The 127500-nt window shown below is 46.1% G+C and overlaps 3 protein-coding genes across 14 annotated transcripts in view; all 3 read right to left on the bottom strand.

Annotated features, from left to right (window-relative positions):
• Positions 1-27100: 27100 nt before the first annotated feature.
• On the bottom strand, positions 27101-87913 carry LOC109879521 (feline leukemia virus subgroup C receptor-related protein 2). 5 transcript variants are annotated; one of them, XM_031836773.1, is made up of 12 exons: positions 87089-87903; positions 86694-86941; positions 81529-81670; positions 68668-68808; positions 61781-61848; positions 53216-53319; positions 49487-49597; positions 42735-42840; positions 42017-42128; positions 38424-38479; positions 34816-34977; positions 27314-29124 (listed from the first exon to the last, which is right to left on the bottom strand). In XM_031836773.1, the coding sequence occupies exons 1-11, from the start codon at positions 87291-87293 to the stop codon at positions 34885-34887; spliced, it is 1386 nt and encodes a 461-aa protein (XP_031692633.1). In that variant the 5' UTR covers positions 87294-87903; the 3' UTR covers positions 27314-29124; positions 34816-34884. The 5 variants fall into 5 exon arrangements, with proteins under 5 accessions (XP_031692629.1, XP_031692630.1, XP_031692633.1 ...); XM_031836769.1 differs by having other exon boundaries at positions 27101-29124; positions 86694-87913; XM_031836774.1 differs by lacking the exon at positions 34816-34977 and having other exon boundaries at positions 87089-87795.
• A 444-nt stretch (positions 87914-88357) lies between these two features.
• On the bottom strand, positions 88358-102098 carry LOC109879525 (basic leucine zipper transcriptional factor ATF-like). Its single transcript, XM_020471693.2, has 3 exons — positions 101748-102098; positions 99647-99751; positions 88358-90068 (listed from the first exon to the last, which is right to left on the bottom strand). The coding sequence occupies exons 1-3, from the start codon at positions 101814-101816 to the stop codon at positions 89853-89855; spliced, it is 390 nt and encodes a 129-aa protein (XP_020327282.1). The 5' UTR covers positions 101817-102098; the 3' UTR covers positions 88358-89852.
• Positions 102099-116606: 14508 nt separating this feature from the next.
• LOC109879527 (jun dimerization protein 2-like) overlaps positions 116607-127500 on the bottom strand; it is a 51616-nt gene continuing 40722 nt past the window's right edge. For 5 of the 8 annotated variants that reach the window (XM_031836767.1, XM_031836766.1, XM_031836763.1 and 2 more), the window contains exons 3-5: positions 126523-126750; positions 123921-124025; positions 116607-119159 (exon numbers count right to left, since the gene is read on the bottom strand). In XM_031836767.1, coding sequence (XP_031692627.1) covers positions 118956-119159; positions 123921-124025; positions 126523-126741 — 528 coding nt within the window. In that variant the 5' untranslated portion in view covers positions 126742-126750 and the 3' untranslated portion in view covers positions 116607-118955. The remainder of the gene's footprint in view (positions 119160-123920; positions 124026-126522; positions 126751-127500) is intronic. The other 3 variants (XR_004211842.1, XR_004211843.1, XM_031836764.1) reach the window with 3 other exon arrangements.

The raw sequence follows: 127500 nt of genomic DNA, 5'->3' as shown, positions 1-127500 counted from the left end.
TGTATATAGCCTCTCTACTGTATATAACCTCTCTACTGTATATAGCCTCTCTACTGTATGTAGCCTCTCTACTGTATATAGCCTCTCTACTGTATATAGCCTCTCTACTGTATATAGCCTCACTACTGTATATAGCCTCTCTACTGTTATAACCTCTCTACTGTATATAGCCTCTCTACTGTATATAGCCTCTCTACTGTATATAGCCTCTCTACTGTATATAGCCTCACTACTGTATATAGCCTCTCTACTGTATATAGCCTCGGTCTACTACACCTGTTGTATTCAGCATTTCATTGTAAGGTCTACCTACACCTGTTGTATTCAGCATTTCACTGTAAGGTCTACTACACCTGTTTTATTCAGCATTTCACTGTAAGGTCTACTACACCTGTTGTATTCAGCATTTCACTGTAAGGTCTACTACACCTGTTGTATTCAGCATTTCACTGTAAGGTCTACTACACCTGTTGTATTCAGCATTTCACTGCGAGGTCTACTACACCTGTTGTATTCAGCATTTCACTGTAAGGTCTACCTACACCTGTTGTATTCAGCATTTCACTGTAAGGTCTACTACACCTGTTTTATTCAGCATTTCACTGTAAGGTCTACTACACCTGTTGTATTCAGCATTTCACTGTAAGGTCTACTACACCTGTTGTATTCAGCATTTCACTGTAAGGTCTACTACACCTGTTGTATTCAGCATTTCACTGTGAGGTCTACTACACCTGTACGTGACAAATAAACTTTGATTTGATTTTGATCTCAGGATTGGAGTGCTGATCTAGGACCAGGAAAACCCCATGCCTATAATCTTACTCATTATAATCTCTAAAGTGGAACTGATCCAACTGAACTGATGTGTTCTATTCTATACTGTATGTGATGTATGTTGTGTTCTAATCTATATGTGATGTATGGTGTGTTCTAATCTATATGTGTTATATTCTATATGTAATGTACAGTGTGTTCTATTCTATTTGTAATGTATGGTGTGTTCTATTCTACATGTGCAGCAAGCATTCCTACCCTGAGAGGCGTTGTGAATATGTCACACTCTGGCTGAGAGGACTGTGACTAAACTCTGTATTATAGATATGAGTACACCACCCTAGGTTTACACAAAGAGCTCTGAATAACATAGGCCACAGGATCTTTGGAATGGAAATACATGAGAGTCAATGAGGTAACGGTTCACAAGATAATTTCAGTGTCCTTAAACCAAGTTAGATCAGCCAGCCCCTTACCCTGGACGTCTGTACCTCAAACAAGCGCACCCTCCTCTGGGCGGCTGTACCTCAAACAAACGCACCCTCCTCTGGGCGGCTGTACCTCAAACAAACGCACCTTCCTCTGGGCGGCTGTGCCTCAAACAAGCGCACCCTCCTCTTGGCGGCTGTACCTCAAACAAACGCACCCTCCTCTGGGCGGCTGTACCTCAAACAAGCGCACCCTCCTCTTGTCGGCTGTACCTCAAACAAACGCACCCTCCTCTGGGTGACCGTACCTCAAACAAGTCAAAGTCTCTAACTTCACAAAGTAATTTTAGTATATATCAGTTATCTTGTTATAGGTTTTGTGCCGAATCCACTGCAGTGTTTCAGGTGCCACGTTCATGTTGCAGCAGTTTGTAGGAGGGAGATTCCAAGATGTGGAAGTGGGCAGGAGGACATGGCATAGAGGATTGTGTCGTTTCCGTGGATAAAGTTGTGTGCCTCATGTCAACTGTAAGGGGTGCCCATGTTGCTGGGGATCAGAAGCGTCCGGCGAGAGAGAGAGGCAGGTTGAGGTGACTAGAGTCAGAGTAGTGCAGAAGGTGTCGTATGCTGAGGCAGTGAAAAAAGGAGTAGAGAAGGATGAGTCAAGGGTGAGGGGATCCTAAGAGGATCCCAGTGAGTTTTTTTAATGAGTGTAGGAGCAGCTGCAGAGAAGTACCTGGGAGATTTTACTGCAAAACAGTTGATGGCGGTGGTGATTTTAGGGTTAGTTGGTGGTGCATTTTTGTTCCTTTTTTAGGAACAGGAATAATGAAGATTAATTTAATCTAGGTAGGTCGTGACTGGCCTCTCACTCCAGTTCAGTAGGTGGCGCTGTTTTAAATCCCAAAGAAGAAGAAGAAAGCACAGGAATCATTCGATACACCTGGGAGAAATACAGGCCCTGGTGGAAGGGAAACACGGTAGAAAAAAATACATTATTTTACACATCAACAAAAACAAATCTGCTTTGTGGAATAAGTCCGGCTGCATGGACAGATTACCATGGCAACAAGCCTTCTTGTAAAAGAGAATCATATTTGTGGCTTCTCAAATGCCATTGTCCTATTTGGACCGCTCCATAACTAACCTATTTCCCAAACAGTGCACTACTTTTGACTAGGGTCCATAGCGCTGTGATCTAAAGTAGTGTACTATTTAGGGAATAGTACTCTCTGCCCACACCAGAGACCACAACAACAACATTACACCCTGCCCACACCAGAGACCACAACAACATTACACCCTGCCCACCCAGAGACAACAACAACATTACACCCTGCCCACCCAGAGACCATAACAACATTACACCCTGCCCACACCAGAGACCACAACAACAACATTACACCCTGCCCACCCAGAGACCACAACAACATTACACCCTGCCCACCCAGAGACCACAACAACATTATACCCTGCCCACCCTGAGGCCACAACAACATTACACCCTGCCCACCCAGAGACCACAACAACATTACACCCTGCCCACCCAGAGACCACAACAACATTACACCCTGCCCACCCAGAGACCACAACAACATTACACCCTGCCCACCCAGAGACCACAACAACAACATTACACCCTGCCCGCCCAGAGACCACAACAACATTACACCCTGCCCACCCAGAGACCACAACAACAACATTACACCCCCGCCCACCCAGAGACCACAACAACATTACACCCTGCCCACACCAGAGACCACAACAACAACATTACACCCTGCCCACCCAGAGACCACAACAACAACATTACACCCTGCCCACCCAGAGACCGCAACAACATTACACCCTGCCCACCCAGAGACCACAACAACATTACACCCTGCCCACCCAGAGACCACAACAACAACATTACACCCTGCCCACCCAGAGACCACAACAACATTACACCCTGCCCACCCAGAGACCACAACAACATTACACCCTGCCCACCCAGAGACCACAACAACAACATTACACCCTGCCCACCCAGAGACCACAACAACATTACACCCTGCCCACCCAGAGACCACAACAACATTACACCCTGACCACCCAGAGACCACAACAACATTACACCCTGCCCACCCAGAGACCACAACAACATTACACCCTGCCCACCCAGAGACCACAACAACATTACACCCTGCCCACCCAGAGACCACAACAACATTACACCCTGCCCACCCAGAGACCACAACAACATTACACCCTGCCCACCCAGTGACCACAACAACAACATTACACCCTGCCCACCCAGAGACCACAACAACATTACACACTGCCCACCCAGAGACCACAACAACATTACACCCTGCCCACCCAGAGACCACAACAACATTACACCCTGCCCACCCAGTGACCACAACAACAACATTACACCCTGCCCACCCAGAGACCACAACAACATTACACCCTGCCCACAACAACATTACACCCTGCCCACCCAGAGACCACAACAACATTACACCCTGCCCACCCAGAGACCACAACAACAACATTACACCCTGCCCACCCAGAGACCACAACAACATTACACCCTATCCACCCAGAGACCACAACAACATTACACCCTGCCCACCCAGAGACCACAACAACATTACACCCTGCCCACCCAGTGACCACAACAACAACATTACACCCTGCCCACCCAGAGACCACAACAACATTACACCCTGCCCACCCAGAGACCACAACAACATTACACCCTGCCCACCCAGAGACCACAACAACATTACACCCTGCCCACCCAGAGACCACAACAACATTACACCCTGCCCACCCAGTGACCACAACAACAACATTACACCCTGCCCACCCAGAGACCACAACAACATTACACCCTGCCCACAACAACATTACACCCTGCCCACCCAGAGAACACAACAACATTACACCCTGCCCACCCAGAGACCACAACAACATTACACCCTATCCACCCAGAGACCACAACAACATTACACCCTGCCCACCCAGAGACCACAACAACATTACACCCTGCCCACCCAGAGACCACAACAACATTACACCCTGCCCACCCAGAGACCACAACAACATTACACCCTGCCCACCCAGTGACCACAACAACAACATTACACCCTGCCCACCCAGAGACCACAACAACATTACACCCTGCCCACCCAGAGACCACAACAACATTACACCCTGCCCACCCAGAGACCACAACAACATTACACCCTGCCCACCCAGAGACCACAACAACATTACACCCTGACCACCCAGAGACCACAACAACATTACACCCTGCCCACCCAGAGACCACAACAACATTACACCCTGCCCACCCAGAGACCACAACAAAACAGGACAGGACAGGACAGTACAGGACAGTTTGGCTCGGCTCAGATCAATAGTGTGACAGGGGTAAACAGCTAACAAAAGCCTCTCCTTCTGTGCTTATTTTAGCACTCTGTAGCACTCCATTTAACATTGTGACAGCATGAGTTGTCCGAAGCTATGTTTGTCACCGAGCAGCGCTCTGGCTGCGGGTCCTGACTCTCTGTTTGTCACCGAGCAGTGCTCTGGCTGTGGGTCCTGACTCTCTGGCTGTGGGTCCTGACTCTCTGGCTGTGGGTCCTGACTCTCTGGCTGTGGGTCCTGACTCTCTGGCTGTGGGTCCTGACTCTCTGGCTGTGGGTCCTGACTCTCTGTTTGTTGCTGAGCAGCGCTCTGGCTGTGGGTCCTGACTCTCTGGCTGTGGGTCCTGACTCTCTGGCTGTGGGTCCTGACTCTCTGTTTGTCACCGAGCAGCGCTCTGGCTGTGGGTCCTGACTCTCTGGCTGTGGGTCCTGACTCTCTGGCTGTGGGTCCTGACTCTCTGTTTGTCGCCGAGCAGCGCTCTAGCTGTGGGTCCTGACTCTCTGGCTGTGGGTCCTGACTCTCTGTTTGTTGCTGAGCAGCGCTCTGGCTGTGGGTCCTGACTCTCTGTTTGTTGCTGAGCAGCACTCTGGCTGTGGGTCCTGACTCTCTGGCTGTGGGTCCTGACTCTCTGGCTGTGGGTCCTGACTCTCTGGCTGTGGGTCCTGACTCTCTGTTTGTTGCTGAGCAGCACTCTGGCTGTGGGTCCTGACTCTCTGTCCCTGAAACCAAAACAGCAACGTCCCTACACTCTGGGCTTGTTCCACCGTATCCACTGTCTTCTGGTTTCACTAAGTTCAGGTCTCAGTTCAAATGGAGGTAAGACTCTATTGCTCTCTATATACAATACGGTGTCCATATTAGGACAATCCTAATATGGACACCGTAATTATAGGTAATAGAATAGAATAGTTTGCAGAAGAAACAAAGCCAAGGAAGCAATCAAATGATATGTTTTGCTGTCAAGACTGTTCAAGGTACAATAATCTGGGACTTACTAGTGAGACAGTTACCGGTAACAATCATAAATCATCTCTATATTGAAGCTTTGAACTCAGGCAAGTGAAATTCTTCTTTAAGTTAATCAAATAATGGTGACAAATGTTTATTTTAATAATACGGCCTTCTAGCTTTTGTCGTATATTTATCCCAAGATGGAGGGCAGAATAAAGCCTGGGAAGGAGAGTGATTGAATACAGGCCTCCACTTGGATGTTTCTGGGGAGGACTTTCCCGAGCACGAGGGACTTGTGTATTTTTCACCTTGAGCTCCGCTTGGCAGAAGGCTAAATCATAAAGTATTTTTACTGAGCGAGCTGCCTGCCTGGAGTTCCCTAGCTTTGTACAAACACAACTTCTGTCTCCTGACTTCTGCTGGGTGACCCCTCTTCACACCATGCTGGTTTATTTTATTAAACTTTATTTAACAAGTCAGCTAAGAACAAATTATTATTTACAATGACGGCCTACCAAAAGGCAGAAGGCCTCCTGCGGGGACGGGGGCTGGGATAAAAACATTTAAATAAAAATATAGGACAAAACACACATCACGACAAGAGAGACACAACAACACTACAATAAGAGAGACACAACAACACTACAATAAGAGAGACACAACAACACTACAATAAGAGAGACACAACAACACTACAATAAGAGAGACACAACAACACTACAATAAGAGAGACACAACAACACTACAATAAGAGAGACACAACAACACTACAATAAGAGAGACACAACAACACTACAATAAGAGAGACCTAAGACAACAACACAGCATTGCAGCAACACATGACAACACAACATGGTAGCAACACAACATGATAACAACATGGTAGCAAAACAACATGACAGCAGCAGAACATGGTAGCAACACAACATGACAACAACATGGTAGCAAAACAACATGACAGCAGCACAGGATGGTAGCAGAACAAAACATGGTACAAACATTATTGGGCACAGACAACAGCTTAAAGGGCAAGAAGGTAGAGACAACGATACATCATATGAAGTAGCCAAAACTGTCAGTAAGAGTGGTTTAACAGGACCTCCTCATCACCCTGCTGGTTTAACAGGACCTCCGCATCACCCTGCTGGTTTAACAGGACCTCCGCATCACCCTGCTAGTCTAACAGGACCTCCTCATCACCCTGGCCTCCTCATCACCCTGCTGGTTTAACAGGACCTCCTCATCACCCTGCTGGTTTAACAGGACCTCCTCATCACCCTGGCCTCCTCATCACCCTGCTGGTCTAACAGGACCTCCTCATCACCCTGGCCTCCTCATCACCCTGCTGGTTTAACAGGACCTCATCATCACCCTGCTGGTCTAACAGGACCTCCTCATCAACCTGCTGGTTTAACAGGACCTCCTCATCACCCTGCTGGTCTAACAGGACCTAGCCATCACCCTGCTGGTTTAACAGGACCTCCTCATCACCCTGCTGGTTTAACAGGACCTCCTCATCACCCTGCTGGTTTAACAGGACCTCCTCATCACCCTGCTGGTTTAACAGGACCTCCTCATCACCCTGCTTGTCTATCAGGACCTCGTCATCAACCTGAAGGTCCGCATCATCACCCTGCTGGTTTAATAGGACCTCCTCATCACCCTGCTGGTCTAACAGGACCTCCTCATCACCCTGTTGGTCTAACAGGACCTCCTCATCACCCTGCTGGTCTAACAGGACCTCCTCATCACCCTGCTGGTCTAACAGGACCTCCTCATCACCCTGCTGGTCTAACAGGACCTCCTCATCACCCTGCTGGTCTAACAGGACCTCCTCATCACCCTGCTGGTCTAACAGGGCCTCATCATCACCCTGCATGACCTTCTCATCACCCTGCTGGTCTACCAGGACCTCCTCATCACCTTTCTGGTCTAACAGGGCCTCCTCCTCACCCTGCAGGACCTCCTCATCACCCTGCTGGTTTAACAGGACCTCCTCATCACCCTGGCCTCCTCATCACCCTGCTGGTTTAACAGGACCTCCTCATCACTCTGCAGGACCTCCTCATCACCCTGCTGGTCTAACAGGACCTCCTCATCACCCTGCAGGACCTCCTCATCACCCAGATGGTCTAACAGGACCTCCTCATCACCCTGCCCTCCTCATCACCCTGCTGGTTTAACAGGACCTCCTCATCACCTTGGCATCCTCATCTCCCTGCTGGTCTAACAGGACCTCCTCATCACCCTGCTGGTTTAACAGGACCTCATCATCACCCTGCTGGTCTAACAGGACCTAGCCATCACCCTGCTGGTTTAACAGGACCTCCTCATCACCCTGCTGGTTTAACAGGACCTCCTCATCACCCTGCTTGTCTATCAGGACCTCGTCATCAACCTGAAGGACCGCCTCATCACCCTGCTGGTTTAAAAGGACCTCCTCATCACCCTGCTGGTCTAACAGGGCCTCCTCATCACCCTGCAGGACCTCCTCATCACCCTGCTGGTCTAACAGGACCTCCTCATCACTCTGCAGGACCTCCTCATCACCCTGCTGGTCTAACAGGACCTCCTCATCACCCTGCAGGACCTCCTCATCACCCAGATGGTCTAACAGGACCTCCTCATCACCCTGCCCTCCTCATCACCCTGCTGGTTTAACAGGACCTCCTCATCACCTTGGCATCCTCATCTCCCTGCTGGTCTAACAGGACCTCCTCATCACCCTGCTGGTTTAACAGGACCTCCTCATCACCCTGCTGGTTTAACAGGACCTCCTCATCACCCTGCTTGTCTATCAGGACCTCGTCATCAACCTGAAGGACCGCCTCATCACCCTGCTGGTTTAAAAGGACCTCCTCATCACCCTGCTGGTCTAACAGGACCTCCTCATCACCCTGTTGGTCTAACAGGACCTCCTCATCACCCTGCTGGTCTAACAGGACCTCCTCATCACCCTGCTGGTCTAACAGGACCTCCTCATCACCCTGCTGGTCTAACAGGGCCTCATCATCACCCTGCATGACCTCCTCATCACCCTGCTGGTCTAACAGGACCTCCTCATCACCCTTCTGGTCTAACAGGGCCTCCTCATCACCCTGCAGGACCTCCTCATCACCCTGCTGGTCTAACAGGACCTTCTCATCACCCTGGCCTCCTCATCACCCTGCTGGTTTAACAGGACCTCCTCATCACCCTGCTGGTCTAACAGGACCTCCTCATCACCCTGGCCTCCTCATCACCCTGCTGGTTTAACAGGACCTCCTCATCACCCTGCTGGTTTAAAAGGGCCTCCTCATCACCCGGATGGTTTAACAGGACCTCCTCATCAGCCTGCTGGTTTAACAGGGCCTCCTCAACACCCTGCTGGTCTAACAGGACCTCCTCGTCACCCTGCTGGTCTAACAGGGCCTCCTCATCACCCTGGCCTCCTCATCACCCTGCTGGTCTAACAGGGCCTCTTCATCACCCTGACCTCCTTGTCACAGTGCTGGTTTAACAGGACCTTCTCAACACCCTGACCTCCTCATCACCCTGGCCTCGTCATCACCCTGCTGGTTTAACAGGACCTCCTCATCACCCTCTTGATCTAACAGGACCTCCTCCTCAACCTGCTGGTTTAACAGGACCTCCTCATAAACCTGACCTCCTCATCAACCTGGCCTCCTCATCACCTTGGCCTCCTCATCACCCTGCTGGTCTAACAGGACCTCCTCATCACCCTGCTGGTCTAACAGGACCTCCTCATCACCGTGCTGGTCTAACAGGACCTCCTCATCACCCTGCTGGTCTAACAGGGCCTCATCATCACCCTGCATGACCTCCTCATCACCCTGCTGGTCTAACAGGACCTCCTCATCACCCGTCTGGTGTAACAGGACCTCCTCATCACCCTGCAGGACCTCCTCATCACCCTGCTGGTCTAACAGGACCTCCTCATCACCCTGGCCTCCTCATCACCCTGGCATACTCATCACCCTGCTGGTTTAACAGGACCTCCTCATCACCCTGCTGGTTTAACAGGGCCTCCTCATCACCCTGCTGGTCTAACAGGACCTCCTCATCACCCTACTGGTCTAACAGGGCCTCCTCATCACCCTGGCCTCCTCATCACCCTGCTGGTCTAACAGGGCCTCCTCATCACCCTGACCTCCTCGTCACCCTGCTGGTTTAACAGGACCTCCTCATCACCCTGACCTCCTCATCACCCTGGCCTCCTCATCACCCTGCTGGTCTAACAGGACCTCCTCCTCACCCTGCTGGTTTAACAAGACATCCTCATCAACCTGGCCTCCTCATCACCTTGGCCTCTTCATCACCCTGCTGGTTTAACAGGACCTCCTCATCACCCTGGCCTCCTCATCACCCTGCTGGTTTAACAGGACCTCCTCATCCCCTTGCTGGTTTAACAGGACCTCCTCATCACCCTTCTGGTCTAACAGGACCTCCTCATCACCCTGCTGGTTTAACAGGACCTCCTCATCACCCTGCTGGTCTAACAGGACCTCCTATATCACCCTGGCCTCCTCATCACCCTGCTGGTTTAACAGGACCTCCTCATCACCCTGCTGGTTTAACAGGACCTCCTCATCACTCTGATCTCCTCATCACCCTTGGCTCCTCATCACCCTACTGGTCTAACAGGACCTCCTCATCACCCTACTGGTCTAACAGGACCTCCTCACCACCCTGCTGGTTTAACAGGACCTCCTGTTCAGTATGGGGTGATATCTGTGTCCCTGTTCAGTATGGGGTGATATCTTTATCCCTGTTCAGTATGGGGTGATATCTGTGTCCCTGTTCAGCATGGGGTGATATCTGTGTCCCTGTTCAGCATGGGGTGATATCTGTGTCCCTGTTCAGCATGGGGTGATATCTGTGTCCCTGTTCAGTATGGGGTGATATCTGTGTCCCTGTTCAGTATGGGGTGATATCTGTGTCCCTGTTCAGTATGGGGTGATATCTGTGTCCCTGTTCAGCATGGGGTGATACCTGTGTCCCTGTTCAGTATGGGGTGATATCTGTGTCCCTGTTCAGTATGGGGTGATATATGTGTGTCCCTGTTCAGTATGGGTGATATCTGTGTCCCTGTTCAGTATAGTGATATCTGTGTCCCAGTTCAGTATAGTGATATCTGTGTCCCAGTTCAGTATAGTGATATCTGTGTCCCTGTTCAGTATGGGGTGATATCTGTGTCCCTGTTCAGTATGGGGTGATATGTGTGTCCCTGTTCAGTATGGGGTGATATCTGTGTCTCTGTTCAGAATGGGTTGATATCTGTATCCCTGTTCAGTATAGTGATATCTGTGTCCCAGTTCAGTATAGTGATATCTGTGTCCCAGTTCAGTATGGGGTGATATCTGTGTCCCTGTTCAGTATGGTGATATCTGTGTCCCTGTTCAGTATGGGGTGATATCGGTGTCCCTGTTCAGTCTGCTGATATCTGAGGCCCAGTTCAGTATAGTGATATCTGTGTCCCAGTTCAGTATGGGGTGATATCTGTGTCCCTGTTCAGTATGGGGTGATATCTGTGTCCCTGATCAGTATGGGGTGATATCTGTGTCCCTGTTCAGTATGGGGTGATATCTGTGTCCCTGTTCAGTATGGGGTGATATCTGTGTCCCTGTTCAATATGGGGTGTTATCTTTGTCCCTGTTCAGTATGGGGTGATATCTGTGTCCCTGTTCAGTATGGGGTGATATCTGTGTCCCTGTTCAGTATGGGGTGATATCTGTATCCCTGTTCAGTATGGTGATATCGGTGTTCCTGTTCAGTATGGGGTGATATCTGTGTCCCTGTTCAGTATGGGGTGATATCTGTGTCCCAGTTCAGTATGGGGTGATATCTGTGTCCCAGTTCAGTATAGTGATATCTGTGTCCCTGTTCAGTCTGGTTAGATGGGGGTCATGGGGGATAACAGTCTTATCACATCTTATATAAGCCAGCCTATAACCCCTGTTTCCATCACGCCTGTACAGAGTACACACTGAACTAATCGTTTAATGGAGGGGTCGACCAACCAACCAATCTCTAGATGTGTGTGTGTGTGTGTGTGTGTGTGTGTGTGTGTGTGTGTGTGTGTGTGTGTGTGTGTGTGTGTGTGTGTGTGTGTGTGTGTGTGTGTGTGTGTGTGTGTGTGACACAACACAGACAGTTTCCATAGCGTCTGGACAGGATGCAGCCTCCACAAATCATTTAATGGAGGGACGGAGCCACAGACCAATATCTAGATGGGTGGGAGATAGCGCCACACTAAAAGCCAAAACAGCCGGAGGCACACTTCTTCCACCATTTAGAGATTTTAGAGTAGCCGCCAGACGCTAGCTTCTTGCCACATTTAGAGACGTAGAGTAGCCGCCAGACGCTCCTTTCTTCCCCTATTTAGAGACGTAGAGTAGCCGCCAGACGCTCCCTTCTTGCCCCGTTTAGAGACGTAGAGTAGCCACCAGACGCTACCTTCTTGCCCCGTTTAGAGATATAGCGTAGCCGCCGGAGGCTCCCTTCTTGCCCCGTTTAGAGATGTAGCTTAGCCGCCAGACGCTACCTTCTTGCCCCGTTTAGAGATGTAGCGTAGCCGCCAGACGCTACCTTCTTGCCCCGTTTAGAGATGTAGCGTAGCCGCCAGACGCTACCTTCTTGCCCCGTTTAGAGATGTAGCGTAGCCGCCAGACGCTACCTTCTTGCCCCGTTTAGAGATGTAGCTTAGCCGCCAGACGCTACCTTCTTGCCCCATTTAGAGATGTAGCGTAGCCGCTGTAGGCTACCTTCTTGCCCCGTTTAGAGATGTAGCGTAGCCGCAAGACGCTACCTTCTTGCCCCGTTTAGAGATGTAGCGTAGCTGCCAGACGCTACCTTCCTTCCCCGTTTAGAGATGTAGCGTAGCCGCCGGAGGCTCCCTTCTTGCCCCGTTTAGAGATGTAGCGTAGCCGCCAGACGCTACCTTCCTTCCCCGTTTAGAGATGTAGCGTAGCCGCTAGACGCTACCTTCTTTCCCCGTTTAGAGATGTAGCGTAGCCGCTAGACGCTACCTTCTTTCCCCGTTTAGAGATGTAGCGTAACCGCTGTAGGCTCCCTTCTTCCTTTTCCTCTCACCATAAAATAAACAATTGTTTCAATGAGCACTTTGTATCATCTGGTAGGCTGTTTGATTCAGTGTCCTCTGTCTCTGTACAACCCTGTGTGGATGAACCAGTGAGAGCTGGTCAAACTTTTAGCTTTTTGCCATTCTCAGTGCAGGTCGTACATAAAGCCGTGAAATCCTTAGATCAGAGAAAGCCTGCAGGTCCTGATCTTTTGGATCCCTGCTTTTTAAATCTGGCAGCTGATTTCATAGCTGAACCACTTACATCTCTGTTCAATCTAACCCTGGAATGTAATGAAATTCCAAAGATCTGGGAATCAGCATTTGTCCTACCACTTTTAAAAGGGGGAGATCCAACTCTTTAAATAATTATAGGCCAATCTCAAAGCTGTCACCCCTGGTGAAAATACTTGAAGCCCTTGTAAGTGAACAGCTAAAATAGTTTTTATTTACTAACTCTATTTTTATCAATGTACCAATCAGGCTTCAGGAAGAAGCAGAGCACAATTACAGCAGCCATGAAGGTTTTAAATGATATCACTGAAGCCCTTGACAAAAAACAGCACTGTCTCACTTTTTATTGAGGCTTTTGATACAGTTGATCATGCTATACTAAGGCAGAGATTGTCGAGTGTAGGTCTTTCAGAGCATGCAGTTGCATGGTTTGCTAACTATCTGTCTGATAGAACTCAGTGCACTCAATTTGATGGACTCATGTCTGTTAAATTGTCTGTCTTGAATGGTGTGCCCCAAGGCTCTGTACTTGGTCCTCTCTTATTCACTATTTATATAAATGATTTGGACAAAAATGGCCAAAATGCACATCTTCATTTTTATGCTGATGATATTGTTATTTACTGTTGTGCTTCGTCTCTTACAAAAGCTTTCCAGAACATGCAAACTACTGAAGCTTATCCTCAATACTGACAAAACTAAACTAATGTTGTTTTCTAATGCAAGAAATAAACCTCTGAATATTTCACCTATTACTACCTGTCAGGGCAAGGAGATTGAGGTTGTAACCTCATTTAAATATCTTGGAATTTTAATTGATGATGGCCTCTCTTTTAAATTGCATATTCAACAACTTACAAAAAAATTGAAGCTGAAATTGGGATTTTATTTTAGGAATAAGGCCTGTTTTTCTTTTGATGCCAGAAGGAGGCTAGTATCAGCTACATTTATGCCTTTACTAGACTATGGGGATATTTTATATATGAATGCTTCCACTCAGTGTTTGAGATCAATTGACACCCTTTACCATGGCACTTTGAGATTTATTTTAAACTGCAAATCCCTTACGCACCACTGCACTTTGTATACCAGGGTTGGCTGGCCTTCTCTAGTCACTCGTAGGCTCAGTCACTGGTATACTTTTATTTACAAAGCCATTTTGGGTTTACTACCTTTTTATTTGTGCATTTTTATTGTTCAGAAATGTGGTGGGTCGTCTTCTTCGTTCGCTGGACTTTATCCTGCTAACTGTTCCAAATGTCCAAACTGAATTTGGTAAAAGGGCTTTTTATGTACTCTGCGCCATCGTCTTTGTAAGCAACACCTTACAAAATACTTTTAAACTGGAAGAACTTTTCCCGATTGGTGTTTATAATTTTTGTAATTTTTTACCTTTATTTAACTAGGCAAGTCAGTTAAGAACAAATTCTTATTTTCAATGAGGGCCTAGGAACAGTGGGTTAACTGCCTGTTCAGGGGCAGAACGACACATTTGTACCTTGTCAGCTCGGGGGTTTGAACTTGCAACCTTCCGGTTACTAGTCCAACGCTCTAACCACTAGGCTACCCTGCAACTGATGAATGATCTTGAGACTGATTCCCTGACTTGTCAATGTTTTTATTTAGCTGTTATACTCTTGTGAATTCAATGGTTTTTATTAGATTACTTGTAGTTTTTTCATGTTGTCTGTCTGTAATTATTTTGTAATGACTTGGTGCTGCCTATCTTGGCCAGGACACTCTTGAAAAAGAGATTTTAATCTCAAATCAGCCCTTCCTGGTTAAATTATGGTTAAGTAAATAAAAAAGAAACAAAAGAAACCGGCCCCAACTGCAGTAGCCAATCAAGCGACAACTTACGTTCTGACCCAACTGCAGTAGCCACAACGCTGGAACACGTTCTGCCCCAACTGCAGTAGCCACAACGCTGGAACACGTTCTGCCCCAACTGCAGTAGCCACAACGCTGGAACACGTTCTGCCCCAACTGCAGTAGCCACAACGCTGGAACACGTTCTGCCCCAACTGCAGTAGCCACAACGCTGGAACACGTTCTGCCCCAACTGCAGTAGCCACAACGCTGGAACACGTTCTGCCCCAACTGCAGTAGCCACAACGCTGGAACACGTTCTGCCCCAACTGCAGTAGCCACAACGCTGGAACACGTTCTGCCCCAACTGCAGTAGCCACAACGCTGGAACACGTTCTGCCCCAACTGCAGTAGCCACAACGCTGGAACACGTTCTGCCCCAACTGCAGTAGCCACAACGCTGGAACACGTTCTGCCCCAACTGCAGTAGCCAATCAAGCGACAACTTACGTTCTGCCCCAACTGCAGTAGCCAATCAAGCGACAACTTACGTTCTGCCCCAACTGCAGTAGCCAATCAAGCGACAACTTACGTTCTGCCCCAACTGCAGTAGCCAATCAAGCGACAACTTACGTTCTGCCCCAACTGCAGTAGCCAATCAAGCGACAACTTACGTTCTGCCCCAACTGCAGTAGCCAATCAAGCGACAACTTACGTTCTGCCCCAACTGCAGTAGCCAATCAAGCGACAACTTACGTTCTGCCCCAACTGCAGTAGCCAATCAAGCGACAACTTACGTTCTGCCCCAACTGCAGTAGCCAATCAAGCGACAACTTACGTTCTGCCCCAACTGCAGTAGCCAATCAAGCGACAACTTACGTTCTGCCCCAACTGCAGTAGCCAATCAAGCGACAACTTACGTTCTGCCCCAACTGCAGTAGCCAATCAAGCGACAACTTACGTTCTGCCCCAACTGCAGTAGCCAATCAAGCGACAACTTACGTTCTGCCCCAACTGCAGTAGCCAATCAAGCGACAACTTACGTTCTGCCCCAACTGCAGTAGCCAATCAAGCGACAACTTACGTTCTGCCCCAACTGCAGTAGCCAATCAAGCGACAACTTACGTTCTGCCCCAACTGCAGTAGCCAATCAAGCGACAACTTACGTTCTGCCCCAACTGCAGTAGCCAATCAAGCGACAACTTACGTTCTGCCCCAACTGCAGTAGCCAATCAAGCGACAACTTACGTTCTGCCCCAACTGCAGTAGCCAATCAAGCGACAACTTACGTTCTGCCCCAACTGCAGTAGCCAATCAAGCGACAACTTACGTTCTGCCCCAACTGCAGTAGCCAATCAAGCGACAACTTACGTTCTGCCCCAACTGCAGTAGCCAATCAAGCGACAACTTACGTTCTGCCCCAACTGCAGTAGCCAATCAAGCGACAACTTACGTTCTGCCCCAACTGCAGTAGCCAATCAAGCGACAACTTACGTTCTGCCCCAACTGCAGTAGCCAATCAAGCGACAACTTACGTTCTGCCCCAACTGCAGTAGCCAATCAAGCGACAACTTACGTTCTGCCCCAACTGCAGTAGCCAATCAAGCGACAACTTACGTTCTGCCCCAACTGCAGTAGCCAATCAAGCGACAACTTACGTTCTGCCCCAACTGCAGTAGCCAATCAAGCGACAACTTACGTTCTGCCCCAACTGCAGTAGCCAATCAAGCGACAACTTACGTTCTGCCCCAACTGCAGTAGCCAATCAAGCGACAACTTACGTTCTGCCCCAACTGCAGTAGCCAATCAAGCGACAACTTACGTTCTGCCCCAACTGCAGTAGCCAATCAAGCGACAACTTACGTTCTGCCCCAACTGCAGTAGCCAATCAAGCGACAACTTACGTTCTGCCCCAACTGCAGTAGCCAATCAAGCGACAACTTACGTTCTGCCCCAACTGCAGTAGCCAATCAAGCGACAACTTACGTTCTGCCCCAACTGCAGTAGCCAATCAAGCGACAACTTACGTTCTGCCCCAACTGCAGTAGCCAATCAAGCGACAACTTACGTTCTGCCCCAACTGCAGTAGCCAATCAAGCGACAACTTACGTTCTGCCCCAACTGCAGTAGCCAATCAAGCGACAACTTACGTTCTGCCCCAACTGCAGTAGCCAATCAAGCGACAACTTACGTTCTGCCCCAACTGCAGTAGCCAATCAAGCGACAACTTACGTTCTGCCCCAACTGCAGTAGCCAATCAAGCGACAACTTACGTTCTGCCCCAACTGCAGTAGCCAATCAAGCGACAACTTACGTTCTGCCCCAACTGCAGTAGCCAATCAAGCGACAACTTACGTTCTGCCCCAACTGCAGTAGCCAATCAAGCGACAACTTACGTTCTGCCCCAACTGCAGTAGCCAATCAAGCGACAACTTACGTTCTGCCCCAACTGCAGTAGCCAATCAAGCGACAACTTACGTTCTGCCCCAACTGCAGTAGCCAATCAAGCGACAACTTACGTTCTGCCCCAACTGCAGTAGCCAATCAAGCGACAACTTACGTTCTGCCCCAACTGCAGTAGCCAATCAAGCGACAACTTACGTTCTGCCCCAACTGCAGTAGCCAATCAAGCGACAACTTACGTTCTGCCCCAACTGCAGTAGCCAATCAAGCGACAACTTACGTTCTGCCCCAACTGCAGTAGCCAATCAAGCGACAACTTACGTTCTGCCCCAACTGCAGTAGCCAATCAAGCGACAACTTACGTTCTGCCCCAACTGCAGTAGCCAATCAAGCGACAACTTACGTTCTGCCCCAACTGCAGTAGCCAATCAAGCGACAACTTACGTTCTGCCCCAACTGCAGTAGCCAATCAAGCGACAACTTACGTTCTGCCCCAACTGCAGTAGCCAATCAAGCGACAACTTACGTTCTGCCCCAACTGCAGTAGCCAATCAAGCGACAACTTACGTTCTGCCCCAACTGCAGTAGCCAATCAAGCGACAACTTACGTTCTGCCCCAACTGCAGTAGCCAATCAAGCGACAACTTACGTTCTGCCCCAACTGCAGTAGCCAATCAAGCGACAACTTACGTTCTGCCCCAACTGCAGTAGCCAATCAAGCGACAACTTACGTTCTGCCCCAACTGCAGTAGCCAATCAAGCGACAACTTACGTTCTGCCCCAACTGCAGTAGCCAATCAAGCGACAACTTACGTTCTGCCCCAACTGCAGTAGCCAATCAAGCGACAACTTACGTTCTGCCCCAACTGCAGTAGCCAATCAAGCGACAACTTACGTTCTGCCCCAACTGCAGTAGCCAATCAAGCGACAACTTACGTTCTGCCCCAACTGCAGTAGCCAATCAAGCGACAACTTACGTTCTGCCCCAACTGCAGTAGCCAATCAAGCGACAACTTACGTTCTGCCCCAACTGCAGTAGCCAATCAAGCGACAACTTACGTTCTGCCCCAACTGCAGTAGCCAATCAAGCGACAACTTACGTTCTGCCCCAACTGCAGTAGCCAATCAAGCGACAACTTACGTTCTGCCCCAACTGCAGTAGCCAATCAAGCGACAACTTACGTTCTGCCCCAACTGCAGTAGCCAATCAAGCGACAACTTACGTTCTGCCCCAACTGCAGTAGCCAATCAAGCGACAACTTACGTTCTGCCCCAACTGCAGTAGCCAATCAAGCGACAACTTACGTTCTGCCCCAACTGCAGTAGCCAATCAAGCGACAACTTACGTTCTGCCCCAACTGCAGTAGCCAATCAAGCGACAACTTACGTTCTGCCCCAACTGCAGTAGCCAATCAAGCGACAACTTACGTTCTGCCCCAACTGCAGTAGCCAATCAAGCGACAACTTACGTTCTGCCCCAACTGCAGTAGCCAATCAAGCGACAACTTACGTTCTGCCCCAACTGCAGTAGCCAATCAAGCGACAACTTACGTTCTGCCCCAACTGCAGTAGCCAATCAAGCGACAACTTACGTTCTGCCCCAACTGCAGTAGCCAATCAAGCGACAACTTACGTTCTGCCCCAACTGCAGTAGCCAATCAAGCGACAACTTACGTTCTGCCCCAACTGCAGTAGCCAATCAAGCGACAACTTACGTTCTGCCCCAACTGCAGTAGCCAATCAAGCGACAACTTACGTTCTGCCCCAACTGCAGTAGCCAATCAAGCGACAACTTACGTTCTGCCCCAACTGCAGTAGCCAATCAAGCGACAACTTACGTTCTGCCCCAACTGCAGTAGCCAATCAAGCGACAACTTACGTTCTGCCCCAACTGCAGTAGCCAATCAAGCGACAACTTACGTTCTGCCCCAACTGCAGTAGCCAATCAAGCGACAACTTACGTTCTGCCCCAACTGCAGTAGCCAATCAAGCGACAACTTACGTTCTGCCCCAACTGCAGTAGCCAATCAAGCGACAACTTACGTTCTGCCCCAACTGCAGTAGCCAATCAAGCGACAACTTACGTTCTGCCCCAACTGCAGTAGCCAATCAAGCGACAACTTACGTTCTGCCCCAACTGCAGTAGCCAATCAAGCGACAACTTACGTTCTGCCCCAACTGCAGTAGCCAATCAAGCGACAACTTACGTTCTGCCCCAACTGCAGTAGCCAATCAAGCGACAACTTACGTTCTGCCCCAACTGCAGTAGCCAATCAAGCGACAACTTACGTTCTGCCCCAACTGCAGTAGCCAATCAAGCGACAACTTACGTTCTGCCCCAACTGCAGTAGCCAATCAAGCGACAACTTACGTTCTGCCCCAACTGCAGTAGCCAATCAAGCGACAACTTACGTTCTGCCCCAACTGCAGTAGCCAATCAAGCGACAACTTACGTTCTGCCCCAACTGCAGTAGCCAATCAAGCGACAACTTACGTTCTGCCCCAACTGCAGTAGCCAATCAAGCGACAACTTACGTTCTGCCCCAACTGCAGTAGCCAATCAAGCGACAACTTACGTTCTGCCCCAACTGCAGTAGCCAATCAAGCGACAACTTACGTTCTGCCCCAACTGCAGTAGCCAATCAAGCGACAACTTACGTTCTGCCCCAACTGCAGTAGCCAATCAAGCGACAACTTACGTTCTGCCCCAACTGCAGTAGCCAATCAAGCGACAACTTACGTTCTGCCCCAACTGCAGTAGCCAATCAAGCGACAACTTACGTTCTGCCCCAACTGCAGTAGCCAATCAAGCGACAACTTACGTTCTGCCCCAACTGCAGTAGCCAATCAAGCGACAACTTACGTTCTGCCCCAACTGCAGTAGCCAATCAAGCGACAACTTACGTTCTGCCCCAACTGCAGTAGCCAATCAAGCGACAACTTACGTTCTGCCCCAACTGCAGTAGCCAATCAAGCGACAACTTACGTTCTGCCCCAACTGCAGTAGCCAATCAAGCGACAACTTACGTTCTGCCCCAACTGCAGTAGCCAATCAAGCGACAACTTACGTTCTGCCCCAACTGCAGTAGCCAATCAAGCGACAACTTACGTTCTGCCCCAACTGCAGTAGCCAATCAAGCGACAACTTACGTTCTGCCCCAACTGCAGTAGCCAATCAAGCGACAACTTACGTTCTGCCCCAACTGCAGTAGCCAATCAAGCGACAACTTACGTTCTGCCCCAACTGCAGTAGCCAATCAAGCGACAACTTACGTTCTGCCCCAACTGCAGTAGCCAATCAAGCGACAACTTACGTTCTGCCCCAACTGCAGTAGCCAATCAAGCGACAACTTACGTTCTGCCCCAACTGCAGTAGCCAATCAAGCGACAACTTACGTTCTGCCCCAACTGCAGTAGCCAATCAAGCGACAACTTACGTTCTGCCCCAACTGCAGTAGCCAATCAAGCGACAACTTACGTTCTGCCCCAACTGCAGTAGCCAATCAAGCGACAACTTACGTTCTGCCCCAACTGCAGTAGCCAATCAAGCGACAACTTACGTTCTGCCCCAACTGCAGTAGCCAATCAAGCGACAACTTACGTTCTGCCCCAACTGCAGTAGCCAATCAAGCGACAACTTACGTTCTGCCCCAACTGCAGTAGCCAATCAAGCGTCAACTTACGTTCTGCCCCAACTGCAGTAGCCAATCAAGCGACAACTTACGTTCTGCCCCAACTGCAGTAGCCAATCAAGCGACAACTTACGTTCTGCCCCAACTGCAGTAGCCAATCAAGCGACAACTTACGTTCTGCCCCAACTGCAGTAGCCAATCAAGCGACAACTTACGTTCTGCCCCAACTGCAGTAGCCAATCAAGCGACAACTTACGTTCTGCCCCAACTGCAGTAGCCAATCAAGCGACAACTTACGTTCTGCCCCAACTGCAGTAGCCAATCAAGCGACAACTTACGTTCTGCCCCAACTGCAGTAGCCAATCAAGCGACAACTTACGTTCTGCCCCAACTGCAGTAGCCAATCAAGCGACAACTTACGTTCTGCCCCAACTGCAGTAGCCAATCAAGCGACAACTTACGTTCTGCCCCAACTGCAGTAGCCAATCAAGCGACAACTTACGTTCTGCCTCAACTGCAGTAGCCAATCAAGCGACAACTTACGTTCTGCCCCAACTGCAGTAGCCAATCAAGCGACAACTTACGTTCTGCCCCAACTGCAGTAGCCAATCAAGCGACAACTTACGTTCTGCCCCAACTGCAGTAGCCAATCAAGCGACAACTTACGTTCTGCCCCAACTGCAGTAGCCAATCAAGCGACAACTTACGTTCTGCCCCAACTGCAGTAGCCAATCAAGCGACAACTTACGTTCTGCCCCAACTGCAGTAGCCAATCAAGCGACAACTTACGTTCTGCCCCAACTGCAGTAGCCAATCAAGCGACAACTTACGTTCTGCCCCAACTGCAGTAGCCAATCAAGCGACAACTTACGTTCTGCCCCAACTGCAGTAGCCAATCAAGCGACAACTTACGTTCTGCCCCAACTGCAGTAGCCAATCAAGCGACAACTTACGTTCTGCCCCAACTGCAGTAGCCAATCAAGCGACAACTTACGTTCTGCCCCAACTGCAGTAGCCAATCAAGCGACAACTTACGCTCTGCCCCAACTGCAGTAGCCAATCAAGCGACAACTTACGTTCTGCCCCAACTGCAGTAGCCAATCAAGCGACAACTTACGTTCTGCCCCAACTGCAGTAGCCAATCAAGCGACAACTTACGTTCTGCCCCAACTGCAGTAGCCAATCAAGCGACAACTTACGTTCTGCCCCAACTGCAGTAGCCAATCAAGCGACAACTTACGCTCTGCCCCAACTGCAGTAGCCAATCAAGCGACAACTTACGTTCTGCCCCAACTGCAGTAGCCAATCAAGCGACAACTTACGTTCTGCCCCAACTGCAGTAGCCAATCAAGCGACAACTTACGTTCTGCCCCAACTGCAGTAGCCAATCAAGCGACAACTTACGTTCTGCCCCAACTGCAGTAGCCAATCAAGCGACAACTTACGTTCTGCCCCAACTGCAGTAGCCAATCAAGCGACAACTTACGTTCTGCCCCAACTGCAGTAGCCAATCAAGCGACAACTTACGTTCTGCCCCAACTGCAGTAGCCAATCAAGCGACAACTTACGTTCTGCCCCAACTGCAGTAGCCAATCAAGCGACAACTTACGTTCTGCCCCAACTGCAGTAGCCAATCAAGCGACAACTTACGTTCTGCCCCAACTGCAGTAGCCAATCAAGCGACAACTTACGTTCTGCCCCAACTGCAGTAGCCAATCAAGCGACAACTTACGTTCTGCCCCAACTGCAGTAGCCAATCAAGCGACAACTTACGTTCTGCCCCAACTGCAGTAGCCAATCAAGCGACAACTTACAGGAGAGAAGAACACTTAAAGCCACAAGCTGGAGTTTGTGTTTCAACCCAATGACTCTCAATCTCAACACACGAGACGACTGGTTTGGCTTTAAACCCACAATCTGGGATGTTTCATTTGAGAGTGGCAACATTTCTCCAGCCCGATCTCAGTTTAGTTGTCGGTGGCTGTGGAGAAATATAACCACACTTGAATGAAATATCCCAGATTGTTCCTTTAAAGCCACCCATCTCGTCTCGTGTGTTGAGCGTTTTCCCTATAAACGTTCACGAGACATCTTGGTGTTATTAGACCCACAGCTTGGTTGAGAGACAGGGACAGTCAGATACCACGTGGCTTCTCAACTTAACACTGTCATAACGGAAAACACACCACATGAGAAGCAGCGTCTGGCAGTTGTAAGTGGTACCCTATCCACTATATAGTGCACTAGTTTTACCAAGAGCCCTATGGACCCTGGTTAAAGTAGTGCACTAGTTTTACTAACAGCCCTATGGACCCTGGTTAAAGTAGTGCACTAGTTTTACTAACAGCCCTATGGACCCTGGTTAAAGTAGTGCACTAGTTTTACTAACAGCCCTATGGACCCTGGTTAAAGTAGTGCACTAATTTTACTGACAGCCCTATGGAACCTGGTCAACGTAGTGCACTAGTTTTACCGACAGCCCTATGGACCCTGGTTAAAGTAGTGCACTAGTTTTACCAACAGCCCTATGGACCCTGGTTAAAGTAGTGCACTAGTTTTACCAACAGCCCTATGGACCCTGGTTAAAGTAGTGCACTAGTTTTACCAACAGCCCTATGGACCCTGGTTAAAGTAGTGCACTAGTTTTACCAACAGCCCTATGGACCCTGGTTAAAGTAGTGCACTAGTTTTACTAACAGCCCTATGGACCCTGGTTAAAGTAGTGCACTAGTTTTACCAACAGCCCTATGGACCCTGGTCAACGTAGTGCAGCATGCAGGGAAACGGTGGGCAACTCCAGTCCTCAAGTGCCTGATTGGTGTCCCAGTTTTACCCCCAGCCTCAGCTGACACACCTGACTCCAATAATCACCTAATCACCTGAATCTTCAGTTATAGAATACAATGTCATTAATCTGCTGTGTTTACTAAGGGATTGAGAAAAGGTGTGTCACCAACCAGACCCTGGAGGACTGGAGGTGCCCACCCCTGATGTAGAGGGTAGAGTATCACTTGATACACCTTGTGGCTTCAGTGACTTAACACTGGCATTCTGGAAGACAGACCACATGAAGTAGCCCAACAGATGGAAGTTATAATAGAGCTGGAGGACGGACTAGAAGATGTAAAGGGGGGAGGGGGGGGGGTGCTCTACTAGGTCCAACACGACACAGAGCGTCTACACGACACAGAGAGTCTACACAACACAGAGAGTCTACACGACACAGAGAGTCTACACGACACAGAGAGTCTACACGACACAGAGAGTCTACACGACACAGAGCGTCTACACGACACAGAGAGTCTACACGACACAGAGTCTACACGACTCAGAGTCTACACGACTCAGCGTCTACACCACACAGAGCGTCTACACCACACAGAGCGTCTACACCACACAGAGCGTCTACACCACACAGAGCGTCTACACCACACAGAGCGTCTACACCACACAGAGCGTCTACACCACACAGAGAGTCTACACCACACAGAGAGTCTACACGACACAGAGAGTCTACACCACACAGAGCGTCTACACCACACAGAGCGTCTACACCACACAGAGAGTCTACACCACACAGAGAGTCTACACGACACAGAGAGTCTACACCACACAGAGCGTCTACACCACACAGAGAGTCTACACGACACAGAGAGTCTACACGACACAGAGAGTCTACACGACACAGAGAGTCTACACGACACAGAGTCTACACGACACAGAGAGTCTACACGACACAGAGAGTCTACACGACACAGAGAGTCTACACGACACAGAGAGTCTACACGACTCAGAGAGTCTACATTTCAGCTCTCGTAACAAAATGGTTGATATCATAGTTTGGTTGAACACTTTTGGCATCAAATGCTTGAGGTCCCGAGTACCAGTGATGTTTTTGTTGGTGGGGTTCTTTTTTCAATACTGTCCTGAATGATAGAACAACACACACAGTGTAGGTTGAATGATAGAACATCGGTACATGGTTGAGATAATAAGGAAAACCTTTGATGAGACCAGTTGGCAAAGCTTTGTTTCTCAATAAAGGGTACCTGCATTCAACAGCGCTGTTGATGAGAAACCACTCTCTCTCTCTCTCTCTCTCTCTCTCCCTCTCTCCCTGTCTCTCTCTCTCTCCCCATCTCTCTCTCTCTCTCTCTCCCCATCTCCCCCCTCCCCCATCTCTCTCTCCATCTCTCTCTCCCCATCTCTCTCTCTCCCCATCTCTCTCTCTCCCCATCTCTCTCTCCATCTCTCTCTCTCTCTCTCTCCCCATCTCTCTCTCCATCTCTCTCTCTCCATCTCTCTCTCTCCCCATCTCTCTCTCTCCCCCATCTCTCTCTCTCTCCATCTCTCTCTCCCCATCTCTCTCTCTCTCTCTCCCCCATCTCTCTCTCTCCATCTCTCTCTCTTCCCATCTCCCCATCTCTCTCTCCCTCCCCATCTCTCTCTCCCTCCCCATCTCTCTCCATCTCTCTCCCTCCCCATCTCTCTCCATCTCTCTCTCTCTCCATCTCTATCTCTCTCTCTCCCCATCTCTCTCTCTCCATATCTCTCTCTCTCTCTCCCCATATCTCTCTCTCTCTCTCCCCATCTCTCTCTTCCCCCATCTCTCTCTCCATCTCTCTCTCTCTCCCCATCTCTATCTCCATTTCCATCTCTCTCTCCCCCCCATCTCTCTCTCCATTTCCATCTCTCTCCCCCCATCTCTCTCTCCATCTCTCTCTCTCTCTCCCCATCTCTATCTCTATCTCCATCTCCATCTCTCTCTCCCCCCATCTCTATCTCTCTCTCCCCATCTCTATCTCCATCTCTCTCTCTCCCCCCATCTCTCTCCCCATCTCTCTCTCTTTTGTATCATCATGTCTTCACAGTTAACTGTGTAGCAGCACCGCCCCCTGGCTCAGAACATTCAGTCTACATGACCAACATTGTGTTGATGAGATTCTACATTTCTAATCATTAATTAAGGGTGGCGGATAGCGGTTAAGAGCCCGTTGGGGGCAGTAACCCGAAAGGTTGCTTCAAATCTCCAAAACGACCAGGTGGGGGGAAAAAAACTGCCGATGTGCCTTTGAGCAAGGTACCTAGCTCTAAATGCTCCAGGTTCAGACCCTGGCCATGACCCCACTCTCCGAGGATGTCTCAGAGCGGGAGATGTAAATACAATACGTGTCCATTGTGTGTGATTACATGTACACATCCACCTAATGTGTATTATTTCATCCCCTTGGTCTCCTCCTTCTCTCTGGACACCGCTTTCCCTTCCTCTCAGTCCCACGTTCTCCTCTTCCCTACCTCTGTCTTCCCCTCATTATTTCCCCTCCCTCCCTCTCTAGTAGTGAGTGATGTGTAGTGAGTGGTGTGTAGTGTGTGGTGTGTAGTGAGTGCCGTGTAGTGTGTGATGTGTAGTGAGTGCCGTGTAGTGAGTGATGTGTAGTGAGTGCCGTGTAATGAGTGCCGTGTAATGAGTGCCGTGTAGTGAGTGGTGTAGTGAGTGCCGTGTAGTGAGTGATGTGTAGTGAGTGCCGTGTAGTGAGTGATGTGTAGTGAGTGCCGTGTAGTGAGTGATGTGTAGTGAGTGCCGTGTAGTGAGTGATGTGTAGTGAGTGCCATGTAGTGAGTGACGTGTAGTGAGTGATGTGTAGTGAGTGCCGTGTAGTGAGTGATGTGTAGTGAGTGCCGTGTAGTGAGTGATGTGTAGTGAGTGCCGTGTAGTGTGTGTACATTACAGTACAGCCCTTAACCAGCACCATCCATGCCACTGTTGGAACAGGCAACACAGATCTCCATCTGGCTCTGCGCCATGCCAGTCCAGGCCCTCCACCACGTGGCTCCTCTCCCAGGGTAAATCCTTTATTTTTGTGTGTGTGACAGGGGTGCCGATAAATGAGAAGAGCCAAAATAGAGATGGAATCAGTCCTGAGGCGGCTGGACTTAACCACCACGCAACACTGCACAAATCAGATGAGAGCAACGCCATTGAAATCAGTTGACATCAACGTCCTCCACATCCATAGCGTCTCTCCCGTCAAGTCAGTGCACTGTGGACAACGATGTCAAACGCTCACAACTACCCTCGCCTGACTTAATGCACGATGTCAGTGATGTGGTTTTATCATAGGCCCATGCTGCCTGGAGAAAAAAAACAACGAATATTGGTTCATAGAATTCTTGACAATGTCGCCACCTAGTGTTTATGGAGGTAGGTGCGCTCTGTAAAAGGGCCAGTCTGACAGTGGGCATGCTACGCTAGCAGGATGTGACGTCATGAGGTAGTTGTGCTCTGTAAAAGGGCAAGTCTGAATGCTATGCTAGCAGGATGTGATGAGGAAAACAGTTAGATTCAACATTGAAAATCGCTCAAATACTTTTAGGAAACCATTCTTTATTTCAACAAACAGACCTGTTTGTTAAATAGATGTGACATTTACAGAACAACATGGACTGTTATACACAACTATAAGTCAGTGTTTCTAGAAAAGTGACAGGGGAGGGAAATCACTTTATAGATACAGGTAGTATAAAATTATCTTACAAAAATACTCTACCCTTTATTAGTGTGACACGACAACATAACGCACTTTCCCAGCTGTTTTTTTATTACGTCATCAATTGATCATTTTACAATCAAATCAGTATTTGTAAAAACATTTCTCCAAGATATTTGTACATTTCTTTCAAAGATTAATAAAAATAAATAAAAAGTTAACGACAAAAAATTTGCAAAAACAACCTCAATGGCTACATATTGAAAACTGATGTCACATGTCTTTGTGGTAGTTTTAGTAATGCTTCCATGCAACCGAAACCTTAAAAAGGACAAGTTTGCTTTATTTATTTTTACAACTAAGTCGATTTTTTAACATTTGTTTTTGAGAAAATTACCCACATCTGCGATTCACTTCCTCGTTGTGTAGTACGGGGGGGGGGGGGGGGGGCTCTGAAACAAAACAACCAACACGCTCCAAAAACTTCCTTTTAGAAATGGAAAACGCGCTCAGTATAGAGCTGCAGGTCTTTACACGTGACATTGTGTCCTTCCCGAACTTTATCCGCAAACGTTATATTCCATTTCTTGCAACTCAAGCCATTTCCCCCCATCCAGCTGTTCCATTCTCTGCATAGTCAGTCTGCTGCTAGAATGAACAAAGAAGAAGTGACGCTTCAGTCGCTACAAAATTAAATATAATGTATTGGATTAAAGTTCAGAATGACACAATTTCATCGGTACAACGTCTAACGATTTCTAAAAGGACGCATTTGAAAATTAAATATAATGTATTGGATTAAAGTTCAGAATGACACAATTTCATCGGTACAACGTCTAACGATTTCTAAAAGGACGCATTTGAAAATTAAATATAATGTATTGGATTAAAGTTCAGAATGACACAATTTCATCGGTACAACGTCTAACGATTTCTAAAAGGACGCATTTGGATGTTTTTGGCACATTAGTTTTTCCCCCCCAGAGTTGCACAACGAGGATTGGGGTTAGTAAAAAAATATATAAAATAAAAAAATTGTGTTAAGATCCTCAAAACGTTGGATTTGGTCTTTAAAAAAAGCTAAATGATACTTTGAGCAGAGCACCCCCCCTTTTGCCCTCAGAAACGCCTCAAATTCTTCAGGGCATGGGACTCTACAAGGTATTGAAAGCGTTCCACAGGGATGCTGGCCCACGTTGACTCCATTGCTTCCCACAGTTGTGTCAAGTTGGCTGGATGTCCTTTGGGTGGTGGACCATTCATGATACACACAGGAAACTGTTGAGCTTGGAAAAACCCAGCAGCATTGCAATTCTTGACACAAACCGGTACACCTGGCATCTACTACCATACGCTGTTCAAAGGCACATAAATATTTTGTCTTCCCCATTCACCTTTTGAATGGCACACATACACAATCCATGTCTCAATTGTCTCAAAGCTGAAGAATCCTTCTTTCACTTTTCACTTCTTTCATTGAAGTGGATTTAACAAGTGACATCAATAAGGGATCATAGCTTTCACCTGGTCAGTCTGTCATGGAAAGAGCAGGTGTTAATGTTTTCTATACTCAGTGTATACTGTAGAACGACAGTATTATTTGTGCTAATTTTGGACAGTAAACATTTTGTAGATTAGATATGGCACATCTAGAAATTATACAGAAATAATATTTGTTGTTGCATAAATATTGGATGTCTTTTTTGGACAGTGTTAAAGGGAAGTGGTCGTAAACACTTCCTGATTGTGCTCCTCCCCTAAACTTCACATTCCACAGGGTGGGAGATGCTGGTGATTTACTGTGTGTGTGTGTGTCTCCAGCAGATCGTCCGTCTCTAAAACCTGGTTCCGTCGAGGACTGCGGAGGCAGGGAGGGTCCCGTCCTCGGGATCTGAAGGGACCTGTCAATCAAAACAATTTGTCAATCACGTTCCAGCTTAAGACGATCCTGATAATGGGTTCTTTCCCAACATTTCCAGGTTTTCCATAAATCCTGCTCATTTTCTTCTGATTCCAGGAATCGTACAACCAGGATTTATGAAAACGTTACTTTTTCCCCTCGAAACTAGAATTTTGCAACTAATATTATTACAAGAGCAAATAGACCAACTGTTTTAGTATCCGTGGCAACATAACGGAAAAACTAAAATACCAATAAACATAATATGCTACATAAAATACAAGAATGTACACTGGGTGTACAAAACATTAGGAACACCGGCTCTTTCCATGACATAGACCAGGGGTATTCAACTCACCCTACGAGGTGACGGTTTTCTATCCTACCTAATAATTAATTGCACACACACCTGGTGTCTCAGGTCTAAAATCCAGTCCCTGATTAAAAGGGGAACAATGGAAGAATAAAAATGCTATGGAACTGAGGTCCAGAGATTAGACTGAGGGACATAGACTGACCAGGTGAATCCAGGTGAAAGCTAGGATCCCTTGTGTTAAATCCACTTCAAATCAGTGTAGATGAAGGGGAGGAGACGGGTTAAAGAAGGATTTTTAAGTCTCGAGACACAGACAGTCCATGTCTCAATTGTGCCATTCAGAAGGTGAATGGGGAAGACAACATATTGAAGTGCTTTGGAACGGGGGTATGGTAGTAGGTGCCTTTGAACGGGGGGGGTATGGTAGTAGGTGCCTTTGAACGGGGGGGGTATGGTAGTAGGTGCCTTTGAACGGGGGGGGTATGGTAGTAGGTGCCTTTGAACGGGGGGGGTATGGTAGTAGGTGCCTTTGAACGGGGGGGGTATGGTAGTAGGTGCCTTTGAACGGGGGGGTATGGTAGTAGGTGCCTTTGAACGGGGGGGGGGGGTATGGTAGTAGGTGCCTTTGAACAGGGGGGGGGGGGTATGGTAGTAGGTGCCTTTGAACAGGGGGGGGGGGGGGGTATGGTAGTAGGTGCCTTTGAACGGGGGGGGGGGGGGGGTATGGTAGTAGGTGCCAGGAACACTGGTTTGAGTGTGTCAAGAAGTACAACTTAAGAACTGCAACTTGACACAACTGTGGGAAGCATTGGAGTCAACATGGGCCAGCATCCCTGTGGAATGCTTTCAACACCTTGTAGTGTCCACACCCCAAAAAACTGAGGTTGTTCTGGGGGCAAAAGGGGCTGCAACTCAATATTAGGATGGTGTTCTTAATGTTTTGTTCACTCAGTGTATTTATAGACCCAACTACACAAACATGAGTTACCACACACATCCTATTGTACTACAGAGATACTACATACATCCTATTATACTACAGAGATACTACACACAGGTGAAAAGATCAGAAGCTGTGCATGAATCATAGAATCTGGAGTGTGAGGTGGAAAGTGAAGATGGAAGGAAAAGAGGATTGAGATGTGAGGGGTAATGTTTTATCCAGAAAGCATCCTATCACTTTTAGCCAATTAGAAAAGACACATCTTAGTAATAAAAAAATCTTCCAGGAAATCTCAGAGGACCTGAGCCGGAGGACCTGAGCCCTAGGACCCTGCCCTAGGATCTTTGTGGGCTATACTCAGCCTTGTCTCAGGATGGTAAGTTGGTGGTTGAAGATATCCCTCTAGTGGTGTGGGGGCCTTCTCTCTTTCTTTCTCTCTCTCGGAGGACCTGAGCCCTAGGACCATGCCCCAGGACTACCTGACATGATGACTCCTTGCTCTCCCCAGTCCACCTGGCCATGCTGCTGCTCCAGTTTCAACTGACCTGAGCCCTAGGACCATGCCCCAGGACTACCTGACATGATGACTCCTTGCTCTCCCCAGTCCACCTGGCCATGCTGCTGCTCCAGTTTCAACTGACCTGAGCCCTAGGACCATGCCCCATGACTACCTGACATGATGACTCCTTGCTGATCCCAGTCCACCTGGCCATGCTGCTGTTCCAGTTTCAACTGACCTGAGCCCTAGGACCATGCCCTAGGACTACCTGACATGATGACTCCTTGCTCTCCCCAGTCCACCTGGCCATGCTGCTGCTCCAGTTTCAACTGACCTGAGCCCTAGGACCATGCCCCATGACTACCTGACATGATGACTCCTTGCTGACCCCAGTCCACCTGGCCATGCTGCTGTTCCAGTTTCAACTGACCTGAGCCCTAGGACCATGCCCTAGGACTACCTGACATGATGACTCCTTGCTCTCCCCAGTCCACCTGGCCATGCTGCTGCTCCAGTTTCAACTGACCTGAGCCCTAGGACCATGCCCTAGGACTACCTGACATGATGACTCCTTGCTGACCCCAGTCCACCTGGCCATGCTGCTGCTCCAGTTTCAACTGACCTGAGCCCTAGGACCATGCCCTAGGACTACCTGACATGATGACTCCTTGCTGACCCCAGTCCACCTGGCCATGCTGCTGCTCCAGTTTCAACTGACCTGAGCCCTAGGACCATGCCCCATGACTACCTGACATGATGACTCCTTGCTGACCCCAGTCCACCTGGCCATGCTGCTGTTCCAGTTTCAACTGACCTGAGCCCTAGGACCATGCCCCAGGACTACCTGACATGATGACTCCTTGCTGTCCCCAGTCCACCTGGCCATGCTGCTGTTCCAGTTTCAACTGACCTGAGCCCTAGGACCATGCCCCAGGACTACCTGACATGATGACTCCTTGCTGTCCCCAGTCCACCTGGCCATGCTGCTGTTCCAGTTTCAACTGACCTGAGCCCTAGGACCATGCCCCAGGACTACCTGACATGATGACTCCTTGCTGTCCCCAGTCCACCTGGCCATGCTGCTGTTCCAGTTTCAACTGACCTGAGCCCTAGGACCATGCCCCAGGACTACCTGACATGATGACTCCTTGCTGACCCCAGTCCACCTGGCCATGCTGCTGTTCCAGTTTCAACTGACCTGAGCCCTAGGACCATGCCCCAGGACTACCTGACATGATGACTCCTTGCTCTCCCCAGTCCACCTGGCCATGCTGCTGCTCCAGTTTCAACTGACCTGAGCCCTAGGACCATGCCCCAGGACTACCTGACATGATGACTCCTTGCTGACCCCAGTCCACCTGGCCATGCTGCTGTTCCAGTTTCAACTGACCTGAGCCCTAGGACCATGCCCCAGGACTACCTGACATGATGACTCCTTGCTCTGCCAAGTCCACCTGGCCATGCTGCTGCTCCAGTTTCAACTGACCTGAGCCCTAGGACCATGCCCCAGGACTACCTGACATGATGACTCCTTGCTCTCCCCAGTCCACCTGGCCATGCTGCTGTTCCAGTTTCAACTGACCTGAGCCCTAGGACCATGCCCCAGGACTACCTGACATGATGACTCCTTGCTGACCCCAGTCCATCTGACCGTGCTGCTGTTCCAGTTTCAACTGACCTGAGCCCTAGGACCATGCCCCAGGACTACCTGACATGATGACTCCTTGCTGTCCCCAGTCCACCTGGCCATGCTGCTGTTTCAGTTTCAACTGACCTGAGCCCTAGGACCATGCCCCAGGACTACCTGACATGATAACTTCTTGCTCTCCCCAGTCCACCTGGCCATGCTGCTGTTCCAGTTTCAACTGACCTGAGCCCTAGGACCATGCCCCAGGACTACCTGACATGATGACTCCTTGCTCTGCCAAGTCCACCTGGCCATGCTGCTGCTCCAGTTTCAACTGACCTGAGCCCTAGGACCATGCCCCAGGACTACCTGACATGATGACTCCTTGCTCTCCCCAGTCCACCTGGCCATGCTGCTGTTCCAGTTTCAACTGACCTGAGCCCTAGGACCATGCCCCAGGACTACCTGACATGATGACTCCTTGCTGACCCCAGTCCATCTGACCGTGCTGCTGTTCCAGTTTCAACTGACCTGAGCCCTAGGACCATGCCCCAGGACTACCTGACATGATGACTCCTTGCTGTCCCCAGTCCACCTGGCCGTGCTGCTGTTCCAGTTTCAACTGACCTGAGCCCTAGGACCATGCCCCAGGACTACCTGACATGACTCCTTGCTCTCCCCAGTCCACCTGGCCATGCTGCTGCTCCAGTTTCAACTGACCTGAGCCCTAGGACCATGCCCCAGGACTACCTGACATGATGACTCCTTGCTGTCCCCAGTCCACCTGGCCATGCTGCTGTTCCAGTTTCAACTGACCTGAGCCCTAGGACCATGCCCCAGGACTACCTGACATGATGACTCCTTGCTGTCCCCAGTCCACCTGGCCATGCTGCTGTTCCAGTTTCAACTGACCTGAGGCCTAGGACCATGCCCCAGGACTACCTGACATGATAACTTCTTGCTCTCCCCAGTCCACCTGGCCATGCTGCTGTTCCAGTTTCAACTGACCTGAGCCCTAGGACCATGCCCCAGGACTACCTGACATGATGACTCCTTGCTGACCCCAGTCCACCTGGCCATGCTGCTGTTCCAGTTTCAACTGACCTGAGCCCTAGGACCATGCCCCAGGACTACCTGACATGATGACTCCTTGCTGACCCCAGTCCACCTGGCCATGCTGCTGTTCCAGTTTCAACTGACCTGAGCCCTAGGACCATGCCCCAGGACTACCTGACATGATGACTCCTTGCTGACCCCAGTCCACCTGGCCATGCTGCTGTTCCAGTTTCAACTGACCTGAGCCCTAGGACCATGCCCCAGGACTACCTGACATGATGACTCCTTGCTGACCCCAGTCCACCTGGCCATGCTGCTGTTCCAGTTTCAACTGACCTGAGCCCTAGGACCATGCCCCAGGACTACCTGACATGATGACTCCTTGCTCTCCCCAGTCCACCTGGCCATGCTGCTGTTCCAGTTTCAACTGACCTGAGCCCTAGGACCATGCCCCATGACTACCTGACATGATGACTCCTTGCTGACCCCAGTCCACCTGGCCATGCTGCTGTTCCAGTTTCAACTGACCTGAGCCCTAGGACCATGCCCCAGGACTACCTGACATGATGACTCCTTGCTGACCCCAGTCCACCTGGCCATGCTGCTGTTCCAGTTTCAACTGACCTGAGCCCTAGGACCATGCCCCATGACTACCTGACATGATGACTCCTTGCTGTCCCCAGTCCACCTGGCCATGCTGCTGCTCCAGTTTCAACTTCCACCTGACTGTGCTGCTGCTCCAGTTTCAACTGTTCTGCCTTATTATTATTATTCGACCATGCTGGTCATTTATGAACATTTGAACATCTTGGCCATGTTCTGTTATAATCTCCACCCGGCACAGCCAGAAGAGGACTGGCCACCCCACATAGCCTGGTTCCTCTCTAGGTTTCTTCCTAGGTATTGGCCTTTCTAGGGAGTTTTTCCTAGCCACCGTGCTTCTACACCTGCATTGCTTGCGGTTTGGGGTTTTAGGCTGGGTTTCTGTACAGCACTTTGAGATATCAGCTGATGTACGAAGGGCTATATAAATAAATTTGATTTGATTTGAAATCTCGACCCCTTTTTGGTCAAAAGTGAAAGAGGTTTAGATAAAGAGGGAATCCTAACTTCCACTTGTTTATGCACGAATGTCAAAATGCGGAGACTGCATTCTAATCTGACTTAAACAGTAAGTTAGGATTCACCCCTAAGAGAATAGTGGACAGAAAAGCGTGTGGTGATTGTTGGTTCGGTTTGCTGTGCCCCTACCTTGGCTCGTCTGAGGTTCGAGCTAAGAGTGTAAGCGTTAGGGGGGGGGGGGGGGGGGGGGGTTAGTGATCAAGTCTGAGAAGAATCAGAAGGGCTGTCCAGTCTCTTGATTAGAGCCGTGGCCCCGTAGCCCAGCTGCTGTCCAGAGAGCAGTCCGTCCTCCTGGAACAGACGGTCTTTATTTTTAATTGACCTTGATATTACGGTCAGGGGGGGGGGGTTAGGAAAGTGCTGTGTTATCATCGCTGTCTAAAACCATATTTTCAGGACAAAGGAAAAGAACATCCACGTTTGACCATTTATGAATATCCATTTATGAAACGTCAGAGGTTATGGAAAACGTTTTCCTTGGTTCTAGACTAGAGTCATGAAATGTTCAGATTACATCGAGTTACTTTCAATACATTGTAACAATTTTTTTTTAAAAGGGGCCAAAATGGAGTTACAAGGTTCTCTTTCCCCGAGACGTTATCTTATCTTAGTTTACCAGGTTTTCCTATTGAGGTTTAAAACACCTCTCTCAGATCTGCCCGTCAACAGACTATGTCCCAAACGGAACGCTAGTCTGAGGGGCCCGGGGGGGGCAAAGGTCGAGAACGACGCTCTCTTCAACCTCTCAAATCAGCCACAAGGTCTTGTCAATCGCCTCTGGTTAACACTGCTCTTTCTCATGGTTAACGGTCTCAAATATATCTGTCTATTGATACAATCTCTTTCTTGCTTTCTCTGACCACCTGTTCCTGTCTTTTGCTTTCTCCTTTTTATTTTATTTTAATTTTTTATCTCACAGCAACGTTACCAGTAGTGAGACAAGCACGTGATCATTAGGATTCAACATTCTGCGGTCCAACGGATTCAACATTCTGCGGTCCAACGGATTCAACATTCTGCGGTCCAACGGATTCAACATTCTGCGGTCAAACGGATTCAACATTCTGCGGTCAAACGGATTCAACATTCTGCGGTCAAACGGATTCAACATTCTGCGGTCAAACGGATTCAACATTCTGCGGTCAAACGGATTCAACATTCTGCGGTCAAACGGATTCAACATTCTGCGGTCAAACGGATTCAACATTCTGCGGTCAAACGGATTCAACATTCTGCGGTCAAACGGATTCAACATTCTGCGGTCAAACGGATTCAACATTCTGCGGTCAAACGGATTCAACATTCTGCGGTCAAACGGATTCAACATTCTGCGGTCAAACGGATTCAACATTCTGCGGTCAAACGGATTCAACATTCTGCGGTCAAACGGATTCAACATTCTGCGGTCAAACGGATTCAACATTCTGCGGTCAAACGGATTCAACATTCTGCGGTCAAACGGATTCAACATTCTGCGGTCAAACGGATTCAACATTCTGCGGTCAAACGGATTCAACATTCTGCGGTCAAACGGATTCAACATTCTGCGGTCAAACGGATTCAACATTCTGCGGTCAAACGGATTCAACATTCTGCGGTCAAACGGATTCAACATTCTGCGGTCAAACGGATTCAACATTCTGCGGTCAAACGGATTCAACATTCTGCGGTCAAACGGATTCAACATTCTGCGGTCAAACGGATTCAACATTCTGCGGTCAAACGGATTCAACATTCTGCGGTCAAACGGATTCAACATTCTGCGGTCAAACGGATTCAACATTCTGCGGTCAAACGGATTCAACATTCTGCGGTCAAACGGATTCAACATTCTGCAGTCCAACCGATTCAATCTCAATAGAATTATCAAAAATAATAATGACAACTGACGATATTAGTTACTGGAGGTTAGTGTACAATGGAATCGGCATCGGTCTGTATGATCGACTCTTTCTCCAGAAGGAAGTCGTCAACAGTGGACATTGTGGACAACAGTGGACAACAGTGGACAACAGTGGACAACAGTGGACAACAGTGGACAAAACACAGATAAAACAGACATCATCAGACACAGACAGACAGCATCAAACACAGACATCAGACACAGACAGACAGCATCAAACACAGACATCAGACACAGACAGACAGCATCAAACACAGACATCAGACACAGACAGACAGCATCAAACACAGACATCAGACACAGACAGACAGCATCAAACACAGACATCAGACACAGACAGACAGCATCAAACACAGACATCAGACAGACAGCATCAAACACAGACATCAGACACAGACAGACAGCATCAAACACAGACATCAAACACAGACATCAGACACAGACATCAAACACAGACATCAAACACAGACATCAGACACAGACATCAAACACAGACATCAGACACAGACATCAAACACAGACATCAAACACAGACATCAAACACAGACATCAAACACAGACATCAAACACAGACATCAGACACAGACAGACAGCATCAAACACAGACATCAAACACAGACAGACAGCATCAAACACAGACATCAGACACAGACAGACAGCATCAAACACAGACATCAAACAGACCCCATCAAAGACCGACATACAGTCAAACAGACACAGACATCAGACACAGACAGACAGCATCAAACACAGACATCAAACAGACCCCATCAAAGACCGACATACAGTCAAAAAGACAGACAGACAGCATCAAACACAGACAGACATCAAACACAGACAGACAGCATCAAACACAGACAGACATCAAACAGACCCCATCAAAGACCGACATACAGTCAAACAGACACAGACATCATCAGACACAGAGACAGACAACATCAGACAGACAGACAGCATCAAACAGACCACATCAAAGACCGACATACAGTCAAAAAGACACAGACAGACAGCATCAAACACAGACAGACATCAAACACAGACATCAAACAGACCACATCAAAGACCGACATACAGTCAAACAGACACAGACATCATCAGACACACAGACAGACAGACAACAAACACATGACATCAGACAGAAAAGAGGAGACAAGTTATTCTAGGAGCAGCATCAAAAGACTGTTAGATGACTGGGAGCATGCTGCACACCAGAAATACTCAGCTGCGGATATCACACACACGTTATGTTCCTAGGTCGTCATTGTAAATAATCATTTATTCTTAACTGACTTGCATAGTTAAATAATGGCAGAATAAAATAAAAAAAAGTTATTCTATCCTCGTATAGACCTAAAATTAATTTAAATTCAAAATCCTATTTTCCCTAACCCTTAACCCCTAAACCTTAACCCCTAAACCTTAACCCCTAAACCTAACCCTTAAACCTAAACCTTAACCCCTAAACCTTAACCCCTAAACCTTAACCCCTAAACCTTAACCCCTAAACCTTAACCCCTAAACCTTAACCCCTAAACCTTAACCCCTAAACCTTAACCCTTAAACCTTAACCCTTAAACCTTAAACCCAACCCTTAAACCCAACCCTTAAACCCAACCCTTAAACCTTAACCCTTAAACCTTAAACCCAACCCTTAAACCCAACCCTTAAACCCAACCCTTAAACCCTAAACTTAAACCCTAAACTTAAACCCTAAACTTAAAATAGCCTTTGTCCTTTTAGGTCCCAACAAGGATAGAATAACCCCCCCCTCCCCACCACACACAGAGAGAACCACCCACTGCCCTAATCCCCCTCCACATCTACCCATACTTACAGCTGCCTTGGCCAACTGGTTAGCCTTCTGTCTCTGCAGGTCTGACTTGATGAAGCCTGGAGAGACAGAACTACATGTTTTAGAAAGACGACATACTGTTGCTAAACAGAATAGTCAGAATATTCCATTGCAAAAAGACAGTGAGGTACAGCTTCCACTAGGGGGCACTACTAACACAATGATAGACCATAATACAGTCTGAAGTCAGTTCCTAAATACTGCACAAGTAGCCAGCTGGGCTGACCCACCTCATTAACATAATCATCTAGCCTGAGCTCTCATGTAGGAGAACGTGGACTTCAGCCCTGGTCTGTAGTAGTCATTATGTACGTCTTTGTAACACAGTAACCCTCTAGACTGGCCCATAAATCTTATAGTCCCATCATTAACAGTCGGGTCAAAAGGTCCTCTAGAGTTGTCTCTCAGCCCTGGACTTCAGTAGCCAAAGTCTACATCCCAAATGGCACCCTATTCCCTATATAGTGCACTACTTTTGACCAGAGTCCATATAGGTAGTGCACTACGTAGGGAATAGGGTGCTATTTGGTACACACAAATATATATATTTTTTTTAAATTAAATGTTAATTAGTGGCACATTGTAACCTCCATTGGGAAGTTTATGGTGCAAATCAGAGGAGCTGGGTATTGACGCTCTCTCTCTGTCAGTTGAAGTACGGCCCTGAGGTGGGCCTTCCCCACCGGGGGTTTTAATAGCTAGATAGGGAAAACATACCCAGCACCTCAACACGCCATTTCTGCTACTGCTTGAAGTAAAACCTTCAAATTATACAGCTCGGATGTTACACAGTAACCACGGTAACCACGATGACATAAACACATTCTAAGACCTCGACCTGTTGCAGGAATAGATTATTGCTTCGTAACAAAACCCACGTTAACTGAACATTAACTACGGACTACACATAAACCCTGAGGGAAATTTTTTATTAAATGCCGTAAAAGTGCTGTTTTTTTGGAGGGGGGGGACGCAGAAATTATAGAATGACTGCTGTTATATGGCATTGTACTGAAGTTATACTGTTAATCTGCTAAAATTGTAATTATTGGCCTTTATCTTGGCAAGGTCGCAGTTGTAAATGAGACCTTGTTCTCAACTAGCCTACCTGGTTAAATAAAGGTGTTCTCAACTAGCCTACCTGGTTAAATAAAGGTGAAATGAAATAAAAATTTAAAAAATACTGCACTCTGACTGAAATCGTTTTTTTTTTCTCGTAAAAAGGAAGTGATACCCTTTTCACTCAACTGAGCTGAGCTGTACAGTGCTGGCCTGGCCTGGTTACACATCCACTCTATAGATGCTGGAACCATGTAGGAAAGGAACTATCAGAGCCAGCAGAAGGGTTCAGATCGGATTCGGCACCATAGTGTGAATAGGGTCTAGGTACATGAGCTGAGGCTCTTTTCACATTGACGAGAGTTAACGAGATTTAAGGAGATTTACGAGAGTTAAGGAGATTTACGAGAGTTAAGGAGATTTACGAGAGTTAAGGAGATTTACGAGAGTTAAGGAGATTTACGAGAGTTAAGGAGATTTAAGAGAGTTAAGGAGATTTAAGAGAGTTAAGGAGATTTAAGAGAGTTAAGGAGATTTAAGAGAGTTAAGGAGATTTCGATTCTTGAGACATTCATAAAAATGTACATTTGCAAATTTCCTCCGAAGGTCACACACACACACACACACACACACACACACACAACACTTGCTAGACAATTTCCACCCCTCCAAGCAGGACAGTGTAAACAGAATTGTCTCGTTGAGCCAACACTCCTACAGTATAAATGGTAATAGAAGAGCAATGTTTCTGAAACATCTTGATTTTTTTTTATTTATTTTTTAAATCTGGTATTGCAGTACGGGAATCTTCATAACACCATATTTTAATGCAAAAGCGAGCATCAACTGCCCAGTGAATTAACAACGTAATGATTTGCATGATCTTTATGAAATTTAGCATGTTTTGTTCTAAGGTAGGCCGAAAAGCAATCGAACATTGGCTGACGTTAGCATTTAGCCTAGGTTGAAGATATACAGGTTAAGACAAAGTCGTCACTAATCTGGGACCAGCGCCGTTGCCGACTACCAGCCCCGTTGCCGACTACCAGCCCCGTTGCCGACTACCAGCCCCGTTGCCGACTACCAGCGCCGTTGCTGAATACCAGCGCCGTTGCTAACTACCAGCGCCGTTGCTAACTACCAGCCCCGTTGCTAACTACCAGCGCCGTTGCTAACTACCAGCGCCGTTGCTAATTACCAGCGCCGTTGCTAACTACCAGGGCCATTGCCAACTACCAGCGCCGTTGCCAACTACCAGCCCCGTTGCTAACTACCAGCGCCGTTGCTAACTACCAGCGCCGTTGCCAACTACCAGCGCCATTGCCAACTACCAGCGCCAGTCCCGTTGTTATAACGAGTTACGGAATATTAGAATCCCATTGTCTTAACCTTTGTCCTCTTCAACCTAGCATTCAGCTAAATAGTAAGCTAATGGGTGCAGACATTTTGTTTAGCTTGCTAGCTTTGTATAACACGAATGACAGTATGATAACATTACTGTACATTTATATTCATATGAGAGGGGTAAACGTAAAAAAAATTCTATGATGAAGTAAATGTTGTTAGCTAACGTTAGCTAGCTAGCAGCTGTGCCACTGTTTGTTTGCCTTGCAACTAAATTAACAACAACAAAAAAATCAACCCTTTAGATGTCTGCACATGCTTGTGAATTATTTCCATTAAAATCAGAAGTGTAATATGGTAGATGCATGAAAAGTTTCTTGCATAAAGTGAGCTAGGAACTAGCTAGTTGAATAGTTGACATGCTTAGCGTACAGGCTAATGGCTAATTGTAACATTTTAAAGTACATTTGCGCTGTGACGCTGCAAAGCAAGAACGTCATCAGAACCCTCTCTCGACTCGTGACGTTCCCATTGCTAATGTGAATTGAAAAGGTTTATGGACATATTATTGATATTTTAATAACAAAAAGAATGAAGAGAGTCTGCCAGAGATTGGCTTATTACATTTTTTTATCAAACCTTTATTTAACTAGGCAGTTTTAAGAACAAATTCTTATTTTACAATGACAGCCTACCCAGGCCAAACCCGGAAGACGCTGGGCCGATTGTGCACCGCCCTATGGGACTCCTAATCACGGCCGGGTTGTGATACAGCCTAGAATCAAACCAGGGTACCTGTAGTGACGCCTCAAGCACAGATGCAGTGTCTTAGACCGCTGCGTCACTCGGGAGCCCAAAAGCTTAGTGGTCAACACAGTCGTCTTCGGCCCTTGCATAGAGTCCGGTCTGGGGATTGAATCCCCTTTAAGCTAGATTCTACACCAGGGGTGTCAAACTCTCTGCTGGTTGTCATTTCCTTTCAATTTCTTTCCAAATAAGTCATAAACAACCAGGTGAGGGGAGTTCCTGACTAATCAGGGACCTTAACAGATCAATCAAGTACAAGGGAGGAGTGAAAACCTGCTTGACACCTGTGTTTTACACCTGTGTTTTACAGTGCTCATCCTTTTCAATCTGTTTCTCCCTCCGTAAATAATAGTCTCCTCACGTACCTGTAAGGACTGATCCGATGAAGAGGAAGACACAGAGGAAGATGTTTCCTGCCAGCGTCCCGTAGTTATCTATTATCTTCCCCTGGCAGATAGTGAAGATGATACCAAACACCTGTATAGGGAGAGACAGGTTGTAGTGAAAAACGCAGCCAGCCAGGCGTCTAGACAGCCAGACACACAGCCAGGCGTCTAGACAGCCAGGCACACAGACAGCCAGGCGTCTAGACAGCCAGACAGCCAGGCACACACAGCCAGGCGTCTAGACAGCCAGACAGCCAGGCACACAGCCAGCCAGGCATCTAGACGGCCAGACACACAGCCAGCCAGGCATCTAGACGGCCAGACACACAGCCAGCCAGGCGTCTAGACGGCCAGACACACAGCCAGCCAGGCGTCTAGACGGCCAGACACACAGCCAGCCAGGCGTCTAGACGGCCAGACACACAGCCAGCCAGGCGTCTAGACGGCCAGACACACAGCCAGCCAGGCGTCTAGACGGCCAGACACACAGCCAGCCAGGCGTCTAGACGGCCAGACACACAGCCAGCCAGGCGTCTAGACGGCCAGCCAGGCGTCTAGACAGCCAGACACATGTATATTTTCGCAAACACAATATATACACAAACATACCAACATTTCCCGATTCTGTTATGGTTCTCTATTATCCCATGGAAAAGCTTTGATCTGCCAACAACTGAAGCAGCAGCTGTGTGTTCACCTGTGCAGAGCAGTTGAGCAGGCCTGAAGAGGTGCCTTCACACTCGGGGTAGGTTAGCTCCACACCAAACTCAAAGCCCAGGGGAAGATAGCCTGTCATGAAGAACCTACAGACATAGAAATACCACACAGTGTTGTATCCCTTATTGAAGTCACTTGTTCAATATACTTCAAATCTGTGTAGATGAAGTGGAGGAGACCGGGTTAAAGATCAGGTTAAAGATACAGGGGAGGAGTCAGGTTAAAGATACAGGGGAGGAGTCAGGTTAAAGATACAGGGGAGGAGTCAGGTTAAAGATACAGGGGAGGAGTCAGGTTAAAGATACAGGGGAGGAGTCAGGTTAAGATACAGGGGAGGAGTCAGGTTAAAGATACAGGGGAGGAGTCAGGTTAAAGATACAGGGGAGGAGTCAGGTTAAAGATACAGGGGAGGAGTCAGGTTAAAGATACAGGGGAGGAGTCAGGTTAAAGATACAGGGGAGGAGTCAGGTTAAAGATACAGGGGAGGAGTCAGGTTAAAGATACAGGGGAGGAGTCAGGTTAAAGATACAGGGGAGGAGTCAGGTTAAAGATACAGGGGAGGAGTCAGGTTAAAGATACAGGGGAGGAGTCAGGTTAAAGATACAGGGGAGGAGTCAGGTTAAAGATACAGGGGAGGAGTCAGGTTAAAGATACAGGGGAGGAGTCAGGTTAAAGATACAGGGGAGGAGTCAGGTTAAAGATACAGGGGAGGAGTCAGGTTAAAGATACAGGGGAGGAGTCAGGTTAAAGATACAGGGGAGGAGTCAGGTTAAAGATACAGGGGAGGAGTCAGGTTAAAGATACAGGGGAGGAGTCAGGTTAAAGATACAGGGGAGGAGTCAGGTTAAAGATACAGGGAGGAGTCAGGTTAAAGATACAGGGGAGTAGTCAGGTTAAAGATGAAGGGGAGGAGTCAGGTTAAAAGAAGGATTTGTAAGCTTTGAGACATGAATTGTGCGTGGTGTTCCATTCACAGGGTGAATGGGTAAGACAAACGGTGAAGTTCCTTTGAACGGGGTAGTAGATGCCAGGCGCACCGGTTTGTGGCAAGAACTGCAACGCTGCTGGGTTTTTTCCCTCTCCATACTCAATATTAGGAAGGTGTTCTTAAATGTTTGGTATAGTCAGTGTATATAGGGATCCTATAATTCATTTCCTACATAAAAAATAAATATTAATGGCTCATCACTATTTGGCCAAGTTGAGAAAATCAGAAGTATAGGGTATAGTTTTACAATTTCTCTTCTTAAAATTGGATTTAAATCTAACCCTAACCTTTCCCACACCACTAACATTACACCTAACCTTAAATGAAGACCAAAAAAATATTTATTTTCATACATTTTTACAATCTAGACATTTTTGACTTTGTAGCCTGACCATAATAGTGGGAAACCACTTCCTTGACCATGACGGCAGGACACCAAAATGTTCACTCTAGTCTTCTATTTAATTCTGTGGTAATACAGCGCCGTACAAAATTATTCAGACCTTTGGTATTTATTCACATTTTATTAAAATCAATCAAATGTATTTATAAAGTCGTCCTTTTGTTTCCACACACATCAGCAGATGTCACAAAGTACTTTTACAGAAACCCAGCAGCTTAAACCCCCAGAGAGCAAAGCGATGGTGTAGGAAACATCTTTCTGTTACAAAGTGGGATTTTTTTTTGCCTTGACAGAGCTGGAGGAATAATGAAAAGAATAAATGGGTTAATATTGTATATTCCAGGTGTGTAGAGACGTACCCAGTAAATCTCTCAGCTGTAATCACTGCCAAAAGGTGATTCTAACATGTATTGACTCAGGGAGCTGAATACTTATGTTACCACAATATTTTAGTATTTTATTTTTTTTAATCTTTATTTAATTTCTATTATACTTTTATTTAAAAAATGAAATAAATTCACTTTGACAGAAAAGTTTGTGTAGATTGTTGACAATTTACAATTAAATGTAAAGAAATTGAAGGGGTATGAATACTTTTGCTAGACACTCAACGAGGAGACGTGTATATTGATACCCTAGAGACGCCACAGTCAACAAGCAGACGTGTATATTGACACCTAGAGACGCCACAGATAATAAGGAGAAGAAGACGTGTATATTGATACCCTAGAGACGCCACAGTCAACAAGGAGAAAGGAGACGTGAATATTGATACCCTAGAGACGCCACAGTCAACAAGGAGAAAGGAGACGTGAATATTGATACCCTAGAGACGCCACAGTCAACAAGGAGACGTGTATATTGACACCTAGAGACGCCACAGTCAACAAGGAGAAGAAGACGTGAATATTGATACCCTGGAGACGCCACAGTCAAGGAGAAGGAGACGTGTATATTGATACCTAGAGACGCCACAGTCAACAAGGAGACGTGTATATTGATACCTAGAGACGCCACAGTCAACAAGGAGACGTGTATATTGATACCTAGAGACGCCAGTCAACGAGGAGACGTGTATATTGATACCCTAGAGACGCCAGTCAACGAGGAGACGTGTATATTGATACACTGGAGACGCCACAGTCAACAAGAAGGAGACGTGTATATTGATACCTAGAGACGCCACAGTCAACAAGGAGAAAGGAGACGTGTATATTGATACCTAGAGACGCCACAGTCAACAAGGAGAAAGGAGACGTGTATATTGATACCTAGAGACGCCACAGTCAACAAGGAGACGTGTATATTGATACCTAGAGACGCCACAGTCAACAAGGAGACGTGTATATTGATACCTAGAGACGCCACAGTCAACAAGGAGACGTGTATATTGATACCTAGAGACGCCACAGTCAACAAGGAGAAGGAGACGTGTATATTGATACCTAGAGACGCCACAGTCAACAAGGAGACGTGTATATTGATACCTAGAGACGCCACAGTCAACAAGGAGACGTGTATATTGATACCTAGAGACGCCACAGTCAACAAGAAGGAGACGTGTATATTGATACCTAGACGCCACAGTCAACAAGGAGACGTGTATATTGATACCTAGAGACGCCACAGTCAACAAGGAGACGTGTATATTGATACCTAGAGACGCTACAGTCAACAAGGAGACGTGTATATTGATACCTAGAGACGCCACAGTCAACAAGGAGAAGGAGACGTGTATATTGATACCTAGAGACGCCAGTCAACAAGGAGACGTGTATATTGATACCTAGAGACGCCACAGTCAACAAGGAGACGTGTATATTGATACCTAGAGACGCCACAGTCAACAAGGAGACGTGTATATTGATACCTAGAGACGCCACAGTCAACAAGGAGACGTGTATATTGATACCTAGAGACGCCACAGTCAACAAGGAGAAGGAGACGTGTATATTGATACCTAGAGACGCCACAGTCAACAAGGAGAAGGAGACGTGTATATTGATACCTAGAGACGCCACAGTCAACAAGGAGAAGGAGACGTGTATATTGATACCTAGAGACGCCACAGTCAACAAGGAGAAGGAGACGTGTATATTGATACCTAGAGACGCCAGTCAACAAGGAGACGTGTATATTGATACCTAGAGACGCCACAGTCAACAAGGAGACGTGTATATTGATACCTAGAGACGCCACAGTCAACAAGGAGACGTGTATATTGATACCTAGAGATGCCACAGTCAACAAGGAGAAAGGAGACGTGTATATTGATACCTAGAGACGCCACAGTCAACAAGGAGACGTGTATATTGATACCTAGAGACGCCAGTCAACAAGGAGACGTGTATATTGATACCCTAGAGACGCCACAGTCAACAAGGAGACGTGTATATTGATACCTAGAGACGCCACAGTCAACAAGAAGGAGACGTGTATATTGATACCTAGAGACGCCACAGTCAACAAGAAGGAGACGTGTATATTGATACCTAGAGACGCCACAGTCAACAAGAAGGAGACGTGTATATTGATACCTAGAGACGCCACAGTCAACAAGAAGGAGACGTGTATATTGATACCGAGACGCCACAGTCAACAAGGAGACGTGTATATTGATACCCTAGAGACGCCACAGTCAACAAGAAGGAGACGTGTATATTGATACCTAGAGACGCCACAGTCAACAACAAGGAGACGTGTATATTGATACCTAGAGACGCCACAGTCAACAAGAAGGAGACGTGTATATTGATACCTAGAGACGCCACAGTCAACAAGAAGGAGACGTGTATATTGATACCTAGAGACGCCACAGTCAACAAGGAGACGTGTATATTGATACCTAGAGACGCCACAGTCAACAAGGAGACGTGTATATTGATACCTAGAGACGCCACAGTCAACAAGGAGACGTGTATATTGATACCTAGAGACGCCACAGTCAACAAGGAGACGTGTATATTGATACCTAGAGACGCCACAGTCAACAAGGAGACGTGTATATTGATACCTAGAGACGCCAGTCAACAAGAAGGAGACGTGTATATTGATACCTAGAGACGCCACAGTCAACAAGAAGGAGACGTGTATATTGATACCTAGAGACGCCACAGTCAACAAGAAGGAGACGTGTATATTGATACCTAGAGACGCCACAGTCAACAAGAAGGAGACGTGTATATTGATACCTAGAGACGCCACAGTCAACAAGAAGGAGACGTGTATATTGATACCTAGAGACGCCACAGTCAACAAGAAGGAGACGTGTATATTGATACCTAGAGACGCCACAGTCAACAAGGAGACGTGTATATTGATACCCTAGAGACGCCACAGTCAACAAGAAGGAGACGTGTATATTGATACCTAGAGACGCCACAGTCAACAAGAAGGAGACGTGTATATTGATACCTAGAGACGCCACAGTCAACAAGAAGGAGACGTGTATATTGATACCTAGAGACGCCACAGTCAACAAGGAGACGTGTATATTGATACCTAGAGACGCCACAGTCAACAAGGAGACGTGTATATTGATACCTAGAGACGCCACAGTCAACAAGGAGACGTGTATATTGATACCTAGAGACGCCACAGTCAACAAGGAGACGTGTATATTGATACCTAGAGACGCCACAGTCAACAAGGAGACGTGTATATTGATACCTAGAGACGCCACAGTCAACAAGGAGACGTGTATATTGATACCTAGAGACGCCACAGTCAACAAGGAGACGTGTATATTGATACCTAGAGACGCCACAGTCAACAAGGAGACGTGTATATTGATACCTAGAGACGCCACAGTCAACAAGGAGACGTGTATATTGATACCTAGAGACGCCACAGTCAACAAGGAGACGTGTATATTGATACCTAGAGACGCCACAGTCAACAAGGAGACGTGTATATTGATACCTAGAGACGCCACAGTCAACAAGGAGACGTGTATATTGATACCTAGAGACGCCACAGTCAACAAGGAGACGTGTATATTGATACCTAGAGACGCCACAGTCAACAAGGAGACGTGTATATTGATACCTAGAGACGCCACAGTCAACAAGGAGACGTGTATATTGATACCTAGAGACGCCACAGTCAACAAGGAGACGTGTATATTGATACCTAGAGACGCCACAGTCAACAAGGAGACGTGTATATTGATACCCTAGAGACGCCACAGTCAACAAGGAGACGTGTATATTGATACCTAGAGACGCCACAGTCAACAAGGAGACGTGTATATTGATACCTAGAGACGCCACAGTCAACAAGGAGACGTGTATATTGATACCTAGAGACGCCACAGTCAACAAGGAGACGTGTATATTGATACCTAGAGACGCCACAGTCAACAAGGAGACGTGTATATTGATACCTAGAGACGCCACAGTCAACAAGGAGACGTGTATATTGATACCTAGAGACGCCACAGTCAACAAGGAGACGTGTATATTGATACCTAGAGACGCCACAGTCAACAAGGAGACGTGTATATTGATACCTAGAGACGCCACAGTCAACAAGGAGACGTGTATATTGATACCTAGAGACGCCACAGTCAACAAGGAGACGTGTATATTGATACCTAGAGACGCCACAGTCAACAAGGAGACGTGTATATTGATACCTAGAGACGCCACAGTCAACAAGGAGAAGGAGACGTGTATATTGATACCCTGGAGACGCCAGTCAACGAGGAGACGTGTATATTGATACCCTGGAGACGCCAGTCAACGAGGAGACGTGTATATTGATACCCTAGAGACGCCACAGTCAACAAGGAGACGTGTATATTGATACCTAGAGACGCCACAGTCAACAAGGAGACGTGTATATTGATACCTAGAGACGCCACAGTCAACAAGGAGAAGGAGACGTGTATATTGATACCTAGAGACGCCACAGTCAACAAGGAGACGTGTATATTGATACCTAGAGACGCCACAGTCAACAAGGAGAAAGGAGACACTGCAAAAAAAATCCAACAGAACATAAAAGACTTGAATGCCAAACGCCTTTAAGCCAAGCAACGTATAGACATATATAGTACTATACATAGCCTACTGTAACTACCAGAATAGCCTGGGTTGACAGACAGCGTATGGCTTCAGAAATGTCAGGATGTTGGTCAGTGTGTGTTAAAGGCAGAGGTAGCAGCTCAGGTGTTTCAGAAAGAGAGAGCGAGAGAGACAGAGAGAGCGAGAGCTAACATATTACTATTTGACACACTGGAAAGAATCAATTAAAAAAAGCAGAGCAAATTGGAATGCAATCTGGCCATAAACAGAGAATACAAAACGCACAGAGACAGAGAGACAGACAGAGGTCTTACCCCAGAGCTCCAGCGGTGAGGAAGACTACCCAGAGATGACCCAGACTGAGGGTGAAGGCGTAGACCAACATCCCTACGAAGGACATGAGGTAGACAGCCAGGGTAGTCTGTCTGGAAGACAAAATCAATGAAAAAAAAACTGTCAATTGATAATTATTATATTTAATTAACAAAAAGTTATGCAACACCTAATTCCCCTGTGTGAAAAAGTAATTGGCCCGTTACACTCAATAACTAGTTGTACCACCTTTAGCTGCTATGACTCCAACCAAACACTTCCTGTAGTTGTTGATCAGTCTCTCACATCACTGTGGAGGAATTGTGGCACATTCTTCCATGCAGAAGTGCTTTTTTCAAACGAACTGCTCGTTTCAAGTCCTGCCACAACATCTCAATTGGGATTAGGTCTGGACTTTATCATGTAGACTTGATTGTGTTTTTTATCATTGTCTTGCTGCATGACACAGCTGTTCTTCAGCTTCAGCTCACAGACAGATGGGCCTGACATTCTCCCCGATACAGAGCAGAATTCCCTGTTTCCTTCAATTTTAAGGCAAGTCTTCCAAGTCCTGGGGCAGCAAAGCATCCCCAAATCATCACACTACCGCCACCATGCTGACCCCAAACCATCACACTACCACCACACCATGCTGACCCCAAACCATCACACTACCACCACCACCATGCTGACCCCAAACCACCACCACCATGCTGACCCCAAACCATCACACTACCACCACACCATGCTGACCCCAAACCATCACACTACCACCACCACCATGCTGACCCCAAACCATCACACTACCACCACCATGCTGACCCCAAACCATCACACTACCACCACCATGATGACCCCAAACCATCACACTACCACCACCATGCTGGACCCAAACCACCAAACCATCACCACCATGCTGACCCCAAACCATCACACTACCACCACCATGCTGTACCCCAAACCATCACACTACCACCACCATGCTGTACCCCAAACCATCACACTACCACCACCATGCTGGACCCCAAACCACCACACTACCACCACCATGCTGACCCCAAACCATCACCATGCTGGACCCCAAACCATCACCATGCTGACCCCAAACCATCACACTACCGCCACCATGCTGACCCCAAACCACCACACTACCGCCACCATGCTGGACCCCAAACCACCACACTACCGCCACCATGCTGACCCCAAACCATCACACTACCGCCACCATGCTGGACCCCAAACCACCACACTACCACTACCATGCTGGACCCCAAACCACCACACTACCGCCACCATGCTGACCCCAAACCACCACACTACCGCCACCATGCTGACCCCAAACCATCACACTACCACCACCATGCTGGACCCCAAACCATCACACTACCACCACCATGCTGACCCCAAACCATCACACTACCACCACCATGCTGACCCCAAACCACCACACTACCACCACCATGCTGACCCCAAACCATCACCATGCTGGACCCCAAACCATCACACTACCACCACCATGCTGGACCCCAAACCATCACACTACCAACACCACGCTTGACCGTTGGTATGAGGTTCTTACTGTGGAATACAGTGTTTTGGTTTTCACCAGACATAATGGGATCCATGTCATCCTAAAAGTTTACCCAAAAAGCACCTGGATGATCATCAAGTCTCTCTGAAGAATGTTCTATGGACAGACAAAAGTATAACTTTTTTTTGGGGACGATATGTGTGTTGCCAACCAATGAACTGATCGTGAACAACACTTACGGATGTCTCTGTTTGTTGAACTGAGAGGATGGAGTGGGGCAGGACACAACATCAGGTAAACAGACAATGTCAGTGATGGAGCTGATTGGCTCAGGAGACTGGTTGACTGACAGTTATTGGGAGTGATGTCAACCATAGTCAATATATTAGTAGACAGAGGTTCTAGATCTATTTGATGTCCCAATCAGAGCAGGCCTCAGCTAAAATGGCCTCTATGACATCAAGGTTGAGGGCTTTGAAGGGGTCCTCTCCCTGAACACATAACCTGCGACCCCATGGGGTGAGCCAGGGATCAGGGGTCAGTGAGTCTAGCTGAGCAGCAACATCACACAGCAGGGCCCTGAGTCTAGCTGAACAGCAACATCACACAGCAGGGCACCGAGTCTAGCAGAGCAGCAACATCACACAGCAGGGTCCAGAGTCTAGCTGAACAGCAACATCACACAGCAGGATCCAGAGTCTAGCTGAACAGCAACATCACACAGCAGGGCCCCGAGTCTAGCTGAACAGCAACATCACACAGCAGGGCACCGAGTCTAGCAGAGCAGCAACATCACACAGCAGGGTCCAGAGTCTAGCTGAACAGCAACATCACACAGCAGGATCCAGAGTCTAGCTGAACAGCAACATCACACAGCAGGGCCCCGAGTCTAGCTGAACAGCAACATCACACAGCAGGGCAGCAGAGATGGAGGAACAGTCATCACACACTGAGAAACACTAAACTCACAGCTAGCCGAAACATGAAACAAACACGATACAACAAACAAGACCCAACAAACATGAAACACGGATAAACCCTAAACAACTCTCAGCTAGCTGGAACACGAAACATGAAACAAAAAACAACAAACACACACGAAACACGATATGAAACAGCAAACAACATGAACCAAGGCCAGCAGAGAAGAAGAAACAACACTAAATCAACATCCTGCATAGTCAAGTAGAAGGAAGTCTCTCACAGCTGGACAACAACATGAAAGGATAAAACACAGACAGTCCCGAACTCAAGACAATAGCGTCACACAAGTCCATTGGTGAGAGTTGCTCAGTGAGTTTCCTTCCCAGCGTTCAAAACCAATGAAACCAGCTTTGCCCACTGGGTTGGTTCCAGACAGTGTTTTGAAATTAGACAAGGAAACATATGGGAATATCTTATCCCACTTCCCTGCATCTCCTGACCCCCGACCCCCCAGTCCCCCTGACCCCCCAGTCCCCCTGACAACCAGTCCCCTTGACAACCAGTCCCCCAGACCCCCAGTCCCCCAGACCCTCCAGTCCCCCAGACCCTCCAGTCCCCCAGTCCCCCTGACCCCCAGTCCCCCTGACCCCCAGTCCCCCTGACACCAGACCCCCCCAGTCCCCCTGACACAGACCCCCCCAGTCCCCCTGACACCCCAGTCCCCCTGACACCCCAGTCCCCCTGACACCCAGTCCCCCTGACACCCCAGTCCCCCCTGACACCCCAGTCCCCCCTGACACCCCAGTCCCCCCTGACACCCCAGTCCCCCCTGACACCCCAGTCCCCCCTGACACCCCAGTCCCCCCTGACACCCCAGTCCCCCCTGACACCCCAGTCCCCCCTGACACCCCAGTCCCCCCTGACACCCCAGTCCTCCCTGACACCCCAGTCCCCCTGACACCCCAGTCCCCCTGACACCCCAGTCCCCCTGACACCCCAGTCCCCCTGACACCCCAGTCCCCCTGACACCCCAGTCCCCAGACGCTTCCTTTAATGATGTAACGTGCACTATAGTGACCAGGGTTGCAAAATTCCAGGAACGTTCAATAAATTCCCTGGTTTTCCCGAAGTCCCGGTTGGAGATTTCCCGGAATAAGCAGGAAATCTGGAATTCTCCAACCAGGATTTCAGGGAATTTATTGAAAGTTCCCAGAATTTTGCAACCCTAGTAGTGACCCATGAGAAATGCACGTTAAACAACCTAGACTTGACTTACTTGTATGTTTTGGTTCTGTCCAGCCAGATACCACAGATCAGCGACCCCACCATGCCAGCGATAACGATGGTGAGACCTATCCTCCCTGCATTCAACTCTTCACCCTGCGGGGCGGGACAAACAGACAGGTCAGTGTGTGTGAGAAGCTCTGGTCAAATGTAGGACACCCAATTCTGTGCCCTTGTAGCGCATCCCATGTCTCAGGGTTACCATAGTGCATGCTACTCTAACCCAGTGCTTCCCAAACTGTGGGGTGCAAAGGGTTGGCAAGCCCCCCCCCCCCCCATTTTTTTTTTTTTAAACTCAGTCCAGCTTTAAACTTACTCCTGAAAGTTGTAACAGTAGAATTTCTAAATTGGGTAGTACATCAGCAGTTCCTCTTGTCATGTTACTTAGAGACCTTAGAGAGCAGTTTATAACTGGTCAGTAATGTCCAGATCAACGCGCCCAGCTAACGTTTTTTTTTGCCCATAGATTTAGTTGTAATGTTTGAGTCACTCAAATATCACATGAACACACGTAAGACACTGCAATGTGTGTAGAATCGCAAGAAAATGTTGCTTTAAAAACGGCAAATGATCTGCAACCCATTGCAAAATGTGTATTATTGAATTAAATGATAAAACCTGCAAACTTTTTCTCTCCGCCAACTAGAGGGGTGTAAACTGTTTGGTAAGGGGGCCTGAGTGAAAAAGATTGGGAATCCCTGGGGCGGCAGGGTAGCCTAGTGGTTAGAGCGTTGGACTAGTAACCGGAAGGTTGCAAGTTCAAAACCCCGAGCTGACAAGGTACTAATCTGTCGTTCTGCCCCTGAACAGGCAGTTAACCCACTGTTCCTAGGCCGTCATTGAAAATAAGAATTTGTTCTTAACTGACTTGCCTAGTAAAATAAAATTCATTAAATTTAAAAATAAACATTTTAAAATAACCAACTGGTGACTATACTGGAAAGGTTTCTCTGAGCTGTCTTCAGTGATGAACAAAGGAATGAGATAAATGTGATGCTGTACAGCGGGTGGGTCAAACTCCAGAGGGCCGAGTGTTTGCAGGTTTTTGTTTTTTCGTTTCAATTACGACCTAGACAACCAGGTGAGGGGAGTTCCTTAATAATCAGGGACCTAGACAACCAGGTGAGGAGAGTTCCTTAATAATCAGGGACCTAGACAACCAGGTGAGGGTCGTGACAACCCTCTCTCCCCACGTACTGCCACCTAGTGACAACAGGGCTGCGTTGGTGCGGACAACAGGGCTGTGTTGTGGGTAAGGGGTAAACAACAGGGCTGTGTTGTGGGTAAGGGGTAAACAACAGGGCTGTGTTGTGGGTAAGGGGTAAACAACAGGGCTGTGCTGGGTAAGGGGTGAACAACAGGGCTGTGTTGTGGGTAAGGGGTGAACAACAGGGCTGTGTTGTGGGTAAGGGGTGAACAACAGGGCTGTGCTGGGTAAGGGGTGAACAACAGGGCTGTGTTGTGGGTAAGGGGTGAACAACAGGGCTGTGCTGGGTAAGGGGTGAACAGGGCTGTGTTAGGTAAGAGTCTTGGTTCAAATGACTTACAGTAATGTCTTTTAACCTTTTACTATACTTGTAGAATAATGTCTCCATCGTTAACCTAATAATACAGTCATGTTCCAGTGGTCACAGGAAGAGGATCAGGACTTCCAGGGTACGGTAACGAGGGAAGGACAATAACGTCTGGAGTGGGGTCTACTGTAAATGTTCCTAATGTAGCTCCTGCGTCAATGTGGGTCTCTATATCCCCACATACAGGAAGAGGATCAGGACTTAGAGGGTAGTATTCGAGACAAGTCAAAATACCTTTGTAGTCTCTCCTTATCGTTCACCATATTACTGTAGGCTACTTGGCATAATGCCTCTATTGTTACTGAAATGATTCTTGTTCCAGTATTTCAATGGCGTCTTTGACTGTAGTGTTTCAGTGCCCACAGGCTGCATTAAAGAGCAGAGCGATCGGGACACGCTGTAGGGTACTGCAGAAGAGGGAAGGACAACAATGTGTCTACTGTGATCTAAATGAGACATGCTCCAACTGTAGTTCCAGTGTCCCCATACTGCTCTGTAGAGTCAAACAGGGTCAGAACCTAGTACCAGTGTCCCCATACTGCACTGTAGAGTCAAACAGGGTCAGAACCTAGTACCAGTGTCCCATACTGCTCTGTAGAGTCAAACAGGGTCAGAACCTAGTACCAGTGTCCCCATACTGCTCTGTAGAGTCAAACAGGGTCAGAACTTAGTACCAGTGTCCCCATACTGCTCTGTAGAGTCAAACAGGGTCAGAACCTAGTACCAGTGTCCCCATACTGCACTGTAGAGTCAAACAGGGTCAGAACCTAGTACCAGTGTCCCCATACTGCACTGTAGAGTCAACAGGGTCAGAACCTAGTACCAGTGTCCCCATACTGCTCTGTAGAGTCAAACAGGGTCAGAACCTAGTACCAGTGTCCCCATACTGCTCTGTAGAGTCAAACAGGGTCAGAACCTAGTACCAGTGTCCCCATACTGCTCTGTAGAGTCAAACAGGGTCAGAACTTAGTACCAGTGTCCCCATACTGCTCTGTAGAGTCAAACAGGGTCAGAACCTAGTACCAGTGTCCCCATACTGCTCTGTAGAGTCAAACAGGGTCAGAACTTAGTACCAGTGTCCCCATACTGCTCTGTAGAGTCAAACAGGGTCAGAACCTAGTACCAGTGTCCCCATACTGCACTGTAGAGTCAACAGGGTCAGAACTTAATAGTATATACACACACACCACAGGAGGCTGGTGGCACCTTAACGGGGGAGGATGGGCTTGTGGATCGTAACAAATACAAAGACGATGTTTCCAGGTGTTTTATGTCCATTTGCTCCATTCTCAGACATTGTTGTGAGCCGTCCTCCCTTCAGCAGCCTCCTGTGGTCCACAGGAAAGAGGGGCAGAACTTACAGGGTAGTGTACAGGGTAGTGTAGGACTTACAGGGTAGTGTAGGACTTACAGGGTAGTGTACAGGGTAGTGTAGGACTTACAGGGTAGTGTAGGACTTACAGGGTAGTGTACAGGTAGTGTAGGACTTACAGGGTAGTGTACAGGGTAGTGTAGGACTTACAGGGTAGTGTAGGACTTACAGGGTAGTGTACAGGGTAGTGTAGGACTTACAGGGTAGTGTAGGCTTACAGGGTAGTGTAGGACTTACAGGGTAGTGTAGGACTTACAGGGTAGTGTAGGACTTACAGGGTAGTGTAGGACTTACAGGGTAGTGTAGGACTTACAGGTAGTGTACAGGGTAGTGTAGGACTTACAGGGTAGTGTACAGGTAGTGTAGGACTTACAGGTAGTGTACAGGGTAGTGTAGGACTTACAGGGTAGTGTACAGGGTAGTGTACAGGGTAGTGGTACAGGGACTTACAGTGGTACAGGGTAGTTGTACAGGGTAGTGTACAGGGTAGTGTACAGGTAGGTAGTGTACAGGGTAGTGTAGGACTTACGGGTAGTGTACAGGGTAGTGTAGGACTTACAGGGGTAGTGTAGGACTTACAGGGTAGTGTAGGACTTACAGGGTAGTGTAGGACTTACAGGGTAGTGTAGGACTTACAGGGTAGTGTAGGACTTACAGGGTAGTGTACAGGGGTAGTGTAGGACTTACAGGGTAGTGTAGGACTTACAGGGTAGTGTACAGGGTAGTGCAGAACTACAGGGTAGTGTACAGGGTCGTGTACAGGTAGTGTACAGGGTAGTGTAGGGTGTACAGGGTAGTGTACAGGGTAGTGTACAGGTAGTGTAGGACTTACAGGGTAGTGTACAGGGTAGTGTACAGGGTAGTGTACAGTGTAGGACTTACAGGTAGTGTAGGACTTACAGGTAGTGTACAGGGTAGTGTAGGACTTACAGGGTAGTGTACAGGGTAGTGTAGGACTTACAGGGTAGTGTACAGGGTAGTGTAGGACTTACAGGGTAGTGTACAGGGTAGTGTAGGACTTACAGGGTAGTGTACAGGGTAGTGTAGGACTTACAGGGTAGTGTACAGGGTAGTGTAGGACTTACAGGGTAGTGTACAGGGTAGGTGTAGGACTTACAGGGTAGTGTAACAGGGTAGTGTAGGACTTACAGGGTAGTGTACAGGGTAGTGTAGGACTTACAGGGTAGTGTACAGGTAGTGTAGGACTTACAGGGTAGTGTACAGGGTAGTGTAGGCTTACAGGGTAGTGTAGGACTTACAGGGTAGTGTAGGACTTACAGGGTAGTGTAGGACTTACAGGGTAGTGTAGGACTTACAGGGTAGTGTAGGACTTACAGGGTAGTGTAGGAACTTACAGGGTAGTGTAGGACTTACAGGGTAGTGTACAGGGTAGTGTAGGACTTACAGGGTAGTGTACAGGGTAGTGTAGGACTTACAGGGTAGTGTACAGGGTAGTGTAGGACTTACAGGGTAGTGTACAGGGTTAGTGTAGGACTTACAGGGTAGTGTACAGGGTAGTGTAGGACTTACAGGGTAGTGTACAGGGTAGTGTACAGGGTAGTGTACAGGTAGTGTACAGGGTAGTGTACAGGGTAGTGTACAGGGTAGTGTAGGACTTACAGGGTAGTGTACAGGGTAGTGTAGGACTTACAGGGTAGTGTAGGACTTACAGGGTAGTGTAGGACTTACAGGGTAGTGTAGGACTTACAGGGTAGTGTAGGACTTACAGGGTAGTGTAGGACTTACAGGGTAGTGTACAGGGTAGTGTAGGACTTACAGGGTAGTGTAGGACTTACAGGGTAGTGTACAGGGTAGTGCAGAACTTACAGGGTAGTGTACAGGGTAGTGTACAGGGTAGTGTACAGGGTAGTGTAGGGTGTACAGGGTAGTGTACAGGGTAGTGTACAGGGTATGGTAGGACTTACAGGGTAGTGTACAGGGTAGTAGGGTACAGGGTAGTGTACAGGGTAGTGTAGACTTACAGGGTAGTGTAGGACTTACAGGGTAGTGTACAGGTAGTGTAGGACTTACAGGGTTGTACAGGGGTAGTGTAGACTTACAGGGTAGTTGTACAGGGTAAGTGTAGGACTACAGGGTAGTGTACAGGGTAGTGTAGGACTTACAGGGTAGTGTAGGGTAGTGTAGGACTGTACAGGGTAGTGTACAGGGTAGTGTAGGACTTACAGGGTAGTGGTACAGGGTAGTGTAGGACTTACAGGGTAGTGTACAGGGTAGTGTAGGACTTACAGGGTAGTGTACAGGGTAGTGTAGGACTTACAGGGTAGTGTACAGGGTAGTGTAGGACTTACAGGGTAGTGTACAGGGTAGTGTAGATGTGTATAAGACTTACAGGTAGTGTACAGGGTAGTGTAGGACTTACAGGGTAGTGTACAGGGTAGTGTAGGACATTACAGGGTAGTGTACAGGGTAGTGTAGGACTTACAGGGTAGTGTACAGGGTTAGTTAGTGTAGGACTTACAGGGTAGTGTACCAGGGTTGTGTAGGTAGGACTTACAGGCGTTAGTGTGTAGGGTAGTGTAGGACTTACAGGGGGTAGTGTAGGACTTACAGGGTAGGTAGGACTTACAGGGTTAGTGTAGGACTTACAGGGTAGTGTACAGGGTAGGTAGTGTAGGACTTACAGGTAGTGTACAGGGTAGTGTAGGACTTACAGGGTAGTGTAGGACTTACAGGGTAGTGTAGGACTTACAGGGTAGTGTAGACTACAGGGTAGTGTAGGACTTACCAGGGTAGTGTAGGACTTACAGGGTAGTGTAGGACTTACAGGGGTAGTGTAGGACTACAGGGTAGTTGTAGGACTTACAGGGTAGTGTACAGGGTAGTGCAGAACTTACAGGGTAGTGTAGGACTTACAAGGTACTGTAGGACTTACAGGGTAGTGTACAGGGTAGTGTAGGACTTACAGGGTGTGTACAGGGTAGTGTAGGACTTACAGGGTAGTGTACAGGGTAGGGTAGTGTAGGACTTACAGGGTAGTGTACAGGGTAGTGTAGGACTACAGGGTAGTGTACAGGGTAGTGTAGGACTTACAGGGTAGTGTACAGGGTAGTGTAGGACTTACAGGGTAGTGTACAGGGTAGTGTAGGAATTACAGGGTAGTGTAGGACTTAACAGGGTAGTGTAGGACTTACAGGGTAGTGTACAGGGTAGTGCAGAACTTACAGGGTAGTGTAGGACTTACAGGTAGTGTAGGACTTACAGGGTAGTGTAGGACTTACAGGGTAGTGTACAGGGTAGTGTAGGACTTACAGGGTAGTGTACAGGGTAGTGTAGGACTTACAGGGTAGTGTAGGACTTACAGGGTAGTGGTAGGACTTACAGGGTAGTGTAGGACTTACAGGGTAGTGTAGGACTTACAGGGTAGTGTAGGAACTTACAGGTAGTGTAGGACTTACAGGGTAGTGTAGGACTTACAGGGGTAGTGTAGGACTTACAGGGTAGTGTAGGACTTACAGGGTAGTGTACAGGGTAGTGCAGAACTTACAGGGTAGTGTACAGGGTAGTGTAGGACTTACAGGGTAGTGTACAGGGTAGTGTACAGGGTAGGTACAGGGTAGTGTACAGGGTAGTGTAGGACTTACAGGGTAGTGGTACAGGGTAGTGTAGGACTTACAGGGTAGTGTACAGGGTAGTGTAGGACTTACAGGGTAGTGTACAGGGTAGTGTAGGACTTACAGGGTAGTGTACAGGGTAGTGTAGGACTTACAGGGTAGTGTACAGGGTAGTGTAGGACTTACAGGGTAGTGTAGGACTTACAGGGTAGTGTAGGACTTACAGGGTAGTGTAGGACTTACAGGGTAGTGTAGGACTTACAGGGTAGTGTAGGACTTACAGGGTAGTGTAGGACTTACAGGGTAGTGTACAGGGTAGTGCAGAACTTACAGGGTAGTGTACAGGGTAGTGTAGGACTTACAGGGTGTACAGGTAGTGTACAGGGTAGTGTACAGGGTAGTGTACAGGGTAGTGTACAGGGTAGTGTAGTAGTACAGGGTAGTGTACAGGGTAGTGTAGGACTTACAGGGTAGTGTACAGGGTAGTGTAGGACTTACAGGGTAGTGTACAGGGGTAGTGTAGGGACTTACAGGGTAGTGTAGGACTTACAGGGTAGTGTACAGGGTAGTGTAGGACTTACAGGGTAGTGTACAGGGTAGTGTAGGACTTACAGGGTAGTGTACAGGGTAGTGTAGGACTTACAGGGTAGTGTACAGGGTTAGTGTAGAACTACAGGGTAGTGTACAGGGTAGTGTACAGGGTAGTGTACAGGGTAGTGTACAGGGTAGTGTAGGACTTACAGGGTAGTGTACAGGGTAGTGTAGAATACAGGGTAGTGTACAGGGTAGTGTAGGACTTACAGGGTAGTGTAGGACTTACAGGGTAGTGTAGGACTTACAGGGTAGTGTAGGACTTACAGGGTAGTGTAGGACTTACAGGGGAAATTACAGGGTAGTGTAGGACTTACAGGGTAGTGTAGGACTTACAGGGTAGTGTAGGACTTACAGGGTAGTGTAGGACTTACAGGGTAGTGTAGGACTTACAGGGTAGTGATAGGACTTACAGGGTAGTGTAGGACTTACAGGGTAGTGTAGGACTTACAGGGTAGTGTAGGACTTACAGGGTAGTGTAGGACTTACAGGGTAGTGTAGGACTTACAGGGTAGTGTAGGACTTACAGGGTAGTGTAGGACTTACAGGGTAGTGTAGGACTTACAGGGTAGTGTAGGACTTACAGGGTAGTGTAGGACTTACAGGTAGTGTACGACTTACAGGGTAGTGTACGACTTACAGGGTAGTGTACGACTACAGGGTAGTGTACAGGGTAGTGTACAGGGCAGTGTAGAACTTACAGGGGTAGTGTACAGGGTAGTGTAGGACTTACAGGGTAGTGTAGGACTTACAGGGTAGTGTACAGGGTAGTGTACAGGGTAGTGTAGGACTTACAGGGTAGTGTACAGGGCAGTGTAGAACTTACAGGGTAGTGTAAGGGTAGTGTAGAACTTACAGGGTAGTGTAGGACTTACAGGGTAGTGTACAGGGTAGTGTACAGGGGTAGTGTACAGGGTAGTGTACAGGGTAGTGTAGGACTTACAGGGTAGTGTACAGGGTAGTGTAGTACTTACAGGGTAGTGTACAGGGTAGTGTAGTACTTACAGGGTAGTGTAGTACTTACAGGGTAGTGTACAGGGTAGTGTACAGGGTAGTGTAGTACTTACAGGGTAGTGTACAGGGTAGTGTAGGACTTACAGGGTAGTGTACAGGGTAGTGTAGGACTTACAGGGTAGTGTACAGGGTAGTGTAGGACTTACAGGGTAGTGTAGGACTTACAGGGTAGTGTAGGACTTACAGGGTAGTGTAGGACTTACAGGGTAGTGTACAGGGTAGTGTAGGACTTACAGGGTAGTGTACAGGGTAGTGTAGGACTTACAGGGTAGTGTACAGGGTAGTGTAGGACTTACAGGTTAGTGTACAAGGGGGTGTGTACAGGGTAGTGTACAGGTGAGTGTACAGGGTAGTGTACAGGGTAGTGTAGGACTTACAGGGTAGTGTAGGACTTACAGGGTAGTGTAGGACTTACAGGGTAGTGTAGGACTTACAGGGTAATGCTCGATGATCATGCGGTTCAGTAGTGTGCCAACAGCATAGAAACAGCCCACGTTCAGTCCTGTGGGTGAGAGACACAGTGAGATACAGCCAATAGGGACTCGGCACACTCGGAAAGCAGCCAATAGGGGTTGATGTTAGAGGTAGGGTCGCCCGTCCGTGGTTGATACAGTATTAACAGAGGCAAAGGGGGTCAGTGAGTCAGGAGAGAGAGAGGTAGTGGTTAGGGTTGGTACGGTGATCGTTTACCACCAAGCCAGCAGTCACGAGTCATGACAGTAGTCAAATTCCACGTGACCATTTAGTCACATAACTAGGCTTCTCCAAGCTCTGATGCTGCTGATGGTCATTAGTAGCATACTAATCTTGCTAAATGCCTGGTACTCATCACTCTATTGTCCCTCTAATCACTCTGACATCAATGCAAAATCTAATGGAAAATCTAATCAAACACTTCATGAGAGCCCATGAGCTCACAACATTTCTATAGGCTATGCAATTGCGTGAGAAAACAGAGTGATGGCCTCTATTAAAAAGAGGAGTATAGCCTATCTGGCTGGCATGCAAATGAACCAGGGGAAAAGTGTCCTCCGTTTGCTATTCAAGTGCAGAGATGACACGTATTTTCCCCCCCCATGTCCCTGTTTCAGACAGGTGCATGAAAATGGTCCATTCTAAATCCAAAACTAAATGTCACACATTATTTAGTATATGGAAAAAGACCAGATTAAACCAAGAATAGTCTGATGGGTGACAATATTAGCCTATTGTGAATGACGCACAAGTCAAGAAACAATGCCTTTTTTTTGTGGTATTTTTTTTTATTTTAATAATCATAGTCACACACCTCTCATGTTGCCTAGCGACACGGCCTCTGTGTTTTAATAAGGTTTGTAATCACAACTAAAAGTGGTCAAATAACTTCTTAAAATGAAGCGCATTAATCCGCTTTACAAAGGGGTGTAGAGCCGAACTTCACCTTTTTCTTTGTTAACCTCACCACAATAGCTGCATGTGCAACACTCCCTCAAACTGTTTGGAGGAGATATCCTATTTTATTCAGCTTTGTTCGATTGTAATTCTTCATACTATAAGATAATATAAAATCACGCCGCTGAATTCTAAGCTAATCTTGTCAGTTAAATGAACTAGCGTAGCCCTTCAGGCATACGGCCTCGCCAGGACAACTGAAATGGATGACATTTTCATGTCTCTTTAGACCTTTAATGGATTTATTGTGAAGGTGTTTTATTAAACATGGTTTTATTAGACTTTAAAAAATAAAAAATATGTAGTTGTTATTAATTATTAATTTAATTATTAAGTTGTTCCAAAGGTCTGCATCAGTGGCTTGTAGGCTGTGTGTGGAAGCCAGGAGATACTAAAATGGGTTGGATGTTAATTAAATAGGTCCTCCTATGTACTTAATAAAAAATATATCATCTGAGAAGCTTCTTGCTACTGCCTCACATCCCTCTTTGTGTGGCCATAATGCACGCCTTCTCCCTGAGTGCTGCCTGCTCCGAAGCACCTCCCACTCACACGGCTCTGCATCATGTGATCGGGTCTTTCTCACAGGCTACAAGTGAAGACAGACACATCGGGGACACATCCTTATCCAATTCCGAGGCGCATATTGAAGATATTGGAAGAACTGTCCACATATACTTTGCGTCAGCCAACTAAGATGAGTAGGACTAACAAACAGCAAAAACACTAGTCTATGTCAATCTACTATCCCCCATAGTACAAAAGTTAACCTATTCTGTGCGAGAAATAAATATTCCATGCATAGTCTGGAACAGTTTTGGGATGTGATAGATCCCACATTAATACAAGCACTAACATCCCAAAAATCTTTTTTTTTTTACGCAATGAGGCTAACGCAACAGATGCTTCTACACCTGCATTGCTTGCTGTTTGGGGTTTTAGGCTGGGTTTCTGTACATCACTTTGTGACATCAGCTGATGTAAGAAGGGCTATATAAATACATTTTATTAATTGATTGAGATCAGAACGTTTAACCAACATTTTTTTGATAAACTATTAGGCTATTTTCTTCACATTTACAAGCGCAGCAATGCTCACACGGCAGCAGGCTATAACTGCAAATGTTCCTTCAGCAGGAAAACACCATTATCTAAAGTGACCACAAATTAGATTCTAATCTAAATTAGATTATGCGTGTTTAGCTTTTATTATAAAAAAGGTGCATTTTAAAATTGTGAAATTTGTGAAACTCACGCGCTGTAAATTACCATGAGGAGACAGCCTCACACACACACACAGTGTAGAGAGAGAGACACACAGCCTCACACACACACACAGTGTAGAGAGAGAGAGACACAGCCTCACACACAGTGTAGAGAGACACACAGCCTCACACACAGTGTAGAGAGAGAGAGACACAGCCTCACACACACACAGTGTAGAGAGAGAGAGACACAGCCTCACACACACACACAGTGTAGAGAGAGAGAGACACAGCCTCACACACACACAGTGTAGAGAGAGAGACACAGCCTCACACACACACAGTGTAGAGAGAGACACACAGCCTCACACACAGTGTAGAGAGAGACACACAGCCTCACACACAGTGTAGAGAGAGAGACACACAGCCTCACACACAGTGTAGAGAGAGAGACACACAGCCTCACACACAGTGTAGAGAGACACACAGCCTCACACACACAGTGTAGAGAGAGAGACACACAGCCTCACACACAGTGTAGAGAGAGAGACACACAGCCTCACACACAGTGTAGAGAGAGAGACACACAGCCTCACACACAGTGTAGAGAGACACACAGCCTCACACACACAGTGTAGAGAGAGAGACACACAGCCTCACACACACACACAGTGTAGAGAGAGAGACACACACAGCCTCACACACACACACAGTGTAGAGAGAGAGACACACACAGCCTCACACACACACACAGTGTAGAGAGAGAGACACACAGCCTCACACACACACAGTGTAGAGAGAGAGACACACAGCCTCACACACACACAGTGTAGAGAGAGAGACACACAGCCTCACACACACAGTGTAGAGAGAGAGACACAGCCTCACACACAGTGTAGAGAGAGAGACACACAGCCTCACACACAGTGTAGAGAGAGAGACACACAGCCTCACACACAGTGTAGAGAGAGAGACACACAGCCTCACACACAGTGTAGAGAGAGAGACACACAGCCTCACACACAGTGTAGAGAGAGAGACACACAGCCTCACACACAGTGTAGAGAGAGAGACACACAGCCTCACACACACACACAGTGTAGAGAGAGAGACACACACAGCCTCACACACACACAGTGTAGAGAGACACACAGCCTCACACACAGTGTAGAGAGAGAGACACACAGCCTCACACACACAGTGTAGAGAGAGAGACACACAGCCTCACACACACACACAGTGTAGAGAGAGAGACACACAGCCTCACACACACACAGTGTAGAGAGAGACACACAGCCTCACACACACACACAGTGTAGAGAGAGAGACACACACAGCCTCACACACACACAGTGTAGAGAGAGAGACACACACAGCCTCACACACACACAGTGTAGAGAGAGACACACAGCCTCACACACACACACACAGTGTAGAGAGAGAGACACACACAGCCTCACACACACACAGTGTAGAGAGAGACACACAGCCTCACACACACACACAGTGTAGAGAGAGAGACACACAGCCTCACACACACACACACAGTGTAGAGAGACACACACAGCCTCACACACACACAGTGTAGAGAGACACACACAGCCTCACACACACACAGTGTAGAGAGAGAGACACACAGCCTCACACACACACAGTGTAGAGAGAGAGACACACAGCCTCACACACACACAGTGTAGAGAGAGAGACACACAGCCTCACACACACACACACAGTGTAGAGAGAGAGACACACAGCCTCACACACACACACACAGTGTAGAGAGAGAGACACACACAGCCTCACACACACACACAGTGTAGAGAGACACACACAGCCTCACACACACACAGTGTAGAGAGACACACACAGCCTCACACACACACAGTGTAGAGAGACACACAGCCTCACACACACACAGTGTAGAGAGACACACAGCCTCACACACACACACAGTGTAGAGAGACACACAGCCTCACACACACACACACAGTGTAGAGAGACACACAGCCTCACACACACACACAGTGTAGAGAGACACACAGCCTCACACACACACACAGTGTAGAGAGACACACAGCCTCACACACACACACAGTGTAGAGAGACACACAGCCTCACACACACACAGTGTAGAGAGACACACAGCCTCACACACACACACAGTGTAGAGAGACACACAGCCTCACACACACAGTGTAGAGAGACACACAGCCTCACACACAGTGTAGAGACACACAGCCTCACACACACAGTGTAGAGAGACACAGCCTCACACACACAGTGTAGAGAGACACAGCCTCACACACACAGTGTAGAGAGACACAGCCTCACACACACAGTGTAGAGAGACACAGCCTCACACACACAGTGTAGAGAGACACAGCCTCACACACACAGTGTAGAGAGACACAGCCTCACACACACAGTGTAGAGAGACACAGCCTCACACACAGTGTAGAGAGACACAGCCTCACACACAGTGTAGAGAGGACACAGCCTCACACACAGTGTAGAGAGACACAGCCTCACACACAGTGTAGAGAGACACAGCCTCACACACAGTGTAGAGAGAGAGACAGCCTCACACACAGTGTAGAGAGAGACAGCCTCACACACAGTGTAGAGAGAGAGCAGCCTCACACACAGTGTAGAGAGAGAGACAGCCTCACACACAGTGTAGAGAGAGAGACAGCCTCACACACAGTGTAGAGAGAGAGACAGCCTCACACACAGTGTAGAGAGAGAGACAGCCTCACACACAGTGTAGAGAGAGAGACAGCCTCACACACAGTGTAGAGAGAGAGACAGCCTCACACACAGTGTAGAGAGAGACAGCCTCACACACACACCATGGCCTTAGCAGTTTAGTTGAATGTCCAAGTACACCATTATCAACCTGGCCCAGATAATGACCCTATCCCATGTCAGAGAGGTCAAGAGAGGAGACAGAACCAAGCTGATACTATTCCCTATATAGTGCACTACTATAGACCAAAGCCCTATTCCCTATATAGTGCACTACTATAGACCAGAGCCCTATTCCCTATATAGTGCACTACTACAGAGCAGAGCCCTATTCCCTATATAGTGGTACTACTATAGACCAGAGCCCTATTCCCTATATAGTGGTACTACTATAGACCAGAGCCCTATTCCCTATATAGTGGTACTACTATAGACCAGAGCCCTATTCCCTATATAGTGGTACTACTATAGACCAGAGCCCTATTCCCTATATAGTGGTACTACTACAGACCAGAGCCCTATTCCCTATATAGTGGCACTACTACAGAGCAGAGCCCTATTCCCTATATAGTGGCACTACTACAGAGCAGAGCCCTATTCCCTATATAGTGCACTACTACAGACCAAAATACATTCAGCCTATGTTAATAATTGAATTATCAATAAATGTTTAACCTTTCGGGTCAAAAACGTGTAACATCGGAGTGTTAAACAGGCAATAAGCCTGACATGAATTCATGAGACTGTGATTGGATCAAAATAATGAAAGGAGCATGAGAGCATACCACTTCCTCTGTCTGGGGGACAGCCAATGGCGTCCGTCTGGGGGACAGCCAATGGCGTCCGTCTGGGGGACAGCCAATGGCGTCCGTCTGGGGGACAGCCAATGGCGTCCGTCTGGGGGACAGCCAATGGCGTCCGTCTGGGGGACAGCCAATGGCGTCCGTCTGGGGGACAGCCAATGGCGTCCGTCGGGGGGACAGCCAATGGCGTCCGTCGGGGGGGACAGCCAATGGCGTCCGTCGGGGGGACAGCCAATGGCGTCCGTCTGGGGGACAGCCAATGGCGTCCGTCTGGGGGACAGCCAATGGCGTCCGTCTGGGGGACAGCCAATGGCGTCCGTCTGGGGGACAGCCAATGGCGTCCGTCTGGGGGACAGCCAATGGCGTCCGTCTGGGGGACAGCCAATGGCGTCCGTCTGGGGGACAGCCAATGGCGTCCGTCTGGGGGACAGCCAATGGCGTCCGTCTGGGGGACAGCCAATGGCGTCCGTCTGGGGGACAGCCAATGGCGTCCGTCTGGGGACAGCCAATAGCGTCCGTTTGGGGACAGCCAATAGCGTCCTAGCCAGCACAGAGTCCTTTCCCATAGGATAATACGGTGTACCTGTGATGCAGGGGGAGAAACATGGTGTGTCGGATACTAAAATCGGAAACTTGGAGAGGCAAGTTCCCAATTCGGGAATAACCACTAGAACGGCCTTCCTAGTGGGGGAAAACCCGGGCCAGAATGATGATACACCAGATGGTGACGTTTCATCGCTGACCTTTCATATTTCGGACATAAAGAGAGTAACAAAACATGTAGCTAGGTTAGCCCATATAATCAAGTGGAGGGTAGGAGTTCCTGAGTACCATCCGAACACACCAATAACCTCCTGACTACTAAGACTCAACTGGTTGTCTAGTGTGGTAGATCAGACCGACATTGATGATCATTATCAGACTTTTATAACCGACCACGCTTCCTCCTGACTCAAGAATAACCTCCTTCCCTTGTAATAGAATGGCGGGTCACCAGGTATTGAAGACACCCCCCAAAAATACCTGGTTCAGCCCAGTACGGCTTGGCTCAGCTCAGTTTGGAATGGTTTGTCTTGGCTCGGGTTCAGTAGTGTGGTAGAATAGTTACAATAGTGATTACCAGGGAGGTGTACTAACCATATGTGAGGATGAGGAGGAGGAAGGGTTTGTTTCGGAGCAGCCTGAGGATGGAGGCTGTGTAGGAGTACTGTTCAGGAGGGATGCAGCGAGCTGTCGCCTGAGCCTGGGTGGGAGGGAGCTCTGGACGCTCCTGGAACACTGAAGAGAGATGGGAGTGGGGATGGAGAGAGATGGAGAGATGGGAGTGGGGATGGAGAGAGATGGAGAGATGGGAGTGGGGATGGAGAGAGATGGAGAGATGGGAGTGGGGATGGAGAGAGATGGAGAGATGGGAGTGGGGATGGAGAGAGATGGAGAGATGGGAGTGGGGATGGAGAGAGATGGAGAGATGGGAGTGGGGATGGAGAGATGGGAGTGGGGATGGAGAGAGATGGAGAGATGGGAGTGGGGATGGAGAGAGATGGAGAGATGGGAGTGGGGATGGAGAGAGATGGAGAGATGGGAGTGGGGATGGAGAGAGATGGAGAGATGGGAGTGGGGATGGAGAGAGATGGAGAGATGGGAGTGGGGATGGAGAGAGATGGAGAGATGGGAGTGGGGATGGAGAGAGATGGAGAGATGGGAGTGGGGATGGAGAGAGATGGAGAGATGGGAGGGGGGATGGAGAGAGATGGAGAGATGGGAGGGGGATGGAGAGAGATGGAGAGATGGGAGGGGGGATGGAGAGAGATGGAGAGATGGGAGGGGGGATGGAGAGAGATGGAGAGATGGGAGGGGGGATGGAGAGAGATGGAGAGATGGGAGGGGGGATGGAGAGAGATGGAGAGATGGGAGGGGGGATGGAGAGAGATGGAGAGATGGGAGGGGGGATAGAGAGAGATGGAGAGAGAGAGGGGGGATGGAGAGAGATGGAGAGATGGGAGGGGGGATGGAGAGAGATGGAGAGATGGGAGGGGGGATGGAGAGAGATGGAGAGATGGGAGGGGGGATGGAGAGAGATGGAGAGATGGGAGGGGGGATGGAGAGAGATGGAGAGATGGGAGGGGGGATGGAGAGAGATGGAGAGAGAGAGGGGGGATAGAGAGAGATGGAGAGAGAGAGGGGGATAGAGAGAGATGGAGAGAGAGAGGGGGATAGAGAGAGATGGAGAGAGGGAGGGGGGATAGAGAGATGGAGAGATTGTGAGAGGATGAGAGAGGGAGGGGGGATGGTGAGAGATGGAGAGAGGGAGGGATGGAGGGATGGAGAGAGGGAGGGATGGAGAGATGGTGAGATGGTGGTAAAATGAAGAAAGGGAGAGATATAGAGAGACAGAAAGAGGAAGGGGAGATGGAGAGAGATATATAGAGATGGAAAGATAGAGGGGCGATGGAAAGAGATATCAGTAACATTCCATCAAAAGAGTGAAGCACGATTTAAGAAAGTATCAGAGTAGGTTATGCAGAGATTCCTTAATCTCAGTTTCATATACACTACCGTTCAAAAGTTTGGGGTCACTCAGAAATATCCTTGTTTTTGAAAGAAAAGCACATTTTGTTTATTAAAATAACATCAAATTGATCAGAAATACAGTGTAGACATTGTTAATGTTGTAAATGACTCTTGTAGCTTTAAACTGCAGATTTTTTTATGGAATATCTACATAGGCGTACAGAGGTCCATTATCAGCAACCTTCACTCCTGTGTTCCAATGGCACGTTGTGTTAGCTAATCCAAGTTTATCATTTTAAAAAGACTAATTGATCTTTAGACTAGTTGAGTATCTGGAGCATCAGCATTTGTGGGTTTGATTACAGGCTCAAAATGGTCTGAAACAAATAACTTTCTTCTGAAACTTGTTAGTCTATTCTTGTTCTGAGAAATGAAGGCTATTCCATCCGAGAAATTGCCAAGAAACTGAAGATCTCGTACAACTCTGTACTACTCCCTTCACAGAACAGCGCAAACTGGCTCTAACCAGAATAGAAAGAGGAGTGGGAGCACAACTGAGCAAGAGGACAAGTACATTTCAGTGTCTAGTTTAAGGAACAGACGCCTCACAAGTCCTCAACTGGCAGCTTCATTAACTATTACCCACAAAACACCAGTCTCAACGTCAACAGTGAAGAGGCAAATCCAGGATGCTGGCCTTCTAGGCAGAGTTACAAAGAAAACGCCATATCTCAGACTGGCCAATAAAAAGAAAAGTTTAAGATGGACAACAGAACACAAGACACTGGACAGAGGAAATACACTGAATTTCTGATCAATTTGATGTTATTTTAAAATGGGAAATTTTTATTTTGCTTTTCTTTTAAAAAACAAGGACATTTCTAAGTGAACCCAAACGTTTGAACGGTAGTGTAGGCCTAAAGAATAAAAAGATTATTCTTACATCTCAGTGTGTCCTGGTGTCCTTGGTAACGCACTGTGGGAGGGAATTGTCCCATCTAATTTCTAAAGGAATTACTGTACTCCTCCCGATAAACACACACACAGATAAACAAACCTAAGAACTGCCCTTCATCCATGCATAGAGAGAATATAGGTATGAGACTTTTGTATGAACATGCAAATATTGGAAGGTGTTTCAAGTCTCAACTCATAACAGGATGTGCATCCATCAGAATTCAACAGGTGACATTCCTTTGGGTCTGAGAAATGTTTTTGTCATCTAGCTGAAAGCCTAAAAGCCTGTGGACAGGAGTGGTGAGCTTACTTGCTTGATCTATGACCTGCTTCCAGCTGACATTCTCCTGAGAGAGCAGGTTCTCAGCCAGGAGCTGCCATTCTCCTGAGAGAGCAGGTTCTCAGCCAGGAGCTTCCAGCTGCCATTCTCCTGAGAGAGCAGATGTCTTTGTGTGCAGAATACTTTGTTATTATCTCTAAACTACAATATTCCCTGGGGTTTGTCTTGACCAGCAGGAGTGTCCTGTTCTAAGCTATAGTTTTCAGTTTTTGCAGGATTGCACTCTTTGCTAAATACTGTCAACTACAATGTGCTCACTGCACTGGCACCCTCAGCTACAGTACACTCAGAGCCAAGACCTTAGCCATATTTCAGATTCTTCAAAGTAGCAACCCTTCGCTTTGACAGCTTTGCACACTTGGCAGTCTCTCAACCAGCTTCACCTGGAATGCTTTTCCAACAGTCTTGAAGGAGTTCCCACATATGCTGAGGACTTGTTGGCTGCTTTTCCTTCATTCTGCGTTCCAACTCATCCCAAACCATCACAAGTCGGTTGATTGCGGAGGCCAGGTCATCTGATGCAGCACTTCATCACTCTCCTTCTTGGTCAAATAGCCCTTACACAGCCTGGAGGTTTGTTGGATCATTGTCCTGTTGAATAAGAAATGATAGTGGGACTAAGCACAAACCAGATGGGATGGCGTCTCGCTGCAGAATGCGGTGATAACAATGCTGGTTAAGTTGTGCCTTGAATTCTAAATAAATCCCAGTGTCACCAGCAAAGCAGCCCCACACCTCCCCCTCCTTGCTTCACGGTGGGAACCACACATATAGAGATCATCCGTTCACCTACTCTGCGTCACAAAGACATGGCAGTTGGAACCCAAAATCTCAAATTTGGACTCAGACCAAAAGGACAAATTTCCACCGGTCTAATGTCCATTGTTCGTGTTTGTCCCAAGCAAGTCTCTTCTTATTGGTGTCCTTTAGTAGTGATTCCTTTGCAGCAATTCAACCATGAAGGCCTGATTCATGCAGTCTCCTCTGAACAGTTGATGTTGAGATGCATCTGTTACTTGAACTCTGTGAAGCATTTCTTTGGGCTGCAATTTCTGAGGCTGGTAACTCTAATGAACTTATCCTCTGCAGCAGAGGTAACTCTGGGTCTTCGTTTCCTGTGGCGGTACTCATGAGAGCAAGTTTCATCATAGCGCTTGATGGTTTTTGCGACTGCACTTGAAGAAACTTTCAAAGTTCATGACATATTCCGGATTGACTGACCTTCATGTCTTAAAGTAATGATGGACTGTTGCTTCTCTTTTCTCATTTGAGCTGTTCTTGCCATAATATGGACTTGGTCTTTTACTAAATAGGGCTATCTTCTGTATACCACCCCTACCTTGTCACAACACAACTGATAGGCTCAATTGCATAAAGAATTAAAGAAATTCACTTTTAACAAGGCACACCTGTTAATTGAAATGCATTCCAGGTGAATAACTCATGAAGCTGGTTGAGAAAAATGCCAAGAGTGTACAAAGCTGTCAAGGCAAAGGGTAGCTACTTTGAAGAATCTCAAATGTAAAATATATTTTTATTTGTTTAACAATTTTTGGTTAGTAGATGATTCCATATGTTACTACATGATTCCATATGTTACTACATGATTCCATATGTTACTACATGATTCCATGTGTTACTACATGATTCCATATGTTACTACATGATTCCATGTGTTACTACATGATTCCATGTGTTACTACATGATTCCATGTGTTACTACATGATTCTATATGTTACTACATGATTCCATGTGTTACTACATGATTCTATATGTTACTACATGATTCCATGTGTTACTACATGATTCCATATGTTACTACATGATTCCATATGTTACTACATGATTCCATATGTTACTACATGATTCCATATGTTACTACATGATTCCATATGTTACTACATGATTCCATATGTTACTACATGATTCCATATGTTACTACATGATTCCATATGTTACTACATGATTCCATATGTTACTACATGATTCCATATGTTACTACATGGTTCCATATGTTACTACATGGTTCCATATGTTACTACATGGTTCCATATGTTACTACATGGTTCCATATGTTACTACATGGTTCCATATGTTACTACATGATTCCATATGTTACTACATGATTCCATATGTTACTACATGATTCCATATGTTACTACATGATTCCATATGTTACTACATGATTCCATATGTTACTACATGATTCCATATGTGTTATTTCATAGTTGTGATGTCTTCACGATTATTCTACAATGTAGAAAATAGTTAAAATAAAAGACAAACCCTGGAATGAGTCGGTGTGTCCAAACTTTTGACTGGTACTGTATTTCAGTTACATGTCAACCGACAATTGCAACGTGAAAAAAAATGTCTGTCACGTTTGAGTGTTTGAAAAGTGTTTGAAAATCGCAATATCTGGCCAAAACAAATTGCAATTCGATATTTTGTCTGAACCAAGCAGCCCTACTTCAGATTCCTTTCCAAACCTCAAATACACGAGTTGTATATTTCCTGCATTGCAGGAAAGTTCTCCTGCAACAGGGTGATCAAATTAAGATCCTACATCTGTAGGTAGAGCAAAACAAGAATGACACAAGGGCAGAAGAGCCTTAATTAGGCTGCACTAACCAGATACCTGTAGGGTTAACCTAACTAGAGTACAACTAGAGAATGGCGTGAACCTAACTAGAGTACAACTAGAGAATGGCGTGAACCTAACTAGAGTACAACTAGAGAATGGCGTGAACCTAACTAGAGTACAACTAGAGAATGGCGTGAACCTAACTAGAGTACAACTAGAGAATGGCGTGAACCTAACTAGAGTACAACTAGAGAATGGCGTGAACCTAACTAGAGTACAACTAGAGAATGGCGTGAACCTAACTAGAGTACAACTAGAGAATGGCGTGAACCTAACTAGAGTACAACTAGAGAATGGCGTGAACCTAACTAGAGTACAACTAGAGAATGGCGTGAACCTAACTAGAGTACAACTAGAGAATGGCGTGAACCTAACTCGAGTACAACTAGAGAATGGCGTGAACCTAACTCGAGTACAACTAGAGAATGGCGTGAACCTAACTCGAGTACAACTAGAGAATGGCGTGAACCTAACTCGAGTACAACTAGAGAATGGCGTGAACCTAACTCGAGTACAACTAGAGAATGGCGTTAACCTAACTCGAGTACAACTAGAGAATGGCGTTAACCTAACTAGAGTACAACTAGAGAATGGCATTAACCTAACTAGAGTACAACTAGAGAATGGCGTTAACCTAACTAGAGTACAACTAGAGAATGGCGTTAACCTAACTAGAGTACAACTAGAGAATGGCGTGAACCTAACTAGAGTACAACTAGAGAATGGCGTGAACCTAACTAGAGTACAACTAGAGAATGGCGTGAACCTAACTAGAGTACAACTAGAGAATGGCGTGAACCTAACTAGAGTACAACTAGAGAATGGCGTGAACCTAACTAGAGTACAACTAGAGAATGGCGTGAACCTAACTAGAGTAGAACTAGAGAATGGCGTGAACCTAACTAGAGTACAACTAGAGAATGGCGTGAACCTAACTAGAGTACAACTAGAGAATGGCGTGAACCTAACTAGAGTACAACTAGAGAATGGCGTGAACCTAACTACAGTACTAATAGAGAATGTCATTACAAATATCCTTTTGTTTCTCACAATGAGCATAACCACGACTCCCCACCAGCAAAAAAAGACAATGGTGTTTTTATCTGTTGTGTTTCGCTCTACAACTCGTGACCGGGCCCTCTGATCGGGTGACTTGTATGTCACACCCTGATGACACGGCTCCCTGCGGCCACTCCTACACGTGTCAGCAATAAATCAGTTCAACCAGCCAGTGCGGAAACAGTTCCTCCTTGGCCATTGGCAAAAATATCTGCTTTGCGTGTCTGTGCCTGTTATGAGAAATAAAATAGAGGGTATGGGATAAACAGAAAGCGGGGGTGACACAGAAATACAGACAGAAGAGAGAGAGAGAAAGAGAGAAAGAGAGAAAGAGAGAAAGAGAGTCTTTGTGCTGACACATTTCCTGTCTGTAGGAACGGGTCACTTCCTCCAGAACGCAGCCCTTCTCCCACTCAGAGCGCTCCTCTAACTTTTCAAAGTCAGAAAGCACACTTAGTAAAATTGGTGTGTTGTCCAAAACTGTATTGAGGCGTTTACTGTTTATAGAATGAACAATAACAAGTACTTATTTTCAGCATCACAATGACATTCTACAATCTCCTCTGGAGGGAAAGTTCTGGAATTATAAAGTCAAGTCTACTAATTCTCTCTTTGTCAATGTTTCGTATGTTCATAGTAAAAGCCTGAGTGTCCTAAATGACATCCCAAGTGGACAGGTGTACCTATGCGCCAACACACACACACTACAAACCCAACACACACACTTTACATACCTGACATACAGGCCAGACGCTTCAGAAGGGGATGTATGAGCAAGAAAAAGGAAAAACAACAATAGCCTGAATAATTTGATAATGTCATTTAGAAGACGCATTCATCCAAAGAGACTAACATGCAAACATTTAATAATATAATTGAATAACCCAAAATCCCTCACAGGCTAAACAGAACAGAAATCCCTCACAGGCTAAACAGAACAGAAATCCCTCACAGGCTAAACAGAACAGAAATCCCTCACAGGCTAAACAGAACAGAAATCCCTCACAGGCTAAACAGAACAGAAATCCCTCACAGGCTAAACAGAACAGAAATGCCTCACAGGCTAAACAGAACAGAAATCCCTCACAGGCTAAACAGAACAGAAATCCCTCACAGGCTAAACAGAACAGAAATCCCTCACAGGCTAAACAGAACAGAAATCCCTCACAGGCTAAACAGAACAGAAATCCCTCACAGGCTAAACAGAACAGAAATCCCTCACAGGCTAAACAGAACAGAAATCACTCACAGGCTAAACAGAAGTCACTCACAGGCTAAACATTACTTCCTCATCAGCTAAAGTGACACACTAAACCTCCATCACGTTGCACACACTGAACATGTAATAAACAGATATATATTAGCGTTCGGATAGAGATATATATATAAATGCAGGTTGTGCAGTGGCTTTCAGAAAGTCTCCACACCCCTAGACTTTTACCCATGTTTTGTTGTGTTACAGCCTGAATTTAAAAATGGATTCAATTGAGACTTGTGTGTGTCACTGGCCGCACACATTACCCCCATAATGTCAAAATGGAATTATGTTTTTAGAAAATTGTACAGGGTATCCTAGTGGTTAGAGCGTTGGACTAGTAACCGAAAGGTTGCAAGTTCGAATCCCCGAGCTGACAAGGTACAAATCTGTCGTTCTGCCCCTGAACAGGCAGTTAACCCACTGTTCCTAGGCAGTCATTGAAAATAAGAATTTGTTCTTAACTGACTTGCCTGGTTAAATAAAAGATAAAAAATAATAATAATAATAAAATTAAAAAATTAAAAAATTTAATGTCTCGAGTCAATATGTATTTAACCCTTTGGTTATGGTAAACTTAAACAAGTTCAGGACTATGCATGAGGTTGGACTCACTCTGTACGAAATAATAATGTTTAACATGATTTATGAATGACTACCTCATCTCTGTACACCCACACATACAGATAATTGTAAGGTCCCTCAGTCAAGCAGTGAATTTCGAAAAAACAGATTCAACCACAAAGACAAGGGATGTTAACATCGCAAAGAAGGGCACCTATTGGTAGATGGGGTAAAATGTTTATTTTTATTTTTTTAAAGCAGACATTGAATATCCCTTTGATCATGGTGAAGTTATTCATTACACTGTGGATGGTGTATCAATACACCCACTCACTACAAACATACAGGTGTCCTTCCTAGAGCTGTGGCGGTCATTACATTTTGTCAGCCAGTGAAGGTCATGCAAATAACTGCCGGTCTCACGGTAATTAACCGTTAATTAACATAAACACATTTAGCATCACCTGGCTTCCATATTTTGTCCACAAGCCACAAGCCACACTGCTGCATCTACATTTATAGATGCAGAAATCGCTCCGTAATTTCCTGGTGTCTAAAATTCTAATAGTTCGACCTAAGTTCAGTTTATGTGACAACAAATATATAAATAAATAAAATCATTCAAAATAGGCAACTAAAGCATGACTTAAAGAGAAGACAATGAAAAGACTAATATCTAATCTGTCTTTTAGTTATAAAAAAATGTTAAACTTAAATTGAGCGAACAACATCGGCCATATCCCCGGTGAGTGTGCACAGCTCATATTCACTCTTTATCCTGTTGGGTCAGTGCCACTTAAAAGTTAAGACAATAGTTTCCTCCTCCAGTTTAGATGGACGTCATATTCTATTAGTGCCTCCCTTTCTCACGGGGCTTTTACATAGACCAGGTTGTTTGTACTGATCTGTTTGTCAGTATCAGCAGAGTGCCTGCCCCCCCCCCCGTAGAATTGCATGAAATGTGTTTATTAAAAAGGACCAGATTTTTCCCGCGCAAAGAAAGGCTAAATCGGATACGTTTCTTCTATAGACTTGGCTACTTGAGGGGCGGCAGGGTAACCTAGTGGTTAGAGTGTATGGGCGGCAGGGTAGCCTAGTGGTTAGAGTGTAGGGGCGGCAGGGTAGCCTAGTGGTTAGAGTGTAGGGGCGGCAGGGTAGCCTAGTGGTTAGAGTGTAGGGGCGGCAGGGTAGCCTAGTGGTTAGAGTGTAGGGGCGGCAGGGTAGCCTAGTGGTTAGAGTGTAGGGGCGGCAGGGTAGCCTAGTGGTTAGAGTGTAGGGGCGGCAGGGTAGCCTAGTGGTTAGAGTGTATGGGTGGCAGGGTAGCCTAGTGGTTAGAGTGTATGGGCGGCAGGGTAGACTAGTGGTTAGAGTGTAGGGGCGGCAGGGTAGCCTAGTGGTTAGAGTGTTGGGCCAGTAACCAAAAAGGTTGCTAGATCGAATCTCTGAGCTGACAAGGTAAAAAAAAAAATCTGTCGTTCTGCCCACTGTTCCTAGACCAGTTAACCCACTGTTCCTAGGCCAGTTAACCCACTGTTCCTAGACCAGTTAACCCACTGATCCTACACCAGTTAACCCACTGATCCTACACCAGTTAACCCACTGTTCCTACACCAGTTAACCCACTGTTCCTACACCAGTTAACCCACTGTTCCTACACCAGTTAACCCACTGTTCCTACACCAGTTAACCCACTGTTCCTACACCAGTTAACCCACTGTTCCTACACCAGTTAACCCACTGTTCCTACACCAGTTAACCCACTGTTCCTACACCAGTTAACCCACTGTTCCTAGGCCATCATTGTAAATAAGAATCTGAATCTTAACTGACTTGCCTAGTTAAATGAAAAGGTCAATAATAATACTCAACGCTACATGCTACATGCGCTGAGCCACGCACTGAACACTCTTCTTTAGTGAAACAGTGATTGAGTTATATTATAAGCCTAAATTATGACTATCCAATATCTTAACCGCAAATGCAGTTATGATTTATTATAAAAAGGTGCATTTCTATGGTGAAAATGTGCTTCCCCAAACTTGAAACTCACGCGCAGCCTACACATGCTAGGTAGGCTACACATGCCAGGTAGGCTACACATGCCAGGTAGGCTACACATGCCAGGTAGGCTACACATGCCAGGTAGGCTACACATGCCAGGTAGGCTACACATGCCAGGTAGGCTACACATGCCAGGTAGGCTACACATGCCAGGTAGGCTACACATGCCAGGTAGGCTACACATGCTAGGTAGGCTACACCGGTTGTAAAGCGGATTAATGTGCTTCATTCAGTGTGAGCAATAAACATAGGAGAAAGCTGAGATACTCGTTTAAATAGAAGTCAGTCAAAACTCTTGTTTTCACACACAACTGCACTGGGCTTATATAAGAACACATGTTTCTCTAGGCTCTACAACCCTGTTCCAGGGGTCTTGTTTCTCTAGGCTATGGGTTCTCCAACCCTGTTCCAGGGGTCTTGTTTCTCTAGGCTATGGGTTCTCCAACCCTGTTCCAGGGGTCTTGTTTCTCTAGGCTATGGGTTCTCCAACCCTGTTCCAGGGGTCTTGTTTCTCTAGGCTATGGGTTCTCCAACCCTGTTCCAGGGGTCTTGTTTCTCTAGGCTATGGGTTCTCCAACCCTGTTCCAGGGGTCTTGTTTCTCTAGGCTATGGGTTCTCCAACCCTGTTCCAGGGGTCTTGTTTCTCTAGGCTATGGGTTCTCCAACCCTGTTCCAGGGGTCTTGTTTATCTAGACTCTGGGTTCTCCAACCCTGTTCCAGGGGTCTTGTTTCTCTAGGCTATGGGTTCTCCAACCCTGTTCCAGGGGTCTTGTTTCTCTAGGCTCTGGGTTCTACAACCCTGTTCCAGGAGTCTTGTTTCTCTAGGTTATGGATTCTCCAACCCTGTTCCAGGGGTCTTGTTTATCTAGACTCTGGGTTCTCCAACCCTGTTCCAGGGGTCTTGTTTCTCTAGGCTATGGGTTCTCCAACCCTGTTCCAGGGGTCTTGTTTCTCTAGGCTATGGGTTCTCCAACCCTGTTCCAAGGGTCTTGTTTCTCCAACCCTGTTCCAGGGGTCTTAAGCCTATAGGCTGCATTTTAAAGTATTTTGGCCACATTAGTTGTGATACCAACCTTATCAAAACATAGACTTCACACACTGGGAATCAAAATAAATTTGAGTTATGAATTGATTGTCTATGGGCGAGGCTACATGATGCATGCAACTATGATTTGAAAAAGTTGACTGCCTCAGACTGCACACATCATTCACAAGTGATAATATTGTCACTCATCAGACTGACTATTCTCAATGTAATCTGGTCTTTACATGTAATGAATAATGTGTGAAATTAGTTTAGATTGGACCATTATGCATCTGTCAGAACAGGGCCAAGGCAAAGAAAATACACGTCAACCATAAGCACTTGAATAGCAAACGGAGGACACTTTTCCCTGTGGTTTATTTTCATGCCAGCCAGGTAGACTATACTCCTGTTGTAAAGAGAAGTAATGTGCTTAATATTAAGAAAGTTGAGAAATAAATATAGTAGGCCTAGCCTATAGAAAGCTGGTGGGATCCTCCTCTGTTTAATAGAGGCCATCAATCTGTTCTCACTCCATTGCATAGCCTATAGAAATGTTGTGTAACATGAGCTCATGGGCTCTCATGAGGTGTTTGATTAGATTTTCCATTACATTAGCATTGATGTCAGAGTTATTATGGTCACAGTAACAGTCCTAGCTCTTCCTAACTCAAGTTGCTGGAGAGGAAGGAAACCTCTCAGGGATTTCACCATGAGGCCAATGGTGACTTTAAAACAGTTCCATAGTTTAATGGCTGTTATAGGAGAAACCGGAGGACGGATAAACACTGTAGTTACTCCAAAATACTAACCTAAATGACAGAGTGAATAGAAGGAAGTCTGTACAGAATAAAAAATATTCCAAAGCATGCATCCTGTTTGCAACAGGGCCCTTAAGTAAAACTGAGAAGGAAAAAAATGTGGCAAAGAATTTAACTTTATATCCTGAATACAAAGCATTATGTTTGGGGCAAATAAAACACATCAGCGAGTACCCCTCTTCATATTTTGAAGAATATTGCTGGCAGCATCATGTTATGGGTATACTTGTCATTGGCAAGGACTAGGGAGTTTTTTAGGATAAAAAGAAACAGAATAGAGCTAAGCACAGGCAAAATCCTAGAGGAAAACATGGTTCAGTCTGCTTTCCAACAGACCCTGAGAGATGAATTCACCTTTCATTTTGTTCCTGAGGGGCCCAGTTACTATGTTGACTTACATTGGCTTGACAATTCATGATAAAACTTGAAAATTTGCTGTCAGCAATGATCAATAACCAACCTGACAGAGATTGAAGAATTTAAAAAAGAATATTCTGCAAATATTGTACAATCCAGGTGTGAAAAGATCTTAGAGACGTACCCAGAAATACTCATAGCTGTAATCTATCGCAGGTGATTCTACCATGTATTGACTCAGAACGTTAAAATATATATATATTTTTTTTTTAAGTTAGAATTTCAAACCATTTTAATCCCACTTTAACACAACAATATGTTTTAAAAAGGTCAAAGGGTTATATACGCATTAGTAAGAGAGTTCGATGATGTTTATATTTATAGTATAACAACAAACATGTTACCTATGACGACCAGTAGGAAGAGCAGGGTAGCAACTCCTGCTGTGATGTAGAACATGATACTGATGTGATAGGCCAGCTGATCCATGTCCTCAACGTTAGGCACCAGGATGGGAGGGACCAGGAACCCAATGGCTATACCCAACTGGAAGAGAAGAAACACAGCATAACAACGACCACACTTATTGGAGATGCATGTTGGGAGGCATGTTGGGAGACAGAGAGGCTGAAGATAGCCAATAGGGGTGGCTGTTGTAGACAGAGGGCATTCATTCATTCATTGTAGTACAAATTGAACCTGTCTCAAACTGGCTGACAGACAGTGCATGTTGGGCCATCTCTTCAGAGGTCCCAGTGATCAAATCAAAATGTATTTATAAAGCCATTTTTACATCAGCCGATGTGACAAAGTGCTTATACAGAAACCCGGCCCGAAACCCAAAACACAAGCAATGCAGATGTAGAAGAATGGTGGCTAGGAAAAACTCCCTAGAAGAAGAATGGTGGCTAGGAAAAGCTCCCTAGAAGAAGAATGGTGGCTAGGAAAAACTCCCTAGAAGAAGAATGGTGGCTAGGAAAAACTCCCTAGAAGAACAATGGTGGCTAGGAAAAACTCCCTAGAAGAACAATGGTGGCTAGGAAAAACTCCCTAGAAGAACAATGGTGGCTAGGAAAAACTCCCTAGAAGAAGAATGGTGGCTAGGAAAAACTCCCTAGAAGAAGAATGGTGGCTAGGAAAAACTCCCTAGAAGAAGAATGGTGGCTAGGAAAAACTCCCTAGAAGAAGAATGGTGGCTAGGAAAAACTCCCTAGAAGAAGAATGGTGGCTAGGAAAAACTCCCTAGAAGAACAATGGTGGCTAGGAAAAACTCCCTAGAAGAAGAATGGTGGCTAGGAAAAACTCCCTAGAAGAAGCATGGAGGCTAAGAAAAACTCCCTAGAAGAAAAGAGGAACCAGGCTCTGAGTGAATGGCCAGTCCACACTAAGTGATATAAGTGGAAATATTGAACAGCCAGTTTACAGAGGAAGCATGTTGCATCTTGTGTAATAAGACCATAACAGACCATGGACCATACAGGAACTACTATACTGTAAGTGTTATAGTGACATCAAAGTGGGAACACCCGCCCAGCCTCACGGACCGGAGGCTACAGAGAAACACCCGCCCAGCCTCACAGACCGGAGGCTACAGAGAAACACCCGCCCAGCCTCACGGACCGGAGGCTTCAGAGAAACACCTGCCCAGCCTCACGGACCGGAGGCTACAGAGAAACACCTGCCCAGCCTCACAGACCGGAGGCTACAGAGAAACACCTGCTCAGCCTCACGGACCGGAGGCTACAGAGAAACACCTGCCCAGCCTCACGGACCGGAGGCTTCAGAGAAAACAGGAATATGTCAACTAGAGTAGCAGACTGCCAGGGATACTAATGCTGCATTTAGACAGGCAGCCCAATTCTGATATATTTTTCAATAAATTGGTATTTTGACCAATCAGATGAATGAGCTCTGAAAAAAAATCTGATGTCAAAAGATCTAAAAAGTCAAAAACGCAGCCAGAGTCACATTTACCGTGCTCGCTGTGGTGATAATCCTTCTCAGCATGCTTGTCTGGCTGAAAGTGGCATTGCCAAACCAATAAACAATAAAACAAGTTAAAATACTGAAATAAGATATGTACAGTCAACATTAAAAGATCCCAGCTTGTTGAGAAAGTACAGTCTCTGTTGGCTCTTTTTGTAGATCAGGTCTGTGCATTTACTCCACTGAAGCTTATTGTCCAAGAGGACACCCAGGTATTTGTATTCCTCTACAATCTCTATGTTCTGACCTCTGGTAGATGTTGCAGAGGTACGTGTGTACGCTTCCTGAAGTCTATGCACATCTCTTTGGTCCTCAATACCAACAAGACCAAGTGTGATTCGTCACACCACTCTACAAAGTTATCTAGGACCGGGCCATGATGTTCCTCGTCATCATGCAACAGGCTGATCAAGGCAGTGTCATCAGCGAACTTAACGAGGTGTCTGTCAGTATGGGACCTAGTACAACTATTAGTGTACAAGATGTACAGGAGTGGGGGACAAAACACATCCCTGGGATGTGTGTTGGTGGCGCATTATGGGATGTGTGCCTGTGTTGGTGGTGCATTATGTCCGAAACATGGGAATCTATTTTGACCCACTGGGGTTATTCCCAGCACTCCTGTTGGAGCCGGCGGTATAGCCAAGCAACCAGAGGATGGGCAAGATGAGCGGTATGGTGGAGACGGGCGGAACAGGCCCACATTAACATCGACGGGGCTGTAGTGGAGCGAGTCGAGAGTTTCAAGTTCCTTGGTGTCCACATCACCAACGAACTATCATGGTCCAAGACAGTCATGAAGAAGGCACGACAAAAACCTTTTCCCCCTCAGGAGACTGAAAACATTTGGCATGGGACCCCAGATCTTCAAAAAAAATTGACAGCTGCGCCATCGAGATCATCCTGACCGGTTGCAACACTGCCTAGTATGGCAACTTCTCAGGATCTGACCGTAAGACGCTACAGAGGGTAGTGCGAACGGCCCAGTACATCACCAGAGCCAAACTTCCTGTCCTTCCAGGACCTAATAGGCGGTGCCAGAGGAAAGACATAAAATTGTCAGAGACGCCAAGTTCAAAGTTCACCGCTCAAAAAATAATAAAGGGAACACTAAAATAACACGTCCTAGATCTGAATGAATGAAATATTCTTATTAAATACTTTTTTTCTTTACATAGTTGAATGTGCTGACAACAAAATCACACAAAAAATGATCAATGGAAATTAAATGTATCAACCCATGGAGGTCTGGATTTGGAGTCACACTCAAAATTAAAGTGGAAAACCACACAACAGGCTGATCCAACTTTGATGTAATGTTCTTAAAACAAGTCAAAATGAGTCTCAGTATTGTGTGTGGCCTCCATGTGCCTGTATGACCTCCCTACAACGCCTGGGCATGCTCCTGATGAGGTGGCGGATGGTCTCCTGAGGGATCTCCTCCCAGACCTGGACTAAAGCATCCGCCAACTCCTGGACAGTCTGTGGTGCAACGTGACGTTGGTGGATGGAGCGAGACATGATGTCCCAGATGTGCTCAATTGGATTCAGGTCTGGGGAACGGGCGGGCCAGTCCATAGCATCAATGACTTCCTCTTGCAGAAACTGCTGACACACTCCAGCCACATGAGGTCTAGCATTGTCTCGCATTAGGAGGAACCCAGGGCCAACCGCACCAGCATATGGTCTCACAAGGGGTCTGAGGATCTCATCTCAGTACCTAATGGCAGTCAGGCTACCTCTGGCGAGCACATGGAGGGCTGTGCGGCCCCCCAAAGAAATGCCACCCCACACCATGACTGACCCACCACCAAACCGGGCATGCTGGAGGATGTTGCAGGCAGCAGAACGTTCTCCACGGCGTCTCCAGACTCTGTCACATGTGCTCAGTGTGAACCTGCTTTCATCTGTGAAGAGCACAGGGCGCCAGTGGCGAATTTGCCAATCTTGGTGTTCTCTGGCAAATGCCAAACGTCCTGCACGGTGTTGGGCTGTAAGCACAATCCCCACCTGTGGACGTCGGGCCCTCATACCACCCTCACGGAGTCTGTTTCTGACCATTTGAGCAGCACATTTGTGGCCTGCTGGAGGTCATTTTGCAGGGCTCTGGCAGTGCTCCTCCTTCTCCTCCTTGCACAAAGGCGGAGGTAGCGGGCCTGCTGCTGGGTTGTTGCCCTCCTACGGCCTCCTCCACGTCTCCTGATGTACTGGCCTGTCTCCTGGTAGCGCCTCCATGCTCTGGACACTACGCTGACAGACACAGCAAACCTTCTTGCCACAGCTCGCATTGATGTGCCATCCTGGATGAGCTGCACTACCTGAGCCACTTGTGTGGGTTGTAGACTCAGTCTCATGCTACCACTAGAGTGAAAGCACCGCCAGCATTCAAAAGTGACCAAAACATCAGCCAGGAAGCATAGGAACTGAGAAGTAGTCTGTGGTCACCACCTGCAGAACCACTCCTTTATTGGGGGTGTCTTGCTAATTGCCTATAATTTCCACCTGTTGTCTATTCCATTTGCACAACAGCATGTGAAATTTATTGTCAACCAGTGTTGCTTCTTAAGTGGACAGTTTGATTTCACAGAAGTGTGATTGACTTGGAGTTACATTGTGTTGTTTAAGTGTTCCCTTTATTTTTTTTGAGCAGTGTATATTCTCTGCTACCGTGCGGCAAGCGGTACCGGGGCACCAAGTCTAGGACCAAAAGGCTCCTCGACAGCTTCTACCCTCAAGCCATAAGACAGCTGAACAATTAATCAAATGGCCACCATACTATTACATTTACCATGAAGTTGGGCTTAAAAGGGGTTAAAAATATAAAAATATATCTTCACTATGCTCGAAGGGATATATAATTTCTGCTTTTGTATTTTTACCCATCTACCAATATGCGCCCTTCGCTAGGCATTGGAAAACCTCCCTGGTCTTTGTGGTTGAATCTGTGTTTGAAATTCACTGCTGGACTGAGGGACCTTACATATCATTTTGTGTTGGGTACTGAGATGAGGTAGTCATTACAAAAATCATATTAAACACTATTATTGCACACAGAGTGAGTCCATACAACTTATTATGTGACTTGTTAAGCACATTTTTATTCTGAATTTATTTAGGCTTACCATAACAAAAGGGTTGAATACGTATTTACTCAAAACGTTTCAGATTTTCATTTTTAATTAATTTCTAAAAACAATTCCCCTTCGACATTATGGGGTTAGTGTGTGTAAACCAGTAACACAGCGTCTCAATTTAATCAATTTTCAATTCAGGCTGTAACACAACAAAATGTGGAAAAGGTCAAGGGGTGTGAATACTCTCTTAAGACACTATATGTGATGACATTGACCTTCCACCTTTGAGGGCCGAGGATGAGAGATGACCAACTGACCAATATAGGCAAGTAGTGGCTCGAGAGTCATGCGTAATTGCGCAACTTGGTCAAATAGACACCTGGATGGAGTAATCTGTGACATTTAGATAACTGACTAAATCAATAGGACATTACATTGTAATTGCATAATCAAATAGCTATATTAGCAATTACTTTTTAACTTATTGGACCTTGGACTACATAACATACCTGGTTTCCAAAGACCCCGATGGAGCAAGCGGTGGACACTTCCTCCGATCCGAACCACACCGAGGCGATCTTCGACGGCATCCCGAGGATAAATACCTGCGCAAGGGAGCAACAGAACTGTCCGAGCATGGTCACCGCAAACAGATCCGGTCTCACGCTTGTCACCTTGATCCAAGTCCCCGCACAATTCATGGCCGTAGCCACCAGCGCAATAATACGGAGACCCTTCTTATCCAGTAACCAGGTGACTGGGAATATGAAGGGGATGTAAGTCAACATGTAGATCATAGACATCCAATCTATAGTAAAAGACTCTACCCCGTAGAACCGCATGAAAATGTTGTTGATAATTCCGTACTGGATCCATTGAAACGAGTTACAGAGAGAATACGAACCGAACAGCAGCACGATGAACCATCTCCGCTTGTATAGTTTTATCGTTTTGGTTGTATCGTCACCGTTCCGGTTGAGTTGTATATTGTTCTCCAGGCGCACCTCCTCGCTGTCACCGGCAGACATCATTTTATTTTTTTCCAAATCGGACACATTTTCATTGTCGTTGATTTCGCCATCAACCAAAGAGGATTTTCCGCTGCTCATATTGTAGCTTACGTTTATTCAACGACGTGCTGGTGAAAATAATCCAGACACGTATTTCTGTTACATTTTAGTGAGAGTTCAGAGTAGACCGACTACCGTTGTCTATGACAGCTCCAATATAGTTAGTAAATACCGTGTTGGTACATTTAAACCAAGCCAATTACACCACCTCTCGAAGTTCGCCAATCAAACTACAAATGACACCAGCTTCTATTTATTACGCCACGTTAGTAAATAACGTCGTTTAAAAGAAAATACATTCCCTGAGATAAAAATAAAAAAAGTGAAGTTAGTTAGAGAAACTAGGAAATTATTCGACGTTCGTGCGAAAGCTTTTTTTAAACACCCCAGTCAAGCCTAGCTACATTACAGGTTAACCACTTCCTAGTGTGCTGGAGTTGACAAAACACTAGCCTACTTTCACAAGCAGTTAGACCTCAATACACACAACAATTTAGCCCTAAACGTGTCTCGACCTAACGTATATGACGCGCGAAGTATCAATTGTCCATTGTAAACGCCGGTTTTACGTCCCCACGTGGTACCGACCAGTGACCCCGACAACATTGACCCCTCACCGCCGTCTGTGTTGAAATGTGGCACAACACCCGGGGACATCAACCCAACATCCGACTTCTGTGCTCCCCCGCCCTCAGATATACACACAAAAATAGCATTTTGGCATTGATAGTGGAATCCTTTAGTCTGTAATATATATATATATAAATATATATATAAATATTCTACAAACTAAAATTATTCCACTATCAATTCCCAAATGCTATTTTTGTTGTTGGTGGCATAAGTTACACAACACACAAATGCAAAGCACTATCCACTGACCCAAGAATATAATATGGTTCTGTAATTACAATATAATTGATCGTGTTAGTTTCAAGCGTCATTAGTCGACTCGTACGTACAGCACACACGTGGTACACACACGTGGTACACACACGTCCAACGAAATGCTTACTTCCAGGTTCCTTCTCGACAATGCAACAACAAAACATTTAACATGAAAATGTAAGTCTAAAAACACGAGGTTCAACGTCACTATTTGCATTTGCATTTTTTTTCTAACGTTAACTTTATTTCTACATGTGCAGTAAGACAACATATATATAGATATATATATATATTTTAAAAAACACGTTTCGATACAACAGAAAATATTTTAAAAGTACAATCACAATACTAACCTAGACAGTGTAAGTCCTGTCTCAGTGCAATCAGAAAAACACTCATATTGGAGCATACAATGCTTTACCGTACCTTACCTTTACTTATAGGTACACAGCGCCACCTAGCGACCATATAGATTAACAATAGAGTACCTTACAGGTGCACAGCGCCACCTAGCGACCACATAGATTAACAATAGAGACAATGCTTTACCGTACCTTACCGTTATTTACAGGTACACAGCGCTATTGGGCGCCCATACAGATTGACATGATGATTTCGTTATCAAAGTGGTTGTCAGATAGAACTTACATGATTCAAATAATACATTTGTTGGTATCAAAATAGAAAAGCAGCATTTTTTTTTGTTTTTCGACAAGAATATCTTCAACATCATTGGAGTCATTAAAACACAATTTATCACATGCTCTTCGACCTCCATCACAAATAACCTGTTGTTATCATCTACGATGTGGGATTGTATCCTGAGTATTTCCAGTAAAACAATTACACTATTACACTTTTTTTTTTTTTAGGGGCCAATAAACACTAAAATAACAAAACTGTTGAAAAATGTAGAAACAGTGACACAGTTCGGCGTTACTTCAAATATATAAAAAAAAAAAGTTCAAATCTACAACTGACACAAGAGCAATGCACAAAAACACTGTAACCCTCCAAGATTGAAGGGGTCAAAGGTTATATACGAGAGAAAAAAAAAGTAAACACATAAACCGGAATCATTTATATCATTCATCTTTGTATGAATAGAGGACAATAAACATTTCCACAAACTGGTGTTCTGGTATCGTGATCATGTCTGCGGCAGGGTAGCCTAGTGGTTAGAGCGTTGGACTAGTAACCGGAAGGTTCCGAGTTCAAACCCCCGAGCTGACAAGGTACAAATCTGTCATTCTGCCCCTGAACAGGCAGTTAACCCACTGTTCCCAGGCTGTCATTGAAAATAAGAATGTGTTCTTAACTGACTTGCCTGGTTAAATAAAGGTTAAAAAAAATGTTGGTTTTGGACTATTTGCATTTTGTCCATTTGATTGATTCTACAGTCGCGTCAAAGAGATAGGTTTGGAAGTTATTTTATATATCAGACTGCCTTTTGGCATCTTTTCAAAATAAGAAAATCTGTTATTTTAAACCATTCCTAAGTGCTGCTTGTTCTGTGACGTTTCAAAATGCCAGTCTTTACTCCATCCTCTACACATCCTGTTCCATGTGGCTCTATATAGTACACAACTTTTTGACCCATAGGGCTCTGATGAAAAGAAGTGCACTACTAAGGAAGTAGGGTGCCACAGTGTACCAAGGTCACTAAACTTCTCCAGCTTCTCTCCAGTCCCCCTTGTTGGTCTGTGGCGATCAGTGTTGGTAGTGAGACACAGCAATACTGTGGTGGAAGGCAGTGCTCCCGTGGTGGTGGGGGGAGTACAGGAGGTCATGGGTCGTCTGAGGAGCCAGGCCGCTGCAGAGAGGCTCATGGGTAGTCAGGACGGAGGAGAGATACTTGGCCTCTTCTGTTAGTCTCTTCACCTCCTTCCTCAGTGCTGTGTTCTCCTTCTCTAGGTTCTCACTCTCCTGAAACCACAGAAACAAATCAATCAATCAATCAAATGTATGCATAAATGCTGCTTTACATCACTAGGTCTCAAAAGTGCTTTACAGTAACCCAGCCGGCTTTACAGTAACCCAGCCTGCTTTACAGTAACCCAGCCTGCTTTACAGTAACCCAGCCGGCTTTACAGTAACCCAGCCGGCTTTACAGTAACCCAGCCTGCTTTACAGTAACCCAGCCGGCTTTACAGTAACCCAGCCGGCTTTACAGTAACTCAGCCTGCTTTACAGTAACCCAGCCTGCTTTACAGTAACTCAGCCTGCTTTACAGTAACTCAGCCTGCTTTACAGTAACTCAGCCTGCTTTACAGTAACCCAGCCTGCTTTACAGTAACCCAGCCGGCTTTACAGTAACCCAGTAACCCAGCCTGCTTTACAGTAACCCAGCCTGCTTTACAGTAACCCAGCCTGCTTTACAGTAACCCAGTAACCCAGCCTGCTTTACAGTAACCCAGTAACCCAGCCTGCTTTACAGTAACCCAGCCTGCTTTACAGTAACCCAGCCTGCTTTACAGTAACCCAGTAACCCAGCCTGCTTTACAGTAACCCAGTAACCCAGCCTGCTTTACAGTAACCCAGTAACCCAGCCTGCTTTACAGTAACCCAGCCTGCTTTACAGTAACCCAGCCAGCTTTACAGTAACCCAGCCTGCTTTACAGTAACCCAGCCTGCTTTACAGTAACCCAGCCAGCTTTACAGTAACTCAGCCTGCTTTACAGTAACCCAGCCTGCTTTACAGTAACTCAGCCTGCTTTACAGTAACTCAGCCTGCTTTACAGTAACTCAGCCTGCTTTACAGTAACCCAGCCTGCTTTACAGTAACCCAGCCGGCTTTACAGTAACCCAGTAACCCAGCCTGCTTTACAGTAACCCAGCCTGCTTTACAGTAACCCAGCCTGCTTTACAGTAACCCAGTAACCCAGCCTGCTTTACAGTAACCCAGTAACCCAGCCTGCTTTACAGTAACCCAGCCTGCTTTACAGTAACCCAGCCTGCTTTACAGTAACCCGGTAACCCAGCCTGCTTTACAGTAACCCAGTAACCCTGCCTGCTTTACAGTAACCCAGTAACCCAGCCTGCTTTACAGTAACCCAGCCTGCTTTACAGTAACCCAGCCAGCTTTACAGTAACCCAGCCTGCTTTACAGTAACCCAGCCTGCTTTACAGTAACCCAGCCAGCTTTACAGTAACCCAGCCAGCTTTACAGTAACCCAGCCAGCTTTACAGTAACCCAGCCAGCTTTACAGTAACCCAGCCTGCTTTACAGTAACCCAGCCAGCTTTACAGTAACCCAGCCTGCTTTACAGTAACCCAGCCAGCTTTACAGTAACCCAGTAACCCAGCCTGCTTTACAGTAACCCAGCCTGCTTTACAGTAACCCAGCCTGCTTTACAGTAACCCAGCCTGCTTTACAGTAAGTGACCTCCAAAAACACAAGATCAGGATATATATATATTTATTTACATGTATTTAAGCCCTTCTTTTTGGAACTAAACAGTCAGAGGGGTGTTCTACTAAGCTATTATATAATGGTTTTAAGAAGGTCACACCAAGGATCATTTTGCTATTTGATTTTGATTTTGAAGACCCCTGGAAGTATCCCCCCCAAAAATATAGAAAAAATGATTTGATCCAAAATGTTACATGGCCTTTTTACATGTCTTTTTTTTTATTTTTTATTACAGGGAACAGTATCCATATATTCTTCCATTCATTTTGTTCTACTGGTACCAGGGGACCTTCAGACGAGTCTGGTGAGGCCTGTGGGTGTCTTAGAGCAAAACCCGAAATGTAGGTGTTCCTGAGAAGCCTCACCTTTCCACAGAGGGGTCATATGAGTGTGCAGCCCAAACTGTTGGGACGCTACAGACAGAAGTCGGCAGATCGGCTACACTTCAGTACCGACATCAGACGGGGACCCAAGACGAAGAGCAAAACAGAGAACACCATCGTGTTCGTGAGAGTCTCATCTTTCCATTCGAACGCTGCATACGATTTTGTGAGAAGACTGATTTTCTGGATGTCTCATGGTCTGACATAACACTGCTCTAGCTCTGTGACCTTTCACCCCAGATGTCTCATGGTCTGACATAACACTGCTCTAGCTCTGTGACCTTTCACCCCAGATGTCTCATGGTCTGACATAACACTTAACTTAAACTGACAGACTTTTATGGGGATTTCTAGGGAGTTTTTCCTAGCCACCGTGCTTCTACACCTGCATTGCTTGCTGTTTGGGGTTTTAGGCTGGGTTTCTGTACAGCACTTTGAGATATCAGCTGATGTACGAAGGGCTATATAAATACATTTGATTTGATTTGATTTGATGTCTCATGGTCTGACAAACACTGCTCTAGCTCTGTGACCTTTCACCCCAGATGTCTCATGGTCTGACATAACACTGCTCTAGCTCTGTGACCTTTCACCCCAGATGTCTCATGGTCTGACAAACACTGCTCTAGCTCTGTGACCTTTCACCCCAGATGTCTCATGGTCTGACATAACACTGCTCTAGCTCTGTGACCTTTCACCCCAGATGTCTCATGGTCTGACATAACACTGCTCTAGCTCTGTGACCTTTCACCCCAGATGTCTCATGGTCTGACAAACACTGCTCTAGCTCTGTGACCTTTCACCCCAGATGTCTCATGGTCTGACATAACACTGCTCTAGCTCTGTGACCTTTCACCCCAGATGTCTCATGGTCTGACAAACACTGCTCTAGCTCTGTGACCTTTCACCCCAGATGTCTCATGGTCTGACAAACACTGCTCTAGCTCTGTGACCTTTCACCCCAGATGTCTCATGGTCTGACAAACACTGCTCTAGCTCTGTGACCTTTCACCCCAGATGTCTTCTGGTCTGACAAACACTGCTCTAGCTCTGTGACCTTTCACCCCAGATGTGGAAGTGCGACATAGGCAGATGTGGTGGATTGAAACTAATCCAATACAAAAAACCCACTTAACTTAAACTGACAGACTTTTATGGGGATTTTTGTATTGTGCTAATTAGATTTCCGCAAGGGGGACGGACATCGACCTTAATTTTTTTTTAAATACCGAGGCATCATCAGTCTGTAGTTTTGTAACTTCCAAGAAAAGAAATCCCCAGACAATTTCCTTAATTTGTCAACAAATGGTCTTCCAATTTTTTTTTGCACAGAAATGACATTTCAGTTTCAACGATCTTTGTGGAAACCTGGGATGTGGGTGGTGGTGGTTGGTAGATCCAGTCTATGTGATTACATTATCTGTCAACCATCCCACCTGGTCTAGTTCTGTGAGCCTTATCCATGTGTTGGCTCAGCCCAGCCCTCACTAGAGCATGATGGGGGACCAGTGTTGGCTCAGCCCAGACCTCACTAGAGCATGATGGGGGACACACCAGTGTTGGCTCAGCCCAGACCTCAGTAGAGCATGATGGGGGACCTGTATTGGCTCAGCCCAGACCTCACTAGAGCATGACGAGGGACAGACCAGTATTGGCTCAGCCCAGACCTCACTAGAGCATGATGAGGGACAGACCAGTATTGGCTCAGCCCAGACCTCACTAGAGCATGATGAGGGACAGACCAGTATTGGCTCAGCCCAGACCTCACTAGTGCATGATGGGGTACAGACCGGTATTGGCTCAGCCCAGACCTCACTAGAGCATGATGGGGTACACACCAGTGTTGGCTCAGCCCAGACCTCACTAGAGCATGATGGGGGACCTGTATTGGCTCAGCCCAGACCTCACTAGAGCATGATGGGGTACACACCAGTGTTGGCTCAGCCCAGACCTCACTAGAGCATGATGGGGGACCTGTATTGGCTCAGCCCAGACCTCACTAGAGCATGATGAGGGACAGACCAGTATTGGCTCAGCCCAGACCTCACTAGAGCATGATGGGGTACAGACCGGTATTGGCTCAGCCCAGACCTCACTAGAGCATGATGGGGTACAGACCGGTATTGGCTCAGCCCAGACTTCACTAGAGCATGATGAGGGACAGACCAGTATTGGCTCAGCCCAGACCTCACTAGAGCATGATGAGGGACAGACCAGTATTGGCTCAGCCCAGACCTCACTAGAGCATGATGGGGTACAGACCGGTATTGGCTCAGCCCAGACTTCACTAGAGCATGATGGGGGACACACCAGTGTTGGCTCAGCCCAGACCTCAGTAGAGCATGATGGGGGACCTGTATTGGCTCAGCCCAGACCTCACTAGAGCATGATGGGGTACAGACCGGTATTGGCTCAGCCCAGACCTCACTAGAGCATGATGGGGGACACACCAGTGTTGGCTCAGCCCAGACCTCACTAGAGCATGATGGGGTACAGACCGGTATTGGCTCAGCCCAGACCTCACTAGAGCATGATGGGGGACACACCAGTGTTGGCTCAGCCCAGACCTCACTAGAGCATGATGGGGTACAGACCGGTATTGGCTCAGCCCAGACCTCACTAGAGCATGATGGGGTACAGACCGGTATTGGCTCAGCCCAGACCTCACTAGAGCATGATGAGGGACAGACCAGTATTGGCTCAGCCCAGACCTCACTAGAGCATGATGGGGTACAGACCGGTATTGGCTCAGCCCAGACTTCACTAGAGCATGATGGGGGACACACCAGTGTTGGCTCAGCCCAGACCTCAGTAGAGCATGATGGGGGACCTGTATTGGCTCAGCCCAGACCTCACTAGAGCATGATGGGGTACAGACCGGTATTGGCTCAGCCCAGACCTCACTAGAGCATGATGGGGTACAGACCGGTATTGGCTCAGCCCAGACTTCACTAGAGCATGAGGGGGGACAGACCAGTGTTGGCTCAGCCCAGACCTCACTAGAGCATGATGGGGGACACACCAGTGTTGGCTCAGCCCAGACCTCACTAGAGCATGATGGGGGACACACCAGTGTTGGCTCAGCCCAGACTTCACTAGAGCATGATGGGGGACACACCAGTGTTGGCTCAGCCCAGACTTCACTAGAGCATGAGGGGGGACAGACCAGTGTTGGCTCAGCCCAGACCTCACTAGAGCATGATGGGGGACACACCAGTGTTGGCTCAGCCCAGACTTCACTAGAGCATGATGGGGGACACACCAGTGTTGGCTCAGCCCAGACTTCACTAGAGCATGAGGGGGGACAGACCAGTGTTGGCTCAGCCCAGACCTCACTAGAGCATGATGGGGGACACACCAGTGTTGGCTCAGCCCAGACCTCACTAGAGCATGATGGGGGACACACCAGTGTTGGCTCAGCCCAGACCTCACTAGAGCATGATGGGGGACACACCAGTGTTGGCTCAGCCCAGACCTCACTAGAGCATGATGGGGGACACACCAGTGTTGGTTCAGCCCAGACCTCACTAGAGCATGATGGGGGACACACCAGTGTTGGCTCAGCCCAGACCTCACTAGAGCATGATGGGGGACACACCAGTGTTGGCTCAGCCCAGACCTCACTAGAGCATGATGGGGGACAGACCAGTGTTGGCTCAGCCCAGACCTCACTAGAGCATGATGGGGGACACACCAGTGTTGGCTCAGCCCAGACCTCACTAGAGCATGATGGGGGACAGACCAGTGTTGGCTCAGCCCAGACCTCACTAGAGCATGATGGGGGACAGACCAGTGTTGGCTCAGCGTATTCTGTGGTTGTATGTTTCTTCAACTCATTTGATAAACAGGAAGTTTTTAAAGTTTTTTTTTCCCTCACTGTGACACGTTTCCTGTTTCCTGAGTAGAAGTCAAAGTCATTCAGAAGACTCTGTCTCTCTCTCTCTCTTCTGTGTAAATTAGGTATAGTAGAAAGCCGTGGGTAGGCGGGGAGAGAACGGCTGTCATTTCTGGTAAAGAACCCGTGTCAGTGGGTTGTTAGCCTAAGTGACGTGAGCACTGGGGTTTACCCAGGCCTGTCTCTGACAGTAATACTACACAGTCTATCACTCTCTATCTTCCCTCCTCTAACCCTGACCCTCTCTCCACCATTACAGGAACCAATAAGTGGAACATTTCTCTCTAACCTGTTTAGCTTCCTACACCTCTTGGAGTAAAAGGCCATCATCACCCACAAACACACAAAGCTCATCTGGCCCTGTGCAGGCCCACACTGTAACGGAACAACCACAAACACACAAAGCTCATCTGGCCCTGTGCAGGCCCACACTGTAACGAAACAACTACAAACACACAAAGCTCATCTGGCCCTGTGCAGGCCCACACTGTAACGGAACAACTACAAACACACAAAGCTCATCTGGCCCTGTGCAGGCCCACACTGTAACGGAACAACTACAAACACACAAAGCTCATCTGGCCCTGTGCAGGCCCACACTGTAACGGAACAACTATAAACACACAAAGCTCATCTGGCCCTGTGCAGGCCCACACTGTAACGGAACAACTACAAACACACAAAGCTCATCTGGCCCTGTGCAGGCCCACACTGTAACGGAACAACTACAAACACACAAAGCTCATCTGGCCCTGTGCAGGCCCACACTGTAACGGAACAACTACAAACACACAAAGCTCATCTGGCCCTGTGCAGGCCCACACTGTAACGGAACAACTACAAACACACAAAGCTCATCTGGCCCTGTGCAGGCCCACACTGTAACGGAACAACTACAAACACACAAAGCTCATCTGGCCCTGTGCAGGCCCACACTGTAACGGAACAACTACAAACACACAAAGCTCATCTGGCCCTGTGCAGGCCCACACTGTAACGGAACAACTACAAACACACAAAGCTCATCTGGCCCTGTGCAGGCCCACACTGTAACGGAACAACTACAAACACACAAAGCTCATCTGGCCCTGTGCAGGCCCACACTGTAACGGAACAACTACAAACACACAAAGCTCATCTGGCCCTGTGCAGGCCCACACTGTAACGGAACAACTACAAACACACAAAGCTCATCTGGCCCTGTGCAGGCCCACACTGTAATGGAACAACTACAAACACACAAAGTTCATCTGGCCCTGTGCAGGCCCACACTGTAACGGAACAACTACAAACACACAAAGTTCATCTGGCCCTGTGCAGGCCCACACTGTAACGGAACAACTACAAACACACAAAGCTCATCTGGCCCTGTGCAGGCCCACACTGTAACGGAACAACTACAAACACACAAAGCTCATCTGGCCCTGTGCAGGCCCACACTGTAACGGAACAACTACAAACACACAAAGCTCATCTGGCCCTGTGCAGGCCCACACTGTAACGGAACAACTACAAACACACAAAGCTCATCTGGCCCTGTGCAGGCCCACACTGTAACGGAACAACTACAAACACACAAAGCTCATCTGGCCCTGTGCAGGCCCACACTGTAACGGAACAACTACAAACACACAAAGCTCATCTGGCCCTGTGCAGGCCCACACTGTAACGGAACAACTACAAACACACAAAGCTCATCTGGCCCTGTGCAGGCCCACACTGTAACGGAACAACTACAAACACACAAAGCTCATCTGGCCCTGTGCAGGCCCACACTGTAACGGAACAACTACAAACACACAAAGCTCATCTGGCCCTGTGCAGGCCCACACTGTAATGGAACAACTACAAAATGTAAATGAGGACCTCAGAGCAACAAAAAAAAAGCAACAGAGAATTTAAATAAAAACTAATTTAAAAGAGTTGTAGATTAATGTTATTGTCTTTCTGAAACCACTGGAGAGAAGAAAAAAAATAAACTATATCCGACCTGGGTTCTATTAAATGATGATATTTTCTGGAGAGTTAAGCGTTTGAATGGGTGTCTTCGATCGACTCTATATGCGTTGATTTTGACATGACACCGTAGACCTTATGAAGGAAGTGTCCCCAGCTGAACTGCACGGTATCCCATTGATAATCTCTCTCCTCTTTAGCAACACTAACCGCTATCGCTACGTTTATTTGTAGCATCTTGAAACGGAAATAGGTGTTCTCTACTAGACAGTAACAAACGACAGCAGTGAAAGGCCGTGACTAAAACCTAGACCCTGCAGCCAACCAGTCAATCAACAGAAAGAGACGTTGAAATGAAAGTGACTGTGCTTTTTCACTTTGACTACACCTACAAGTACCTCCAGTCACGTGTCATATCGCTACTACCGGCCCACCAGCCTACCAGCCTACCGGCCCACCAGCCTACCAGCCTACCACTACAGAGAACTACTGTCACAGTGGAGAATTCTAGGTAAAAACAGGAGCAGCAACCCAGCAACCCATTTCTGATGATAAGATTCAGTGCAATAATCATTAGTTCTGGTCTCTGGGTTGCTGACGCCCACACGTGATAATGAATACTCTCAGCACTACAGCAAACACATAGGCAGAGATCTGGCCACGGCAGGGTGTCAAATAGCTTTCCCTATTCCCTATTCAGTGCACGTATTTTGCCCAGAGTTTCGTAGCTATCAGAATCATAAGTAGTGCACTACATAGGGAGTAGGGTGCTACCTGGGACTCAAGCTCAAGTGTTGAGCCCAACAGAAGCCACGATGACACATCGCCACATGGTCCATCAGCAGCACCGTGTCAATATCATCTCACACAGACCAACACAGATTCCCAACAACACAGTCTTATCGTGGTAGTTCACTGGGGAAATGGTCCCCGTGAATTGAAGGACTTGAAAATGTTTGATTACTACATAACCAGTCGGTTACTGACGTAGCCTGAGTACCAGTTTGTTTGTGCTATCATGCCCACTCCTTGTTTTACTTGACCATGAGCAATGGAGTTGGCAAGAACACAAACAGATCTGGGACCAGGCTGTAGAAGGAGACAACAGATCTGGGACCAGGCTATAGAAGGAGACAACAGATCTGGGACCAGGCTATAGAAGGAGACAACAGATCTGGGACCAGGCTATAGAAGGAGACAACAGATCTAGGACCAGGCTATAGAAGGAGACAACAGATCTGGGACCAGGCTATAGAAGGAGACAACAGATCTGGGACCAGGCTATAGACGGAGACAACAAATCTGGGACCAGGCTATAGAAGGAGACAACAGATCTGGGACCAGGCTATAGAAGGAGACAACAGATCTGGGACCAGGCTATAGAAGGAGACAACAGATCTGGGACACTATAAGATTCCTGTATGGGTGAAATGTTTATTGGTTTTATTCAGGCCACAATTGACTCACTGCTAAATTGCTCATGCAAGACCCAGCCGTGCTGGGATATGATATCATACATGAGGCCTTGTGGATAATCATCCTCAATTGATTCACTGCTCATGCCATGCCTAACTCATAGCCAGACATGGTGCATGTATCAGTGTGTTGCATTGTGGGTAGTCAGCCTAACTCGTAGCCAGACATGGTGCATGCATCGGTGTGCTGCATTGTGAGTAGTCAGCCTAACTCGTAGCCAGACATGGTGCATGCATCAGTGTGTTGCATTGTGGGTAGTCAGCCTAACTCATAGCCAGACATGGTGCATGCATCAGTGTGTTGCATTGTGGGTGGTCAGCCTAACTCATAGCCAGACATGTTGCATGCATCTGCGTGTTGCATTGTGGGTAGTCGTCCTCACCAGGTGTAGACTGTCTGCCTTCTGGGTCTGTCTCATCCTGCTCTTCTGGGCAGCGATACGATTCTTCTCTCTTCTCATTACTTTCTTTATGTTGTCTGAGGAGCCCTGGGGAGGAGACACGGGGCAGTCATCTTCCTGACAGGACACTAACTGAGCCGGCAGTGTAGCCTAGTGGTTAGAGTGTTGGACTAGGAACCGGAAGGTTGCAAGTTCAAATCACCGAGCTGACAAGTTGACATCTGTTGTTCTGCCCCTGAACAGGCAGTTAACCCACTGTTCCTAGGCCGTCATTGAAAATAAGAATTTGTTCTTAACTGACTTGCCTAGTTAAATAAAGATTTTAAAAAACTGTTGCTCACCCTAACTAACTAACTTACACTAATAGGTGGAGTATTCGGGTTCATTCCAGTATACAGTAGATTGAAAATGTATAATCATGCATAGTAATATTGAGACATCTCGTTGATGCATGACTTGACTGACGCATCATTTCTACAAAGCTGTTCTGATACCATGATCGGGACATGAAACAAGGCGTGATCTGAGGTGATGTGTTAACTGACGAGTCAGACCCACCCGACCCATCCTTTCTCAGCAGATGTCTATCAGCTCATCAAACGGCCTTCATTCCCAGGCCACACCTAACTATACAAATAATTGTCATCAAGAAAACTCTTCAGTGTTGTCATGCATGATTCTAGCATGATTCTAGCATGATTCTAGCATGATTCTAGCATGATTCTATGATTCTAGCATGATTCTAGCATGATTCTATGATTCTACATGATTCTACATTCCAATCCAAATCTAAACACTAAGGAAGAAGACAAACTCTGTCCTGGGGAACCGAAGGGATACACCTTTTGGTTTGTGCTCTAGCACGACACAGCTGATTCAAATAGTCAAAGCTTGACGATAAGTTCATTATTTGAATCTGTGTAATACCAGGGACAAAAAGACTAAACGTGCACCCCAAAACCTGTCTCAAATGACCAGCCGTGTGATGGTGATGTATGAACCCTCAACAATATGTTATTGAAAAGGTGATTATAATGCCCCATCCGAGCTGATGCACAAAACAGTCTTCATGTCTTCAGTCAACATGTCTCAACATACCAATGATAACACTTCATGACTGAATACATGTTATGAGAGAGAGACAGAGACAGCGACAGAGAGAGAGACAGAGAGAGAGAGAGACAGAAACAGAGACAGACAGCGACACATACAGAGAGACAGAGAGACAGCGACAGAGACAGAGACAGACAGCGACACATACAGAGAGACAGAGAGACAGCGACAGAGACAGCGACAGAGAGACAGAGAGAGTGACAGACAGCGACAGAAAGACAGCGACAGAGAGAGACAGAGACAGACAGCGACACATACAGAGAGACAGAGACAGAGAGAGAGACAGAGTGACAGCGACAGAGAGACAGCGACAGAGAGACAGAGACAGAGTGACAGCGACAGAGACAGAGACAGAGTGACAGAGAGAGAGACAGAGAGACAGCGACAGAGACAGAGTGACAGAGAGAGAGACAGAGAGTGACAGACAGCGACAGAAACAGAGAGACAGAGAGACAGCGACAGAGACAGCGACAGAGAGACAGCGATAGAGAGAGAGACAGCGACAGAGAGACAGTGACAGAGACAGAGAGACAGTGACAGAGAGACAGTGACAGAGAGAGAGAGACAGAGACAGACAGAGAGACAGAGAGACAGAGACAGAGAGAGAGACAGAGAGACAGAGAGACAGCAAACGAAGAGACAGCGACAGAGAGACAGCGATAGAGAGAGAGACAGCGACAGAGAGACAGAGAGACAGTGACAGAGAGACAGTGACAGAGAGACAGTGACAGAGAGAGAGACAGTGACAGAGAGAGAGACAGAGACAGAGAGAGAGAGAGACAGAGACAGACAGAGAGACAGAGAGTCAGAGAGACAGAAGAGGATCGAAAAGGTGCCCTTACCTGTCTATGTATTAATATCCTAATGATAACACTTCATGACTGAATAAACACAACAACAACAGAGAAAGAAAATACAAAATATTACGGCAGAAGAGGAAAGGTGGGAGAGAGAGAGAGGATCTCCTTACCTGCCTGCTGCTCGCTGGCGAAGGGGATTTGACACAACTGGAATCACTACTGTCAGAACCATGAGCCATAACCAACCACGTCGCCCCAAATCCAGAGCCTCTCTCCACTTCTGCTTTCTGTTTGTGTCTGTATCGATGTGTGTGTGTACCGCTGTGTGAGCGTGTGTACAGCAGAGAGAGAGAGAGAGAGAGAGTGTGGGCTTAGCTGAACTTGGACGATCGCTTAATGAGTAAGAACTCTTTCTTCTTCTCTCTCTCTCTCTCTCTCTCTTCTATTACTCTCCCGCCCTCCTTTCCTCTCTTTCTCACTGACACACACACTGTCTAATTAGCAGCCAGTGTCTGATGTGGTTTCTGGTAAAAAACAGGGTTAGTGACACACAACTGGAAGTCACATGACCCTTGGAAAGTTTGCATAGCAGTATCAACCTATAGGGGCATATCTACTATCCAGTAAACCCCACAGGGGGTCCATTCTTCTATTTACAGGGGGAATATATATCACGTGCTGATCCTGGAATTAGCCAGACTGGAATAGTAGGAGGTAGAATGAGACACTGTTTACACACAGTTTCACAGAGAGATGGTGATTAATCAAATGAGCTATATTTTATATAAAGAAAGGTAAAATAAATAAATATGACTACAGCAATAAAATATTAATTAATATTAATTAATTTAAAAAATAATTATTTTTTTTGTGTATCTTTAATTAGATCTTTATTTAAGGCAAGTCAGTTAAAAGAACAAATTCTTATTTTCAATGACGGCCTAGGAACAGTGGGTTAACTGCCTTGTTCAGGGGCAGAATGACAGATTTGTACCTTGTCAGCTCGGGGATTTGAACTTGCAACCTTTCGGTTGAAGAAACCAAATAATTTCATGTTAGATACAAATACTTAGACTTGTCCCAGATCTCTTGTCTCCTCCTATAGCCTGGTCCCAGATCTGTTGTCTCCTCCTATAGCCTGGTCCCAGATCTGTTGTCTCCTCCTATAGCCTGGTCCCAGATCAGTTGTCTCCTTCTATAGCCTGGTCCCAGATCTGTTGTCTCCTTCTTTAGCCGGGTCCCAGATCTGTTGTCTCCTCCTATAGCCTGGTCCCAGATCTGTTGTCTCCTTCTATAGCCTGGTCCCAGATATGTTGTCTCCTCCTATAGCCTGGTCCCAGATCTGTTGTCTCCTTCTATAGCCTGGTCCCAGATCTGTTGTCTCCTCCTATAGCCTGGTCCCAGATCTGTTGTCTCCTCCTATAGCCTGGTCCCAGATCTGTTGTCTCCTTCTATAGCCTGGTCCCAGATCTGTTGTCTCCTTCTATAGCCGGGTCCCAGATCTGTTGTCTCCTCCTGTAGCCTGGTCCCAGATCTGTTGTTTCCTTCTATAGCCTGGTCCCAGATCTGTTGTCTCCTTCTATAACCTGGGCCCAGACCACGGAAGGAGTGTTGTATGGCATTGAAGCTCGGGCCCAAAGAAGGGCTAGAAGTATACAGAATAATGTTGTCTGCGTATTTTTCCAGTTTAGGCACAATTTAGATTTTGGCCACTAGATGGCAGCAGTGTACGCGCAACGTTTTAGACTGATCCAATGAACCATTGCATATCTGTTCAAAATGTTGTATCAAGACTGCACAAATGTGCCTAATTGGTTTATTAATAACTTTTCAAGTTCATAACTGTCCACTCTCCTCAAACAATAGCATGGTATTATTTCCCTGTAATAGCTTCTGGAAATTGGGCAGTACAGTTAGATTAACAAGAATTTAAACTTTCTGCCCATATCAGATATGTCTATGTCCTGGGAGATGTTCTTGTTATTTACAACCTCATGCAAATCACATTAGCGCATGTTAGCTCAACCGTCCCGCGGGGGGGGGAGACACCGACCCTGTAGAGGTTAATGGATGACTGGGGAAGAGGATCTACCATACTGTAGTTTAGACAGAAACTCTTAACGGATGACTGAGTCTCACACATTAGCACATAGCTTTGGAGTTTCCACCAGCCTACACTACTCCTATCTCAGCACCTCACCAGCCTCAGGGGGATAGTCACAGGGGGTGAGACCTATTGGACCCTGTCAGAAGTAATGCACTTGAAAGAGAAAGGGGTGTCGTCTGAAGTGAGGCCCAGTCAACCATCCAGTCAACCAACCTGTCAACCACCCAGTCAACCAACCTGTCAACCATCCAGTCAACCAACCTGCAACCACCCAGTCAACCATCCAGTCAACCATCCAGTCAACCAACATGTCAACCATCCAGTCAACCAACCTGTCAACCATCCAGTCAACCAACCTGTCAACCACCCAGTCAACCAACCTGTCAACCACCCAGTCAACCAACCTGTCAGCCCCCAGTCAACCAACCTGTCAACCACCCAGTCAACCAACCTGTCAACCACACAGTCAACCAACCTGTCAACCACCCAGTCAACCACCCACTCAACCACACAGTCAACCACCCACTCAACCACCCAGTCAACCAACCTGTCAACCAGCCAGTCAACTACCCAGTCAACCAACCTGTCAACGATCCAGCCAACCATCCAGTCAACCAACCTGTCAACCATCCAGTCAACTACCCAGTCAACAATCCAGTCAACCAACCTGTCAACCAGCCAGTCAACCACCCAGTCAACCATCCAGTCAACCAACCTGTCAACCAGCCAGTCAACCACCCAGTCAACCAACCTGTCAACGATCCAGCCAACCATCCAGTCAACCAACCTGTCAACCATCCAGTCAACCACCCAGTCAACCATCCAGTCAACCACCCAGTCAACCAACCTGTCAACTATCCAGTCAACCACCCAGTCAACCAACCTGTCAACCATCCCAGTATGTAAAAAACTCCACTCAGATTTACTATAATGGGCGACGTGTCAGGTACCTGGAAGTTACACTATATATATATATATATATATATATATATATATATACACAAAGTATGTGGACACCCCTTCAAATTAGTGAATTCGGCCATTTCAGCCACACCTGTTGCTGACACATGTATAAAATCGAGCACACAACCATGCAGTCAACATAGACAAACATTGGCAGTAGAATAGCCTTACTGAAGAGCTCAGTGACTTTCAGCGTGGCACCGTCATAGGATGCCACCTTTCCAACAAGTCAGTTCATCAAATTTCTGCCCTGCTAGAGCTGCCCCGGTTCAACTGTAAGTGCTGTTATTGTGAAGTGGAAACGTCTAGGAGCAACAACGGCTCAGCCACAAAGTGGTAGGCCACACAACGGGGCCGCTGAGTGCCGAAGCAGTAGTGTGTAAAAATCGTCTGTAACACTCACCAAGTTCCAAACAGTCTCTGGAAGCAATGTCAGCACAAGCACTGTTCGCCGGGAGCTTCGTGAAATGGGTTTCCATGGCCGAGCAGCCGCACACAAGCCTAAGATCACCAGGCGCAATGCCAAGTGTCGGCTGGAGTGATATAAAACTCGCCGCCATTGGACTCTGGAGCGGGGGAAATGCATTCTCTAGAGTGATGAATCACAATTCACCATCTGGCAGTACAACGGACAAATCTGGGTTTGGAGAGAACGCTACCTACCCGAATGCATAGTGCCCGCTGTAAAGTTTGGTGGAGGAGGAATAATGGTCTGGGGCTGTTTTTCATGCCCCTTAGTTCCAGTGAAGGGAAATCTTAACGCTACAGCATACAATGACATTCTAGACGATTCTGTGCTTCCATCTTCGTGGCAACATTTTGGGGAAGACCCTTTCCTGTTTCAGTATGACAATGCCACCGTGTACAAAGTGAGGTCCATACAGAAATGGTTTGTCGAGTTCGCTGTGGAAGAACTTGACTGGCCTGCACATTGCCCTGACCACATCGAGTACCTTTGGGATGAATTGAAACGCCGACTGCGAGCCAGGCCTAATCACCCCCAACATCATTGCCCGACCTCACTAATGCTCTTGTGGTTGAATGTAGCAAGTCCCTGCAGCAATGTTCCAACATCTAGTGGAAAGCCTCGCGTCAAAGGGGGGACCAACTCCATATAAAGCCCATGATTTTGGAATGAGATGTTTGACGAGCAGGTGTCCACATCATTGGTCATGTAGTGATCATCAACCTGCAAGTCAGGAAATTATTTACATTTGTTCTTTCCAGTCAGAGTAGGGGGGGGGGGGGAATTGTACAGACTATATTGGTGAATACAGAAATAACCTTTGCGTATGTCTTTCAGAGTTTTCTGATCGTTTTATTTTGTGAAGATGGCGCTCGCTGTTCCTGTGTATTTTATCAGAAACCATTAAGTATTTGTTTATGTCCTCTAAGTCTAGTACATAGCATGTAACCTTATATAGAGGGTCTCTCTTCATAATGTAGCCACCATTTTGAAGTTACTGCTGTTGTTTTTACATGGAAGGTCTCTCTTCATAATGTAGCCACCATTTTGAAGTTACTGCTGTTGTTCTTACATGGAAGGTCTCTCTTCATAATGTAGCCACCATTTTGAAGTTACTGCTGTTGTTTTTACATGGAAGGTCTCTCTTCATAATGTAGCCACCATTTTGAAGTTACTGCTGTTGTTTTTACATGGAAGGTCTCTCTTCATAATGTAGCCACCATTTTGTTGTTGTTTTTGTTGCATTTGATATCATGAGATCAAGAAAACAATCATTGTGCGCCGGACGAAAAGACCTAAACACCTCCTGCCTGGCAGAAGAGCCTCCAACACAGAAACATGTTCTGAAGAGCTTCAAGGACAAGACCAGAATGCATCCCAACCAATGATGTATTTAAACCCTGGATTGATGATGCTATGTATTGGCCATTAATTATGAGGCTTTGAAGCCACCAATCAGCTATTTTCAGTGGCTATTTGAAGAATATAAAATATATTTTGTTTTGTTTAACACTTTTTGTGTTATTTCATAGTTTTGATGTCTTCACTATTTTTCTACAATGTAGAAAATAGTAAAAAATTAAGAAAAAGCCCTTGAATGAGTAGGTGTTCTAAAACTTTTGACTAGTACTGTACATATTTGATTCAGTGATTGAAACTACGACCCCATCCTCAGTAGCCTATCTGGAGATAATGCCATAATGGCGGATAGTCAAGGCCAGTTTTGGGTTGAATTGGGTTTACCGGCAGGGAAACGATTGTATACCAGCCTTGTCTAATTATGCTCATGAGTTGGAGTTCCGTCCCGTCGAGATGCCAATGGGCCACTAGCAGAGCCGGGAGAAGATTAATATTGGGACAGGGATATGGAAAGGTGGATTTCGAGTGACGAGGGGATGAGGAAAATGAGGAGGAAGAAGAGGTTGAAGAGAGTGAAGGAGGGCAAAGGTTGAGTTTGAATCTGTTGAAAATGGCATGTCGATGAACACTGGGGTCAAGTAGTTCTGGAGATGGAAGTGAATGAGGGAGATTTAAGTGAGGTGAAGAGCTCGGAGCACAAGTTTTTGTATTGATGGACATGGTTATGAGAAAGATTAGTTCGGTACAGTGGGAGTGAGATTTTGGAGAAAGTGGATCCAGGCCTTTTGGCTGATCCATTTGTGCTATCACGTGGGTGGAAAAGATGTTGGGTGCTGTTGATTCTGTGAAAATAACCCAAATTGGACTTGTGATGTTTTTTTGTTTTTTTTCTTCTGCGAAGAGGGAGCAGGCGCTCCGTGAAACTCAACTTGGGTCAAGATCTGTATCTTGCTTTGCTGTTAAGAATAGGGCACCATTGAAGGAAGTGATTTCTACGGTTGCGTGAAAGATGTACTATGCAAAAATCCCTCCTCCATTTCCTGGTTTCTAAAATTCTAATCGTTGGCCTAATTTCAGTTTATGTGGCAAAACAAGTGAATCATGGCACCGCTGTGAAATATATTTTCCATCACCAAAAATATAGTATTTTCAGCTGTTTGAAGCTGGTGTACAAAACCGAAAATAAAAGACGAAAATGAAGAACGGGAAGCATAGAATTAGCGCACATAGAACAGATCTACTGCGTCTTAGACTTGCTTTCAATGAGAATGAAAGATCTATTACTCCCATTTCTATGTGAAATTTGGTTGGGTCGCCCAAATAGCTACTAATTTCAGCTTTAAAACAAGAAGTTCCTGTTTTTTAAAGAGTATCCCCGCAATTAAATGTTTATACTCTTTTGATTATTAGTTAAAATGTTTGTTGTGTACTAGGTGTCGTCTGCTATTTTTTGTTTGCGATCACAATGTTAAAGAAATAAATTCTTCCCAAAGTGCTAAAACCAAAACAAATGAAAAACAATGGTTTGCTTTTTCTTTACAATATCTGTACTGTACCAACACGAAGGACCAGCCTGCTATTCATATCTGTACTGTACCAACACGAAGGACCAGCCTGCTGTTCATATCTGTACTGTACCAACACGAAGGACCAGCCTGCTGTTCATATCTGTACTGTACCAACACGAAGGACCAGCCTGCTATTCATATCTGTACTGTACCAACACGAAGGACCAGCCTGCTATTCATATCTGTACTGTACCAACACGAAGGACCAGCCTGCTGTTCATATCTGTACTGTACCAACACGAAGGACCAGCCTGCTGTTCATATCTGTACTGTACCAACACGAAGGACCAGCCTGCTGTTCATATCTGTACTGTACCAACACGAAGGACCAGCCTGCTATTCATATCTGTACTGTACCAACACGAAGGACCAGCCTGCTATTCATATCTGTACTGTACCAACACGAAGGACCAGCCTGCTATTCATATCTGTACTGTACCAACACGAAGGACCAGCCTGCTGTTCATATCTGTACTGTACCAACACGAAGGACCAGCCTGCTGTTCATATCTGTACTGTACCAACACGAAGGACCAGCCTGCTGTTCATATCTGTACTGTACCAACACGAAGGACCAGCCTGCTATTCATATCTGTACTGTACCAACACGAAGGACCAGCCTGCTGTTCATATCTGTACTGTACCAACACGAAGGACCAGCCTGCTGTTCATATCTGTACTGTACCAACACGAAGGACCAGCCTGCTGTTCATATCTGTACTGTACCAACACGAAGGACCCGCCTGCTATTCATATCTGTACTGTACCAACACGAAGGACCAGCCTGCTGTTCATATCTGTACTGTACCAACACGAAGGACCAGCCTGCTATTCATATCTGTACTGTACCAACACGAAGGACCAGCTTGCTGTTCATATCTGTACTGTACCAACACGAAGGACCAGCCTGCTATTCATATCTGTACTGTACCAACACGAAGGACCAGCCTGCTGTTCATATCTGTACTGTACCAACACGAAGGACCAGCCTGCTGTTCATATCTGTACTGTACCAACACGAAGGACCAGCCTGCTGTTCATATCTGTACTGTACCAACACGAAGGACCAGCCTGCTGTTCATATCTGTACTGTACCAACACGAAGGACCAGCCTGCTGTTCATATCTGTACTGTACCAACACGAAGGACCAGCCTGCTGTTCATATCTGTACTGTACCAACACGAAGGACCAGCCTGCTATTCATATCTGTACTGTACCAACACGAAGGACCAGCCTGCTGTTCATATCTGTACTGTACCAACACGAAGGACCAGCCTGCTGTTCATATCTGTACTGTACCAACACGAAGGACCAGCCTGCTGTTCATATCTGTACTGTACCAACACGAAGGACCAGCCTGCTATTCATATCTGTACTGTACCAACACGAAGGACCAGCCTGCTGTTCATATCTGTACTGTACCAACACGAAGGACCAGCCTGCTGTTCATATCTGTACTGTACCAACACGAAGGACCAGCCTGCTGTTCATATCTGTACTGTACCAACACGAAGGACCAGCCTGCTATTCATATCTGTACTGTACCAACACGAAGGACCAGCCTGCTGTTCATATCTGTACTGTACCAACACGAAGGACCAGCATGCTATTCATATCTGTACTGTACCAACACGAAGGACCAGCTTGCTGTTCATATCTGTACTGTACCAACACGAAGGACCAGCCTGCTATTCATATCTGTACTGTACCAACACGAAGGACCAGCCTGCTGTTCATATCTGTACTGTACCAACACGAAGGACCAGCATGCTATTCATATCTGTACTGTACCAACACGAAGGACCAGCTTGCTGTTCATATCTGTACTGTACCAACACGAAGGACCAGCCTGCTATTCATATCTGTACTGTACCAACACGAAGGACCAGCCTGCTGTTCATATCTGTACTGTACCAACACGAAGGACCAGCCTGCTGTTCATATCTGTACTGTACCAACACGAAGGACCAGCCTGCTATTCATATCTGTACTGTACCAACACGAAGGACCAGCCTGCTGTTCATATCTGTACTGTACCAACACGAAGGACCAGCCTGCTGTTCATATCTGTACTGTACCAACACGAAGGACCAGCCTGCTGTTCATATCTGTACTGTACCAACACGAAGGACCAGCCTGCTATTCATATCTGTACTGTACCAACACGAAGGACCAGCCTGCTGTTCATATCTGTACTGTACCAACACGAAGGACCAGCCTGCTGTTCATATCTGTACTGTACCAACACGAAGGACCAGCCTGCTGTTCATATCTGTACTGTACCAACACGAAGGACCAGCCTGCTGTTCATATCTGTACTGTACCAACACGAAGGACCAGCCTGCTATTCATATCTGTACTGTACCAACACGAAGGACCAGCCTGCTGTTCATATCTGTACTGTACCAACACGAAGGACCAGCCTGCTATTCATATCTGTACTGTACCAACACGAAGGACCAGCTTGCTGTTCATATCTGTACTGTACCAACACGAAGGACCAGCCTGCTATTCATATCTGTACTGTACCAACACGAAGGACCAGCCTGCTGTTCATATCTGTACTGTACCAACACGAAGGACCAGCCTGCTGTTCATATCTGTACTGTACCAACACGAAGGACTAGCCTGCTGTTCATATCTGTACTGTACCAACACGAAGGACCAGCCTGCTGTTCATATCTGTACTGTACCAACACGAAGGACCAGCCTGCTATTCACGTGGAGTCATGACTTCCGTATGATCTGGGCCTATAGCTCAATACACCCAGTTACATTTCTGTATATGCAGGATTGTTTTTGGGCACAATGATGGTGTAATAAATGCACATGGAAGAAATAAATGAATAAGTAAATAAATAAATAAGTAAATAAATAAACAAACAAGTAAATAAATGAGTAAATAAATAAATAAACAAATGAGTAAATAAATGAGTAAATAAATAAATAAACAAACAAGTAAATAAATTAGTAAATAAACAAGTAAATAAACAAGTAAATAAACAAGTAAATAAATAAACAAACAAGTAAATACATGAGTAAATAAACAAGTAAATAAATAAGTAAATAAACGAGTAAATAAACAAGTAAATAAATAAATAAGTAAATAAACGAGTAAATAAATGAGTAAATAAATAAGTAAATAAAGATTGGAAAGCTGCCACAGTCATCCCCCTCTTCGAACGACACCATTATGTATACATCTGGCCCTTGTTTGGACACTGTGCTTCAACGCCATACAACACTCCTTCTGTGGCCTCCAACTGCTTTTAAATGCTAGTAAAACTAAGTGCATCTAATGTCCTCTGATCATGTTTTTTGGCCCAAGCAAGTCTCTTCTTATTATTGGTTTCCTTTAGAAGTGGTTTCTTTGCAGCAATTTGACCATGAAGGCCTGAGTCACACAGTCTCCTCTGAACAGTTGAGATGTGTCTGTTACTTGAACCCTGTGAATATTTTATTTGGGGTGAAATCTGAAGTGCAGTTAACTAATGAACGTATCCTCTGCAGCAGAGGTCACTCTGGGTCTTCCTTTCCTGTGGCGGTCCTCATGAGAGCCAGTTTCATCACAGAGCTTGATTGTTTTTGAGACTGCACTCAAAGAAACTTTCAAAGTTCTTGAAATCTTGTCTTAAAATAATGATGGACTGTCTTTTCTCTTTGCTTATTTGAGCTGTTCTTGCCATAATATGGACTTAGTCTTATTTAGTAAAAGACCATCTTCTGTATACCCACACTACCTTGTCACAACACAACTGATTGGCTCAAACACATTAAGGAAAAAAATTCCATCAATTGATTTTTAACAAGTCACACCTGTTAATTGAAACGCATTCCAGGTGAATACCTCATGGAGCTGGTTGAGATCATTCCAAGAGTGTGCCAAGCTGTCATCATGGCAAAGGTTGGCTGCTTTGAAGAATCTCAAATATAAAATATATTTTGATATTGTTCTACAATGTAGGTGTCCATCCTTTTGACTGGTACTCTATATAATATGGATATTCTGAATAAACGTGTCAACAACTGCCAGGTTATTTTTTAATCTGTAGCCTAATCTGATTGACAGCGTCAATAGAATGCCTTCAAATACCAGCTGATCAGCAATTGTGATAGAACTGTGAGCATGCACGATCACAATAGATAAACTTCCAATTGAATTAACTAAACATGGTCATTATTTATTGCATAATAACACAATTCTACAACAACAATAAAACTGAAGTTATACCATATTTATTTAATCCGTTTGCAAGCAGGTAGGCTACACAAGTGACAGAAATTGATTTGCAATGACTAGTGATATCGTCATTTCAACATATTTATTGAACAAAATGTTAGGCTACAATGGCATAGAAATGAATATGCTGGCCAACATATGCAAATGTAGCCTGTCAGTTTCATTCTGAACTTTTCCCCATAACAGGAAGCACATGACTCAATAACTTCCATTTCAAATTACCACTAGTGCAACGCTGATTGCCCGCTCGAGACCCAAGAACAGAGCATGCGTTAAACCCGTTGTTTGATACGGTTTTCCATAAGGCCACATTAGAATGCGGTTTAACTATTCGTTTTCCAGTACTTTGTTGTGGTTATTTATTGGTGCACATCAGTTCTATCGTGTTAATATTTTATGGGAAAGGTATGATAATTGGTATCTGAATAGCCTACAACTGGCGAAAAGTTGTCAATACTGCGCGTGCTGCTCTCGCCTCTCACTCACGTGACTCAAATGCAGCGACAAACACTTTCACTCAGCAACAGCCTGCCACACTGCCTGATAGTTAACAACAGCCTGCCACACTGCCTGATAGTTAACAACAGCCTGCCACACTGCCTGAAACTGGTTAACAACAGCCTGCCACACTGCCTGAAAGTTAACAACAGCCTGAAAGTTAACAACAGCCTGATAGTTAACAACAGCCTGCCACACTGCCTGATAGTCAGCAACAGCCTGCCACACAGCCTGAAAGTTAACAACAGCCTGCCACACTGCCTGATTGTCAGCTACAGCCTGCCACACAGCCTGAAAGTTAACAACAGCCTGCCACACTGCCTGATAGTTAACAACAGCCTGAAAGTTAACAGCCTGATAGTTAACAACAGCCTGCCACACAGCCTGATAGTCAGCAACAGCCTGCCACATTGCCTGATAGTCAGCAGCCTGCCTGATAGTCAGCAACAGCCTGATAGTCAGCAACAGCCTGATAGTCAGCAACAGCCTGCCACATTGCCTGATAGTCAGCAACTGCCTGATAGTTAACAACAGCCTGATAGTTAACAACAGCCTGATAGTCAGCAACAGCCTGATAGTTAACAACAGCCTGCCACACTGCCTGATAGTTAACAGCCTGATAGTCAGCAACAGCCTGCCACATTGCCTGATAGTTAACAGCAGCCTGCCTGATAGTCAGCAGCCTGCCTGATAGTCAGCAGCCTGCCTGATAGTCAGCAGCCTGCCTGATAGTCAGCAACCTGCCTGATAGTCAGCAACAGCCTGATAGTCAGCAACAGCCTGCCACATTGCCTGATAGTCAGCAACTGCCTGATAGTTAACAACAGCCTGATAGTCAGCAACAGCCTGCCACATTGCCTGATAGTCAGCAACATCCTGATAGTTAACAACAGCCTGCCTGATAGTTAACAACAGCCTGCCACACTGCCTGATAGTCAGCAACATCCTGATAGTTAACAACAGCCTGCCTAATAGTCAGAAACAGGTCACAGTGAAATAGATGGTTTTGTTGTTGAAACGCCAAAATGGTCGTAGAAGTTGCCCAAAAAATACCGCGACCAATACATTTTCACTCGTGACATGGTTGAACCACCGTGAAAACGCAGTGACAGAGGAGCGCCCTCTCAAACGGAACAGTAATCTGCGATGCTCGGCCATGTTGTCAACAAGGAAGCATGATGCATTGCCCAGAAAAATACTTACAATATATATTTGAATTTTCAAACTAGTCACTCTGTCACTTTTGTTTTGAGCCGACTAAACCGTGGGTTTTGAATGGGGCTCCTGGCTCATGCCTGGGATTGCATTCCATAACGAATACAATCAACTTTTGACCCGGTGTAAATAAGGCAGCATGAATAATACGTTGTTGCTGAAAGGCTAGGATGGCCGCGGTGCAATTTCAAGCAGGGGAGATTTTTACATGACACATGAATCGAATCCCGTCAATGTCCGCAAAGAGGGAGGGACTATAACTCACGTTTGGATAGCTCAATAACCAATCAAAAAACCTGTTGTGAAACACCATCAGCCGCCAAACCCCACACATAGAAAGTCACATACCAGTCGACGGTCAAAGAGCGGCCCCTGTTGGATGTTTTAAGTAACGCTTCCCAATAATAATGATTATTTCACCTTTATTCCAGTAGGAGGCGATATAGAAGTCAGTGTTTGCGGCGTCTTTCCATAAAGAAACATTTATTTCAGTAGTTTCCTGAGCTGAAACGAACAGAAAACAATTACAGTTCATTGATTATAACTACAGACATTAAGTAATATCGCCAACGTTTCACACACATTGTATGGACAGTCCGGGACATATCTATTTCCTTTACACGTGTTCAAGCTAGAAGAAGAAAAACATCTAACGGATGTTGAGAGAGGAAAATGAACACGTCATTTTTAAAAAACAAAAAAATCCAGCTCAAAAAGACTGTGTCCCGCTGTATTGCTCAGGCTGCACCACAGCGTCTATTCACAGGCGCGATCCCACTACTGAGCGGCACGGGGGCTTTGGCCTGCTCCGTTTCCGACCTGGGCCGGTGCACCCCTCCTTAGACGACCTGGTGGTCCCGGGCTCCCCCAGGAGCACCATATCGATACCGAACTTAGTGCGGACACCCGATCGGCATAGTCCACTGGAGCTCAGAACTCCTGAGCTCAAACGATCCGCCAGCCTAAGCCTCCCAGCAACTTGGATTACAGGCGCACGCCACTGCGCCCGGCGAGAAACGAGAGGATTTTAAAGGCATTTGAAGTTAAATTCGTGACGTCACACCACGCGTCACACAGTTTATATGATTGTATAACGATCTCTTGTGGTGGCATATAGAATTGCAGCGGTGTTCAAATTTAATTGTGTCTCGAGCTGTGCTCAAAGCCTGCTCACTTGTTATGGGTGACCCAGTATGGTATGTACTGTATTGCCGCATTCAAGACAAACTGGGAACTCGGAAATCTCAGACTTCTGACTTAAGTGCATACAAGACGACGGAAAAGAAAGGAGTTCGACTGGAATCTTTTTGTTGGAACAGTCATCCTGCTCAGAATTCCAAGTTGGAAACTGGGGCATCTTTCTAGAGCTCCAACTATCCAACCTGGAGATTACTGACATCATGGGATTATTGACGTCAGGAGTGGGAGGGCCAAGAGACCAGACAGAGGTGGCTGTACAGAACGGAGTGCTCAGGTTAGGGTGTAGGGTTTGAGCAGAGCCTGAAGGTAGGGAGGGGTTGTTCCTCTTGCTGTTCCATAGGTAAACACCATGGTCTTGTAGTGGATGTGAGCTTCTTGTGGAAGCCGGTGGAGGAGTGAGGAGGAGCAGGGTGACACGGGAGAACTTGGGATGGTTAAACACCAGGCGGGCTACAAAGTTGCTGGGGTTTGATGGCACAAACGGGGAGCCCAGTCAACATTGATACCAGTACATCATGTATATGAGGCTAACCGTAAGACAGATTTGCTACATGATCTTTCTGACTTGAAATTGATTAGTGCAAATCCAACCCTTGTATTCTAGGTACTGAACTGGACATAGAAATAGGGATGATTTGCATGAATTTGAGACCCTGGTTTGATTCCATCTATCACAGTGGTCTAAATCGCTGAATCTCAGTGCTAGAGGTGTCACTACAGACCCTGGTTTGATTCCATCTATCACAGTGGATCACACAATCACTTCCAACTTTGTGGCAACAGTTTGAGGAAGGCACATTCCTGTTTCAGCATGACAATGCCCCCCCTCGCGCACAAAGCAAGGTCAGGACGGAAATGGTTTGTCGTGATCGGTGTGGAAGAACTTGACTGGCCTGCACAGAGCCTTAAGCTCAACCCAATTGAACACCTTTGGGATGAATTGGATATTCCATATTAATGCCCCCATGATTTTGAAATGAGAAGTTATACGAGCAGGTGTCCACATACTTTTGGCCATGTAGAGTATCTCATCATTATATCCAAATCTCCAGTAGAGAACTTTTTAGAGAAGGAGGTAGCTACCTCCCAATATGGTGAGCGGAGTATTGGCGAGTAGGTGAAAGTACTGGGCATGTGGAAAGGAGTGGGTGGGTTGTTATGAAAGCAAGGGGCATGTGAACATTTCTGGGTAACAATTTTTGGACCACCTTACCGTGGTCCAAAAAGAAAGAAAAATTGTTTTGCTTCTTAGCAAAGAGCAGTTTCTCAAGCAATCATTTTGCTATGACTGTCTGGGAGTGGTTTGAGTTGGGGAGGGGAAAACTGAAAAATAGCTGATATTGTCAGAGAGGTTTGGAACAACATTATTCCAACCTCATAGTGTGGAAATATATAAAACACAGGTATCACTTGTTTTTTTGACTGCTCTGGGTCCTTTTAATATTGAAAAAAATACAACGAGACACTGATGTCAAATACACAAAAATCACATCAAGTGATTACAACAATTACAAGGCTTTTCATACACAATATATATGTCACTTATAAAACAGTCTAAAATAAGTATATTGAAATACAGACATTTGAATTAACAATGCCTTTTTTAATTTTATTTTTAATAAACAACAGGAGTGTAAACATTATTTCATAAAGTATGTATGTGCTTTTATTTCATGACGCCAGCGTCACCTCGAATCGGATCAACCGGATACTTCCATCGTCAAGGCAGAGGATATACAACAACAACAACAACAACAACAACAAGCATTATAATATGCAATAAAAATATGTTCCAACTTGGTAATGAACAAATCCTAGAATAGTACTACGCCTGTGTATTTCAACGTGGTACACTGGCTGGATACGCCTGTGTATTTCAACGTGGTACACTGGCTGGATACGCCTGTGTATTTCAACGTGGTATAATGGCTGGATACGCCTGTGTATTTCAACGTGGTATAATGGCTGGATACACCTGTGTATTTCAACGTGGTAAACAGTATACTGGCTGGATACGCCTGTGTATTTCAACGTGGTACACTGGCTGGATACGCCTGTGTATTTCAACGTGGTACACTGGCTGGATACGCCTGTGTATTTCAACGTGGTATACTGGCTGGATACACCTGTGTATTTCAACGTGGTACACTGGCTGGATACACCTGTGTATTTCAACGTGGTATACTGGCTGGATACACCTGTGTATTTCAACGTGGTATACTGGCTGGATACACCTGTGTATTTCAACGTGGTACACTGGCTGGCTACACCTGTGTATTTCAACGTGGTATACTGGCTGGATACACCTGTGTATTTCAACGTGGTACACTGGCTGGCTACACCTGTGTATTTCAACGTGGTATACAGTATACTGGCTGGATACACCTGTGTATTTCAACGTGGTACACTGGCTGGATACACCTGTGTATTTCAACGTGGTACACTGGCTGGATACACCTGTGTATTTCAACGTGGTATACTGGCTGGATACACCTGTGTATTTCAACGTGGTACACTGGCTGGATACACCTGTGTATTTCAATGTGGTACACTGGCTGGATACACCTGTGTATTTCAACGTGGTACACTGGCTGGATACACCTGTGTATTTCAACGTGGTATACTGGCTGGATACACCTGTGTATTTCAACGTGGTACACTGGCTGGATACACCTGTGTATTTCAACGTGGTACACTGGCTGGCTACACCTGTGTATTTCAACGTGGTATACTGGCTGGATACACCTGTGTATTTCAACGTGGTACACTGGCTGGCTACACCTGTGTATTTCAACGTGGTATACAGTATACTGGCTGGATACACCTGTGTATTTCAACGTGGTACACTGGCTGGATACACCTGTGTATTTCAACGTGGTACACTGGCTGGATACACCTGTGTATTTCAACGTGGTATACAGTATACTGGCCTGATACACCTGTGTTTTTCAACGTGGTACACTGGCTGGATACACCTGTGTATTTCAACGTGGTACACTGGCTGGCTACACCTGTGTATTTCAACGTGGTACACTGGCTGGATACACCTGTGTATTTCAACGTGGTACACTGGCTGGATACACCTGTGTATTTCAACGTGGTATACAGTATACTGGCCTGATACACCTGTGTATTTCAACGTGGTATACAGTATACTAGCTGGATACACCTGTGTGCCTCTACAGTTATACCTGTTTAGAATATCACAACAACAACCTCTTTGTTTGTCTCAGAGTCGGTAAGTGCCGGTAACAGAGCACCATAGTGATTGATCTTAGTGTTTCCCCTTCCGAAACGATAGTTTCCACTATTTATAAATATATCAAAATATATCTTCTTCCATCTGATATATAAATATGTCACAATATATCTTCTTCCATCTGTCCCTTAATGTAATGGTGGTTGGTTGCAGTAAACAAACGGTGTGGCACTGACTTGGTTTAAAAACAAAAACACTTATTATGACGCAGAGATAACTGGGTTGGGCATTTAGGCTCCTCCCTCTTCCCTCGGAACCCAATCGGGTAACGTTACCGAGGTGTTACCGAGGCAACGGAACCCTAACAACCCCGGGTGTTTTGGGCAAAGGCAGACTTGAGTCTCCAGCTTGGCGCTCAACACACAGTACATTAAGTGCTTCAACAACAAAAGCATCAGGTGATTTTTTTGAATCTTTCGTCATCTTTGACGACAGTTGTTTTTCTTGTGGTCGGATTCCTTCCTTCGTTCCCGCCCTTCGGTTTCACTTTTCCTCTGTGGTTTCACTTAGAGGCCTCCAGCTTTTCGGCGGCCAGGAGTTCGAGCAGGGGGTTGGCCTCGCTCTCAGGGGTCTTGACGCTGTCGGTGCGGACGATGCAGGTGGGGCGGTGGAGGTTGAGCATCACCATTAGCTGCTGTCTCTCCATCCTCAGCTCTTCGATTTGGGCCTTTAGGTCGGAGTTCACTACCTCCAGACGCTCCGACTCCTACAGGGAGGACAGAGAGGGGAGGGGGGTATACTGTTAGGTCATTGATTTAGCCTTTATTTAACCAGGTAACACATTGAGAACACTTTCTCTTTTACAATAATAATGACCCGAGGTCCCACTTTAAACAAACTATAAGCAGGACTGGGGTGTAATGGGTTACATGTAACATATATATTTTTTTATTAACTTTGTAATCTGTTACTTTACCAGCATTAAAACTGTCATCCATTACTTTAACAGCATTAAAACTGTCATCCATTACTTTAACAGCATTAAAACTGTCATCCATTACTTTAACAGCATTAAAACTGTCATCCATTACTTTACCAGCATTAAAACTGTCATCCATTACTTTACCAGCATTAAAACTGTCATCCATTACTTTAACAGCATTAAAACTGTCATCCATTACTTTACCAGCATTAAAACTGTCATCCATTACTTTACCAGCATTAAAACTGTCATCCATTATTTTACCAGCATTAAAACGGTCATCCATTACTTTAACAGCATTAAAACTGTCATCCATTACTTTACCAGCATTAAAACTGTCATCCATTACTTTACCAGCATTAAAACTGTCATCCATTACTTTACCAGCATTAAAACGGTCATCCATTACTTTAACAGCATTAAAACTGTCATCCATTACTTTACCAGCATTAAAACTGTCATCCATTACTTTACCAGCATTAAAACTGTCATCCATTACTTTAACAGCATTAAAACTGTCATCCATTACTTTACCAGCATTAAAACTGTCATCCATTACTTTACCAGCATTAAAACTGTCATCCATTACTTTAACAGCATTAAAACTGTCATCCATTACTTTACCAGCATTAAAACTGTCATCCATTACTTTAACAGCATTAAAACTGTCATCCATTACTTTACCAGCATTAAAACTGTCATCCATTACTTTAACAGCATTAGAAATATACTTTTGAAAAACGAGACTATTACTTTTAAATTCAGAAAAAAGGGATGTTTGCGAGAAAAAAAACCTTTGTGACACTTTTCTGTTTTCTCAAATCAGTGTTGAAAAAAATGGATGAAGTTTTTATTTATTTTTACCTTTATTTAACTACTCTGTCATTTATCTATTACTGTTGATATCTATATTGATGTGAATCACACTGCTACTCGGTCATTTATCTATTACTGTCGATATCTATATTGATGTGAATCACACTGCTACTCGGTCATTTATCTATTACTGTCGATATCTATATTGGTGTGAATCACACTGCTACTCGGTCATTTTATCGTTTTGCGCCTCACGGGTGGTGGAATTGAAGAAGTTTAAGCTGCCGATCACTCATTGGTTTTTGCGACCAGTGGACAGCCAGTGAAAAAGGGGCTCTTGCAACAGCTGCATAGTGTGGATCCCAGCCTATAGAATAACAGCTGCATTATGAGGATCCCAGCCTATAGAATAACAGCTGCATTATGAGGATCCCAGCCTATAGAATAACAGCTCCATTATGTGGATCCCAGCCTATAGAATAACAGCTCCATTATGTGGATCCCAGCCTATGGAATAACAGCTGCATTATGTGGATCCCAGCCTATAGAATAACAGCTGCATAGTGTGGATCCCAGCCTATAGAATAACAGCTCCATTATGTGGATCCCAGCCTATAGAATAACAGCTGCATTATGTGGATCCCAGCCTACGGAATAAAAGTTTGAGGGAGTTCCTCCCTTCTAAACTCCTCTGTGCTATTTGGGCTCCATACTGTCAAAAACAAGTTTCATTTGAGAAGACCACGAGTGGGACTTTTATTGAAAATCCATACACCTAACAGACTTTTGACAGACACTTTTGACAGACTTAAACAGATGCAAATGATCAAGATATTTAATGTGTCACCAACAAAATAAGTAAACAATAGACCTATAGAAAATGCAACATGCAAATAGCATTTTTCAGTAGTGCTCACAATATGCCATTCCAAGACCAGAGTTCTTTTTTTCAACTGGACGCAATGAGCCCAATCAGTCCTCCATGACAACGCAATCATAAACAACAGAGTTGGCTAATTATGCTCAAGCTAATCTATATTTCCAAGTCCTATTCTTGAAGATCGAAGGAGTATTAAATAAATTAGAATGACTAGAAATCTGACAGACTTTATTGTTTAAATGTAAAGATCTAGCCTAAGCATATTATTATCTGCAGTAGAAAGCGATGGGTTAGAATAAGTCTACATAACCCATAAAGTAAAATGCAACATATATGTATGGCCAGCTATGTACACGACAGCATTGATTTATCCTGCAATAAATGTTGTTCAATTGGTAATATACATTTTGTGTCTTCTTCTAATGCTTCTTGAAAGTAATTTAAAAGTATCTGAAAGTAATCAGATTACTTTGGGTAATCCAAAAGTTATGTTACCGATTTATAATTTGACAGGTAACTAGTAACTGTATTGGATTACATTTAGAAAGTAACCTTCCCGACCTTGACTATGACAGAGAGCACTCATCACGTCTTTATAAACACGACGTAGATTCTTCACAAATGATTTAGAAGTAACCATACAATCTATTCTAGATTCTACAGCCAATTTGCAAAGAACACCAGAGTATATAGTATATATAAAGAACACCAGAGTATACAGTACACATAAAGAACACCAGAGAATACATAAAGAACACCAGAGTATACAGTACACATAAAGAACACCAGAGAATACATAAAGAACACCAGAGTATACAGTACACATAAAGAACACCAGAGTATACAGTACACATAAAGAACACCAGAGTATACAGTACACATAAAGAACACCAGAGTATACAGTACACATAAAGAACACCAGAGTATACAGTACACATAAAGAACACCAGAGTATACAGTACACATAAAGAACACCAGAGTATATAGTACACATAAGGAACACCAGAGTATATAGTACACATAAAGAACACCAGAGTATACATAAAGAACACCAGAGTATATAGTACACATAAGGAACACCAGAGTATACAGTACACATAAAGAACACCAGAGTATATAGTACACATAAAGAACACCAGAGTATATAGTACACATAAAGAACACCAGAGAATACATAAAGAACACCAGAGTATACAGTACACATAAAGAACACCAGAGTACACATAAAGAACACCAGAGTACACATAAAGAACACCAGAGTACACATAAAGAACACCAGAGTATACATAAAGAACACCAGAGAATACATAAAGAACACCAGAGTATACAGTACACATAAAGAACACCAGAGTATACAGTACACATAAAGAACACCAGAGTATACAGTACACATAAAGAACACCAGAGTATACAGTACACATAAAGAACACCAGAGAATACATAAAGAACACCAGAGTACACATAAAGAACACCAGAGTATACAGTACACATAAAGAACACCAGAGTATACATAAAGAACACCAGAGTATACATAAAGAACACCAGAGTATACAGTACACATAAAGAACACCAGAGTATACAGTACACATAAAGAACACCAGAGAATAATAAACAGAGTACAGTACAAAGAACACCAGAGTATACAGTACACATAAAGAACACCAGAGTATACAGTACACATAAAGAACACCAGAGTATACAGTACACATAAAGAACACCAGAGTACACATAAAGAACACCAGAGTATACAGTACACATAAAGAACACCAGAGAATACATAAAGAACACCAGAGTATACATAAAGAACACCAGAGTACACATAAAGAACACCAGAGTATACAGTACACATAAAGAACACCAGAGAATACAGTACACATAAAGAACACCAGAGTATACAGTACACATAAAGAACACCAGAGAATACATAAAGAACACCAGAGTATACAGTACACATAAAGAACACCAGAGTACACATAAAGAACACCAGAGTATACAGTACACATAAAGAACACCAGAGTATACAGTACACATAAAGAACACCAGAGTATACAGTACACATAAAGAACACCAGAGTATACATAAAGAACACCAGAGTATATAGTACACATAAAGAACACCAGAGTATATAGTACACATAAAGAACACCAGAGTATACAGTACACATAAGGAACACCAGAGTATACAGTACACATAAAGAACACCAGAGTAAATAGTACACATAAAGAACACCAGAGTACACATAAAGAACACCAGAGTATACAGTACACAAAAAGAACACCAGAGTATACAGTACACATAAAGAACACCAGAGTATACAGTACACATAAAGAACACCAGAGTATATAGTATACATAAAGAACACCAGAGTATACATAAAGAACACCAGAGTATACAGTATACATAAAGAACACCAGAGTATACAGTACACATAAAGAACACCAGAGTATACATAAAGAACACCAGAGTATACAGTATACATAAAGAACACCAGAGTATATAGTACACATAAAGAACACCAGAGTATACATAAAGAACACCAGAGTATACAGTATACATAAAGAACACCAGAGTATACAGTATACATAAAGAACACCAGAGTATACATAAAGAACACCAGAGTATACAGTATACATAAAGAACACCAGAGTATATAGTACACATAAAGAACACCAGAGTATACATAAAGAACACCAGAGTATATAGTACACATAAAGAACACCAGAGAATACATAAAGAACACCAGAGTATATAGTACACATAAAGAACACCAGAGTATACAGTACACATAAAGAACACCAGAGTATACATAAAGAACTCTGCCGCCATTTTGAAAAAGAAAAGAGACTAACCCTTTGGAGGAAGTCTGTTCTCTCCTTCTTCTTGTTCCGACATCGTGCTGCTGCCACTTTGTTCTTATCTCTCCTCCGTCTCCTCCTCTCATCGTCCTCGTCCATCTGCAAGGAGAAGGAAGTATTGTGATTATGGTGACCTTATTCAAGGCCTGCATATTATTAAATATAGTTATTCCAACCTTGGGTTCTATCTTTCCTGCATTTTATACACCTGATGCAGTGTTGTTTCACTCCTAGTTTGTTTTATTGTGAATGTCAAGTAACAACGTCTCAGCTTCATACCTGTGCTTGCCATCTTGGAGGCAAAAGTGAATAGTTTCAGAGAACCCAGATTGAAATGATTAAAGGCCCAGTGGAGTGAAAAACAGGATTTTCCTGTGTTTTATATACAGTGGAGCAAAAAAGTATTTAGTCAGCCACCAATTGTGCAAGTTCTCCCACTTAAAAAGATGAGAGGCCTGAAATTTTCATCATAGGTACAGTTCAACTGTGACAGACAAAATTAGGGGGAAAAAATCCAGAAAATCACATTGTAGGATTTTTTATGAATTTATTTGCAAATTATGGTGGAAAATAAGTATTTGGTCAATAACAAAAGTTTCTCAATACTTTGTTATATACCCTTTGTTGGCAATGACAGAGGTCAAACGTTTTCTGTAAGTCTTCACAAGGTTTTCACACACTGTTGCTGGTATTTTGGCCCATTCCTCCATGCAGATCTCCTCTGGAGCAGTGACGTTTTGGGGCTGTTCTGGGCAACACAGACTTTCATACCCTCCAAAGATTTTCTATGGGGTTGAGATCTGGAGACTGGCTAGGCCACTCCAGGGCCTTAAAATGCTTCTTACGAAGCCACAGCTTCGTTGCCCGGGCGGTGTGTTTGGGATCATTGTCATGCTGAAAGACCCAGCCGCGTTTCATCTTCAATGCCCTTGCTGATGGAAGGAGGTTTTCACTCAAAATCTCACGATACATGGCCCCATTCATTCTTGCCTTTACACGGATCAGTCGTCCTGGTCCCTTTGCAGAAAAACAGCCCCAAAGGATGATGTTTCCGCCCCCATGCTTCACAGTAGGTATGGTGTTCTTTGGATGCAACTCAGCATTCTTTGTCCTCCAAACACGACGAGTTGAGTTTTTACCAAAAAGTGATATTTTGGTTTCATCTGACCATATGACATTCTCCCAATCTTCTTCTGGATCATCCAAATGCTCTCTAGCAAACTTCAGACGGGCCTGGACATGTACTGGCTTAAGCAGGGGGACACGTCTGGCACTGCAGGATTTGAGTCATTGGCGGCGTAGTGTGTTACTGATGGTAGGCTTTGTTACTTTGGTCCCAGCTCTCTGCAGGTCATTCACTAGGTCCCCCCGTGTGGTTCTGGGATTTTTGCTCACCGTTCTTGTGATCATTTTGACCCCACGGGGTGAGATCTTGCGTGGAGCCCCAGATCGAGGGAGATTATCAGGGGTCTTGTATGTCTTCCATTTCCTAATAATTGCTCCCACAGTTGATTTCTTCAAACCAAGCTGCTTACCTATTGCAGATTCAGTCTTCCCAGCCTGGTGCAGGTCTACAATTTTGTTTCTGGTGTCCTTTGACAGCTCTTTGGTCTTGGCCATAGTGGAGTTTGGAGTGTGACTGTTTGAGGTTGTGGACAGGTGTCTTTTATACTGATAACAAGTTCAAACAGGTGCCATTAATACAGGTAACGAGTGGAGGACAGAGGAGCCTCTTAAAGAAGAAGTTACAGATCTGTGAGAGGCAGAAATCTTGCTTGTTTGTAGGTGACCAAATACTTTTTTTCCACCATAATTTGCAAATAAATTCATTAAAAATCTTACAATGTGATTTTCAGGATTTTTTTTCTCATTTTGTCTGTCATAGTTGAAGTGTACCTATGATGAAAATTACAGGCCTCTCTCATCTTTTTAAGTGGGAGAACTTGCACAATTGGTGGCTGACAAAATATTTTTTTGCACCACTGTCTATTTATATATTTCCACACTATGAGGTTGGAATAATATTGTGAAATTGTGTAAAATGCACTTTTAGTGTAAGAGCAGTTTGAAAAGACCGCCTGAAATTTCAGCCTGTTTTGGTGAGATGGAGTTTTGGCCTTTCCATGGTGACATCACCATGTAGTAAATTAGGCAATAGACCAATAAGAAAGGGAGTTCCAAACCTCTCTTCCAATAACAGCTAGTTTTCAGTTTTCACCTCCCCACTCAGACCACTCCCAGACAGTCCTTGCAAAGTCTTGCTTGAGAAATGGCTCTTTGCTAAGAAGCAAGTTCTGTTTCTTTTGTTTTACCATTTTTATTGAAAACAATCACAGTAAGGTACTTAATTGCTCCCCAGAAAGGATTTGATATTAAGATAGAAATGGCTGCATTGGACCTTTAATTAAGTTGTGTAACATCTAAACAACTTCTGAAATTGGCCACTTGGTGGAGCTAAACGTTGGACAGGCTGACAACATCTAAACATCAGTCGATCATAAAAAATCTAATAAAAACATGGCATCCCTCGAAAATATCAACATCCACCACCGTTCCTCCTCTTCATCCTTCTCTTCCTCCACCTCCTCCTCCTCACCTCTCCCTTGATAGCAGTGAGCGGCCTCTTGCCCAGCCGTCCCAGGATATGCAGCGGTGACAACATAGCGCCCAGGTTCCTGAAGTCCTGTGCCAGTTTGAGCTGGTCGGTGAGCGTGGTGGCAGATATGCCGGCCAGCAGGCCCAGGCTGGGCAAGGAGCCGGCCGTCAGGGAAGGGTCAGGGATCTGACCGGGCATCATGTCAGACCCAGCTACCATACGCCACCGCTGTGGAGACAGAGAGGAGAGGAAGGGAGAGAGGAGAGGACGGGAGAGGAGAGGACGGAAGGGAGAGAGAGAGAGGAGAGAGGAGGGAAAGGAACGGAGAGAGAGAGGGGAAGGAAGGGAGAGAGAGAGGGGAAGGAAGGGAGAGAGAGAGAGGAGAGGACGGGAGAGAGAGAGAGGAGAGAGAAGGGAAAGGAACGGAGAGAGAGAGGGGAAGGAAGGGAGAGAGAGAGGAGAGAGGAGGGAAAGAAACGGAGAGAGAGAGAGGGAAAGAAACGGAGAGAGAGAGAGGAGAGGACAGGAGAGAGGAGAGGACGGAAGGGAGAGAGAGAGGAGGGAAAGGAACGGAGAGAGAGAGAGGGAAAGAAACGGAGAGAGAGAGAGGAGAGGACGGGAGAGAGGAGAGGACGGAAGGGAGAGAGAGAGGAGGGAAAGGAACGGAGAGAGAGAGGAGAGAGAAGGGAGAGAGAGAGGAGAGAGGTTAAGATTAAAATCATCCTGTCAATGACTGATGTAATTATTTGTCATGTCAGAAACAACCACACAGAGAAGAAGAAAAAGGGAGGTTCATTTAATGTCCAAAACATTTCAAACATAGGATATATTCCTTTCCCACACAGTTTAAAAGCTATTGTCCAATATCCTCCACAGACAGCCATTTAACGGAATTGACAGACTGGATTTTGCTGAATTCTACACTGGAATGTTAATCTACACTAGTATCTTGGCTCCATGTTCAGGCTGTGATTAATC

Source organism: Oncorhynchus kisutch, linkage group LG12 (genome assembly GCF_002021735.2).
Source record: "Oncorhynchus kisutch isolate 150728-3 linkage group LG12, Okis_V2, whole genome shotgun sequence".
In the NCBI taxonomy this organism is placed as follows: Eukaryota; Metazoa; Chordata; class Actinopteri; order Salmoniformes; family Salmonidae; genus Oncorhynchus; species Oncorhynchus kisutch.
This window is presented reverse-complemented; position numbering and strand designations above follow the sequence as displayed.

What these genes read in the sequence shown, in the direction of transcription:
- LOC109879521 (XM_031836769.1), bottom strand. Translation starts at nt 87,293, where the DNA reads ATGAGCAGCGGAAAATCCTCTTTGGTTGATGGCGAAATCAACGACAAT. An exon ending in TGCTCAACTGCTCTGCACAG is followed by an intron (nt 42,129 to 42,734) that starts GTGAACACACAG and finishes CTCCCTATACAG; the next exon opens with GTGTTTGGTATCATCTTCAC. An exon ending in ACCAGTTGGCCAAGGCAGCT is followed by an intron (nt 34,978 to 38,423) that starts GTAAGTATGGGT and finishes CGTCTGTTCCAG; the next exon opens with GAGGACGGACTGCTCTCTGG.
- LOC109879525 (XM_020471693.2), bottom strand. Translation starts at nt 101,816, where the DNA reads ATGGCTCATGGTTCTGACAGTAGTGATTCCAGTTGTGTCAAATCCCCT. An exon ending in CGCCAGCGAGCAGCAGGCAG is followed by an intron (nt 99,752 to 101,747) that starts GTAAGGAGATCC and finishes TCTCCTCCCCAG; the next exon opens with GGCTCCTCAGACAACATAAA. An exon ending in AGGCAGACAGTCTACACCTG is followed by an intron (nt 90,069 to 99,646) that starts GTGAGGACGACT and finishes CTGTGGTTTCAG; the next exon opens with GAGAGTGAGAACCTAGAGAA.